Below are 144,179 nucleotides of genomic sequence, written 5' to 3' on the forward strand. Positions count from 1 at the left end.
CCTAAGCCAAAAGTAATTGAGAAATGAAAATTGTAAAGTAGTAACATCTTTACCTGTCATCCTTAGGCTCAGTTATGTGGTGTTGGACAGATTTGCGTTTCTGTTTGTCCCCATATTTACACGACATTGACCAAAAATAATTTGATTTGGTGCTGGACCACCAACCTTAGGCACCCCTGCAAGTGTCCCAAGCCACCCCAGGGTGTCACAGCACACAGTTTGGGAACCACTGGGATAGCTAAAGCACAAAGCAGGGTTACATACACATCATGCAAACATAACAATGTAGGACTGAATTATAAATGTGGGCATGACATATCAATGTAACTACCTCTCATTCTTACCTGCAGACATTTCATCTTCTATAGTCATCATACAATTACAATTACCAGAGCTTTGCACCTGTTCTCATTTTTTTCACATATTATTGATACAAATTACTCAAATTATATATTTTTAAAGATACCAATCATTGTTTTAAAGGTGACCAGTCTAATTCTAAACACTTAACGACCAGGATGGTAGAGAAACGGCATTATGGGGGTCGCACACTGTTCGATACCGCTGAGCAACAAAATCCCTCTCCCGTTCGGACATACGGGCAACGTCTGGCCTGATTGGGGTCCAGCCTGCACAGCTGTATAACACAGGTGCCTACGGGCAGATGACCACACAGACAGACCGCTGGATATCCAAGCAAGACCTAAAAGGACATCCGACCAATGTGTTGCTGTTAATGATATTACTGCATGTGACTTGGCTAATGTTCAATAAAACTGTAGATTAAAGTTGTGCTGTGGGTGGGGGGGTGGGGGGACAATGCTTTGTCCCGATGTAATGACATGGCAGAAGTCATAACAACTCAAATCAATGGGGGCTAAAGCGACCACAATAAATGCACAATCCCAGATATAACACAGATTCCTGCCATAAAGTTACAGATCATCACGTGGGTACAAACCTAAACCCCCTGCTCTTAGAGCACACTGTGAACCCCCCTCAGAGATTGTTGGGGCACTCTCTCCATATAATTTTTGTACATGCATAAAAATAAATCCAAAATAAACTGAAACACTAAGGGCTCTATTTACTAAAGTGTGAGTTTTTAGAAGCAGAAATGTTGCCCATAGCAACCAATCAGATTCTACTTAACATATCGAACACCAGAAGATAATAGCTAGAATCTGATTGATTTCTATGGGCAACATGTTCCAATTATAAAAAGTAAATATACCCCCTAATTGTGTAACAGAAATGATGTTAGAGTACACACTAAGACTAGGGAGCCTAGTACGTTACACCTGGTGTGTGGTGTCCCCATTGCACTACTAGATCAGGCCTACATCACACCAAGATCTGCTGATACTTATGCCCATGCGTTAGAGACCTTCCTATACAAATGGTTGCAGGTGTTCTCTTAGTCATAGTTGCACCAGTGGTTAGAGCTGTATTTCCCAACTCCAGTCCTCAGGAAACCCTAAACAGGACATGTTTTCCGTACTCTCTGCTGGTGCACAGGTGCATTCATTACTGACGGACTCATTTTAAAAGATCCACAAGTTGTACATGGCCTGACAGGGTTTCATGAGAACTGGAGTTGGTAAACACTAGGGTAGAGTCTATATAGGATATGTAATATTTCTGGCCCTTTTAGAATGAAGGACAATATGAACGGCCAGTCGCATTCCCACGACATTACCCTTTACATGATAGGCGTGTGGCCGTTTTTTGCGTGTGAGAAGCGTGTCAAGGTTTTCAAAATTGTTCCATGCACAGGGAAGTCTGAAAGAGCAAATCTATATAGAGTCGGGTCTTGGAACATGGTTCTTTCCGTACTACAAGCATCATTGTAATCATACCCCTTATGCCGGCTACAGTCCTGGATGCTCAACGTGGTCTGCGGAACATTGTACAGGAATTGTAATCATTATATTATGAAATCCACGGTAAAAAAAGTAAATAACTGCCGCTGTTTTGCTCACGGTGAGTAGCGTTGTCACCTACGGTAAGCAGAAGGAAGACCCTGCAGACAGATTTTAGGCCTAGCACTGCAACCATACTTGCAGTTCCCTCTCCTATGCACTCCACAGAAAGATCCCTGCACAATTTAAAACAGAAGGAATAACGCGGAGGCGACATACAGCATTATTACAGCGTCATTACACCGAGGCCCCAAGCTGACTTTCAAGCAGCAGCTTGCAGCTTAGTTATGCAACAAATGTGAGCAATGTCATATCTCAAAAATAGGCTAAGCTGGGGCAAGATATACAGTAGAAAGATTTAAACACACGTTGTATTAGTATTTTAGGGTTAGCCTACCCATTAAAATCCTACAACAACAAAGGAAAAACAAAAATGACCATCACCAAAAACGACCATCACCCATCAAGTGCTTCTAGGATGCATCCTAAACTCCAATCACTTTAACAGAGTCCTGCTTAGTGAGCGTTTATGGCGTGTTCTCCAGAACTCCGTTCAAGCAAACACGTGAAAACCGCTAGTGCGTATCCGGTGCGCTTTTCTTGTGCCATGCAGGATTTGAGTAATTAAAATGAACACTCCATATATGATTAATGCACAACCTTCAAATGCCAGAGCTGAAAACTGTAGACAGACGGACAACGTAACAAATAACACAGACCTGCCGAGAGCGCCAAGTGATGTTACACATTGCATGATCATAAATAGTCATTCGGGACACAAAAGTTGCTGCAGCCGACGTGGGTCGGCAACACGCATATAGGCGCCGTAAGACTTACTGTGGGAATTCGCGACTATAACTGCGGGAGAAAGTAAAGATAACAAGGAGCAGTTTGTTTAAAGAGATTGCCTTCTTTTCTAAGCTAGCATCCTTTTAAACAGTTTGACAGTTACATAACAGTTCTAGGACATGAAACAAATTAACAATACAAAGAAAAAAAAAAAAAAAAAGAATGGTTATCCCATTGTGCCAAGTCCTGTATTGAAGTGTGAAAAAGTGACGTTTTCTAGGAACTAAGCAAGAAGCAGATCCCTGTGAATAAAACCCATCTGTAAAAAGTCTCAGTCACTCGTACAGTAGCTGTATTGTCTTCACGGAAAATAATTCACCGACCGCTGAAAAGTAGCATGTGACACAGTAACGCTGCAGAAGAAAGTGTAAAAGTGCATAGATACGCCTCATTGTAATCCGAACAAATATTGCTTTGTGTATGTTCAAGCCGCTTGAATGTGAATCGCCATAAAGGACACGGGTGCATAGAAACCAGGCTTTCAAACACCATCAAGACCTGCTTGATACACAGCTCTCCATCGCCATCTTGTGGCGTTTGTTTTGCTTGCGTTAAGTCAGGTCTATGAGAAGTTTATCAAGGATGGTACAAAAAAAAAAAAAAAAAAAAAAAAAAAAAAAAATTAAACCCAGATATCACTGAATGAATTGAATTTGTAAAGTCAAGATCGTAGGCAGAGATTTAAATGTACCTCTGGCACTTTCTGTGCAGCAGAGCCCCTTTGCTTTTAATAATACAGAACTCTCCTGGATGCAGAAATGTGAAAATAATGAGACAACCTATCGGATCCATCGATTCATGCACGCCAGAGTTTACAACCGATATTTAAAAAAGCAAATATAAAAAAAAAAAAAAAAGAAAAAAAAAAAAAAAAAAAAAAGGGGTGTTTGTCTTATCTACTATTCATTGCTAAAAGTATATTCATATTTATATATTTATAATAATAATAAAAAAAAGCAATGCAACAAAATATCCCCCCCTGCTGCTCGGTTAGCCCTTCAACACCCCCCCCACCCCACCCCACAGGTCCCCCTGGCAGTGAAGAGGCCGGACAGTTTTCCAAGCTATACGCATGTTCCTGGTCGAGGGAGAAAAGGGTTCATTCAGTTTGCAAGGAAGACCCCTATGGCGGGCCCTCACACCCCCCAATTTTGTGCAACAGTCCACAAAGTTCTTCAGGAGGATCACGATAGATCTTTGACACAGTAAAAGTAAAGAGTGGAAGGCTGGGAAGATGCAGGTGAGCAGGGCAATGGTATAGGGTAAAACGAGGGGTGTTGATATACAAGTGTTTTGTTGTTTTTTTTCGTGGCAACTTTACTTTCTACAAGGAAAAAAAAATCCACACTTGGAAAGCGGCCGAGCTACTGCCTCTGGCTCTCTTCCACCACCTCGATGCCGTGCTGCTGTAGCTGTGTTCTCAGGACCGTGTTCTCGTTTTTCTGTTCTTCTATCTGAAATAGGTACAAGACAGCATTGTGTAATAGCCACAAGAGACACTGTAGGTAGGGGAGATTGGAGGCTATTACATAGGGCCCTACTTTACGATTTTGAGGCATGATTTAGGGGGTCAATCCAATTATATGCGAAGGGTGCAAGTTGCCGTTGCAACGGAGTTAAAGACGCCGGCAACGGACCGGCACCTCGCATCCTTCACAGCCCGCTCAGAGCCCGAATTCGCTTAATTTTGCTCGGAGCCTTATGGGGCTACGAGCACTTTTAAGCAAATCCGGGCTGCAGTCAAGCGTGTGCCCCGTTGTTGCGATGACTCACACACGGGAGTTCATCGCAAGTAATTGGATTGATCCTGCAAAGTGGTAACTTATTTAAAGGCAAAACCATAACAGTTTAAAAAAAAAAAAAAAAAGCTAATAAACAAAAAAACCTCACACGGCAAAAGTGCTGATAAATTGTCACTTACAGGAGATCGGAGGCTATTACATTTGGCCCTTCGTGTCTGAACAGTAAACCCACTTGTGCCGCTGAATGTGACACTAGCACAGTTCTATGAGGTTATCCTTATATCGAGGTGTCATTCTCCTTAATAAGCCATCATTTGTACTATAGAACAATTGCAGAAAGAGCAATGTGACGCAGTAGGTGATACACATTTAATCTTTACTAACACTAGGAAATTAGGAGAGTACAATAGAGAGTTAGCTCTTTGGTTTTGTGAACATTTGTGTTTTCTTAAAAAAACAAAAACACCAAAACCACTAACTTTATGTAATAATGTTAGACTAATACCCAGACGCACAACGGAGTTTAGCCTACTCACAGTGGCACGAGTTATTCTACAAAGCCTAATGAACAGCATTTCATCCACTTGCACTGTCTATGCGACCAAACAATCCCAACAGAGGCCAGCAGTTATAATGTACCAGTCACCTTCACAGAGGGTGGTCTAATTCATTATCCATTGATTCATTAGGAGCTAGTGACAATCACCGAGCCCTCACAACGGCTGCCCGCCATGGCCCAGTAATGTCGCTAAGGTCTACTCTATCTCTGAATGTTGGTTAAAGCCGTATAATAAGCTGCACAGTATGCCCAATGTTCTCTGTAAGGTGCCCACTGGAAGTTATGTGGGCTCAGCTTTAACCCCCCCAGCTACCACTAACTATGAGAACCAAACGTACCCCTTAAAAAGATTGCACCTGCACCTCCATGTAACTGGAAAGTAGATTCAGGTGTCACACGTAAGAGCCCTGAACGTCCCTAATACATCAGCAGAACACCAGTGTATAGAGGAGCTGGGAGGGTCCAGTCTTAGAGAACAGATTTGGGGGCAGAGGGGCGATCCCTATACAGACGCCTGTCCATCTGCATTGGAGTACAAATGCAGTGCAGGAAAATGGTCACAGCTAGGCGACACGTAATCACTGGTTATCTATCGTAAAAAGAAACCAGCTCCTGTATAAAACAAAATGAGAGAGAATCGTACTGGTCTCTCGTGACAGCGCTGCGGAGCTCTGCACCGCCTCACAGATCGCTGCCCGTAATAACATTGCCTCTGTGTTATCATCACTCACAGTGACGTACACGGATCACCCTACAAATCGTCTGCAATGTAAACCAACTGTGACTTGTTCTAATAAAAAGGTCAGGGGTCATAGGTTTAAATGGATTAGCGGCTACTATGGAGTCATCTGCCCATATAAAAGGAAGCCACTCTCCGAATGGTAAGGCAGCATTGCTGCGCTTTTGCTTTAGAAGTTCTCGTTTACGGGATGCGATATTCTTCCGTTATAATCACATCTGCTAATAGAAAAGGGGATGGCAATGCTTGCTGGTAGAGACGTCGTATATTGTTATGTAGAGAACGGACCTGCTGGCGTAACAGCTCGTTGTCCATCTGCAGCCTCTCTGCCTCCTTGAAGGTCTCCTGCATGCGCTGACTGGTCTGACGCAGCTCGCGGATGTAGTCGCAGGCTTTGGAGAGGATTCCGCCTTTACTTTGCTGTAAGCGGCAAAATAATATTCATTAAAATTTACTACGCAGCGCTCAAGCCGGTCAATAGATCTGACATCAGAACACAATAGAGAAGGCAGGGCACCTGAATGTAAGAACATGCAATAAATGGACATGTGAGCTACAAATACAGACGTAAGCGTTAGAGGAACAGGAAAGCTGGGGTAAGTTTAGGTGAAATACGCATTATATGGGTTGTACTCAATTGTTTTATCGCGCCCGATCTCCCATCTACAGTGACAGGAGATCGCGGGGCGCTAAACAATTGATGCTGCTATCGCGCCCATAGAGGTTGAGTTTAGCTGCGTACAGCGGCTACCCCCGACCAGGGGCGCCGAGTGAGTGGGTACTAATTACCCAGGCTTCCTAGAGGGGCACATCGGGGGCCTGGGTACGGCCCCTCCCCCTTCCCTCTTTCATTACAGCAACCCAGCACACGCTGCTGTGTGCTGGGCTGCACTGAGTAGAAGCCACAGCAGTCTCCTATGTCTGTGGGGGGAGTAAGCACACTGACTGCACCCCCCACTGGCTGTGCGCCGAGCTCAGGGTGCTCATAGCACCCCCCCTCCCCAGCGCCACTTCAAAAATATAATTTTTAGTATTTTTTCCTTGAGGGGGCACGGCCACGCCTCCAGCGATTAGGCTATGCCCCCTGCATCTGGGACCTGGCATCGCTCTTGGCACGCCTGCCCCCGACCAAAGTGCTGGGCTCAATCACGAAAAGTGCCGTTTGGGCATCCAAACAGGTCACTTTTTTCGCCAATTTGAGCTCGCACCCACCAGGGGGGTGCAACTGAAATGGTGTGCCGGCAGCCGATCGCGCCCGACAGGAGCAACAATTGAATAGCTACTGTTGGGCGCGTAGGATGGGGGTGGGGGGGGGGGCAAAACAATCGAATTCCACCCTATAAAAGTTATTGTTCCTGTGACACAAATATCATCTGATCATTCAACACCGAAGCTTGTTCCAGTCTCATGCCACAGATTCTCATGAGGGTAGCAGGCACGCTCCTGCCTATATATAGATACCTGCCCAGAAGATGGGTAGATGTCTTGCAGACGTATAAGGGGTATACACTATGCAGCAGTAAACGTCTTATGTGCAGTTATTGCGTGTGACAGGTGCACTACAGTACATGTTAGGATACTGTACAGAAACTGGACACAACAACAGGCGTCTCCCTCTCACCGCTCCAGTCTTGCTGCTCTCTGTGTTACAGTCTGGAATGATTTTGGACAGCTGGACGATCCAATTATTAATCTTGTCTCTTCGTCTCCTCTCCACTACAAGACAGAAAAATGAAAGGTTATAATTTTATATTAAGAAACCTTTCGGCGAATATCAGTAAACTAGGAGGATATGTACAATTAGTGCCATCCGCCATCCCTCTAAGTAGCCAATGAAGTATCTGATAAAAGCATTGAGCTGTGCCAGGTAGCATGCTGGACAGAGTCAGTAATACTAACTTTCCCACAGCAGCTTAAACCCAGTTTACACCACAGGCTGGACCTGGGATATTGCTGGGGCTTACTTCTGCCGGCGCTTGAAGATGACATCATCTCCAAGCGCCAGGAATGCGGCTCTCCCTATGCTGTGCATGGGTCTCAGAAACCGGATGACCTGGGAAACCCATTTCCACTGAGCCTTACCAGGGTCTTTCCCATGTAAAACCCTGCTTGAGACCCAGGAAGGAATGCTGGGTCAGGCGACCTGGGATTTTTCTCTAGGAGCCGTTTCCACTGAGCGGCACCCCTGGTTGTCACAGCAATACCCCGGTTTTAGCGGCAGTGGAAAAGGGGTATAATAGATACAATTTTCATTGACAACCGGTGTATTGTGGGGCACGTATACCAGCTGTCGCACACAAAGCACTTTCTAAAGGTGCATACACACTAGACGATATGCTCCCTGAGCGATATCGTCTAGTGTGTCCCCGGCAGGCTGTGCTCAATGTTGTTTATGACATTGAGCACAGCCGCTGAACGATATCATTAACGATATCGTTCAGCGCCGGGCTCTCTCCCCCATTTCCTGACATGCAGCAACCTGACGAGATCGTCAGGTTGGCCTGCATGTCAGCCCGATGAACGATGACGACGAACGACCCGCGGGAACGCGCGTCGTCGTTATCGTTCATCTTTTTGGGCTTAAAAATGGACGATAAAGTGGACGACTGAACGATAACGATATCGTTATCGTTCAGTCGTCCACTTTATCGCCCAGTGTGTACGCACCTTATGAAAGTTGTTACCTGGGGGAAAACACAAAGGAGAACACAGTGTGTGTGACAGTGGGCAATTAGCAGATTTACTGGGGCAGTGGGAGAAGCTAAGACAACTATTTACCTTCATTGTGTTGCGCTCTACGCCTCTCGTCGCGAGGGGTCCTGTTTCCATCCATTTTACTAGCAAAGAAATAAAAAAAAACACTCAAAATGATCATAACACACAGGTGCACTACATTCTAAGGCTTAAAGAAAGTGCTTGGTTCTGTTTAGCTCTGTTACTTCTATACATGGGATACTATGCACGTGAATGAATATATGTACTGTTTTATTACAGAAGTTTACTAGAACACTGAAAGTAAGGTTTTATTTTGTTGTGCGTTTCCATAAAGCCAGTATTGGTACATACGGAGAGTAAGGGTGAGTCCGTGGAGCAATAGTCCTTTGCGTTCCAGCTGGAAGTACGTCTTGTGGTGTCATCATGACATAGAACTGTCCTAAAGACATGAAGACATAGTCAGAATCAATGTGGATGATAAAATGGCGTACTTGACCCCCTACCGTAAACTTGAAGGAAGTTCTAAGTCACTGAGGAGTAACATCATAAAACCAGTGCAGGTTACCGATCTCCGAGGTGACCACTAATATCTGAAGTTATTACATCAGAGCTTACCAGTGATACAGATATTTACAGGAGCTTATTCATATATTATTGCCACGTGCCTACTGTATAATGTTTCCCATACTGTACATTATAAGGATATAAAAAGAAAAACAGGAGTCCCTAATATAAAAAGAAATTCAAGGGGCGGTATTCAATTGTTGCGCCCCTGTACGCGCCCAACAAGAGCCATTCAATGGTTTCTGCTGTTGGGCGCAAACAGCTGCCGGCGCACCAGCCCCAGCGGGGTGCGAGCTGAAATGGGCGAAAAGTGACATGTGACACCCAAACATCACAGCGCGAAAAACTGCAACAATTGAATAGCGCCCCGCGATCTCCCGTCACTTTAGACGGGAGAGCGGGCCGCGCTAGAACAATTGAATACTGCCCAAGGAGACCAGTATTTGTAATCACTTACCCAAGCAGTGCGCTTATTACCTTTTAAAGCACAAGTTTTCCTAATGGAGTGACAACAGAACTCAATGTTTGTACAGATAATGAAGTAGTTTATGCTGATACAAGGATCACTATTGTATTGTGAGCCATAAAGATTAGGATTCAAACAATAGAAATTAAAGAAGAAAACATAAGAGCCTGATCTCGAAAAATTATCCTGCGAGTACGGTGCAGGAACATAATAGATGGCGTAAGTGAGCGACACTTACCTCCTGCCTGCGTCAGCGCAGGGTCTGAGGTCTGGACCGATACGGCCGTTGTGTCGCCCACAGTGGAAGCTGGGAAGTATGCAAAACGTGCCTCCCCGCTGACTGCGTCTGTCGAAGGACTTCCGCCATTGCTGAAAGGGTTCTGGATGACCGCCTAGGACGATGGCCAAAGAAAGACAGTAGTAGTAGTATAACAGAACTTACAGTAAGGAACTAATTTTCTCCTGAAAAACAGAAGCGAGAATCTTTCCTTCTTTCTGAAGCTTGCTAGGCTGTAACATACAAGTCACAAGCCGAACGTCGCAGCTTTACATTGTTTTGCGTGGGGGTGGGACAACTAAAAAAAAAAAAAAAAGGAAGAAAAAAAACAAAACAAAAACAATTTTCCCTCAAACTGACCTCATAAGAACCTGGGTACTGAACGGTCATAACCACAACACCAGCTGCAGGGGGAAATTGTGGCGTTACTACTTCCACATTGGTGGCGAGATCAGCAGAAATCAGAGATGGTCACAGTCTTACTAAGGAGAGATGGTTTCCTAAAGGTCTGGGGCTTAGATTACCTCAATACAGGTTTTTTACTTATTATCAAATTTATTAATTACTGGATTTGGTTTCTTTCAATAAAACATCCATGGTTTTACGGATTTTCTATACGTTCAGAGGCTCCATTAAAAGGCGCAGCAAGGAAGAGCATGGCGGCATTTGGAACGGTTTTACTTCAGTCGCTCTGCATTATCGCCCATCCTATGACATGGAGCCGTCCCCTCACCAGCCAATTGTGGATTAAGGGGCTCGATTCAGACGCGCTCGCGAGATGTGTTTCAACGCAAGCAAAATTATGCAAATCCCGCGATCGCATGGCAAGGCATTAGCACGCCCACTATGTCTTGGCGTGCGATGCGGTGTGTATTTAGACGCCCACCAGTCTGTCTTAAGACGCCCACTTATACACATCATCTACGGGAAGTGTATGCAACAATCGGTAACATCGAGTACCATCGGAAGCGAATGCAGCACTTGTGGCTGACCATACCCTACCGCAAGCACTGCGAGTGCTTCAGTGTGTAAAACCGCCATGTGACATGTATTATGACGCTGCGTCTTAATTATGCACGGCTCTGAAATGGCGTTTAGACGCTCAGACACGCCTACGTGCGCACCACCACACCACCGTTTACATCGACCACCCCCTATCACCACCCACAAATGGCTCGTCCTGTCACTCATTCCAAAAGCTGGCTATGCGCAGCGAGCTAACTATTCTCGATCGCATGGACTAGCGCCCATTGCAAATATCGGCAGGCTGCGTGCGAATGCAGCCTAGCGAGCGGGTCTGAATCAGGCCCTAAATCTTACCATGTCAGCTGGGCTGTGAGCACATATTTATTGGTCAGTTTACTCCGTTGTGCCTTTAAATGGGACCATGTACTCCCTTTTGTAAAGCATACATCAGGCAGTTCTGGGAGCATATGACAGCATCAGGCTACAAGCCATGGGCTTTAATACAGACCAGACAAAATGCAGAAACGTGTGTGTTATTTATAGTGCAGAAGTCATCACGATGAAGACGTCAGAACTCCCCGTTTACATATTGTCTAACATGACCTCCATTCTAAATAGTTTACACCTAAATTAACACAAAACCTGTTAAAAAAAAAAAAAATAATATATATATATATATATATATATATTATTATTTTTTTTTTTTTAAAGAAACTCCATAAACAAATTTACTTAAAAACTGAAAATAAAAAAAAAACAAATGCACAAGTAAAACTTTTTACCGAAAGACAATAAAAAAAAAAAAAAAACACAACAGAACTAAAGAAAAAGAAAAATAGCCAATCAATGAAGAGGAGTCATCAGCGATAGGGCCCTATTCCCATCTCTCACCTGTGCCACAGCTTGCGGGGTCCCAGCAAAGGCTGTAGTGGAAACCACACTCACTGCTCCGGTTGCATCGCCCTGTCCGTCCAGCTGACCGTCTGTCACCTGGACAACCCTGTATGTCACCTGGAGAGGACCAATAATGGCGTGATTAAAAGGCGCCCCCACGCTGATGATGCTTCATATGCTCTATGCAAAGAGCACACAACAAAAAGGTATCAAAAGATAATGGCGGGGCTATCCTTTCATTTCATAGTAGGTGAAGGCTCACCATTGTACATGGACCGTTAAAAATCGCTTTAAAAGCATTAATAGATATTGATAAACTGAATATATTTATGAAATACAGGTTGAGTCTCCCATATCCAAATATTCCAAAATACGGAATATTCCAAAATACGGAATAATTTTGGCATGACTGAGATAATAAAACTTTTGATTTTTGATGGTTCAATGTACACAAACTTTGTCTAAGGCACAAATTATTTAAAATACGGTATAAAATTACCTTCAGGCTGTGTGTATAAGGTGTAAATGAAAAAAGTATTTCATGTAAGTACACAAACTTTGCTTGAATCACAAAATTATTGAAAATATTGTATAAAATGAGCTGCAGGTTGTGTGTATAAGGTGTATATAACTCATAAATACATTCTCTGTGTATATTGGGGTCCCATTCCCAAGATATGTCATTATGATATGCAAATATTCCAAAATACGGAATATTCCGTTATCCAAAATACCCCTGGTCCCAAGCATTTTGGATATGGGAGACTCAACCTGTAATGGAAATCTGAATGAATACAATATACAGATAACTCGGCGACTGTTAAACATCAGAGCCCAGCGTGACCTACTAAGCAGCGCCATTCATATGTGCGGACTATAGCGGAGACACCACCTGCTGCCGAGCACTAACCTCACTTTCTCCAATCCCAGTTCTGAAACTTCTATACAATAAGACATTTCATGCCTAAAACCCATTATATAAAAGACCATTACACACAGCGGTCACTTACTGTTTTCCTAGCTGGAATCAGATGTGTGACATGAAATAAAATGGTCTAAAATCGGCCGACATCATGAAATGTACCTCCCGCTGCTCTTAACACCTTCTATGCTGCCATAAACATTAACACAACGAAAACCACATTGGGGGGGGGGAATGTATCAAACCTATAAGAGAGATAAAGTGGGGGAAGTTTCCCATAGCAACCAATCAGCTTCTGCCACTTTATAGGACTGTGCTAGATACAATGACAAGTAGAAGCCGATCAGCCGCTATGGGGAACTTCACTACTTTATCGCTTCCGAGGTTTGATACACTTCCCCTTATTGAATGATGTTTCATAAGATAACAAATCAAGGTGGCAGAAATTCCCTACACTACGTGACGTGCGCTCTAAATCACAGGCACAAATCGGCAGGACGGTAATTTCCTGTCTATTCTATTATTACGCAGATTCTATTGCCAGATAACCGTAGCTGGAATGAATTGCATTTCTGGCACGCAGTCAACTGAAATGAATGTTTAAACATAAACTGCAAGGAAAACAAATGGGGGGATGTCCTTACACAGCGGCCTCCGTGGTGCTACTGTCATAACGGCAATGTCACCCATCAGCTGGGACAGCCAATTACAAGGCAATCATTACTGGAGGCTGCGCCAACAACTGCAGAGTCTACCAAGGAGAGACTGAGTAGAGTGGACACCCCCATTAATAGTAAACACCAATGTTCCCCCAGTCAGCGTCAGGCTTGCCGGTCTGTATAGCGCAGCAGTCACAGCGTACCTGTCCTCCATTGTTCTCTGTGCGGAACTGATACTGAATATTGTGGTCGGAAAAGGCTGCTTGCTGGACAGTGGCAATGGTCACGGCTGTATGCTCATCGGTGCTGGTCTCATCTCCTGGCAAAGACGGGTAAACAGGAAGATAACATGGTAAGGATTATATACACAAGAGCACCTGCCACAATGGAGCCACATCAGATTCTTGGAGCAGTGGGAACCGAAACGTAGCAAAATGCGGAAATGGACTCACTCTGGAGAGACAGAAGACGGCGGTACTTACCGTCTTGTAACTCTACCACTTCATCCGTGTCCTGTCCTTTATCGTGACTGCAAAGAAACAAATACAAAGCCGGTAAATCATAGTTGATCATTATTCCCCGATGAGCAGATCACACAGATCTCAGGATCTTGATGACATCATTTACAAATGTTTATCTACATCAAGCAACAAGGTATCTTCAAGCATACTCTAGCGTAAACCTTACTGAGAACTGGGGAAAATCAATTGGAAAATCAGACAGAACGACAAACCAAAAGGTTACTGCCAAAACCCATTGGCAAACAAACGTGCAACAAAATAAAATGTGCAAATAGTATATTTTTGAACTGAACTTGATAGACCAATAAATCAAGAACTGCCCAACATGTAAACAAAATGTACACAAAAGAAAAAAAAAAAAAAAACTATGAGACAGTCAATATAGTGTAAATCTAGTAGGTTGTTCGGCGTTTACACTTTTGAACAGAAAACCTTATGCTGCCCATCCACTACTAGATGCGGGGACGACGGCACGATTACGACGCCGTCGTCTCCCGCAGGGTAAAATGCATACACTGTACGTTCAGACGTTCAGTGTATGAAGATCAATCATCCCCGAACATGGCAACCTGACGGCGGTCGTCAGGTTGACCGTCATGTTCGGGCGATGATTGACGTTAAAAACGACCAGCGGGCGTGCGCATTTGGTGGTCGTTTTAAACATTTTACTGCCCGATTTGCGGGCGATTACCAAGCGATGGAGCTATAACGACCGTCGTTATCGCTCCGTCGCTAGGTTTAATCGCCTAGTGGATGACCAGGATAATTGTATATAAATTGGTAACAAAAAATATAATCTAACAAACAAGAAAACAAACATGTGATAATCAAAACTTGTAGCTAGCAGAATAAAATGGCGTTACAAACATGACCTCTGACATTTTACCAGAAATTAGTAAGATTAGAGGTCAGTAATCTCAGACTGAATCGATAATAGATTCTGTATCGTGCTGTAACAATGTTTGAAGTGCTAATTGCTGCAGGAAAAGTCTCTCAAGCTAATATCCAGGGGAATAAGATTATATAGGAGGTATAATCGCTATGTGAGAAAAATAACTGCAATAGGCACGGTGACCAAATGTAATAATAAAACAGAGAGTCACTCAGTGCTAATAGGGACAGTCAGTAGTTATACTGGTGACCAATGACCATTAGTAGACATGACCAACCTAGGAGTGTCGACTCGAATTGAGAACCAGGTCCTGATCCGAATGTGTCCAGACAGCTCAAGATTTTGAACATTATTACAGCAGTATATAGAATTGGTTATGGACTCATTCAGAGTTTACTAACATTCTGGCTCATTTTTGTTACAATGTCAGATGTCATGTTTGTATATCCCTTTTATTTTGATTGCTACATGTTTTGCTTATCACATGTTTTTATTGCTGTTTAATAAATAGTTTCATTTTATTTTACATTGAGGATTGGATCTACATTAATTTGTTAGGAGTTTTGGCGCTGCAACTTTTTCCCCTCCTTGTGCTTTATCCTGATTCAGTGTGTTGTTGGACCCTCGGCTGGCAGCTGCTCCATCCATCGTGTTATCAAGTGGGTGCCCTCACCCCTATTCTTTCAATGACTATAATTATTATAGTCAAGAGAGATTAACATTATTAGACAAACCTGGTGACTGCACACATTACAATGTCTGTGAATGGGATAGGCAGAACTTCTAAGAGTGTATGGATAAACCCGCCAGGAAGCATGGTCTGGGCACTGGTGATGGCACGGTGAACGGCACTGCTGGTGCCATGAGGGCTATTCTGGCCGCTATCTGTGCGGAAAGGTACCTCTGGCGGCTTTAGTCAACTCTCACAGATCAACAATAGACCAGGAGGGTAACTGGGTTTGGAAGAAACTGTCCCTACTGTGTATATGGTAGGGAACTTAAGCCCCACTAGTACAGGGAGTGCTGTGAACTATTAAATTATCTGTAAAGCACAACGTAACAAAAGGTTAATAATAAAGTAATAGAACAGTGAAATCACTAAATATTTTTTTAGTAATTGTAGATTAAATTATTAAAAACAAACAAAAAAAAACGCTTGGGAAAGCTATGGTCACGGCTGCAACTACTTCCCTGAGACTTTATTTTAAAACTAGATGGCATATCTGTGGACGGATGCAGTTTCTTCACCTACTAATCCCACACAGATTGATGCCAATAAGTTCCTGTCTTTGTACAGTGCCCTCATTTACCAGCTCACATCGACATAATAGTGACAGAGAAACGCTCTCTCTAACCCCTGGGAACAGTGTAATAACATTTATAAAGACCGATGGGTGGAAGACTGGAAGATGTAAGAACGCTGAGTGATCTAGGATGACCCCCCCTATCTAACAGAGGGTGCCATGCACAAATCATCAGCAAAACCAAGAAGATGAATGTTTTGCTACAAGGCTCACACCAGGCTGCAGGAACAGACGTCACGTCTCATCCTCTGCACCCAGCCTTGTGACTGATCCGTCCACCACGACCCCTTTGTGTGTGAGCACCAACTGTTCTCAGACGCGTCCGGCAACTCGTTCTGTAATGAAATGTGCTGGCTTACAATTAGAGGCGCTGCAGCAGAGGTGGCTGAGCAGTCTCAGAGGCGATTGGCAGAGATTGAAGTTTGTTGTGGTTGTGTCTGTGTCCAAGTCCTGCGACTCTGATCGATGCAGCGATCTGCCGAGGGACTATGGGGGATATGTATGAAACCTTGGAGAGAGAGAGATAAGGTACCAACCGATCAGCTCCTAACTGTCATGTTACAGGCTGTGTTTGAAAAATGACAGGAGCTTAGTTTGGTAGCTTATCTCTCTCCATGCTTTGATACATCTCCCCCATTACTGCTAAGGGAAGTTATGGAGTATGATTGCTGTCTTATGTCACAAAATTATGTAAGGTGGGTGGTTCAAAATGTTATGGTCTGATCTGTATGTTGTGAAACAGATCCCATGACTTGGCCCCAGTAATGAGCCCGTTGTCTCAGATGCATAACAAAACCAGAACGGGAACAGTCACATTACCCAGGCGCCAATGGGGAACTTTGGAGTTTACGTTAAATGTCAAATAGGGATTGACAAAAAGAATAAAATCTATAACAACTAACTGTTGCATTACATGTAGAAGTACGGAGAGGTCACTTACACAGCACAAGCTGGCAGCTCTGCAGTGTTGGATCTGCCGTGCACCTATATTGGCACGAGCATACCTAGCTTCTTGCTGGGGTGCACAGATTTGCAGAGCACAAGTTGGCCACATGTACTGAGGAGCAGAGGTTTGCACAGGTAGAGTGCATGTACAGGGCAGAGTGCAGGTGTTACTCCCGGAGTGCAGAGTAAACGCACCTTGGCGTGCAGAGAAACGCAGAACATCATTATTGTAATGAGACGGGGACATTTCAGGGGGGTGCTGCTTGCAGGGTCCCCCCCCACAGGTCCATTTCCCCTATGCATAAAGACTGAGGGGTATATTTAAGAAGTCATCTCAACAAGTTTGAAATTTAAAGCGGCACTAATGTTAAGGGCAAAGCCCGCCATGTTTTGCATTCAACTATGTGCTGCTCTAAATTCCCAGGTCAAGCCAAGTCTGAGCTGGTGGGGAAAAAAAAGGTTTTGCGCATTGGGTGGATCTTCCCTCGCAATAAGAACACATTGAATATCTTCGGGGATATAACGCTCCCTGAAACATTTACTTTAACATTAGGAAGCTCAATTGTAGTTCCTTCAAATAGAAGGCAATGCGAGTTTTAGGTTTAGTAGGCCATTGAATAACGTAACAGGTGGTTGCACCACACAAGCTGCATGCAAACAGTGAAGCCTAAGGATTATAACCCTAACTGATCAATAAGTTGCCCGTTGTGCAAGTCCAAATACACTGGCTCGTGCCCCCTGAAAGAGGTTCACATACTTTAAGGTTTACCTACACTCAATACAAGAAGTGGTTGTTTGGTCTGAATAAATAGTCCGCCTCATCCCGATGGCACTTGTCACTAGAGAATGGATGGGATGCACACTCATGAGTAATTGTACAGCCCAGAAAGTGACTGCTTCCGCTGCACGTAGGCAACAGGTGACCTTGGGGTGTCTTCTGGTGTCTACTTAGAGATGGCTGTATATGTATTTGCAGTAAGCTTGCCCTGCATTGCAAAAAGGTGAACACTATCATTGTGATAAAAGCTTTGTCTATGTTTTATGTACAAAAAATAAAAGTTTTGCTGTTATTTATCTCATCTAGCGCCGAAAAGATCTGGCAGCTGCGGGCTAGTTGAGATGGCTGCACTAACCTAACCACACATGGTACAAGAGTTTAATATGGCCACACATGTAAGAGGGTATACTTGCTTGGGCTCTAGCCAATTGCGCGGCCAGTAGAGGAGCACACCCTGAGATATATAAAATCACATACCTTATGATTAACTGTTATGCATATAACACTTAATACTTGCCACACTTTATATCTTTCCACATGCAGCTGACCCAAGGGCCACAGCTGACCCTTCTAATTCTAAAGAAATAGTTTGTCTGATTATGGCAAACTACAGATGGCCTCTATTGGTCAGCTGATCAAAGCAGATAAATTGCACTCTGCATGTGGAAAGATATAAAGTGTGGCAAGTATTAAGTGTTATATGCATAACAGTTAATCAAACAGTTGAACAAACTTTGACCAAAATTTGAGACCAGATTATATCAACTAAATTTATTAGTTTTATGTGTTTAATGAACATGGTTTGGACAACAAGATGCACTAACAAAACTCTTAAAGCTATGTATTGAAATGATAGGAGCTGAGCTGATAACATTCTCAGAATTAACTGTAATAGTAACCAAGTACGATCTGGAGTCATATCCCGGATACTCTCATCATCTGGAACTTGGTGACCTGGCCGTGAGTATATCCTCCCCGTCTACCCCATCTGTGTCACACCTGTATGTCTGCCTTACCCTTTTAAAATGTAAGCTCTTGCGAGCAGGGCCCTCTACCCTCTTGTGCTTCTCCCTTCTTTACTGTCATCTACTTCTTACTCCCCACTAGGGCACCTAACACTTGGTTGCTTATGCTCTGCTGCTTATGTGGGTGTTATGGTCGCTTATGTGGCAATGTATATTATCCATGTTCCTTGTCCTGGTATTGTATTGTATTGTACTGTAAGTCTTCTGTCACCTATTTGTTTTCAAACATTGTAAGGCGCTGCGGAACACTTGTGGCGCCATATAAATAAATGATAATAATAATAATATAGGAAAACTGTATGGGCAGTGGAAACCTTATAGCGCAATTGTTTAAAACACAAAAATGTTTACAACTTCTGTATTCAGATATATCCACCCCCCCAAGGGTTCTTATAAAGGTATAATGGGGTAAATTTATCAACGAGTTTTATAATATGCAACGAGTTTTAAAACTCATTGCATATGATAATGATGCTTAAGCCAATCAGCTCCTAACTGTCATCTGTGTTGACATGCCAACTGTGGATTCACACGATTACATTATGACCATGTTGACATGGTGAATGCCGACATAACATACCACACCTCATTTAACCCTTGCCTAATTTGCCCTTGATAAATAGGTAGTTTTTGGTAAACGTGAAAGTATTACATGATAACCTCCTGCTTTATGTTCCCGTACGTTGGTTTGGGACACACAGGGAACACATTTGGGAGCAGGCACTGTAGTAAAGGGTGGACCAGCAAACAATCTGCAGGAATTCCCCCCACCCACAGCCTAGTGCAGTGATTCCCAACTTCGGTCCTCAAGGCACACTAAAGCTGGCCACACACTAGACCAACTTACATCCAACCAGCCAACTAGTTGATTGGTTGGAATGAAAATCTGGTAAGGTATGGGAGTAACTGACAATCAGCAATTTGCTCCCAAACGCCGGAAAATTTACCAAAACTGTTGTTTGAACAAATTGTTTAGATCAAACATTTAACAAACTTGTCTGATGACCATTTTCATCTGTTTTCTGGCATTTAGGAGCAAATTGCTGATCATCAGTTACTCCCATACGTTACCAGATTTTCATTCCAACCAATCAACTAGTTGGCTGGTTGGACAGATAATCTTTAGATGTGCGGCCAGCTTAACAGTCCTGGTTTTCGTGATATCCAGGCTTGAGCACAGATGATTAAATCACCCGTGCTCCAGTATGGCCATCCTCAAAACCTGGACTGTTAGTGTGCCTTGAGGACCGTGGTTGGGAACCCCTGGCCTAGTTTGTTCCTACACTGATCTCATACTCTGTACAATAACCAGCGGTACAGAAAGAGATATCACACACACACAGCTACAGGTGAGGGCTTTCAGTAATTACATTCACACAAAGTCTCTGAAGTCTGCTCACTTCTAGGTTTAGCTTTTGTCAGCTTCCAATTAATGAATGAGGCCCTCTTTGCATTTCAATCAGCTTTCTAATACAGTTTAACACTTTCATGGACAATATAAAAGTGTCATTTCACACAGCAAATACACCCAAATACCAGATCGAATAATTGTAGTTCTGAACCCATAAAAACTAGGGATGTGCAGGCTTGGATAGGTTCGAGTTTGCACGTTGAGTTCGGATTTTTCCATCCAAAAAAACGGAACTCAGAAAGAGGCTAAACGTCATCTTACATGGACGAACATCATCATTCCTGGACAAAAGTCCATGGCAGATGATGTTTGTCAATGAAAGATGACGTTTTGCCTCTTTCTGAGTTCCGTTTTTTTGGAGGGAAAAATCCGAACTCAACGTGCAAACTCGAACCTATCCAAGCCTGCACATCCCTAATAAAAACATATCACGTTTCCTTTTCATTACAAGAATTTGGGCTAAAGGGATTGCACCTTGGGAGCCTGTGAATTGCTCCGAAAACTTCCAGCAGGGGATTAGCTGAGATATGAAGCTGCTGGGTGCTGATTTATCTGTTTAAAAAGTGCACTAGATACCACACACATTAAAAGAATAAGGCATATTTGGACATGCCCACTGCACTGTATTATACAATTAATTGATTCGGTTCTACTACCAACTGTATATTGTTGCGGGCTGTAGCAGAGGCTAACAAATGATGATTATAATATTCAGCACACACTGTCTCCTGTCATGCTAGAACGCTCTCAATAGCGAACATTGCAATAGTGAAATCTACAGGGGGCTCACGTAGAATTGAATAAAAAAATAAATAAAAATAAGTGCACATTGCATCAATAAAAAAAAAAAAAATGTAATTTGTATAATATGCCATGTCGCAGGCACCTTAAGATGCCGTTGACGGTAGATATCACATTAAATGTGTGTATGTGTATATATATATATATTTTTTTTAATTATTATATGCGCCCATCGCAAGAAACACTAATAGCATATCATACGCTAGCAGCATTTCATTTCAGTCTACTACAGTGTCCATTCCCCAAGGTCTGACCTGAAGCTGGGAACACACTAAATGATGTCGTCCTATCGGGCATATCGGACCAACATATCCGGCACATCGTCTGGTCTGTGCCCAGCATAAAGCAGTGCGAAACTCCCACTCCCAGTGATTCGCCATTTCTTCACATCGGTGCTCCGTAAGGACCAACTCTCCACCCATTAAGGTTTTTTCTTTTAACTGTGGATGCCTACATGGACCGTCTCTGACCTCAGGACTTAGAACAGCAATACACTGGTGAATGAGAATTGTGTGTGACGCAGTGTGTTTAACTCTTATTTTTTTTTCCCACCCCAATTAGGAGTGTGTACATTTGTTTGAATTGCTACATAGCTCTCTACGGGACCCAGCAGGCGCTGAATGGCAGGGTATGCTGGCATTTGTGGTCCATCAAGTGCCAACATGCCCTGGCAGATATATGTTTGATGGAGCCTGTTGTACTAGATAGCATGAACGAACACTTAACGTTGGCATATGTCAGCTGGAACCTGTAGTGCGCACTTATTAACCACACTCACTGCCCAGGTGTGGGTGTCTTGGGAGGGGCGGGAGCGATGTAGACTGTTTTCTTTGCTGGCCTTATCCCCCTAGAATTTCCATGCTATAATGTCACGCCTGATATTTTGGAAGGGACCCCATGCTTTTTGTAACCAGAGTTTATTGATAGCAGCTTATGCTGGCAGCACTAGTGCTTGTATCACTTTTGGGGTAGTTTTATCTTTACAGGCAGTGTTAGGACTGTGCTAATGATCATCATCAGCACATACTGTATCCTGGGGATGAAACAACCATAACAGACAGGCCTGCTAATTAGTGTATATTAGGGATGTGCAGGCTCGGATAGGTTCGAGTTTGCACGTGGAGTTCGGATTTTTCCCTCCAAAAAAAAACGGAACTCAGAAAGAGGCAAAACGTCATCTTGCATGGACGAACATCATCATTCCTGGACAAAAGTCCAGGAATGATGATGTTCGTCCATGCAAGATGACGTTTTGCCTCTTTCTGAGTTCCGTTTTTTTGGAGGGAAAAATCCGAACTCCACGTACAAACTCGAACCTATCCGAGCCTGCACATCCCTAGTGTATATACGTTGCTGCTACCCCATAAATGCCACGTAAGGGGGGCATTCTCTTTCCCTCCCTGGGTGTGCCTCTCTACATCTAGAGAAGGATAGGAGAAGACACATTTCAGTCTGCAGAATGAAAAGGTGCATTTTGAGCTTCTATGTTGTCTACATGAGTCTTAAGTAATTTAAAGAGGTAGCCATGGTTTTGTTTGGGGTGCAGGGTAACAGATTTATAGAGAAATCAACATGTGCCTGCATAGCATCTGGAAATTACCTCCATTCTTAGCCAGGCTTTATTTCTTAGTGTTGCCTGGTTTAGGTTATGTACATGTAGGTAATACTAGTCTATGGGGCAGGGTTGCCTACCCTCCCGATTCGGACTGGAGCCTCCCGATACACGGGTGCAGCTCCCGCCCCCCCGAAAAGGCAGGCAAGCCTCAAGCCAATCCCCTGTCAGTACCTGTTAAACCCCCGCAGCAGGGGTGCCGCTGACGCGCTTCGCTGCATTTTGGCCCCGCCCCCTGCTTCACAATGCCAGTTGTGTAGCGGGGGCGGGCCCAAAATGACGCGATCTTGTGGCCACGCCCCTTGTCACACCCGCAAACTGCCCTCAGCCCGCCCAGCCACGCCCCTTTTTGCCGGCCACACCCCCTGTTCTGCAGATCTGGCTGCTCCCTCCCGGAAGGAGCAGCCAGATAGTCGGCAAGTATGCTATGGGGTATGGGGGCGATTCAATTCAGTGGGAGTCTTACAGCGCCGGGAACTTGGTCCCGGAGATATTCAATTAAGTGCACTGTTAGGCCGACTAAATGATCTCTCCTCCTGAGGGTGTGAGGAGAAATCAGACTAAAGTGCCGTCCGTGAGGCTGTTTTCAGGCAGAACGCGGCATTATCAACCTCGCGGCCAGCACTTTAGTCAGAGAATGCCGGTTCTCGCGACTAAATACCACGGTTAAGTCGCGAGAACCGTCATTCTCCGACTTAGGGCCGAATTCAATTAGAGGCGGAAAGCCCCGATTGGCTAGAAGTGCAATGTTTTCGCCTCATTCGAGTGTTTTGAGGCAAAGTTTTCGCCTGCTTACTCAATGCACGCACCAGCTTTTTGCCCTATTTAATTGTAAAACAGGCGTAAACGCTTATGGGCGAATGCAGCGAATAGCGGAACTGGCGAAAAAAAGGTCAGATTTTTTGGGGGAAATTAGTCTGTACCCCCAATAAAGCCTAACTCACCAGGGGAATCCATACAGAAGTGTATTATTAGACATAATAAAAGTTATTAGGGATTTTATTTTGAGTGAAAGTGCTGTTATCTGCATAATTACATAAATGAGGAAAAATTATATTAAGCATAGTCTTATATGAAAAATAATTGCTGTAGTTAAATTTGGGGTACATGTAAATGGACACTAGTATATTTTGGGGATTGTAAAGAGCAGAATAATTTTTTTCTTTTTTAAATACACCTGCTGCAGCCTCCTGCAATCCTAAAAACAGCTGCTCCATCCATAGAGACCCCCAAAATACCCATCCCAGTACTTTAGCCAAATTTTCAAAACTTTTTGCATTTCCACACCAAAAATGACATGGCTTTCTTAGGGGGTATTTAGAAATTTTTAAAATGCTGTAATTAGTGATTGGGGCAAAGGGTTCTGAACCAAGTCCCCACTTTTCACTCAAAAATAGGGATTTTGCATTATTCTCCTGCCTTTTGGTGGAGAATTTTTTTCGCCTGTTTTTACCTATGGAGTTTTCGCCTAGGCAAAAATGTCCTGGAATTGAATAGGGCCGTACTTTTGAAGCAGCTGAAAACCGCGCATCGGCGAAAACCTTTTTGCCGATCACGGCTTATCGCCTCTAACTGATTATGAGCCTCAACTTGTAATAGTCAGACTAAACAGCGCGCTGAACTGAATTGCTCCGGGGATCAACTTCCAGACATTATTCAACTTGCACTAAATTTGAATTGGCCCCTATGTTTCATTGTGCAGCGCAGAGTGAAATATTAGCACTTTATACATACCATTAACACTTCTACATAAACAAGTCAGTGGTACTCAACCTGTGCTAATAGTACCCCCAGGGCACCTGCTGTGTCGTTCAGGGGTACAGGAAATACTCTGATGGCGGGGCTGGACATCCAGTGACAATTAGAGACATAGGGAAAGCAGTGTCCTGTCTATAGCACCATGCGTCACAGTCCGACCCTGATAAGAACATGAAAACATCTGACCCTGTAAAAGAAAGATTGTGTGGACTATAATTTTATAATCAATTTACTTTATTCATAAATTGCAAAATGATAGAGAATATATATATATTTTCAATCTATTCTTGTAGGTTTTTTTTTTTTAGATCTCATCTGTAGCACATGTATTGGTTTTATATATAAAAGGTGCTAAACAATTTATCTGACGGATTCATTACAAGTATGTTGCTGGGGGTTCACAATGGAAATGGGCTGCCAAGGCGGTCCCCAGGTAGAAAATGATGGGGACGACTGGTTTACATGATAATGGTATTGGTCTGACCGCAAAGGAACAGTGACATCTAATGGTCATTACCGAGACTGCAAGATACTGTCCCATAAAAACTACTGAACTGGCTGCTACGGATAACACAGGGTTTTACAATGCTGACTTACGGACAGGGGTATATTTACTCAAGTTCGATTTGGGATTTGTGGTGTATTTGAGTTAGATTTTCATTTGAATTTGCACATCAGAGATTTACTAAAGGCAAAAGTGAATGTAAAATCGAATATAAAACCAAATCCCGCTCAAAATCGAATATCTCCAAAAGATCGGTACTTTTACATAGACAGGCATAGGATCCCCTGATTTACTAAAATTTGTTTAGAAAAATCAATCCCACACAAAAATAAACCCAAAATAATAGGCTACTAACAGACAGGCAATTTGAGCTTCTAAACAGAATTCTATTGGTTGTAACTTAATTGTGCGACTTATAAACGTGGACACAAGCACGTGCCGCACTGTGGCTGCAGGAATAATGGCTAATCCTGTATATGTAATGCTGGCAACCTTCCTGCGGTATGCAAATCACCACCTGACAGAGTACCCAGGAGCCTGAAGCAGAGGAACAGCAGCAGGTTACTGAGGTACCGCAGAGTCTACGCAGAGCCTAGGTTCTTCTGTGGGTGGTTACATCCTAATGCCTTGTCTGCTGGCAAAGTCATACAGATGTTTCACCTCTCCCGTTCCAACCTTATGATGCTGTATGACCTCGTTAAGACTCAGCTTGAGCCGGACACTGCTCTGTCATGTGCCGTATCTGCACAAGCTGCTGTGTGCTCTGCATTTTCTTGCCACTGGCTCCTTTCAGTCATTGTCTGGGAGAGTGTTAGGTATTCCTCAGCCTACCTTTAGCAAATGCCTCTCACAAGTTATGGCAGCACTGACCCCCTCCCCCCCCCCCCCTGCAACACCTACATCTTGTTTTCCAGCCAGGAGTCACGGTGGCATGAAGTTAGGGTACCTTTCTATAGTATCTCAGGCATGCCTAGTGTCCTGGGAACTATAGATTGCACACACATTGGGCTGAGACCACCCGGGAATACTGCGCACCTCTACATTAATGGTCATCATGCATATTCTATGAATCTGCAGCCCCTCTCTCTGCTGTGGATGCGGTATTATACATAGACCGTAATTAGATAGACAATGTCTAGATAGATAACAGATGTTAGACAGTGAATAGTTAGACAGTGACAAAAGTTCGACAGGGACAAAAGTCAGACACACAAAAATTAGACATGTAAAAAGGTCGACAGGTTCAAAAGTTCGACATGAAAATGGTCGACAATTTTTTAATATTTTAGCCCTAATCGTCACCCTAACCCTCCAGTAAGTCCCTAACCCTAACCCTCCAGTAAGTGCCTAACCCTCCAGTAAGTGCCTAACCCTCCAGTAAGTGCCTAACCCTCCAGTAAGTGCCTAACCCTCCAGTAAGTGCCTAACCCTCCAGTAAGTGCCTAACCCTCCAGTAAGTGCCTAACCCTAACCCTCCAGTAAGTGCCTAACCCTAACCCTCCAGTAAGTGCCTAACCCTCCAGTAAGTGCCTAACCCTCCAGTAAGTGCCTAACCCTCCAGTAAGTGCCTAACCCTAACCCTCCAGTAAGTGCCTAACCCTCCAGTAAGTGCCTAACCCTCCAGTAAGTGCCTAACCCTCCAGTAAGTGCCTAACCCTCCAATAAGTGCCTAACCCTAACCCTCCAATAAGTGCCTAACCCTCCAGTAAGTGCCTAACCCTCCAGTAAGTGCCTAACCCTCCAGTAAGTGCCTAACCCTCCAGTAAGTGCCTAACCCTAAGCCTCCAGTTAGTGCCTAACCCTCCAGTAAGTGCCTAACCCTAACCCTCCAGTAAGTGCCTAACCCTCCAGTAAGTGCCTAACCCTAACCCTCCAGTAAGGGCCTAACCCTAACCCTCCAGTAAGGGCCTAACCCTAACCCTCCAGTAAGGGCCTAACCCTAACCCTCCAGTAAGGGCCTAACCCTAACCCTCCAGTAAGGGCCTAACCCTAACCCTCCAGTAAGGGCCTAACCCTCCAGTAAGGGCCTAACCCTCCAGTAAGGGCCTAACCATAACCCTCCAGTAAGTGCCTAACCCTCCAATAAGTGCCTAACCCTAACCCTCCAGTAAGTGCCTAACCCTAACCCTCCAGTAAGGGCCTAACCCTAACCCTCCAGTAAGGGCCTAACCCTAACCCTCCAGTAAGGGCCTAACCCTAACCCTCCAGTAAGGGCCTAACCCTAACCCTCCAGTAAGGGCCTAACCCTCCAGTAAGTGCCTAACCCTCCAGTAAGTGCCTAACCCTCCAGTAAGTGCCTAACCCTCCAGTAAGTGCCTAACCCTCCAGTAAGTGCCTAACTCTAACCCTCCAGTAAGTGCCTAACCCTAACCCTCCAATAAGTGCCTAACCCTAACCCTCCAGTAAGTGCCTAACCCTCCAGTAAGTGCCTAACCCTCCAGTAAGTGCCTAACCCTCCAGTAAGTGCCTAACCCTCCAGTAAGTGCCTAACCCTCCAGTAAGTGCCTAACCCTCCAGTAAGTGCCTAACCCTCCAGTAAGTGCCTAACCCTCCAGTAAGTGCCTAACCCTCCAGTAAGTGCCTAACCCTCCAATAAGTGCCTAACCCTCCAATAAGTGCCTAAACCTAACCCTCCAATAAGTGCCTAACCCTAACCCTCCAGTAAGGGCCTAACCCTCCAGTAAGGGCCTAACCCTCCAGTAAGGGCCTAACCCTAACCCTCCAGTAAGTGCCTAACCCTAACCCTCCAGTAAGTGCCTAACCCTAACCCTCCAGTTAGTGCCTAACCCTAACCCTCCAGTTAGTGCCTAACCCTAACCCTCCAGTAAGGGCCTAACCCTAACCCTCCAGTAAGGGCCTAACCCTAACCCTCCAGTAAGGGCCTAACCCTAACCCTCCAGTAAGTGCCTAACCCTAACCCTCCAGTAAGGGCCTAACCCTCCAGTAAGGGCCTAACCCTAACCCTCCAGTAAGGGCCTAACCCTAACCCTCCAGTAAGTGCCTAACCCTAACCCTCCAGTAAGGGCCTAACCCTCCAGTAAGGGCCTAACCCTAACCCTCCAGTAAGTGCCTAACCCTAACCCTCCAGTAAGTGCCTAACCCTAACCCTCCAGTAAGTGCCTAACCCTCACCCTCCAGTAAGTGCCTAACCCTCCAGTAAGTGCCTAACCCTAACCCTCCAGTAAGGGCCTAACCCTAACCCTCCAGTAAGGGCCTAACCCTAACCCTCCAGTAAGGGCCTAACCCTAACCCTCCAGTAAGTGCCTAACCCTAACCCTCCAGTAAGGGCCTAACCCTCCAGTAAGGGCCTAACCCTAACCCTCCAGTAAGGGCCTAACCCTAACCCTCCAGTAAGGGCCTAACCCTAACCCTCCAGTAAGGGCCTAACCCTAACCCTCCAGTAAGGGCCTAACCCTAACCCTCCAGTAAGTGCCTAACCCTAACCCTCCAGTAAGTGCCTAACCCTAACCCTCCAGTAAGTGCCTAACCCTCCAGTTAGTGCCTAACCCTAACCCTCCAGTAAGGGCCTAACCCTAACCCTCCAGTAAGGGCCTAACCCTAACCCTCCAGTAAGGGCCTAACCCTAACCCTCCAGTAAGGGCCTAACCCTCCAGTAAGGGCCTAACCCTCCAGTAAGGGCCTAACCCTAACCCTCCAGTAAGGGCCTAACCCTAACCCTCCAGTAAGGGCCTAACCCTAACCCTCCAGTAAGGGCCTAACCCTAACCCTCCAGTAAGGGCCTAACCCTAACCCTCCAGTAAGGGCCTAACCCTAACCCTCCAGTAAGTGCCTAACCCTCCAGTAAGTGCCTAACCCTCCAGTAAGTGCCTAACCCTCCAGTAAGTGCCTAACCCTCCAGTAAGTGCCTAACCCTCCAGTAAGTGCCTAACCCTCCAGTAAGTGCCTAACCCTCCAGTAAGTGCCTAACCCTCCAGTAAGTGCCTAACCCTCCAGTAAGTGCCTAACCCTCCAGTAAGTGCCTAACCCTCCAGTAAGTGCCTAACCCTAACCCTCCAGTAAGTGCCTAACCCTCCAGTAAGGGCCTAACCCTCCAGTAAGGGCCTAACCCTAACCCTCCAGTAAGTGCCTAACCCTCCAGTAAGTGCCTAACCCTCCAGTAAGTGCCTAACCCTCCAGTAAGTGCCTAACCCTCCAGTAAGTGCCTAACCCTAACCCTCCAGTAAGTGCCTAACCCTAACCCTCCAGTAAGGGCCTAACCCTCCAGTAAGGGCCTAACCCTCCAGTAAGGGCCTAACCCTAACCCTCCAGTAAGGGCCTAACCCTAACCCTCCAGTAAGGGCCTAACCCTAACCCTCCAGTAAGGGCCTAACCCTAACCCTCCAGTAAGGGCCTAACCCTAACCCTCCAGTAAGCGCCTAACCCTAACCCTCCAGTAAGCGCCTAACCCTCCAGTAAGGGCCTAACCCTCCAGTAAGTGCCTAACCCTCCAGTAAGTGCCTAACCCTCCAGTAAGTGCCTAACCCTAACCCTCCAGTAAGTGTCTAACCCTAACCCTCCAGTAAGTGTCTAACCCTAACCCTCCAGTAAGTGTCTAACCCTAACCCTCCACTAAGTGCCTAACCCCCCACTAAGTGCCTAAGCCTAAGCCTCCACTAAGCGCCTAAGCCTCCACTAAGCGCCTAAGCCTCCACTAAGCGCCTAAGCCTCCACTAAGCGCCTAAGCCTCCACTAAGCGCCTAAGCCTCCACTAAGCGCCTAAGCCTCCACTAAGCGCCTAAGCCTCCACTAAGCGCCTAAGCCTCCACTAAGCGCCTGTGCCTAACCCTCCACTAAGCGCCTGTGCCTAACCCTCCACTAAGCGCCTGTGCCTAACCCTCCACTAAGTGCCTGTGCCTAACCCTCCACTAAGTGCCTAACCCTCCACTAAGTGCCTAACCCTCCACTAAGTGCCTAACCCTCCACTAAGTGCCTAACCCTCCACTAAGTGCCTAACCCTCCACTAAGTGCCTAACCCTCCACTAAGTGCCTAACCCTCCACTAAGTGCCTAACCCTCCACTAAGTGCCTAACCCTCCACTAAGTGCCTAACCCTAACCCTCCAGTAAGTGCCTAACCCTCCAGTAAGGGCCTAACCCTCCAGTAAGGGCCTAACCCTCCAGTAAGGGCCTAACCCTCCAGTAAGGGCCTAACCCTCCAGTAAGTGCCTAACCCTCCAGTAAGTGCCTAACCCTCCAGTAAGTGCCTAACCCTCCAGTAAGTGCCTAACCCTCCAGTAAGTGTCTAACCCTAACCCTCCAGTAAGTGCCTAACCCTAACCCTCCAGTAAGTGCCTAACCCTAACCCTCCAGTAAGGGCCTAACCCTAACCCTCCAGTAAGGGCCTAACCCTAACCCTCCAGTAAGGGCCTAACCCTAACCCTCCAGTAAGGGCCTAACCCTAACCCTCCAGTAAGGGCCTAACCCTAACCCTCCAGTAAGCGCCTAACCCTCCAGTAAGGGCCTAACCCTCCAGTAAGTGCCTAACCCTCCAGTAAGTGCCTAACCCTCCAGTAAGTGCCTAACCCTAACCCTCCAGTAAGTGCCTAACCCTAACCCTCCAGTAAGGGCCTAACCCTAACCCTCCAGTAAGGGCCTAACCCTAACCCTCCAGTAAGGGCCTAACCCTAACCCTCCAGTAAAGGCCTAACCCTCCAGTAAGGGCCTAACCCTAACCCTCCAGTAAGGGCCTAACCCTAACCCTCCAGTAAGTGCCTAACCCTAACCCTCCAGTAAGGGCCTAACCCTCCAGTAAGTGCCTAACCCTAACCCTCCAGTAAGTGCCTAACCCTAACCCTCCAGTAAGTGCCTAACCCTAACCCTCCAGTAAGTGCCTAACCCTAACCCTCCAGTAAGTGCCTAACCCTAACCCTCCAGTAAGTGCCTAACCCTAACCCTCCAGTAAGTGCCTAACCCTAACCCTCCAGTAAGTGCCTAACCCTAACCCTCCAGTAAGTGCCTAACCCTAACCCTCCAGTAAGGGCCTAACCCTAACCCTCCAGTAAGGGCCTAACCCTAACCCTCCAGTAAGGGCCTAACCCTAACCCTCCAGTAAGTGCCTAACCCTAACCCTCCAGTAAGTGCCTAACCCTAACCCTCCAGTAAGGGCCTAACCCTCCAGTAAGGTCCTAACCCTAACCCTCCAGTAAGGGCCTAACCCTAACCCTCCAGTAAGTGCCTAACCCTAACCCTCCAGTAAGGGCCTAACCCTCCAGTAAGGGCCTAACCCTAACCCTCCAGTAAGTGCCTAACCCTCCAGTAAGTGCCTAACCCTCCAGTAAGTGCCTAACCCTCCAGTAAGTGCCTAACCCTCCAGTAAGTGCCTAACCCTCCAGTAAGTGCCTAACCCTAACCCTCCAGTAAGTGCCTAACCCTCCAGTAAGGGCCTAACCCTCCAGTAAGGGCCTAACCCTCCAGTAAGGGCCTAACCCTCCAGTAAGGGCCTAACCCTCCAGTAAGGGCCTAACCCTCCAGTAAGGGCCTAACCCTAACCCTCCAGTAAGGGCCTAACCCTCCAGTAAGTGCCTAACCCTCCAGTAAGTGCCTAACCCTCCAGTAAGTGCCTAACCCTAACCCTCCAGTAAGTGCCTAACCCTAACCCTCCAGTAAGTGCCTAACCCTAACCCTCCAGTAAGTGCCTAACCCTCCAGTAAGGGCCTAACCCTAACCCTCCAGTAAGGGCCTAACCCTAACCCTCCAGTAAGGGCCTAACCCTAACCCTCCAGTAAGGGCCTAACCCTAACCCTCCAGTAAGCGCCTAACCCTCCAGTAAGGGCCTAACCCTCCAGTAAGTGCCTAACCCTAACCCTCCAGTAAGTGCCTAACCCTAACCCTCCAGTAAGTGTCTAACCCTAACCCTCCACTAAGTGCCTAACCCTAACCCTCCACTAAGCGCCTAACCCCCCACTAAGCGCCTAACCCCCCACTAAGCGCCTAAGCCTCCACTAAGCGCCTAAGCCTCCACTAAGCGCCTAAGCCTCCACTAAGCGCCTAAGCCTCCACTAAGCGCCTAAGCCTCCACTAAGCGCCTAAGCCTCCACTAAGCGCCTAAGCCTCCACTAAGCGCCTAAGCCTCCACTAAGCGCCTAAGCCTCCACTAAGCGCCTAAGCCTCCACTAAGCGCCTAAGCCTCCACTAAGCGCCTAAGCCTCCACTAAGCGCCTAAGCCTCCACTAAGCGCCTAAGCCTCCACTAAGCGCCTAAGCCTCCACTAAGCGCCTAAGCCTCCACTAAGCGCCTAAGCCTCCACTAAGCGCCTAAGCCTCCACTAAGCGCCTAAGCCTCCACTAAGCGCCTAAGCCTCCACTAAGCGCCTAAGCCTCCACTAAGCGCCTAAGCCTCCACTAAGCGCCTAAGCCTCCACTAAGCGCCTAAGCCTCCACTAAGCGCCTAAGCCTCCACTAAGCGCCTAAGCCTCCACTAAGCGCCTAAGCCTCCACTAAGCGCCTAAGCCTCCACTAAGCGCCTAAGCCTCCACTAAGCACCTGTGCCTAACCCTCCACTAAGCGCCTGTGCCTAACCCTCCACTAAGTGCCTGTGCCTAACCCTCCACTAAGTGCCTAACCCTCCACTAAGTGCCTAACCCTAAAAATAAAAAAAATGTGTCGACCATTTTTGTGCCGATCATTTTCATGTTGAACTTTTAACCCGATCGACCTTTTTACATTTCTAACTTTAGTGTGTCTGACTTTTGTCCCTGTCGAACTATTCACTGTCTAACATGTGGTGTCTACCTAGACATTGTCTAACTAATTACTGTAGATCTGCTTCCTCCACAAAACTCTGTCACTTTGCAAGGGTGTCTGCCAGTGTTATTAGTAACCATTTTTTTTTTTGCTCTTTGTATTGCTTGTGGTATATTTGGACTAATAGTAATATATGAGGAAGTCTGCAATGCGGTTTTGAATTACATTTTAAGTTCGATTTAGAAAGGGACATTCAAAACAGATGAAGAAACCACTAGTCAACATCGTCCAGCATCGAATCTTTGTAAATGTGGGATTTTGACAGTGAAAACAAAAAGTCGATTTGATAAGATTTAAGTCAATTTAAATGGACCACAAAATCGAAAAGCAAAATCGATAACATTATAGTATACTATAACATGGGGTAACATGTACTTCTCATTCCTAGCACACCTGGGCACCACCTTCTAATCTAAGGGCAGAAGAAATAATCAGTTCTCTGCATTTATGAACAACCAAGTGGACGTGGGCCTCATTCAGAGATGTACGCTATTTAGATTTTGTTTGCAGCTGACCGATCGTAAAAGTAGCACTGCGCACGCGTCAAGATACATTCCTGTAGTCGCTTTTTCCCCGCAGTGGGATTGACAGTCTGGAAAAAGTTAGGGGGGAGATAATGAGGGAGGGGTGGCAAAAATGCAGGGGTGCTGCAATTATTGTTGGGGCATGTTGCAACATGTGACGGCAATCCATTATGCAGATAACATGGCTCAGGCGTCTCGGTACACGCGGACATGCTGCGCATCAGGTTGATTATCGAAGGACCTATGATAGATATTACGCCTGTGTATGCAGTCGCTTGGATTTGCAAAACCGCAGGTGGGCGTCTCAGTACATATCCCAGCAGCTGCGACATTTGCATACTTTCACACATCTGTGTACACAGAAGCGACGGAATTAGCGTCTATCTCTGAATGGGCTTTTCAACTTTGGGCTTTTAAACTCTGACAATTACAACCAATCAGCTACGAGTATTTTGCCCATGTGAAAGAATACTCACAACTTACAGGTTTTTAGCTTACTGTAATGTACTCAGTACATAATCACAGTATGGCTGCCTCCACAGTACATGGGGGGAAACGGCAGTATAGTCTGCAAATATTGGTGCATTTCACACAGACTTGTCCAGTACAATCAGATGTACATTTCATGCACCACATATTAATTCGCTACAGTCTTGATACACACCCTAACAGGAAGATAATCATCCAAACGGGGCACTACGTGGCCACATTATCACTTCCTGGGGAACGCAAAATAGTTTTGCAGAGAGGAGAAATATTAGTGTTAATTTATTCAAGTGCAAACTGCAAATATATCAAGTGGGATCCCTTCATTAAGTACCAGATATAAGAACATGAAACAACTTATACTGCAAGCTTCAGGACATGGAGTCACTTATCATACACATATTTATAAAATAAAACTTCTTCCCCGAGCTAAGGTGCAACAGAAACTTGGTGATACAATGCCAATCCTCCAGCATAAGGGCTTGGTTAGATGTGCATCTTAGGATCCAGCGCGGTATTACAGAAGGATATGCTCAGTCTGTGTAACATTAAATAGAATAGAATAGGCAACGCTGCTCCAATCACAGCAGTGCAGGGACTCGGCAATCCCCACTCACTTTCCCTCCAACCAAATATATATTCTGTCTTTTTAAACACAGTCTTTCCCTGGACGGAAAACCACAGTGTTCTAAAATCCCCGCCTGACCTTGCCCTAAATCCTTCTCCAACTTCTTGTTGATAAAAGTCACGCCTGCACAGGCACATTTATGCCAGCGCTTCTCCAGGCTGTAATCCTGCAGGCTCCAGGGGAGGCAGCCAAGACTCTCCCAAACTGCGGGGTACCGGGTTTGGAAATCATCAGGTTTTATGACTCCAGGGGGGAAAGGGAAGAGTTTTCCATGGAGTTCTTATTTAACCTATTGATAAACAGTTGATTTTTTAGCTGTAAGCTGCGTAGATCTGCTTTATATATAAACAAGTATTAGTAAAAGGGTTGTACGGTCAAAAACAAGGACTTGTGCTCACTTTTCCCAGGCACCCAAAAAAACCCAGCATATCTTCATGGCACGTAGATGTTTTATACACGACAGGTAGTGTACGCAGATAAACATTAAAGATCGGAACTATATGTGACGAGGTAGAAGCTAGGAGCTACATTTAAAACCAGTTCATCTAGTAGAAACTGCTATATTGTGTGCTACACAAACATACAGCCTTTACATTCACAATGCCTCAGTAATGCCATCGGTCCCTAGTGAAATGACAGGCTGAATACGGTCATCAAACCGGCAACCTCGATTGTAATGTAGGAGACTGGTTCATTTTAATAACGCCACACAGACCAATGTAAGTAGTTTAGCAGACATAAAACTCTGTGGCATTAGCGATGCGGGTTAATATTGGCAGATACAATATAATACCGCACACTGAGCTGCTCTAGCATAACGCAACTTCTCCCATCACACCCAGCTGCACCCATCTGCTAGTGAGCGGATAACACAGACCACCCATCGGTCATGTTCTATTATCAAATACTTCTTATTACATTTACACCGCAGAAGATGACTGCTACTCTGTGACATGGCGAGTGGCCCACTGACCACCTAGGTTACTATATGCTCACATACTCCACTCACAGGCCACGTAGGGGTTGGGTATGAAATCCCGGCAGTCGGGATGCCTGCTGTCAAAATGCCGACGCTGGCATCCCGATGCTGGGAATCCCTACAGGGTTTGGGTAAGTAAGTTAACCCTCCCCCTTCTCCCTAACCCTAACTTCTTGCACCCTAATCCTAACCATTCACACCACACACCCTAACCCTCCCTGTTAGTGCCTAAACATAACCCTCCCCTCTTGAGGCCTAACCCCCCCTCCCCCCCAAAGCCTAACTCTAACCCCACCGTGGTGCCTAAAGCTAACCCTCCCCGCATTCCGCGGCTAACAGCTAAGGGCACCCTGGCTTACCTTCAAATCGGTATGCCAGCGTCGGTCTATGGGTTGGCATCGGGATTAGCCGTGTATGTTAAATCCTGGGTCGGGATTCCGATGCCGGGATTTCAACCCGTCCCGGCCTTCGGTATTTTAACTACATCCCGCCACGTGTGTGCAGGAGAATACCATTACAAACTGGGTCACTTCTCAAACTAGTACAAACACTTTCATAAACGTATATTTCACTCTACAAAGTAATATTTACAGGATCGCCACGTTAAAGCTCTCATACTAGACACTAATAAGATACGTGGCAGGAAGAAACCTGGGTGCACAAAGGGGGATTTGCATGACATTAGTGTTACATAGTAACAGTACAGAGACCGGTGTAGTAGTGTGACTATAGTCAGACTGTGGAGGATACAGATAACCACACACCGATAACCCATGCAAAGGACGTTCACAATCCGCTATTTCCCTTTGCAATCTGTCAATGCATCTCTTTGTATGGGTTACTTCTCGTGTGCCCATTCTTACTTCTGCTAGTGAAGCAGAGACCTAGCGCTCTATCAGCCAATATACCAGAGCAGCGTTTGTGTGACCATTAACTCTTCGGAGCCTATTCAATTAGAGGCGGTATGCTGCCAAGCATCACATCGCTAGTTTCCCATGGGGTGCTCGGAAAAACTGGTGCCATGTGCTGTTCCTGAGTGGCACGTCACGGCCGAGCCTCCAAGTGGGTCACCCACCTAGATTCCTAAATCATAATAGCGTTTTCTCCGCAGGGTACACATTGAAGAATCAAGTAGATGCCAATACATTACCTCTATTTACAGCATTAATAAATTCCATGTGCTCAGGAGCTAGCACTCTGACATGCCACTACTATAAAGATCCAGTCACCTGGCAGAGAACAGGAGATACACATCTGCTTCTCTGCATAGTTATTCCCATTTCAGAACCTATAACGGTCACTGACAGAGGAGGAGCAGTGATGGAAGCATGTGGCCACCATCTTTAAAGGTATGATTATAAATGACCACACAGAAATATAGCACCATCTCGTATGGATATGTATAAGCAACTGTAAGGCAGGGGGCATTCAACATGCAGCCCTAGCGTTCATTCTAGCACCCTGCATCTGTAACAACCCATACAGTTCCTCTTTCCTGTCTGCAGTGTTGCTCTCTGCTCTGGTGCTTCTAGCACACTATATCAGCAGTTTGTTGCACCAGCTGAGCGTGCTAGAATAGAAGCACCAGAGCAGAGGGTGGCACCCCGGGCAGAAAGGAGGAACTGCATGGGTTGTTACAGGTGCAGGCTGATTGAATAAACACTATAGACTAGGCCTGGCCAACCTGTGGCTCTCCAGCTGTTGTGAAACCTCAAGTCCCAGCATGCCCTGCCACAGTTTTAGCATTCCCTAATAACAAAACTGTAGCAGGGCACGCTGGGACTTGTAGTTTAATGACAGCTGGAGAGTGACAGGCTGGTCAAACATGTTATAGACCATCTGCTCCTGTGGAACTACACATCCCAGCAGGCTCTGCCACAATTTTAGCATGTGTAGCTGGAGGGCCGCCTGTTGGCTACCCTTTCTGCAAGGTATGAATCGTAAGGATAATACATTATGTATTTCTGCAGTTGTACACAAAATCACAAAAAAAAAATAAAAAAAAATGAAGACTGCCGGGCAATAGGAAAATAGACGTGCTGCATTCAGTAAGGGTTATTTACAAAAGCGCAACTGTTGTCTTGTGACTACTTTGTGCAAGTGCCATATAGACTAACTGATGGAGAATGTGTCTTCCTCTTATGTAATCAGCCGTATGTGGTTCCCTGCATTAGTCCTCAATACCTTTTACCCAGGAAGCCAGGCCACTGAAAGACAACAACTTTCCTACGTAACCAATCAGAAGAGAAGATATAAAACCATGTTTAGAAATACTCTATACACATGCACCAATTGCCTGAACGCAACCCCGTTTCATCGCTATTCAACTGGCTCTTTGTGGTCAAAATAGGGATCTAGAGACCACAAACCAGCATTAAATATCAGGGTGTAGTTAGAAAGTCTCTGATCTGGGCAGCAATGCCCTGCTACTGCAGAAATAAGATTATTGTGATTATATCGTTCAACATGACATAAAAAAAAAGAAGAAATATTTTTTTAAGTTCTGAGAACGTGAAATTGCTAGTTTCCTGCCACATACAGAAATGCTCTGCAATAATGCATCGTGTCCGTATCTGAATGACCCACTTAAACAACAGAGACACAGACATTAAGAATGACAAGAGGGGACACAACGAGAAACGACAAATTTACTAGTAGACAAAGTAGCTAAAACACATTACAAATAAGGCAGGACGTTGTAGTCCTTTGTACATGGGAGAATTGGAGCTGTGAGTAATATTAGTAACATCTGAGAGAAAACACACTGAAAGAGGAAGTGGTAAGTCTTAATTAAGATATTAAGGAAAGACGCCTTATACGTTTGTGTTCAACATTGTTTCAAACGTAAATAAGATCTTGCACAACACGCGTCACTGCGCTGGCAGCGAGGATCAGTAAAGCATCGGACGTTTCTTGCGTTAGTAACAATACCTAGGAAATTTTATATAATTAAAATAAATTGAAAATTAAACAAGTTACTTTGTGTAGTGTATCCAAAGTACAGGACTCCATAGCAGCAATTGATGCTGGGTACACATTTGAGACCCAGCGGCCGGTCGACCGTCACGCAGAACAACGGACCGATTTGGTAAGCACACACACTCAATCCGCCGCTCAATATTTCTTGCCAGACATTACATCTGGACGGGCATTTAAATTTTCCCGCCCAGTTATGTAAACGTCGGCAGTTCCTACAGCCCAGTGGGTCGACTGTACACACTAGCATATGCGCACGATATATCTGCAAGATATATCGCATCTGCAGTGCTACACCGCTATGATTCAATTGTTTTGGATGCTCCCCTGCTGGGCATCTATACGAATAGGCACCCAACAGAGCAATTCAATTGTTGCTCCGTTCAGACGCCTACAGCTGCGACGGAGGGGGGGCAATATCTTCTCGCAGCCTCCTGAGGTGCGAGAAGAAATGTGTATAAAGTCCATTGTTTTGGGCGCCCTAATCACTTTGTTAGTTGGGAAACCCGATGCTTTCAGGTGCGGTAAATACTAATGGGCGGCTGAACCGAGAACCAATCGAATTGCTCCTTTGGGAGCCTATTTAAATAGACTCTCAGCGGGAGGAATCCAAAACAACTGAATTGCCCCCAATAGATCTGTGAACGACGTCATTCACAGATATATCATGTGTACACGCGAGCCAACGCACTGAACAGTACTGTCAGATGTACGAAGGATGTCACAGTGTGTGCCCAGCATTAGACGTGGACTTGTGTCTTTTGGACTAGTATGTGATTCCCTCAGGTGTTATTATGGATCTATATAATCCAAAAGGAAAAAAAAAAAAATAGTAAACTCATGTAATCTCTTCCATCTTTGGGTTTCGGTACTGCCGGCTTCATGCATTTTTGTTCCCAGAAGCCGTTGTCTGCGCTTACACGCAGTTGCAACGGCAACTCGCCCTCCTTGCGTACAGGGGAGAGTTACCTGAATTGAGCCCTATGAACTGAACAGTTTTCTGGCTTCCAAAATTGATATAAACTAATTACAGTCCTGCATCCCTGTCTTACAGACACATACATTTATAATCCTACACTTGCAATTCATGTATCTACTTCTGTATGCTGCTAGATATAAACACAGAGAGATACTTTATCAGTACTATGTACAGTATTGGAGAAACAAGCTAACACAAATATATACTCATGAGTCCAAGGCCTCTCTGGATACACATTATTGTAATATCCAGGAACTGTACTGCATTAGTACATGTACAGACATACTGGAATCACGTCAGTCTAAGCGGACGTGTAAATAATTACTGACATGTACTGGTGGAATGGTTATAGGCACCCTGGTGTATTAAGAAGAGTATAGTGGATACAAAGACAAATATATATTATATATAATTAGCAATAACTACCCCAACCTTGTAAATGGAACCACAAGGGTATCCAAGCTTGTGTCAGTCTGTAAACCAGTATCAAGTAGCTTACAAGACGTCATAGCCTGATAAGATTGGACCTATGTGTGTATAATACACAATTGATGGTAACAGCTGTATAATTATACATTGAATTCTGGCAACCGGGGCTGATAATCTGGGGTTATCACTGCACTTGTGTATTATAAGGATTAATACAATAATATGCGGTGACAATGTCTCTGGCCTGTACACAAAGCTCCCCCTGCTTTTATGTGGTCACAGGAGTCACCAGTGGCTCTCACCAGCCATATCATTTACAGTACAGACTGCAAATATATATATATATTATATATACACACATACATAATTCCCTATGTCTATACACAGAGGTGGACCTGCCTACTGCATGTTTACCATAGGTGAAACGCTTTGAGGTAGGGAACGGCATGTATAATGTAATGTATACTAAGTGACAGAAATAGATATTCAGCATAATATAAAGTATAGTTGTATATACTATGACAGGTGAGATATACACTATGTAATATAGGCGACGCTCACAGTATAGTGGGGAATGCGATGTTGAGCAGAGCCGGGAATGAGCGCCCAGAGCTATTCAGGTGTCTGCATCGCACCCGGCACTTAAGTCAGGAGATGCATTTTACCCAGCGCAATGACATGTTTAGTCGCGGTAAACAGCATTCTCTGTGGTGCCCAAACATGTCACTTTTCGCACATTTCAGCTCTCATCCCCCAGGGGCTGCGAGCTGAAGTGTAGCGCTTGGCAGCTGATCGCGCCCGACAGGAGCAAGAATAGAATAGCTCCGTCGGGCGCGATAGGGGCTGGAGAGAATTGAATTCCGCCCACATGTGTTTATACTGTATATAGTGTCCCCTCTAGCTCCGGCGGGAGGCAGGGCGCCGGAGCTAGAGAGGGCATGCCCGTGCGCGACCGAGAAGGGGGCGTGTCTATAAGACGCGTCCCCTTTTCGTCACTCTTGGGGGCGTGCCTGGCACTTACGGACACGCCGGGCAGCCCCCAAGCCCTGCAGACAGGGAGAATAGATGCCGGGGCGCATGCGCCCGGCGTCTATTCTCCGGCAGTGACCGGATCACCGCATGTTTCTCCACCCGCGGGACACTGCGTCCTGCGGGTGAGAACGGCTCCCGCAGGCTGTGAAGGAAGGGCGCTTTTTGCCCTCCTCCTGGAGGGCAGGGTGCTTTTTGCCCTCCTCCTGGAGGGCAGGGCGCCGCGCCCCGCTAAAACAGCCTAGCGGGAACGCTACTGTACACACACACTGGGGGGAATTCAATTGCTTTTGGGCGCCCCATCTCCCGTCTAAAGTGACCAAGAGCTATTCAATTGTTTATGCTAATGGTCGCGAGTGCCCATCATTTCTGCTCCTGAGGTGGGGAGCAGAAATCCGCAAACAGTCAGGCACCGGTGTACGCGTCTATACCAGGTGCATTTGGGTGCAATATGGGCGAAAAGTAATGGGTTCCCCCAACACTCATGTCCACTAGCAAAACAGTTAAATAATGAAATCTGATTAAAATATCGCCTAACGGGCGTGAGTATATATATATATATATATATATATATATAGACACACACACATGGTATATAGTATAGACAGTGACAGATGAAATGTGCACTAATTTAATGTATGGTGCAAATGCAATTATATACATACAGTGTACAGGGTGATGTATAATAAATATATATATATATATACACACACACACACACATATATACACACATGTAGTGTACAGGATGATGTATAATATATATATATATATATATACACACACACACACATATATACACACATGTAGTGTACAGGATGATGTATACACACAGGGGGAGAAGATGTCAGCCAGGTCCCCCCCTCCCCGCACACACACACTGGGGCAGACAGAGTACAGGCCGCAGCCCGGGGCTGGATTTCTCACCTGACGGCGGCGGTGGCGGAGTCCAGGCTCTGATCCAGCATGTCCATGTGTCGGGGGTCTCGGGCGGCCGTGCGGGGCCGGGGCCCGGCGCGGCCCGGGGAGGAGGAGGCGGGAGGCCCGGCCGCAGGATGGTCTGATCACGGGGACAAACAGACGGGTCATGTGAGGGGATCCCTTCCCTGCCTCTCCTGCACCGCCGCCGGGACACGTGAGGAGGAGGGAGGCGGGGAGAGCACAGCAGCACCAGGCGAGGCAGCGGCGAGACACACGGCGGCGGGGAGACACACCGAGCAGCAGCACCGACCGGCCGGGGCGGGACAGCAGCAGCACCGAGGACGGAGGCAGGAGCGGGAGGGACGGACGATGGAGCGGGCGGGCCCGAGACACAGAGCGATCACAGCAGGAGCGGGCGGGCCCGACACACGCAGCAGCGCACACAGGCTATAGCGCGCTGGGTCTCTGTGTACGGCACATGGGATCAGGGACGCTGCCTAGACACGGGGCCGCTACCCAGAGCTGTCTGCCATTACTGTATTACTGCATAGATGTGTTATAGAAAGTCACTGCGGGCGGGCCCGACACACATGCTGCGACAGAGAGAGTGCCGCGGGCGGGAGAGGCTCCGCTCCCTCTCAGCATGTATTATGTTATTACCGGGCGCACACACACAGTTCATATGACACGTTATAGTTTAGTTCGCTGCCTTTTACTCGCTCTTATTCACACACAGAGATTTCCCGACTCCCGAAAGCACACTGTGCGCGCTCATGAGGAGAGCGGCAAAACACACATGCGCGCCGCCGCCTTCGAACAAAGGGACACACGGGGGAGCGCGCACTCTGGCTCCGCCCTTTGGGGGCGGGAGCTGTCAGTTTTGCGTCATGGGGGAGGGGGGGGGAGGTTTGTGTCACATGATTGGCTGCAATGTTATGGGAGTGCAGACTCGGGGCCTGATTCAGCAGGGAACGCAGCTGCTAATGCGCACGCCATTGGCCGATTGTTGCGTACTGCGCGTGCATCGTGAACTAGCCACTGCAATGGAATCGGTATGGAATCCCGGCTGCCGCATGGCCGGCAGTTCGATTCCCGGCAGCAGCAGCCCGACAGCGCTGGAGATCCCGATCGTCCCTAAGGTAAGTATAAACTAACCTAACCCTCCTTAGGGGAGCCTAACCGTAATCCCCCCTCTAAGTGCCTAACCGTAATCCCCCCCTTCCCCGCTGCCTAAGTCCCCTGGGGGGGGTGCCTAACCCTAACCTCCCCCCGGCGTTGCCTAACCCCCCCCTTCCCCTAGCCTAACCCTCCCGGGGGGGTACCTAACCCTAAGTCCCCCCCCCCGAGTGCACTAAACCTAACACTCCTCTCCCCCCCCGCGGCTGTCCGCTCGCAGCGCCTGGCGTCGGGTTAATGACAGGTCATTTATCCCACGTCAGGATAAAGCAGCCGGGAAGCCGGCTGTCGGTATTAAGGCAGCCGGTTTCCCAACTGCATACCACTGCGATCGTAGTGACTGCGCAGACCCATCGCAGAGTGATTGACAGGAAGTGCTGTTTGTGGGTGGTGACGGGGGGGGGGGGGGGTCGGGCGAATGCAAAGGCACCAGTGCATTTGTACGCTGTTTCATGGGCATGCATAGGCTTATCCACTGCGATGCCCTACGCAGCCTGAGGACCGATAGCATGCAATGAAGTTAGTAATTCCTGAGTGAGGTCAGAGCTTGTACGAGTGTGCGTGAGGCTGCGATGGTTCTCGATTGTACCGATGGTTTTGCAGTCCTGCTAAACATTATGGATGTGTGGTAAGTAAAGTGGGCGTCCTTGTGTATGCTGCGAGGGAATAGCGATGGCAAGGGATTAGCATACCATCGCAGCTGTACTGCGTGCGTAATCGCTATTGCATTCGCAGTTGCATTCCTTGCTGAATCAGGCCCTCAGTTTGTGTCGCATGTGTTTGTGAGTGTGACAGTGTATGCTGAGACTTGTGGTGTGTGTACAGTATATGCTCATACCTGTGTGTGTGTACAGTACCAGTGTTTCCCAAACTCGTTCCTCAGGGAGCACTAAAGCTGGGGTACACACTAGACGATGTGTGTGCTCACAAAAGCAGATGCGACTGGACGATATATCAGGTGGTCCATGTATGACCGCCCAATATATATTGTTCCCCAGCCGCATCCAGAAGCATGGTTGTCAGCCGACGCATGGGAGCGTTCAATAGAGCGCACACACTGTACGATGTGGACAATTTTTGGTTTTGATTCGCCTCGAAATTACAAATTGTCAAATATATCGTCTAGTGTACCCAGCACTAAAGGGGCCTATCCATTAGCAGATAAATTTGAACGATGAACGATTTATCGTTCAGTCGTTCAATTTATCTGCTAATGGATAGGCTCTGAATGATAAAAATGCGCATTCCCGCGGCCGACAAATTCGTTTTTTTGTCTCTCCAACATGTTGGTCAATTATTGTTTATCGCTGACAGATATTAGAAATATCTGTCGCGGTAAACGACGAACGACTTTTTTAATGAATAGAAACAGAAAAAAAGAATCCACTCCCAGAATGATGTCATGCAATATCGTTCATCGTTTGCAAAAATCTGTCATGTACATGACAGATATCTGTCACAGCAGACCCAGGAATTTTCAAAAGATACATCTTTTGTCTTTCACCAAGATCTGCTAATGGATAGGCCCCTTAACAGGGCATGGTTTCCATGTTTCCTAGTTGGTGCACAGGTGTAGTCATTACTGGCTGACACATTTTAAAAGAACCACAGGTGGAGCTAATTACTTCACTTGTGATTCTGTGAGGAGACATGGAAAACATGCACTGTTAGTGCTGCCTGAGCAATAAGTTTGGGATACACTGGTGTACAGTGTATACTGAGACTTGTGGGGTGTGTGCAGGGCATGCTGGGTCATGTGTTCTGGTTATGCTGGGATTTATGGTGTGTTCAAAGCATGCTGAGACTTGTGCGTGTGCAGGACATGCTGGGATTCGTGATGTGTGTGCGTGTGCAGAGCATGCTGGGATTTGTAGTGTATGTGCAGGGCATGCTGTGACTTGTGTGTGTGCAGGGCATGCTGGGACTTATGGCTCCACAACAATGACAGGTTGACTCGCCCAGGTTGCCATTGTCAGCTTGGCCTGCCTGCACCATCTGAGTCGAGTGGGCAGTTGTTCCACATCTAGGGCCAATTAGCAGGTTTTATACATTGAGATGAACAATCGCTGGTCCCAGATCAATCCTTTGGATGGGATGCAGGATCGCCATATCTGCATTTACTGCATAAGAAAACCAGAAATATAATATCAATCTTCTTTAACCTCTGCATGCAGGTTTTGGAGTACAGCGTGGCAGAGGGACGGTCCTGAGGAAGACTGCTTGCAGCTCACAGGCCGTTTTATGCCCACCCATGCTCTACTTTCTGCTATTTAGTATACCTTGCCTACACCGCCGGAATGTCCGGAAGATCCCCAAGTCATCACTGGGGCATATGGCCGAGTTTTTCTGTGATATTACTCAGAGTCTATTTTTTACTAAGCCTTGGCTGGAGATAAAGTGAAATGAGATAAGGTACCAGCCAATCAGCTCCTAACTGCCATGTCACAGGCACTTTATCTCCTTTCAAGGCTTAGTAAGTAGACCCCTAAGTCACTGTAAAGGCCCCCCTACATGGTGCGATATAGCTGCCGATCCGACAGATTGGTAAAATATCGCTGCTATATCATACCGTGTGTGGGCATGATAACGGCCAGTATGCGCACCCGTGGGATCGCTCTTCCAGCTCATACATGCTGCACGTACTTACATGTACGATCCCATGCAGCGCTATGTAGGCGGGAAGCGGATCGCTCCATGTGTGGGGACCGACCGATATGTCGGCCATCGGATCGGCCGTCGCGTCGCAAGGTGCATATCGCACCCTGTATGGGTGCCTTAAGATCACACAGGGCCGTATTCAATTAGACGGGAAAAGCCGAGATCCGCGTAAAAGTATCGCGGATCGGGGCTTTTCGCGTGGGGGAGAACGTATCCGTATTCAATTCCAGACGGGTTTCACATACGCTGGAGTCAATGCAATGTGATAGGCGAAAAAGATTCACCTCTGAATAGCAGGAGAAAATAAGTGCAATTTTTTTATTTTGGGGTACAAAGGTGGGGAAACCACTCAGAACCCTTGGAACAGGCCCCCAAAGGACAACTGTGCCAAAAAATTCCTGGAAAAAAACGTAACAACCCAAAAATGTACTTCAAAAGGGGGACAACTTCAAAAACTAGCGAAATAAGGTTCTGGGGGAGCTGTAAGAAGGGGCCAAGTGTTTTGGGGTTGCAGGTGCTTGTACGACGGAGGAATTTCACTTTTATTAAAACTTCACTTTATAGACATTAAAATATGCTAGCACCCATTTTCAGATACCCCAAATTTGACAGGACTACTGATTTTCAGCAAAGAGTTCTTATGCACTATACAATTATCTGTCAGATATCTGTCCAATCTGGCTGGTTGGAATGAAAACCTGGTAATGTATGGGAGCAAATGACAGTCGATCATATGGTTTTAAACACTGGAAAACGGACAAAAAACAATTGTTAAAATTGGTTAAATTTGTGTGTTTTAACCAATTTGAACGACCATTTTTGTCTGTTTCCAGTGTTTGTGAGCAAATGGTCGACTGTCATTTGCTCCCATATATTACCAGGTTTTCATTCCAAGCAGCCAGATTGGACAGATATCTGACAGATAATTGTATAGTGTATGCCCAGCATTAATGCCATTCTTCACCACTTGTGCAAAGACGCTAATTAGAAGCTATTGAAACAACGTAAGTACCCCAAACACTTTTATTAGGGCTATTAGTACACTACTACATTCATCCCCAATGTTAGTGCATCTTTTTGGGGGGTTCAGGCTGATTTCCCCATTTCTGACAGCACTTTCCGCCTGTTCTGACATCACGACTTGCCGTTTTTGCGTGGTTTAGATTTAAATAGGGCGAATAGCGGAGCCGCGCGTGATAAGTTTCCATGTCCAAAAAACGCGATGTAGGCGGAAAGTCGGGCAGGCAAAACTTTTTTGCGGACATGAAACTAATTGAATACAGCCCAAAATCTTGTGTTGTATAGGAACGGCAGGGACTGAGAAGGCCGGTAGACACTAGACGATGTCTAGTGTGTACCGACCTCGTTAACGGCGGGGTGCCGGCATCAGCAAGTGCATACACACTTGGCGATGCCGGGAGCGATGGCGCGAGATCGGGGGACCATGCTGCTTTCAGCAGCTTGGCCCTCGCTAACTAGGTCGCCTGTTGAATCTGCATGCAGGTCCAACGACGATGCGCAGGAGCGCGCATAGTCAGTGACCTAGCGGGTACACACTAGGCGATGTTCCAGATCGAACGACATCGTATAGTATGTACCCGGCATTGGTGGTGAGCAAGCAAACAGTAATAGGATTGACAGGCCTGGGCAAAGACTCACCTGACCAAGAAAAGTGGGCTATTGGGCTGGTTGCCCGGGCTCCATGCCACTGTTACATTACTCATTGTACCCATTTCCCAATGTGGTTCTGAGCTGTGATGTTTAGATCACTATGTCTCACACCTTTTAGCGACTATTTGCCTTTAAATCGATGAACACATCTGCAGAGGGGAAATGTGTACATAATGTATATTTAGCACTGACACGGCCGCTGTTCCCAAATTCTCTCGCTGTCAGCAACTTTTTACCCTCTTTTCAAGAGAAATTGTATTTTGTGCGCCCACAGGAACTGCTTCTCGGAGATAGGTTACAGTCCTCCCACATCTACGCCAGCATCTCTCAATCTACTGCACCACAAACACATTGTGCTATATACATAGAACTATACTACCTCAGAGGCAGATATAAATCGTCTCTCCAGCTGTTGTGGAACTACAAGTCCCAACTTGCTCTGCCTTAACGTTTATAACCCCTACGTTGATTTGTCTAGGACTAGGGGTATATTTACTAAAGTGAGAGTTTTTAGAAGTGGAGGTGTTGCCCATAGCAACCAATCAGATTCTAGCTATTATCTTCTAGAATCTAGAAGGTGCTAGTTAAATGTTAAGTAGAATCTGATTAGTTGCTATGGGTAACATCTCCACTTCTAAAAACACTCACTTTAGTAAATATACCCCCTAGTCTGGGATGTGGTACAGCTTAGAAGGCCAGTGATGCATACCTGTATTTTATAATATATCTGAATTACTTGCTGTGAGGGTATGCAACATGTGCATTTCATAGGTTGTGTAACTTTGTGCTAAAAAAAAAATATTGTTTTGGGTGGACTTACAGTATGAGTGGGTTGATAAAGTGGCACAGTGGTTAGAATTGCTGCCTACCAGCACTAGGGTCATTGATTAAATTCTAACCAAGGATTTGTCTGTGTGGAGTTTGTATGTGCACCATGTGTTTGAGTTGGTTCTCTCCCACACTCCCAATACATACTGGTAGATTAATTAGCCTGTGTTTAAATTTACCCTAGTATGTGCATTTCCATGTTGCAGGGAATGTAGATTGTAAGCTCCTCTGGGGAGGGGACTGATGCAAATGAGTCTGTAAAGTGCTGTGTAATACTGTGTGTTGGTGTCATATATAAAAGATTTCACCTGTAATTTCCCAATCCAGTGGGTGAACGCAGCACTCACAGGGACGGGGGACATTAGCAGTCTCCTGATTCAGCCATTACCTGACATAGTAGGACCAGCCAGGTTGGAGAATCAGAATTTTCTCTGCTTTAATGCGCAGGGTAACATGTAAAAAAAAATAAAAAATCCCCTAAACTGCAAGCCAGTACCAAAGCCTCAATTACCTGAAACTGCGTCCATTACCAATAAGATAAGCCTTGTATTCAATAACAACAAAAGCGATGGCAAAGTGCATTGAACTGTTAGTAGTGCCTGATTATTATAATGATACAATAAATGCAAAAATACCCAGAATATAAATAGTTAGCAACTGTTTAAGGTATCTCAGACAGTAAGACAAAATAAATCTGCATATAGAAATTGTATGTCTGAATATAATCGTAAGCACAAATCACACAAAGAATTCACATGTAAAAAGCTAGAAATACTACAAATGTAAATACATTGTATTCAGTTAAAACTAGGGATGTGCGCCGGACCATTTTTGCCGGATTTGGATTTGGTTCTAATCCATCGTCCGGCTTTGGATTTGCCAAACTGTGGTGACTGGCTTTGGATTTGGACTTGGATTTTTTTACAAAAATTGACAAAAAAAGCTAAAATCGCATAAATTGGTATTTTTTTCTTCCTAGAGTATTATTAACCTCAATAACATTAATTTCCAGTCAATTTAGACCACCTCACAGCTTATAATATTGTTTTCAACATTATTGGCCAAAGGTTGCAGTGAGCTGACTGGTTACAAAGCGACAGAGCAGCGGCACAACGACACAGACACCACAGTATAAAGCACATCTATGACACATTGCCACACAGCAGTGGCAGAAATGAAAAGTAGTGCACCCACCCAGTGGGGTACGGCCAGCAGAATCACAGTACTTGTTTACAAAGTGGGCTACGGCCCAAGGAGTCACAGTGCACAATCTTATTCACATTACACCGCAGATAGTGCCCCTGATTCAGAGCCGGACGCTCTGACAGAGCGCTCGCTCTGAATCAGGGCCGTCCCTCTTAATTTTTAGAGCGGCCTCCTGGCCGCTTGTATAGCTGTGGGTGACCACCCACAGCTATAGCGAGCGGCCAGGAAGATGGTCACGATGGTCAAGATCATAGCGACCATCGGGCTTGTGACGAGACCCTTGTGGTAGGGTCTCGTTGCCGCAAGCCCTGGAGTGCTTTCGGCTCTATCAGAGCCAAAAGCACTCCCACTGACATCACTTGTTCCCATGGGAACACCTCCGTCTGGGCAGCCACGCCCACCAAAGGGAGCGTGCTGTCACTCACCATCGACAGCACGGCCCTTTGTAGCGAAACCCTGAGCGACGGCTTGCCCATCGCTATCCGGGTCTCGCGCATGCACACAACGGAGCCGCCTCTGTCCTGCGCATGCGCACTGGGCCAACATCGACCCGCTTGCGAGCGGGTCTGAATCAGGCCCATAGTGCCCCTGATTCACATTACACCATAAAGTAATTATTATTTATGTTATGACACAGTAGTGCCCCTTTTACACAATGCCCACAGTAGTAATGCCCCTTCTACAATGCCCACAGTAGTAGTGCCACTTATACAATGCCCACAGTAACAGTGTCCCTTACACAATGCCCACAGCAACAGTGTCCCTTACACAATGCCCCCAGTAGTGGTGCCCCCTATGCAGTCCCCGTAGTAGTAGTAGTATGCCCCCCATTAGCAGGCCCCCATAAGCAGGCCCCAGTAGTATGCCCCCCATAAGCAGGCCCCAGTAGTATGCCCTCCATTAGCAGGCCCCATTAGTATGCCCCATAAGCAGGCCCCCAGTAGTAGGCCCCCATACACACAAAAAAAACTTGCCTGTATCCCCACTCCAGCCGCCATCCGCTCTGCTGCCACGCGATGAGGGAGCTGGAAGACGGAGCTCCTGAGTGAGCTCCAACCGGCTCCCTCCGTGCAGCAGCCAATGAGAGTCTGTGTGACTCTCATTGGCTGCTGTAACAAACACACAGCTGCCCCTGGCGGCTGTGTGTTTTTTCTGTGTAGGGCAGACCGCTATCACAGCGGTCTGCCCTACACTCGAGGAGCCCTGATGTCGGATTCTCTGGCGAGAATCCGACATCAGGCGGCCGCCGGCCGAGTTAGGCGGGGAACACCCGAACAGGGTTCGTGTGGACTCGGATCCCCTATGTTTGTGGAATCCGAACCGCTCATCTCTAGTTAAAACCGAATGGCAAGAACTAATAGAGCCCCATGAGAGTATAGAAACTCCAATTATGAGTGAGTCTCTCCAAAATGAATGACCACATCTGATGACGATGAATTGAATGATATCGTCCATATGTACACAAAATATCGTTAACGATGCGCGTTCCCACGGATCATTAACAATGTATTTCATCGCTCGTACTTGCAGGGCAACCTGACGATATCGTCAGGTTCTGCAAGCTCGGGAATGAGGGAGGGTGCCGGCACTGTATGATATCGTTCAGTGTGTATGCTCAATGTCGTTTAATGATATTGAGCCTGGCAGTGCAGGGGAAACACTTAAATATATGCTTCATGAGCGATATTGCTACCGTAAGTGTGTATGAGCCTAATGCTGGGTACACATTGGCCGATCACTACGTCATTCACAGACAAATCGCATTGGCTGTGCTGCATAGCCAATGTACGGGCGATCAGCTGATCGCCCGTACACGGGTACAGAGAGGGGGGGGGAGCCGCGAGCGGGTACTACTTACCTGACTCCAGCACAGCTCCCCATCCACAGCAGCCCAGCACACGCTGCTGTGTGCTGGGCTGCACTGAGAGGCTGTCTGAGGCTGCTAAAGCAGCAGCCCGAGCAGTCTTCTATGCCAAAGGGCCCATTGGCTGTGCGCCAGGCTGAGGGGCACACAGCGCCCCTCTCCCCAGTGCCGCAAATGTTTTTTTTTTTCTCAAAGGGGCATGGCCACGCGGTCCGCGATTAGGCCACGCCCCCGGCCGCCGGGACCCGCTGCAGCACAGATGATGGTCGTTCAGTGTGTATGAACGACCATCATCTGCAGATATCTTTCAGGTGTGTACCCACCTTTAAGGGGGTGATTCAGTTGCGGACCCAGCGGCTATCGTAGCTGCTACCATGTCAACAACTGCGATAGCACCAACATGATCCGAGCTGCATCCTTGGATGTCCTGCGCTACCATTGGGTCATGCAAGCCGGCCGCTGCAGATGAATAAAAGAGACCAGGAAATCTCTGTCAGCTGACAGATCCTTGCCCCTCCACTCCCCCCTCAACGGCGATGACACGCCTGCGTTTTGAGAAACGGATGCCGTAGCTGCCCAGAAACGTCAGCATACTGTCAATCCCTGACAGTCTGCTGCCGTACTGCCTGCTTGATCGCAGACCCGTTCTGCACATGCGTAGAATGGGTACTGCGCATGCACAGATACCCGAACATCAGGGATCTGCGATCAGGTACTAGCGTGCACTGCTGAATCTAACACTATCTTCCTAACTAAATTCCATTGTAGGTATAAAGCTGTGCAGCATTTATGGGCTACATGCAAAAGCAGGAAGTATTTACTCTGCATGCATGCAAAAAAAAACAAAAAATGGATGTACAGTGACTTGAAAAAGTATTCACACCCATTGGCTTTTTACCTTTTTTGTTACATTACAATCTGTAATTTATTTATTTTTTTAATCTGAATTTTATGTGATGAATCTGCACAAAATAGTCTAATTTGGTGAAGTGAAATGAGAAAAATATATATGAAAAATAATCTTTATAAATAAAATTCTGAAAATTGGCATGTGCATATGTAATCACCCACTTTGCTATGAAGCCCCTCAAAAGTTCTGGTGTAACCAATTACCTTTAGAAGTCACATAATTAGTGAAATGAAGTCCACCTGTGTGACATCTAAGTGTCACATGATCTGTCAGTATAAACACACCTTTTCTGAAAGGCCCCAGAGGCTGCAACACCACTAAGCAAGAGGCATCACACCATGAAGACCAAGGAGCTCTCCAAACAAGTCAGGGACAAAGTTGTGGAGAAGCCCAATGCTGGGTTGGGTTATAAAAAAATATCCAAATCTTTGACGATCCCCTGGAGCACCATCAAATCCATCATCATCAAATGGAAAGAACATGGTACCACAACAAATCTGCCAAGAGAGGGCCGCCCACCAAAACTCACAGACCAGGCAAGGAGGGCATTAATCATAGAGCACAGAGACCAATGGTAACCCTGAAGGAGCTGCAGAGTTCCACAGCAGAGACTGGTGTATCTGTGCATGTGACCACAATAAGCCGTACACTCCATAGAGCTGGGCCTTATGGAAGAGTGGCCAGAAAAAAGCCATTACTTAGTGATAAAAAGACATGATTTGAGTTTGCCAAAAGGCATGTGAGTGACTCCCCAAATGTATGGAAGAAGGTGCTCTGATCAGATGAAACTAAAATGTAACCGGCCACCAAGGAAAACGCTATGTCTGGTGCAAACCCAACACATCCCATCACCCCAAGAACACCATCCCCACAGTGAAACGTGGCAGCATCATGCTGTGGGGATGTTTTTCAGCAGCAGGGACTGGGAAACTGATTTGAGTCGAGGGAAAGATGGATGGTGCTAAATACAGGGGATATTCTGGAGCAAAACCTGTTTCAGTCTGTGATTTGAGACTGGGACGGAGTTTCACCTTCCAGCAGGACAATGACCCGAAGCATACTGCTAAAGCAACACTCGAGTGGTTTAAGGGGAAACATTTAAATGTGTTGGAGTGGCCTAGTCAAAGCCCAGATCTCAATCCACTTGAGAATCTGTGGTCAGACTTGAAGATTGCTGTTCACAAGCGTAAACCATCCAACATGAAGTAGCTGGAGCAGTTTTGCCTTGAGGAATGGGCAAAAATCCCATTGGCAAGATGTGGCAAGCTCATAGAGACTTATCCAAAGGGACTTGCAGCTGTAATTGCCGCAAAAGGTGGCTCGACAAAGTAGTGACTTTAGGGGCGTGAATAGTTATGCACGCTGTTGTTTTCTGTTATGTTCTGAATGTTTGATTCACAAAATAAAAAAAACACAACTTTACAGCTGTAGGCATGTTATGTGAATGAAATGATGCACACCTTCAAACAATCCATTTTAATTCCAGGTTGTGAGGCAACAAAACATAAAAAATGCAAAGGGGTGTGAATACTTTTGCAAGACACTTTATTTGCACCCTGGTATTGCAACATGGTTTATCCTGGTGCAGTTACTCCTTTTTTTTTTTTGCTTTGCTCCCAGCTGAGAATCAGCCCCCAAAATGCCATGCATACAGCAAATTGCTTTAACCCCCATTCTTATACATTGCGCTATTTGCCTGGGTTGTTACTAATGCCATTCTATCTTTAGAAATGTCTGTGTGTTATAATAAAAAAAAAAAAAAACCTGATCTCTTATCATGTAATAAAGTGAAATAGGTATGAATAAAAAAACAATTTAGATTAGAAAGGATTTACTGTTGGCGTCATCCGGGGAAGTATTCACAGACCGAGGTCTAATCTCGTATCATCCACAAAGCTAGTGCTGAAAATCTGTGCCAAAGGAACATTTAGCTCACAATGACTGGATAGAAGTCATTCATTTTAATGTTTATATCTCTCTTTTACTCTATTTCTGCTAATCCTTTAAGGTACTAGTTGTGCAAGAGCAGGAGACACGAGGCACACGTGTGGTAGCAGTATTATTTGAGACCACTGTGGTATCTGTGAAATTGGGTCTTGGTCTGATATTGTCAGTGTCAGCAGAAATCGGGAAACCACAGTGAGACGTCACTCTGGAGACGCTAGAGACCATGCACCTCCATTGGCGCCTCCCCAGACTTGGGTTCTAAATATGTGCCGGATGGTTCATAGACCGATGACTATCAGTGAAGGCTCTATCTGACTGGTGATGGATCAGGAACGTGGGCTCATCGTGATTCTGTACTTGGCATATTTACCTCCAGCAGGTGAGTGATCAGGGATATTGTATTAGGAGTTATTGCTATGGGTACAGAATTTCCTGTCATGGCACATATACTACCCCAACCCAATGTTTGACTCTGAGTGGTATATTTACTAAAGTGCAGGTTTTTAGTAGTGGAGATGTTGCCCATAGCAACCAATCAAATTCTACGTAACATTTATCTAGCACCTTTCAGAAGATAATAGCTAGAATCTGATTGGTTACTATGGGCAACATCTCCACTTCCAACAACCCTGCACTTTATTGTAAATATACCCCTGACGGTGATCTGTCAATATGGTGGAAAACTGCCAAAATGACTGACCCACATTATATAAGTGTCTTTATTTGCTCAAACACTGTTTATTCCTTACCTCAGCATTAATATACATACTGTATATCTAGCCTTTATACACCGTACCCATTACTGTGCCGACAACAACATTTGTCCAAGCAGTGTTCCAAGTATGTGACATTATAACACTGATAACATTGCTTTTGGATTCTTGTATTTAGAGAATAAATGGAACAAATAAAGAAAGCTAGGCAGAAAAACCGGGGGATTCCAATTCTCAGCGACGCGTCTGAGCACCGGTAGCAAAGGCACCGCGCGGCGATGTATCTTTGCTCATCCTTCCTCGCACCCCGTAGAGGTGCGCAAGGAAACAAACAGTTTGCTTACTGTAATAAGCGATAGTGCGCAGCTGAACATTACGGCGGCACATTGTGGAGTATTGAACACGGGAGCAGTAACTATAGTCCCAAAGTTTCAGTATAGTTTAATGCACAGTACTAGGGCAATGGGTAAAAAGTACTGATGGTTCACACTGTGAGCGCTTTCGTTGTACTGTGTGTGTGTGTATGTATAAATATATCTAAAATGAAAAGTTTGTTGGCGAATATCTTTCACAGCTCTCAAGGTAATGGTGCATACACACGGTCAGATTTGCTAGATGAACGATAAACGATATTAATGATTTCATGAACCATGAACGATTTCTGACAGTATTTAAATGAATCAAATCATCAAAATCTGACTGCAAACACAGTCGATATTAGATATCGTTATCTGACATGCGGGCACGCTCATCGTTCGTCGATGCATACCCTACATGTCAATGATATGAACGATTGAACAATTTTTACAATCATTGTTCATATCGTTAAGAAAATCGGACCATGTGTATGCACCATAAACCTGGGAAATCTTACATAGTTATTTAGTATCGGAAAAGTAAGCAATTAGACCACGTTGCAACATAGCGACAAATCTTATATATAAAATTCATTGGTCTGTTTGTCTGTCTGGTTATCCATTCGGACACTCCTGCACCAATTGGGATAAAACCAACGCGTGGTGGTCCAGTTGGATCCTGGACAGGTTTTAGGAGGGTTAGGCTCCTGGTTGGACCTCCTGTTGTGTACACTGGGCAGAACTTTGACCCAGGGAGCGTGCTCTGGTCCTTCCAATATATATATATAATATAAAATAAATATATTTAGATAGATTCCCTAAGGTGCACCAACAGTTCTGTACTAAGCACCTAAGCGACCTAAAGGGGCAAAACTTTACTGTCAAGAGCTCACACCTCGCAAGGGGCAAGGACAGCAAGCTTATGCCAACTACCCCCCCAAAAAGGCCACATTGCATGTGTCAGGTAAGGAATTTTACTGTATTTATAAAGTTTAAATAAATAAACTAGATATGAAGCTGAGTCTCTGGTGCAAGGGTCTCATTTTAGAAATAATTTTAAGAAGACATTTTCCCATCCTTTGGTCTAACTAAGAGGGAGTACATAAAGGCCCCTATCCACTAGACCAGGCCTGGCCAACCTGTGGCTCTCCAGCTGTTGTGAAACTACAAGTCCCAGCATGCCCTGCCACAGTTTTAACATTTCCTAATAGCAAAACCGTGGCAGGGCATGCTGGGACTTGTAGTTTCACAACAGCTGGAGAGCCACAGGTTGGCCAGGCCTGCACTAGACAATTTAAATGAGCGATTGAACGATATCGTTCATAAATCGTTTGCACAAATGTCTAAAACGACCAGCGATGCGCGTGCCAGCTGGTCGCTTAGACATCTATCATCGTGCAAATATATATATATATATATATATGAATATTGTAATCAGTCTTCAAATCCTGCTCATCCGTGTGCTTAAAGTTTTAAAATTTGCCTGGATATAACGTCATGTAGCCTGCGGATAATCTGAATGTTTACAGCAGCACAGAGTATTTATGGAGAAGCGTGAGGTGACCTTTTTCAGATGCAGCGTCCTGTGCACTTGTGTGATTATGCAGGATTATATGGATTCCCAAAGAGAAGAGCGACTCCCTTTGTGAGGGGATTTAGGGCCTGATTCAGTACGGATCGCAACTGCGAATGCAATACCGATTACGCACGCAGTCTCACTGCGAAGATATGCTAATCCTCTGCAATCGCTATGGTGTCACACCACAACATAAGGACGCCCACCTTACCCTATACACATCCGTAATATTTAGCAAGACTGCGAAACCATCGGTAACAACACGTACCATCGCAGCCTCGCGCACACTTGTACAAGCTCTGACCTTACTCAGGAATTGCTAACTTCATCGCACGCAGTGAGTGCACAAGCTGCATATGGCCTCACAGTGGATAATTTATGCACGCCCCTGCAACGGCGTTCAAACGCACAGGCACGCCTGCATTTCGCCCCCCCCCCCCCCACCAATGTTGGAGATCACTATAGAAATCGCTTTATTTTGAAACAAGAAGATCCAATGCTAAAGACAAGTACTACCCAGGAAAACCATTCGTCACCATCAGAAAAGCAAGAAGCTTGAAAAGGATTTTGGCTCCCGGCTTTTTCAGACAGAAGAGAATTAGAAATGACAACAATGAGTTATTAGTGAGTTTACACTACAAAGCTAATTAAATTGGCTGCTATCCAAGCCAGTCGGCTCCTTTAAATGCTTCAAAAACTTGTATATCAAATAAATTCGTACGGAACTGTGTGTGATGGATGAAAAAATTTAATCAACAGTTTCAAATTGTATTTTTTTCAGCATAAATGCAATATTAAGAGCCCAATGACACATTGTTTTCCAGAACATATGTGTTTTCCTGATCTAGTGGGACAGCACAGCCTGTGATAGCCCGCACCCATTGCTGCTTTTGTTAGGCCCCCCTCCCCCGCTGTCACACTCTAAATACACTCAGAACCTGATTCAGAGTCTCTCGCTAGTGATGTGCGCTCGCAAGCGGCCCGATGGTTTGCGTACGCGCATGCGCACGCTTCGTTCTGAGCGTGCGCGAACTACTCTGTGCGATAGCAGCGCGCTCGTTCGTCCAGCAAAGACAGCCCAGTGAAATGAGTGACAGGAGAGGCCGTTTGTGGGTGGTAACGGGCAGGACACTAATAACGGGGGAGTGGAGGTGCGAACGCCTGAGTGTTTCAATGCCGTTTTAGAGGCCTGCATAATTAACACGCAGCGTCATAGTACACGTCACATGCCTGTTTTTTACACTGAAGTCCTCGCAGTGCTTGCGGTAGGGTAAGGCAACCACAAGCGCTGTGATCACTTCCGACTGTCCTCCATTTACCAATGTTTTAATACACTTCCTGGAGATGATGTGTGCTGGTGGGTGGCTCTGCCTGTGCGATTGGGCGTACGCTGGCTGCTCGCTAAGACATGGTGGGCGTGCTTATGCCTTGGCGAGCGATCGCTTCCCGTGGCGTCACTTTGACAAATGTGCATACGCTGGGGGCGAGCGATCGCATCTAGCGAGAGACTCTGAATGAGGTTCTCAATGCGTATAACCAGTGAGTGAAATCCGATTGTTATATTCTGCTATTAGATCAATGCACTGCGATTAATATGTGCATGAATTATATTAATCACTTTATCATAGAAGAATGTACTGCACGATAGATACTTATTCCAAACATTATCTTAGAAACATCATAATTTGTTTTTATTTTAATATAACATATTGATTATGCAATTGTTTTTGATGTAAGGGCCCATATAGAAAGACCAGTTCTAAGAGGCCCCTAACCATACATAGATGTGATGGCAGATAACTACCATTGGCCCATCTAGTCTGCACCTTTAGGGTTAGGGTATTCGGGTGGGTTAGGGAATAGCTAAAAAATTTGACGGCAGATAAGAACCACTTGGCCCATCTAGTCTGCCCCTTTTTTAAACCTTTTGGTAACCTCAAGCCCTATGGTCAAATTTTCCAGATCACCTAGCACAGGTGTATTCATTACTCACTGACACATTTTAAAAAATCCACAGGTGGAGTAATTATTTCACTTGTGATTCTGTGAGGAGACCTGGAAAACATGCACTGTTGGGGGTCCTGAGGACCGAGTTTGAGAACCTGTGACGACGGGCATTTGTTCCAATATTGGAATGAATGCCCTCGAATGACCTTACACAATGGAACGAGTTAATGAACGACAGAACGATCACTAGGCCTGATTCAGACCCGCTCGCGAGCGCTATGCGCTCGACAGCTGGTCGATGGTGGCCCAGTGCGCATGCGCACGACGGAGCCGGCTCCATCGTGCGCATGCGCGAGACCCGGATAGCGACGGGCAATACGTCGCTCTGGGTCTCGTACCAAAGGGGGCGTGCTGTCGATGTTGAGTGACAGCACGCCCCCTTTGGTGGGCGGGCCGGGAGCGTTGCTGCCCAGATGGAGGCGTTCCCATGGGAACGCCTACCGTCTGGGGCCGGCCCCACTGATATCACAAGTGATGTCAGTGGGAGTGCTTTCGGCTCTGTTATAGCCGCAACCACAAGGGTCTCATCGCAAGCCCGATGGTCGCGATGGTCTTGACCATCGCGACCATCTTCCTGGCCGCTCGCTATAGCTGTGGGTGGTCACCCACAGCTATGCGAGCGGCCAGGAGGCTGTTCTAAAAAAAAAGACCGGCCCTGATTCAGAGCGAGCGCTCTGTCAGAGCGTCCGGCTCTGAATCAGGGCCACTGTTTGGTCCTTCAATAACTTCCTACAGGTTGCTAGCGATATCGCTAGGCTTGATGTGCAGCACGTCAATCCTAGCGACTGCGGGATTGCGCAATCGCCGGTACACACTGAGCAATGTAGGCATCTTGTCATTACGAAACATCGCTCCAGTGTGTACTTGGCTTGTAAGGACATTATTATGCCTCTCCCATGCATGTTTAAATAACTACTGTACTAGCCTCTACCACCTCTGATGGGAGGCTATTCCACTTATCCACTATCCTTTCCATTAACTCATTTTTCCTCAGATTTCCCCTAAATCTACTTCCTTCCCTCCCTCAGTGCATGTTCTAGTACAGGCCTAGCCAACCTGTGGCTCTCTAGCTGTTGTGAAACTACACGTCCCAGCATGCCCTGCCACAATTTTGCTACAAGGGAATGCAAAAACTGTGGTAGGGCATGCTGGGACTTGTAGTTTCACAACAGCTGGAGAACCACAGGTTGGCCAGACCAGTTCTAGTACTTCTCTTACTATGAAGAATGCTTCCCTCCTGTTAAAACCTATGATATATGTGAAAGTTTCTTTTATGTCCCCCCCTTCCCCTTCTCTGCTCCAAACTATACAAATTAAGATCTTTTAGTGTTTCTGGGTAAGTTCTGTGCTGTAGGCCATGCACCATTTTAGTTGCCCTTCTTAGTACCGTCTCTAATGTATTTATATCACTTTGGAGATATGGTCTCCGAGACTGAACACAGTATTCTAGATGAGGCCATACCAGTGACCTATACGGGGACATTATTACTTTTTTCTTTCTGCTACTGATTCCTCTCCCTGTGCACTAAGCACCTGTCTGGCCTTTCTCATTGCTTTGTTACATTGCTTACCTGCCTTTAAGTCACCTGATATAGTGACTCCTAGATCCCTTTCCTCCTCTGTAGTTACCATTATAGGGCCTGATACAGAGATGAACACAATGCTGTTTTCACAAGTAGAGTGATTTGTTGCCACTGTGCATGTGTTTGAGTTGCATTGTTCATGTGTTGCGGTACTTTACAATAGTCACCCTAATTGCAGACTAACCGTAACTGCAGCCTAATCCTAATTGCAGCCTACCCCTAACTGCAGCCTACCCCACTAACCCTAAATGCAGCCTAACCCTAATTGCAGTCTAATGCCGTGTATCCTTTACGCAACATTGCTAAGCGATTGCACGATTATGACATCATTGTAATCGTGTAATCTCTCAGTAATTAGCCGCAAATCGGGCAATTAAAAGTAAAAAATCACTAGCAATGCGCGCGCCCGCTGGTCGTTTTTTACATCTACCATCGCCCGAACATGCTGGTCAACCTGACGACGTTGCAGGTTGCCTATGTTTGGGGATGACTGATGTGCCCACACTGAATGACTGAACGTTCAGTGTAGGCACATCAGACTGTGAAACGACAGCACAGTCTGTAAGTGGATACACACCTTAACCATAATTACAGCCTACCCCTAATTGCAGTCTAACCCTAACTGCAGCCCGTCAATAATTGCAGACTAACCCTGATGCCAGCCATACATGGTGCGACATATCGGGCGGTCCCCACACATGGTGCAATCGAGTGGCCGACGCCTGATATGCCGGCTCCCCCCCCCCTCCTCCCACACAGCACTGCATGGGATCGCACATCGCATTCCCTGATCAACTGAGCCTGCAGTAAGATCAGGGGATGTGATGCACAACCCTACGGGTGTGCGCTCGGTCCGACATAAGTGCAGCCTATCTCTAATTGCAGTCTAACCCTAAGTGCAGCCTGTCTCTAATTACAGTCTACCCCTATTTGCAGTCTACCCCTAAATGCAGCCTATCCCTAATTGCCATCTAACCCTAAATGCAGCCTGTCCCTAATTGCCATCTAACCCTAAGTACAGCCTATCCCTAATTGCAGTCTACCCTAAATGCAGCCTATCTCTAATTGCAGTATAAAGCTGGGCATCCACTATGAAATTATCTGTCAGATATCTGTCCAATCTGGCTGGTTGGAATGAAAACCTGGTAATGTATGGGAGCAAATTACAGTCGTCCATTTGCTCACAAACACTGTAAAATAGCCAAAAATACACAAAGTGGTTAAAACACACAATTTAACCAATTTAAAAAAAAAATTTTGTCCTTTTTTCAGTGTTTAAAACTATATGATCGACTGTCATTTGCTCCCATACATTACCAGGTTTTCATTCCAACCAGCCAGATTGGACAGATATCTGACAGAAAATTGTACAGTGGATGCCCTGCTTAACCCTAAGTGCAGCCTATCTCTAATTGCCATCTAACCCTTAAACTGGCCACACATCTAAAGATTATCTGTCCAACCAGCCAACTAGTTGATTGGTTGGAATGAAAATCTGGTAATGTATGGGAGTAACTGATGATCAGCAATTTGCTCCTTAATGCCAGAAAACAGATGAAATTCAGATAAGTTTGTTAAATGTTTGCTCTAAACAATTTTTTCAAACAACAGTTTTTGTCCATTTTCCGGCATTTGGAAGCAAATTGCTGATTGTCATTTGGTTTCATACCTTACCAGATTTTCATTCCAAGCAATCACGTAGCTGGCTTGTTGGACAGATAATCTTTAGATGTGTGGCTATCTTATGTGCAGCCTATCCCTACTTGCAGCCTATCCCTACTTGCAGCCTATCCCTACTTGCAAACTAACCCTGATTGCAGCCTATTCCTAATTGCAAACTAACCCTGATTGCAGCCTATCCCTAATTGCAGACTAACCCTTATTGCAGCCTATCCTTAATTTCAGACTAACCCTAATTGCAGTCCACCCTACTTGCAACCTAACCCTAATTGTAGCCTAAAGCTGGCCACACACTAGACCAACTTGTATCCAACCAGCCAACTAGTTGATTGGTTGGAATGAAAATCTGGTAAGGTATGGGAGTAACTGATGATCAGCAATTTGCTCCTAAATGCCAGAAAACAGATGAAAATGGACGTCAGACAAGTTTGTTAAATGGTTGATCTAAACAATTTGTTCAAACAACAGTTTTTGTCCAGTTTCCGGCGTTTGGGCGCAAATTGCTGATTGTCATTTGCTTTCATTCCTTACCAGATTTTCATTCCAACCGATCAACAAGTTGGCTGGTTGGACAGATAGGCCCTCATTCAGAGCCGTACGCTCTGAATGAGGGCCGCCCTCCATAATTATGGAGCGTCCTCCTGGACGCTCGTATAGCTGTGGGTCACCACCCACAGCCTATACGAGCGTGCAGTTTGATGGCCGCGATGGTCTTGACCATCGCGACCATCGCCACTGCGAGCCGGAGCCTGCGGTTGAGTTTTTCAACCGCAAGGCCCGGAGTGATTTTGGCTCTATCAGAGCCAAAATCACTCCCACTGACATCACTAGTGATGTCAGTGGGCCGGCTTCTGACGGTAGGCGTTCCCTTGGGAACGCCCCCGTCAGGGAGGCACGCCCACCAAAGGGGGCGTGCTGTCAATCAACATCGACAGCACGCCCCCTTTGATCAGACACAACGAGCGAAGGAAAGTCCTTCGCTCGTCGCGTCTGGCGCATGCGCACGACGGAGCTCCCGCCGTCGTGCGCATGCGCAGTGCACAACATCGACCCACTTGCGAGCGGACAGCCGCTCGCGAGTGGGTCTGACTCAGGCCCATAATCTGTAGATGTGTGGCCAGCTTTACCCTGGGCCTGATTCTCTACTGATCTACCGATCACAACTGCGATTCCATAGCAATCGGCCGATTGTTGCAGTCTGCAAACATTTGAGAGACGCAGGTGGAGTGACGGCTGTGGATGGTCAGGGGCTGTGCACATTATAGCAGAAGCCTGCACGGCTCCTGCACTGCACGGAGGAGGTGTAACGTGCAGCCTATCCTATAATGTGCACAGCCCCTGCTTCCTGCCTACTCCTCCCTGATGGTCCCGCCCTCCCCTTCCGTGGTGTTAGCCTCCTCCTCCTTTGTGCTGCTGACCAGCAGCAGGTAAGATGGAGGGAGAGGGGGAGGGAGGGGTGAGAGTGGCGTTGCCCTATGTTGCCCTATGTGTCACCGCCGTTGCGGGGGAGGGAAGAAACCAGGATCTCTGTTGGCGGACGGAAATTTCCTGGCCTCTTCCTCTAAACTGCAGTGGCCGGCTGTGAACACCATGGGTCACCGCAGCCGGCCAATGTTATGCAGATTATTCAATGCTACATTGGACAACGCAGCTCGGATAAGTAATGCACAGGGGGCGTGATGCCTCCTGCTGCATTAACATATCTGTAAGGGTCGCAATTAAAGCTGCCTGCGTGCATACATCATATATCTATAGCCTGCGTACATAAATCATATATCTATAGCCTGAGTGCATAAATCATATATCTATAGCCTGTGTGTATACATCATATATCTATAGCCTGCGTGCATACATCATATATCTATAGCCTGCTTGCATACATCATATATCTATAGCCTGAGTGCATAAATCATATATCTATAGCCTGAGTGCATAAATCATATATCTATAGCCTGTGTGTATACATCATATATCTATAGCCTGCGTGCATACATCATATATCTATAGCCTGCTTGCATACATCATATATCTATAGCCTGAGTGCATAAATCATATATCTATAGCCTGAGTGCATAAATCATATCTATAGCCTGCGTGCATAAATCATATATCTAAAGCCTGCATGTATACATTATATATCTATAGCCTGCGTGTATACATCATACAGTATATCTATAACCTGCGTGCATACATCATATATCTATAGCCTGCGTGCATACATCATATATCTATAACCTGCGTGCATACATCGTATATGTATAGCCTGCGTGCATACATCATATATCTATAACCTGCGTGCATACATCATATATCTATAGCCTGCGTGCATACATCATATATCTATAGCCTGTGTGCATACATCATATATCTATAGCCTGCGTGCATACATCATATATCTATAGCCTGTGTGCATACATCATATATCTATAGCCTGCGTGCATACATCATATATCTATAGCCTGCGCGCATACATCATATATCTATAGCCTGCGCGCATACATCATATATCTATAGCCTGCGCGCATACATCATATATCTATAGCCTGCGCGCAGCTCTGCAAATATCATCCTTGCAGAATCAGGCCCAGAGTCATGAGCAGAGAGAGGTGGTCAGTGGCCGGTTTGGTAACATTTGGTCAGAGAGAGTGATCAGACTGAAGGCACATAGGGCCTGATTATGCGCTCGCAAGCAGGTCGATGGACGCACGTGCGCACTGCGCATGCACGAGCCCTGGAGCAAGCTAGAAATCACTCCGGCACTCGCATCCAAAAGGGGCGGCAGTCGATGTTGATCGATAGCTCGCCCCATTTGGTAGGCAGGCCAGGGGGAGTGGCTGGCCAAACGGAGGCGTTCCCGAAGGAACGTCTGCCGTTTGGGGGCGTCCCCACTGACATCACAACTGATGTCAGTGGTGAGCTTCCGGCTCTGTTAGAGCCAGAAGCTCACTGCTGCTTGAGACGGCCGAGACCCTACCACAAGGGTCTCGTCGCAAGCCCAATGGTCGCGACCATAGCGACCATCATCTGGCCGCTCACTAAAGCTGTGGGTGGTCACCCACAGCTTAGCGAGCGGCCAGGAGGCTGAACAAAAAAAAACATGCGGCCGCCCTGATTCAGAGCGAGCGGTCGCTTTTTGCGAGCGCCTCTGAATCAGGCCCATAGACAGTTGGAAACACAATAATAGCAGCAGGAAGTAGTAGGAATGTCTGTTATTCACACAGAAGAGACCTATTACTATCAATAGACGCGGCTGTTACAGGTTGGAACACTGACGTGCATAGGGTACAGGTGGGCACCTCCCTACAGAGGATCTGGGTGCAACAAGGCAAGTGACACCTCAGAGATTAGCATGTACAGTCACACAGAGACATCTGCTTTCATGTAATATATGGAGAGCCTTATGTGGTGCCCAGTCTTATATGTAGAGCCACATCGGTTGCCAAGTGTACAATGCAGAGACTTACCGAATACCAAGTGGTAGGATCCTCTTTGGTGTGAAATGTAATATGCAGAGACATAATTGGATCCATGTATAGAGGGAGATGCAGCAATCAGTGTAGAGAGTGGAAGAGGACCATAGCAACCAATCAGCTTTGAGGTAGGTTTTACCAAATACATTCGGTAAAATGATAGGTAGAAGCTGACTAGTTGCTATGGGTAACATCTCCACGGGTCCACTTCCCTACTCTTTAGAAGGCTTTATACATCGCCCACATAATATGCAGAGAAATATTTGTGTGAAGTGTAATAAGCAGAGCCATATTGTGTGTGAAATGTAATAAGCAGAGCCATATTGTGTGTGACGTGTAATAAGCAGAGCTATATTGTGTGTGAAGTGTAATAAGCAGAGCCATAATGTGTGTGATATGTAATAAGCAGAGCCATATTGCGTGTGAAGTGTAATAAGCAGAGCCATATTGCGTGTGAAGTGTAATAAGCTGAGCCATATTGTGTGTGAAGTGTAATAAGCAGAGCCATATTGCGTGTGACGTGTAATAAGCAGAGCCATATTGCGTGTGAAGTGTAATAAGCAGAGCCATATTGCGTGTGAAGTGTAATAAGCAGAGCCAAATTGCGTGTGAAGTGTAATAAGCAGAGCCATATTGCGTGTGACGTGTAATAAGCAGAGCCATATTGCGTGTGATGTGTAATAAGCAGAGCCATATTGTGTGTGAAGTGTAATAAGCAGAGCCATATTGTGTGTGAAGTGTAATAAGCAGAGCCATATTGTGTGTGAAGGGTAATAAGCAGAGTCATATTGTGTGTGAAGTGTAATAAGCAGAGTCATATTGTGTGTGAAGGGTAATAAGCAGAGTCATATTGTGTGTGAAGTGTAATAAGCAGAGCCATATTGTGTGTGATGTGTAATAAGCAGAGTCATATTGTGTGTGAAGGGTAATAAGCAGAGCCATATTGTGTGTGAAGTGTATAAGCAGAGCCATATTGTGTGTGAAGGGTAATAAGAAGAGTCATATTGTGTGTGAAGTGTAATAAGCAGAGCCATATTGTGTGTGATGGGTAATAAGAAGAGTCATATTGTGTGTGAAGTGTAATAAGCAGAGCCATATTGTGTGTGAAGGGTAATAAGCAGAGCCATATTGTGTGTGACGTGTAATAAGCAGAGCCATATTGTGTGTGAAGTCTAATAAGCAGAGCCATATTGTGTGTGAAGTGTAATAAGCAGAGCCATATTGTGTGTGATGTGTAATAAGCAGAGTCATACTGTGTGTGAAGGGTAATAAGCAGAGCCATATTGTGTGTGAAGTGTATAAGCAGAGCCATATTGTGTGTGAAGGGTAATAAGAAGAGTCATATTGTGTGTGAAGTGTAATAAGCAGAGCCATATTGTGTGTGATGGGTAATAAGAAGAGTCATATTGTGTGTGAAGTGTAATAAGCAGAGCCATATTGTGTGTGAAGGGTAATAAGCAGAGCCATATTGTGTGTGACGTGTAATAAGCAGAGCCATATTGTGTGTGAAGTCTAATAAGCAGAGCCATATTGTGTGTGAAGTGTAATAAGCAGAGCCATATTGTGTGTGACGTGTAATAAGCAGAGCCATATTGTGTGTGAAGTGTATAAAGCAGAGCCATATTGTGTGTGAAGTGTAATAAGCAGAGCCATATTGTGTGTGATGGCTAATAAGAAGAGTCATATTGTGTGTGAAGTGTAATAAGCAGAGCCATATTGTGTGTGAAATGTAATAAGCAGAGCCATATTGTGTGTGACGTGTAATAAGCAGAGCCATATTGTGTGTGATGGGTAATAAGAAGAGTCATATTGTGTGTGAAGTGTAATAAGCAGAGCCATATTGTGTGTGATGTGTAATAAGCAGAGTCATATTGTGTGTGAAGGGTAATAAGCAGAGCCATATTGTGTGTGAAGTGTATAAGCAGAGCCATATTGTGTGTGATGGGTAATAAGAAGAGTCATATTGTGTGTGAAGTGTAATAAGCAGAGCCATATTGTGTGTGAAGGGTAATAAGCAGAGCCATATTGTGTGTGAAGTCTAATAAGCAGAGCTTTATTGCGTGTGAAGTGTAATAAGCAGAGCCATATTGCGTGTGAAGTGTAATAAGCTGAGCCATATTGCGTGTGACGTGTAATAAGCAGAGCCATATTGTGTGTGACGTGTAATAAGCAGAGCCATATTGTGTGTGAAGTGTAATAAGCAGAGCCATATTGTGTGTGAGGGGAAATAAGCAGAGCCATATTGTGTGTGAAGGGGAATAAGCAGAGCCATATTGTGTGTGATGTGTAATAAGCAGAGCCATATTGTGTGTGAAGTGTAGTAAGCAGAGCCATATTGTGTGTGATGGGTAATAAGAAGAGTCATATTGTGTGTGATGGGTAATAAGCAGAGCCATATTGTGTGTGAAGGGTAATAAGCAGAGCCATATTGTGTGTGAAGTGTAATAAGCAGAGCCATATTGTGTGTGATGGGTAATAAGAAGAGCCATATTGTGTGTGATGGGTAATAAGCAGAGCCATATTGTGTGTGAAGTGTAATAAGCAGAGCCATATTGTGTGTGATGGGTAATAAGAAGAGTCATATTGTGTGTGATGGGTAATAAGCAGAGCCATATTGTGTGTGAAGTGTAATAAGCAGAGTCATATTGTGTGTGATGGGTAATAAGCAGAGCCATATTGTGTGTGAAGTGTAATAAGCAGAGCCATATTGTGTGTGAAGTGTAATAAGCAGAGCCATATTGTGTGTGATGCGTAATAAGAAGAGCCATATTGTGTGTGATGGGTAATAAGCAGAGCCATATTGTGTGTGAAGGGTAATAAGCAGAGCCATATAGTGTGCGATGGGTAATAAGAAGAGTCATATTGTGTATGATGGGTAATAAGAAGAGTCATATTTTGTGTGATGGGTAATAAGCAGAGCCATATTGTGTGTGAAGTGTAATAAGCAGAGCCATATTGTGTGTGATGGGTAATAAGAAGAGTCATATTGTGTGTGATGGGTAATAAGAAGAGCCATATTGTGTGTGATGGGTAATAAGCAGAGCCATATTGTGTGTGATGGGTAATAAGCAGAGCCATATTGTGTGTGAAGTGTAATAAGCAGAGCCATATTGTGTGTGATGGGTAATAAGCAGAGCCATATTGTGTGTGATGGGTAATAAGCAGAGCCATATTGTGTGTGATGTGTAATAAGCAGAGCCATATTGTGTGTGAAGTGTAATAAGCAGAGCCATATTGTGTGTGAAGTGTAATAAGCAGAGCCATATTGTGTGTGATGGGTAATAAGCAGAGCCATATTGTGTTTGAAGTGTAATAAGCAGAGCCATATTGTGTGTGATGGGTAATAAGAAGAGTCATATTGTGTGTGATGGGTAATAAGAAGAGTCATATTGCGTGTGATGGGTAATAAGAAGAGTCATATTGCGTGTGATGGGTAATAAGAAGAGTAATATTGCGTGTGATGGGTAATAAGCAGAGCCATATTGCGTGTGAAGTGTAATAAGCAGAGCCATATTGCGTGTGATGGGTAATAAGAAGAGCCATATTGCGTGTGATGGGTAATAAGCAGAGCCATATTGCGTGTGAAGGGTAATAAGCAGAGCCATATTGCGTGTGAAGGGTAATAAGCAGAGCCATATTGCGTGTGGTAGGTAATAAGAAGAGCCATATTGCGTGTGAAGTGTAATAAGCAGAGCCATATTGCGTGTGACGGGTAATAAGCAGAGCCATATTGCGTGTGACGTGTAATAAGCAGAGCCATATTGCGTGTGAAGTCTAATAAGCAGAGCCATATTGCGTGTGAAGTGTAATAAGCAGAGCCATAATGCGTGTGATGTGTAATAAGCAGAGCCATATTGCGTGTGAAGTGTAATAAGCAGAGCCATATTGCGTGTGAAGTGTAATAAGCTGAGCCATATTGCGTGTGACGTGTAATAAGCAGAGCCATATTGTGTGTGAAGTGTAATAAGCAGAGCCATATTGTGTGTGAAGTGTAATAAGCAGAGCCATATTGTGTGTGAAGGGTAATAAGCAGAGTCATATTGTGTGTGAAGTGTAATAAGCAGAGCCATATTGTGTGTGAAGTGTATAAGCAGAGCCATATTGCGTGTGATGGGTAATAAGAAGAGCCATATTGCGTGTGAAGTGTAATAAGCAGAGCCATATTGCGTGTGAAGGGTAATAAGCAGAGCCATATTGCGTGTGACGTGTAATAAGCAGAGCCATATTGCGTGTGAAGTCTAATAAGCAGAGCTATATTGCGTGTGAAGTGTAATAAGCAGAGCCATAATGCGTGTGATGTGTAATAAGCAGAGCTATATTGCGTGTGAAGTGTAATATTGCGTGTGAAGTGTAATAAGCAGAGCCATATTGCGTGTGAAGTGTAATAAGCTGAGCCATATTGCGTGTGAAGTGTAATAAGCAGAGCCATATTGCGTGTGACGTGTAATAAGCAGAGCCATATTGTGTGTGAAGTGTAATAAGCAGAGCCATATTGTGTGTGAAGTGTAATAAGCAGAGCCATATTGTGTGTGAAGGGTAATAAGCAGAGTCATATTGTGTGTGAAGTGTAATAAGCAGAGCCATATTGTGTGTGACGTGTAATAAGCAGAGCCATATTGTGTGTGACGGGTAATAAGAAGAGTCATATTGTGTGTGAAGTGTAATAAGCAGAGCCATATTGTGTGTGAAGTGTAATAAGCAGAGCCATATTGTGTGTGACGTGTAATAAGCAGAGCCATATTGTGTGTGAAGTGTAATAAGCAGAGCCATATTGTGTGTGAAGTGTATAAGTAGAGCCATATAGTGTGTGAAGTGTAATAAGCAGAGCCATATTGTGTGTGATGTGTAATAAGCAGAGTCATATTGTGTGAAGTGTAATAAGCAGAGCCATATTGTGTGTGATGGGTAATAAGCAGAGCCATATTGTGTGTGAAGGGTAATAAGCAGAGCCATATTGTGTGTGATGTGTAATAAGCACAGCCATATTGTGTGTGAAGTGTAATAAGCAGAGCCATATTGTGTGTGATGGGTAATAAGAAGAGTCATATTGTGTGTGATGGGTAATAAGCAGAGCCATATTGTGTGTGAAGGGTAATAAGCAGAGCCATATTGTGTGTGATGTGTAATAAGCAGAGCCATATTGTGTGTGAAGTGTAATAAGCAGAGCCATATTGTGTGTGATGGGTAATAAGCAGAGCCATATTGTGTGTGAAGTGTAATAAGCAGAGCCATATTGTGTGTCATTGGTAATAAGAAGAGTCATATTGTGTGTGATGGGTAATAAGCAGAGCCATATTGTGTGTGATGGGTAATAAGCAGAGCCATATTGTGTGTGATGGGTAATAAGAAGAGTCATATTGTGTGTGATGGGTAATAAGAAGAGTCATATTGTGTGTGATGGGTAATAAGCAGAGCCATATTGTGTGTGAAGTGTAATAAGCAGAGCCATATTGTGTGTGATGGGTAATAAGAAGAGTCATATTGTGTGTGATGGGTAACAAGCAGAGCCATATTGTGTGTGAAGGGTAATAAGCAGAGCCATATTGTGTGTGATGGGTAATAAGCAGAGCCATATTATGTGTGAAGTGTAATAAGCAGAGCCATATTGTGTGTGATGGGTAATAAGAAGAGTAATATTGTGTGTGATGGGTAATAAGCAGAGCCATATTGTGTGTGAAGGGTAATAAGCAGAGCCATATTGTGTGTGATGTGTAATAAGCAGAGCCATATTGTGTGTGAAGTGTAATAAGCAGAGCCATATTGTGTGTGATGGGTAATAAGAAGAGTCATATTGTGTATGATGGGTAATAAGCAGAGCCATATTGTGTGTGAAGGGTAATAAGCAGAGCCATATTGTGTGTGATGTGTAATAAGCAGAGCCATATTGTGTGTGATGGGTAATAAGAAGAGTCATATTGTGTGTGATGTGTAATAAGCAGAGCCATATTGTGCGTGAAGTGTAATAAGCAGAGCCATATTGTGTGTGAAGTGTAATAAGCAGAGTCATATTGTGTGTGATGGGTAATAAGCAGAGCCATATTGTGTGTGAAGGGTAATAAGCAGAGCCATATTGTGTGTGATGTGTAATAAGCAGAGCCATATTGTGTGTGAAGTGTAATAAGCAGAGCCATATTGTGTGTGATGGGTAATAAGAAGAGTCATATTGTGTGTGATGTGTAATAAGCAGAGCCATATTGTGTGTGAAGTGTAATAAGCAGAGCCATATTGTGTGTGATGTGTAATAAGCAGAGCCATATTGTGTGTGAAGGGTAATAAGCAGAGCCATATTGTGTGTGATGGGTAATAAGAAGAGTCGTATTGTGTGTGATGGGTAATAAGCAGAGCCATATTGTGTGTCATTGGTAATAAGAAGAGTCATATTGTGTGTGATGGGTAATAAGCAGAGCCATATTGTGTGTGATGGGTAATAAGCAGAGCCATATTGTGTGTGATGGGTAATAAGAAGAGTCATATTGTGTGTGATGGGTAATAAGAAGAGTCATATTGTGTGTGATGGGTAATAAGCAGAGCCATATTGTGTGTGAAGTGTAATAAGCAGAGCCATATTGTGTGTGATGGGTAATAAGAAGAGTCATATTGTGTGTGATGGGTAACAAGCAGAGCCATATTGTGTGTGAAGGGTAATAAGCAGAGCCATATTGTGTGTGATGGGTAATAAGCAGAGCCATATTATGTGTGAAGTGTAATAAGCAGAGCCATATTGTGTGTGATGGGTAATAAGAAGAGTAATATTGTGTGTGATGGGTAATAAGCAGAGCCATATTGTGTGTGAAGGGTAATAAGCAGAGCCATATTGTGTGTGATGTGTAATAAGCAGAGCCATATTGTGTGTGAAGTGTAATAAGCAGAGCCATATTGTGTGTGATGGGTAATAAGAAGAGTCATATTGTGTATGATGGGTAATAAGCAGAGCCATATTGTGTGTGAAGGGTAATAAGCAGAGCCATCTTGTGTGTGATGTGTAATAAGCAGAGCCATATTGTGTGTGATGGGTAATAAGAAGAGTCATATTGTGTGTGATGTGTAATAAGCAGAGCCATATTGTGCGTGAAGTGTAATAAGCAGAGCCATATTGTGTGTGAAGTGTAATAAGCAGAGTCATATTGTGTGTGATGGGTAATAAGCAGAGCCATATTGTGTGTGAAGGGTAATAAGCAGAGCCATATTGTGTGTGATGTGTAATAAGCAGAGCCATATTGTGTGTGAAGTGTAATAAGCAGAGCCATATTGTGTGTGATGGGTAATAAGAAGAGTCATATTGTGTGTGATGTGTAATAAGCAGAGCCATATTGTGTGTGAAGTGTAATAAGCAGAGCCATATTGTGTGTGATGTGTAATAAGCAGAGCCATATTGTGTGTGAAGGGTAATAAGCAGAGCCATATTGTGTGTGATGGGTAATAAGAAGAGTCGTATTGTGTGTGATGGGTAATAAGCAGAGCCATATTGTGTGTGAAGGGTAATAAGCAGAGCCATATTGTGTGTGATGTGTAATAAGCAGAGCCATATTGTGTGTGAAGTGTAATAAGCAGAGCCATATTGTGTGTGATGGGTAATAAGAAGAGTCATATTGTGTGTGATGGGTAATAAGCAGAGCCATATTGTGTGTGAAGGGTAATAAGAAGAGTCATATTGTGTGTGATGGGTAATAAGCAGAGCCATATTGTGCGTGAAGGGTAATAAGCAGAGCCATATTGTGTGTGATGTGTAATAAGCAGAGCCATATTGTGTGTGATGGGTAATAAGAAGAGTCATATTGTGTGTGAAGTGTAATAAGCAGAGCCATATTGTGTGTGATGTGTAATAAGCAGAGCCATATTGTGTTTGAAGTGTAATAAGCAGATCCATATTGTGTGATAAGTGTAATAAGCAGAGCCATATTGTGTGTGAAGTGTAATAAGCAGAGCAATATTGTGTGTGAAGTATAATAAGCAGAGTCATATTGTGTGTGATGTGTAATAAGCAGATACATATCTGGTTCCAAGTGTAATATACAGGGACAATCAATCCAAAAACAGTTTTGCCCCTTTGAGTTACTTGTTTGGAAAGTGCAATGTTACATTTATAATCTGTCTTCTTATTCCCCCAGGCCTTGCAGACCTGGAAGTCTCACAATCGCCTACATCTCTGACCGTAATTCAGAGGACCCAGACCAAGCTGAGCTGCCTTTTTTCCATTGTTGACCCACATGTGAGAGGTGCCGTGTCGTGGCACAAGGCCAGCCTTGGCGGGAATGCAAGCTCCAGTCACATCATCTCTCTTAGAGGCCGCTTCTCGCTAGCCTTCCCTAGGACCTTCCTAAGCCAGGGAGACGGGTCCTTAGTCATCAAGAACATCACCTGGGAAGATGCTGGGATCTACTTCTGTAAGGTTCTCACATGGGAAAAGGAAGAGGAACAGGGGAGTGGGACCCGGCTCATTGTGTATGGTATGGGGGAAAATGCCTAAACCTTTCTTTTTCCAAAAGTTACTGCTTGGTAAAACTCAGACAAGAATCTAATGACCTTACTTATAATGCTGCCAATAGGGGCTCTGGGCCTGATTCAGAGCCGGACGCTCTGACAGAGCGCTCGCTCTGAATCAGGGCCAGCCCTCTGGTTTTTTTGACCACCCACAGCTATAGCGAGCGGCCATAATGATGGTCGCGATGGTCAAGACCATCGCGACCATCGGGCTTGCGACGAGACCCTTGTGGTAGGGTCTCGTTGCCGCAAGCCCTAGAGTGCTTTCGGCTCTAACAGAGCCGAAAGCACTCCCACTGACACTGACATCGACCTGCTTGCGAGCGCATAGCGCTCGCGAGTGGGTCTGAATCAGGCCCTCTGTTCCATTGACATCCATAGTTTTTGTTTTTAGATTATCCCTAACACAGTGTATTCCTCATTCATAATATGGCCAAGATCTAACTGGATACTCTCACTTTGGCTTTCCAGCTGTTGTAACTACAAGTCCCAGCATTCCCCTGGTATCTATAGTAAAACTATTTTCATGTATGTTAATTATTTTTCCTGCTCTCAGCTCACCCATCACAGCCAGAGATTTACCTGAAGGTAGCCATGAAGTCTGAAGAAGAACGGAGTTTCATGTGCAGGACATCCGGCTTCTACCCACCAGACATTCATGTGAGCTGGCATAGCGCTGAAGTTCTGCTGCCTGATCATGGACCATTAGAGATAAGCAAGTCGCAACATGGCATCCTGCAGGCCAACCTCCATCTTGTCTTACCCCGAAGCTTCAGATACCGTCTTTTGGCGGTGTCATGCGTTATCCAACATGTTTCTCTTACAGACCCACTGTACAGCAACTATACTTACAGTGAGTCCAGCTTCATTCAGATTCAGTCCAGCTTCATTCAGATTCTTGATGTCATATGAAGGGTTCGCCACTAGATGTCAGTAAAGCCATTCTCTGAAATGTAACTGGAGATTTGCTTCTGCCTATGGCCCTGATTCAGAGCCGCTCGCTGCCGCTGCCCGCATGCTGGGATTGTGGGCTTTTTTTTTTTTTTTAGTTCTCTGGCCACTCGCAAAGCTGTGGGAGACCACCCACAGCTTGTGCGAGCGGCCAGGAAACTATCGCGATAATCGCGACCATCGACCTTGCGACGAGACCCTACGGTAAGGTCTAGGCTTCCGCAAGGCCGAGTGGACTTCCTGCTCTGATAGAGCAGGAAGTCCACTACTGACATCAGTAGTGATGTCAGTAAGACCTCCCTACAAACGCCAGGCGTTCCTAAACGTTTGTCCAGCCACTCCCCCTACCCGCCCACAAAACGGGGCGAGCTGTCACTCACCATTGACAGCCGCCCCGTCTTGTTGCGAGTCCCGTAGCGACTGAGCTACAGTTGCTCGGCGAGGCTCGCGCACGCCAGGCGTGGCGCATGCGCAGTGCCTAAACATCAGGCTGCTTGCGAGTGCACAGCGTTTGAGAGCGGCTCTGAATCAGGGCCTTAGTCCAGAGACATTTATATTATTTATTTAATTTTATTCATTTTTTTTTTACAGCAAAACAATTTTTTTTTTAAATACTTTACAAAGCAGTGGTTTAGTATACGGTTTGGAAAACGCCGAGCATCAGGTGTGGTTTTCCGAACATGGCCGCAGGAATGTAATCATCAGTCTGATCGGATGTTGAAAACTCGATGTGCCGCGATTTGCAAACCCCTGATTGTTAATACTTTTTTATTACGAGGGTGCTATTTATTTATTTAATATGGATGCATTAACCATTGATTCTCTATGCAGCATGATTTATTGCTATTACGGGGACGTGAGTTATTTAGTACTTACAGGGGCAACACCTTTGGGTCCTGAGTTGCACGCAATGCCGACTGCACATGCACCTGTCGCTATAAAGCCGCCCTGCGCATGCATCCCACAGTGTGCACGCACAGAGCCGCAGTAGCGATTGAGACGTACGGTCTCAGAAATGTATTGGAATGCGTTCCTGGGCGCAGCAAGCACCATTCCAACACCTAAAGACGCTCGAAGTGGGCGTCCCAGTCCTTGCATACTCAGACGCACAGATCTGCACCAGGGGAAGGGCTTGTACCAGTTTTAACATAAAGTTGCAGATTTGCGACCGGTAAAAGATGCAGAGACAGGCAATCAGGCCCACCTACTGCATGTTAGTGCTTGCAGTTCTACAAGCATCAGAATGCAATAACATTTGTGGGCTCTCAGTGCATGCTGGCACTTATAGTGCCACAAAAGCTGGCATTGTATTCTATCCTTTTTTATACTGATACCCAACTGCCGGGAGAGGCCCAGGGCCATAGATAGCTGAATCGGGCACTGGTACTTTTTGCAGAAATCGGTTGCTAAAGGGACTGTTTGGACACTAGAATTGCGATTGCAGCCTGACATAAGGATGCCCACTTCCCCTTACTCACATCCGTATACTTGACCAACATAGAGAAAAAATCGGTAACATCGAGTAACATCGGACAGTTAAGGAAGCCCAAACCTCACTCAGGGATTGCTTACTTCAGCGCACGCTAGGAGTCCCCAGGCTGCGTATGGTATCGCAGTGGCTAATTTATGTATGCCCCTGCAACGCCGTTGAAATGCACTGGCACGCCTACATTCGCCCGACCCCCGTCACCACCCACAAACGGCACTTCCTGTCAATCACTCTGCCATGGGTCTGCTTATCCTCTGCGATCGCTGTCCCGATCGCAGTGGCTGGTTCGCGCACGCACACTGCGATGCATGCGCAGTACGCAATAATAGAGCGATTGCGTGCATAAAAGCAACTGCCTTCCTTGCTGAATCAGGCCCTGAGTCCGAATTTAAATATCAGCTCTAACAGAAGCTCGTTTCATATGATTCGATTTTATTCATTTTATTGCATCAGTATATCTGTGGCCCTAATAGTGGATTTTACTTTGCTATAGATCCTATCTTTTATGGAGACTTAAATAAATGTGTGACCTTTTATTATAAACCGTCCATTCATTTTTAATTGTGTTATCAGCGCTGGTAATTCATACCTCTATTTCTTTAAATAAGACGCCCGCTTTGAGAATGACGATTTCCATTTTTTTGTTGTTATAAATACAGATCTTTCTGAGACTGGATATCAGCTTGTGGAATACCTGAATATCCTTAAAATGAGCCTGGTCCTTGGGCTGACGGTCAGCATGCTCTTCACAGGTAGTTTGCTCACATCGTGTGCTAAACCAGGGAGATAAGAGTAACTTGGGTATTCCAAAACTGTGATGTCACTTCCTGTTCAGGATAAAAAGTAACTGGAAGAAAATGACGTTTTGCCAAAAATATTTCACTAATTTTATGCGAAGGGGCGCGGTCAGTGTAATAATACATATCTACTGCTGAAAGGAAGTTAGTGACATCTGTAGTGCAGGATGGGAATATTCAGGTTTTACTTTTTTTTACCCGTCTGTTTTATTCTTCCTTCATAGTGAGAAAGAGATGCAAAAACAAATAAGAAGAGTAAATAATCCTGTCAGCAAACTGGACATTACAAGTAAGTAAAATCCTCTGTATTAGTGCGAGTACCAGCATGTAATATAGGTGGAGTTTGCAGGAATTAAGGACAGTCAACAATTTAAAGGATCTGAAATTATAGTTTAAACCCAGGATTTAAATTCACTCTTCCGTAGAGCGGAATCACACTTTTTGTATAACACGTCACCCAGTGGCGTCACAAGGTGGGTGCGGGGGGTGCGGCCCGCACCCGGGTGTCACCCGCCGAGGGGTGACACCAAGGTGCAGGATCCCCCTCAGTGACAGGAGCCGGGTGCTGCTCTATAGCATTAAGTGCAGCACTCGGCTCCTGTCAGTGAGGGAGCCGGCACTACTGCCCATGCCCGCACCTCCTGCACCCCCCGCCGGCACCACGCCATTGATACCTAATGTATCATACATTTTGTTTACCATGGCCACGGGCCAGGTTCGCGCCGCGAGGCCACGCCCCTTCCGAAGGTCCGACATGGGAGGCTACGCCCCGACACACCCCCTCCCGAAGACCTCGCCCCCATTTCGGCAGGTGCCACGCGCATGGTGTGCTTCCCCACACCGGGTGTTACCGTGGGGAGGGACGCCACTGACGTCACCTTATCTACCCGCTAGGGCAGGGGTCAGGGAACTTTTTTACCTTTTACACCAAAATATATTTAGATATGCCAACGTTTCCCCCTTGATTTGAAAGGAAGGAAATCATATAGTAGTGCCCCCATATAATGCCCGTGTAGTGCCGCTTGTACAAAAAAACACTTACCTTAATCCCCGCTCCTGCATCCGCCGCTGTCCTGTCCGCCCTCCTGCTTCTCGGAACTATGGGAGAGACGTCCCATAGTGCGCATGGAGAGAGGCGGAAGCTGGAGTTCAGAAGAGAACACCAGCCTCCGGCTAACGCGGCGCTGCAGGGAACGAGCCGGGTGCCCGCTGGTAATAACATCTCAGTGGGCGTCCGGCTTAGAGCCTCCCTGCGGCACAGCCGGCCATGCATATGAATCATTCTATATTATAGAATGATTCATATGCATGCCCGGCTGTCCGTCCATTACCCTCAGGAATTTCATTTTTACCCCATGTGGGGTAATTTACCAATGTTCCCTGACCACTGCGCTAAGGAGATGGGACAGACCTAGCCCAGGTTGTGTACCCAGGGTAAGTATGGGAGTGGAGGAGGGAAGATATGGTAGGAAGGAGGCAGAGCTATGGTAAGAGAGGGAGTGGCCTGGACAGAGCGCGGGCCGGCATATCTATCTATTTCATATCTATCTATAATATCTATCTCATATCGATCTATCTATCTATCTATCTATCTATCTATCTATCTATCTATCTATCTATCTATCTATCTATCTATCTATCTATCTATAATATCGATCTCCTATCTATCTATCTATCTATCTATCTATCTATCTATCTATCTATCTATCTATCTATCTATCTATCTATCTATCTATCTATCTATCTCTCATATCTATCTATCTATCTATCTATCTATCTATCTATCTATCTATCTATCTATCTATCTATCTATCTATCTATCTATCTATCTATCTATCTACCTATCTATCTCTCATATCTATCTATCTATCTCATATCTATCTATCTATCTATCTATCTATCTATCTATCTATCTATCTATCTATCTATCTATCTATCTATCTATCTATCTATCATATCGATCTTCTATCTATCTATCTATCTATCTATCTATCTATCTATCTATCTATCTATCTATCTATCTATCTATAATATCGATCTCCTATCTATCTATCTATCTATCTATCTATCTATCTATCTATCTATCTATCTATCTATCTTTCTATGTATCTATCTATCTATCTCATATCTATCTATCTATCTATCTATCTAAATATCTATCTATTTATCTATCTATCTATCTATCTATCTATCTATTTATCTATCTATCGCATATCTATCTATCTATCTATCTATCTATCTATCTATCTATCTATCTAAACTAGAATAAAGAATAATTATTATTTATCCGTAGCTACTCTGTCTGACATGTTTGCTCTCCTTCCACCAGGACCTCCCGAAGAAGCTGCCGGAATTATAATGATTATTTTTTGAACAATATGATCCCCGGGACCAAGCATAAACAGAGTTTTGGTAGCGTGACCTCTGATCTCTGGCACTTGATGCTCCTTGGAAGACTTTGTGTAAACCAAACCATGCTACATTTATTCTGTCCTCCACTGTCACTGATACAGAGCAGGGTCCCAGGCGGAATTTAGGAATAAGCTCAGTTTGTCCAGCTGCGTTTGCTAATTATTCTGCTTTCAAATATATTCTCAAAGTGCAAAGTTCCTGTAGTTATTTTCCTCCTTTGCTAAATGTTGAAGGTTGGGGATTTCCCCCCAGGCAGATTGTGCAGTAATTACACCGGGAAGCACCTTTCATGGGTCAGCCGGGGGACTTACCGGGCGGCCGCTCAGGGTTAGGGGTAGATCACAGCTGTTCTTTCCTCTAAGACCCTTGTATGTAACTGAATTGTAACACAGACTGGGAAATCTAATTTAGAGGCTCTGTTCTCAGCGTAACAATTTCACAACATGACTTTTATTTCCGAAATAGCCCAACACTCGTAAAAATGAGCGCCATGACCTGCTTGTGCCCCTTTAAAACACAATGGGGTAGATGTATTATAGCGGCACTTAACGTGCCGCTATAACGCTTCCCGCTTCGCCTCTTTACAAAGGCGAAGCAGGATGCACTACCGATGAGATGTATAAACATCTCATCGGCCGGAGAGGGGGAGCGTTAACTCCCCCCTCCGGCGCTACCCGCAAGAGACAGCAGCGCATCAGCCTAGTGCTGATGCGCTGTGTCTCTGTCCCGGCCGGCTCCACTGAGCATGCGCGGGATCTCGCAAGTATCGCGAGATCCCCGCGTGGAGCCCTGGAGCCGGCAGCCGCAGCAGCAGGGACAGCGCTGTCCCTGCTGTGGGGATAGGCTAACGCCAGGCTGTAGCTGTCGATAACGACAGCTACAGCCGGCCGAACGGTCAGACGATCTGACCGTTCATACATAGCCCAGGCTATCGGCGCTGCTATCTTGTAGATAGCAGCGCCGATAATGACAGGGGCGCATAGCACCCCTGTCATTTACCGCCCAGACCCCCTATCATACATCGGGGAGAAGCGGTATCAGCGCACATAACGTGCGCTGATACAGTTTCTGGGCTTCATACATCTTCCCCATTAAGCGTTAGGAAACCAGAAAAACTGTGTCTGCGTTATAGCGATAATTTTATTATTCTGTGTTCTCACCTGTTGTTCAGTGCAAACAGAAAGGCAGATAAATATATGACAGCCGACTGACCCTTACATTTAAAATGAGCGTATTATTAGGAGAACCCATCCCCGTACTATTGAAAGAACTACACAAATAAGGTTAAAGGTTTATTGACTACTGACTAGTACATAAACCCAATAAAGAAAGGGGTGTGAGATAGTTTCGTCATTGGTTTATGTCTGGCACCATTGTTACAGTAATCTTCTTCAGTGGCTCAATTTGCGTAAGTTCTCACAGTGACTTAACAGTATATTCTCAGGGACTTTGGGGTACTAAGCCTTGGCGAGAGACAGTGGATATAAAGTACCAACTAATCAGCTCCTGGATGGGATACGTCATTGCAGATTTTGTGGTCAAACCTCCGAAAACTTTGTTTTTGAAAGTCTGGCTGCTTACCGTATATGCACCAAGCTCCGAAATGTCATAGATTGCGGAGCTTGGATGCGGTCGGCAGCGCCATCTATATCTGTAGATGGCGTTGCCCAATTGATGCCGACGGGTTTCTATTCCCCCTGAGAAGGATCTAATGAGATCCCTCCCAGCACCCCCTGCAGAGCATGCGTCACTCGATGCATACAAAGATGCACTTCTGGGTCATAAACAGGGAAGTCCCTCTATGGCAAAGGACAGCTCTTACCGGGAGAGCGGCCCTTTGTGATTTCCTTCATGCATACCGGCGTTACTTACGCTGTCATGCATGCGATTTGTGGTGGGATACATCGCATGCAAAATGTGTTGCTTGATGCATCCCGTCCCTTAACTGACACTTTACAGTAGGGGTGGGCAATAAGCGCCCTCCCCCCCCCCCCAGCTGTTGTAGAACTACACATCCCAGCATGCCCTGCCACAGTTTTGTTTTGTTCAACAACAGCTGGAGGGCCGCTTATTGCTCCACCCCTGCTTTACAGGCTATGGGCGGGAGGCATGGCGCATCGCACTTGAGATAACGCCGGTATGCATGACGATCACCGCAAAGGGCCGCGCTCTCCCGGTAAGAGCCCCTCCGGCATCCTTCTGCTCCGTGGGGGGTTGCTGGGAGGGATCCGATTGGATCCCTCTCACAGCACTCTGCAGAGAGGAGCCCATAGGCTTCTATGGGTAACGCCATCAGGAAGATTTCTGATTTCTCACCTTGCTGCATCCCGCCCCGTGTTTGAAAAGTCACAGTTAGGAGCTGATTGGTTGGTACTTTATCTCCAGCCACTGTATCTCTCTCCAATGCTTAGTACATAGATCTTATGTGTCTCTTTGAACAGAGGAGCTCATTCAGACCCGCTCGCTAGACGCGTTCTTTCACACCCACCCAGCAAGGCAGGCGATCGCACGGCCAGGCATAAGCACGCCCACTATGTCTTGGCGAGCGATCGCTCTGTGTATGCAGATGCCCACTAGCCTGTCTTAAGATGCCCACTTATACATGTCATCTCCAGGATGTGTATGCAGCCATCGGTAACATCGAGTACCATCGGAAGCGAACGCAGCACTTGTGGTTGACTATACCCTATCGCAAGCACTGCGAGTGCTTCTGTGTGAAATACAACCAGGTGACGTGTACTATGACGCTGAGTCTTAATTATGCACGCCTCTGAAACAGCGTTGAGACACTCAGGCACGCCTGTGTTCTCACCTCCACTCCCCCGTTTCCAGCGACCATCCCCTGTCACCACCCACAAACGGCTTCTCCTGTCACTCACTTAGCTGGGCTGTCTATGTGCAGCGAGCGAGCACTTCCCGATCGCTCGGACTGGTTCGCACATGCGCAATGCGATGCATGCGCATTCGCACATTGCAAACATCGGCAGTCTGCGTGCGAACGCTTCTTAGCCAGCGGGTTTGAATCAGGCCCAGAAACCGCTGCAATGTACTGTACCTGCATTTTGCAACAATGATATAATTGCCCAGCACTGTGACTAACATATATATTGAGATAATAATAAATAAAATAAAAATGCAGTTTATGATGTAAGTGTATGTACTATTCTTCATTAGCAACTATTATAATTTAGGACCTGATTCAGCGATGGAGACTGTACTACAATATGCAAAAGCCGCAGGAGGCGTCTTAGTTATATGTAATAAGAGGCCCACTATCGACTTCTCTGATCCGTTACTGTATCTGGAGACTCAGACATGGGATCAGCTGGGTGACCATCGGACATCTGTGTGTCCGGGTAAATCACGCTACCGGGGCCAGTGAAGCTGTGTCCAAAAACGCAGCTACTGGCTTCGGCACGCCCAAAATACTAAGCCACCCACTTACCCCGTCCCCAAACAGCATGCTGCGGCTTAGGGGTCACTCGCAGACACAGATCTGCAAATGCGCAGTAGAGATCCTGGGCATGCGCAGATCGCCAAGCATCGGAGCTGTACGTAATGCGTCGGGTTTGCATACAAATCTGTATCAGGCTCTAAGACTTAAGCAGAGTACACACTGGAGCGATGTTGGGCCGGGTTTACCATTTCGTAATGACATTGCTCAGTGTGTACGCTCAATATGCGAGTGCTTGAGGTCACTAGTGTCGTACTCAGGTTTGACGTGCAGCACATCAAACCTGACGATATCACCTGTGACATTAATACCAGTATCCGTATGTATAAGCAAGCACACAAACTAACTAGTTCCATTGTTACTTGATTGGCCTCCAGCTGTAGTAAATCCTATATGCAGACCGGCCCGTCAGATTGTTTCTCCAATATTTAGTTCTCAACCCGCTGTAAAGGATTGAGCACAGTTTCTGGACAAAAAAATATATATAGAGAAAAGGTAACCAAACAGCCAGGCAAATTTCACAACCACATGTAGGGCCTGATTCAGACCCGCTCGCGAGCGCTGTGCGCTCGCAAGCGGGTCGATGGTGGTCCAGTGCGCATGCGTACGACAGAGCCGGCTCCGTTGTGCGCATGTACGAGATTCGGATAGCGACGAGGCAAAATGTCGCTCCAGGTCTCGTACCAAAGGGGGCGTGCTGTCGATGTTGAGTGACAACACGCCCTGTTTGGTGGGCGGTCTGGGGGAGTGGCTGCCCAAACAGAGGCGTTCCCATGTGAACGCCTCCATTTGGGGCCGGCCCCACTGACATCACTCGATAGAGCCGAAATCTCTCTGGGGCTTGCGGCAACGAGACCCTACCACAAGGGTCTCATCGCAAGCCCTATGGTCTTGACCATCGCGACCATCTTCCTGGCCGCTCGCTATAGCTGTGGGTGGTCACCCACAGCTATGCGAGCGGCCAGGAGGCCGCTCTGAAAAACAAGAAGGCCGACCCTGATTCAGAGCGAGCGCTCTGTCAGAGCGTCCGGCTCTGAATCAGGGACATAGATCGTGTCTCCAATAACCGGACCGTAATCACCAATTGTTTTCTGTGTGTACTCACGGACGATAAGTAGAACAACGTGGGGGCCCCCTGTTCTCTAAGGACCGGAGTCCCGTGTATTCAGCCGGGGTATTTTGAGACTGAGCCGGATACTGCAGGTATGTTAGCCGTTCAGCAGAAGCCAGAGTATGGACGTTGGTAGTGCATGGATCAAGAGCAACAGAGCAACAGTGTATCAAAGTGTATCAAAGAAGCGTCCTTACTAACGCGTTTCGTCACATATCATGTGACTTTATCAAAGATAAGAACTAAATATTGTTTGTTAGTTTGTGCTTATACATACGGATACTGGTATTAATGTAAAACAAATGGTGAAAGCAGCTGACAAATCATTGGATTGAATTTGTGACTTTATCATTTTTGAGTCCTTTCAATCTCCCTGATTACATTGGGAAGACGTCACCTTCATTATTTGTCTGCCGGTTTGTGTACAGCCGCATGCTTAGAGAAGCTTTCAGCTTCGGATTGTGCACAATATACAAATGACCATATTTATCCATCTGTAAACGGATCTCATGGCCTGATTCAGACCCGCTAGCGAGCGCTGAGCGCTCGCAAGCGTGTCGATGTTGGCCCAGTGCGCATGCGCACGTGGGAGCCGGCTCCCTCGTGTGCATGCGCGAGACCCGAATAGCGACAGCCAAACCGTCGCTATGGGTCTCGTACCAGAGGGGGCGTGCTGTCGATGGTGAGTGACAGCACGCCCCCTTTGGTGGGCGTGCCGGGGGCGTGGCTGGCCAGACGGAGGCGTGGGAATGCCTACCGTCTGGGTCCGGCCCCACTGACATCACTCTGATAGAGCCAAAAGCACTCCAGGACTTGCGGCAGACGAGACCCTACCACAAGGGTCTCGTCGCAAGCACGATGGTCGCGATGGTCTTGACCATCGCGACCATCATTTTGGCCGATCGCATAAGCTGTGGGTGGTAACCCACAGCTATGTGAGCAGCCAAGAGGCCGCAACAAAAAAAACCAAAACGCCCTGTTTCAGAGCGGGCGCTCGTTCAGAGCGTCCGGCTCTGAATCAGGCCCTCAGTGACAAAGCAACATTCTTATATCTTTATGCAACCCTGTATCATTATGACTTATTTATTAGCTGTTGGTGTTTTTATTGTTGATTTTTACTCATGTCCATATACTTATGTTAATATGGGGTCTTGTTAGTGGTTAATAAATATTTTACTTTGATTGATACAATCGTTCCATCTCATTTAATGGTAGGATATTTCCTATTGTGTTGTCACAAATTGTTCATTATTATTCTTTACCCCGTTTGTGACTTTAGGTAGAGGTAGCGCAAACTATCGTTTTTTTTTGCACACCGCCCCCATTAGGGCTGCTTCCAAAAATTACCCGGCCTGGTTTTCCATCCCAATCCGCCCTCGTCACACCTCTGCTCAGCTTGGCCAAGATGATATGGGATAAATATGGACTCACGTCGCACCAGTCCCGACAGCCTGTCCAAAAGTCCTGACTGATCACAGGAAAATCCCACTATAATTAGGACAGTGGGGAGATATGTGAAACGATACATTGAAGTTGTTTTTTGGTGGACAAACCATAGTTTGCAGCCATGTTCATACAATGAGTATTATAACAAGGGATGAGCTGGGCTGAGAGCCTCAGGTGATGTCAGCCGTTGCCAGGTAAAGGTGTCATTGAAATGTTATGTTTGTAATGTAAATGTTCCAGAAATGGTTACTAAATAAACATATCGTTAGGATGTTAATTAAATGCGCTGTGAAATCGTTAATAAGGCATTTTACTGTTCATCATTTCTGCCTGAATGACAGCTGTACTTACTTAATCCATTTATTTTTTACATATTTAGGAGACAATAATGTGTCATTGTTAACACAGATTTTCCAAGCCCCCGTTAGTGCAGCTTTTAACTCAGAAATAAGAATACAAGAAAAGTGTTTTGGCCTCTTGCGTGTCCCTGGAACGATCACAAAAAGGCAATATAGCTAAAATGCCACCGTACGGGATGCTGGCAGTCGAAATCCCAGTGCCGGAATCCCAAACCACAGGCAGAAGACTGGCGTAGAAATCCAGAACGTAGGTATAGCGGGGGTGGGGGGTGGGGTTTGGGGTTAGTCACTAAGGGGGGGAGGGTTAGGTTTCAGGCACTAAGGGGGGAGGGTTAGCAGGGGCGCATCTATAATGGGTGCAGGGTACACCCTGCACCCATAATAATACTTACCTCTCCGGAGTCCCACTTCGGCGCGAGGTTCCGGCGCTGTAAAAAGACTGGAAAATGACCACGGCAGCCATTTTCCCCTCGTTTGCACATGCGCAGTACAGGGAAAATGGCCGCCGTGGCCATTTTCCCGGTGACCTGTGCATACACTATAGTCTCTGAGCACACTCTAGTGCCCGGAGTCTATAACTCCGGGGCTGGCCGCGCACAGCTCAGTGCACTGCAGAGAGGAGGGGGCCCGTGTTGGAGACTGCACACGGGCCCCCTCCTCTCTAGAAATGCCCCTGAGGGTAAGGGTTCAGAAAGGGAGGGTTAGAGTTAGGGGGTGAAGGAGGGAGGGTTAGTATACTTACGGGGCCCCTGTCAGCATGCTGAGCATTGGGATACTGCTGTCGGTATTTTGACGGGTGGCATCCCGGCTGCCGGTATGTCATATCACACCCCACAAAAGCTGCTGGAGCATTACAAGCTTGGAACATTTTCACAAGGCAGCAGATGGTATTACAGCGCAATATACTGTATATACATTTCATTAGCAGCATAAGCTGTGGAAATAATATTGCAGGCAACCCTTCAGACATTTAATGGCCACCTCCTGCTGCGCGACAGTTATACCCATTGACGTCTTCCTAATACCAGGTTAGTTTTAATTGTGTTAGATCAAACTATTTACATATTGACTACATATAATTAGAGATGAGCGGGTCCGGTTCTCCGAGAACTGAACCCACCCGAATATAAGGGATGTGAGTATGGCTTGGGTTTTCCTGCCTAACTTGAGGCAAAACGTCATCATCCCACTGTCAGATTCTCGCAGGTTTTGGATCCTATAAAGGTCACGGTGAACGGCACCATTTTCACTCCGGCTGTGGTAGTGTACAGAGAACAGACGTGCTCTGTGCTGTCTGTTCAGGGGTGCAGTGTTGTTGGGCTGGGGCTGCAGTACACAAAGGGGGGGGGGGTGCTGCTGTGTCACTGTTATCCTGTCAATCAAGGGGCTGCAGTATATAAAGGCCTGTTGTTGTGTTGTCCATAAAGGGCCTGGGTCTGCAGTACATAAAGGGGTGCTGCTGTGTTGTACTGTCCATCAAGGGGCTAGGGCTGCAGTACATAAATAGTGTTTATTCTAGCACCATGCACCTGTTAAAACTCGTGCAGTTCCTCTTTCCTGCCTGGGGTGTCGCTCTCTGCTCTGGTGTTAATCTCAGCAGTTTGTTGCATCAGCTGAGTGTGCTTGAAGCATCAGAGCAGAGAGCGACACATCTGGCAGAATAGAGGAACTGCATGAGATGTGACAGGTGCAGGGTGCTAGAATGAAGACTACATAAAGGAGTGCTGTGTCGTCCAGGGGTGCTGTTCCCCAGTGTAAAAAAAATAAAAAAAATAATTATCATTCCACAAAAAATAAAAATATAAAGATCTTTATTTCAGGTTTTTTTTGTGTGTGCTAGCTACACTATTATTGTTCGGTGACACTGCCGGCCAGACCGCAGTTTATCATCCATGTACTGTGACATTATAAGTCATAGCGCAGTGTGTTATTCTTATTCATAAAAATTCATGTGACACTGTAAGTGGTAGTGCAAAGTTTTACTCATAAAAAATCTGGTGACACTAAGTGGTAGCGCAGTGTTTTACGCATAAAAAAATCTTGTGACACTGTATGTGGAAGTGCAGTGTGTTATTCTTTTCTTATTTATTATGAATCAACCCTTCCTTTCCCTGCCTTTAACTACATACATATTCCATCTCCCTCAGGCCTTTTGATTAATGAAAACATATGTTTCCTTATGTGCCATTTTTGAAGTTGAAGTGCCACGTGTTTGTGCCGCCCACTGCTGCCACTTATCTTAGTCAGCCAGCTAGCTTGGTGCAAGTTATGGACCTAAACTGGATGAAAACAATATTGTGAGCAGTGAGGTGGTCAAAATTTATTTAAAACAAGTGGAAATGAATGCTATTGAGGTTAATAATACTGTAGGAACAAAAACAGGCCCAAATTGTGATTTTAACTGTTTTTATGATTTAAAAAAAAAAAAAAAAAAAACATATCCAAAACCAAAACACTTAAGGCCAGTTTTGCCAAAACCAAATTCAGATCCAAAACACGAAGGAGATACAGATCCAAAACCAAAACATGGTGGTTGGCGCACATCCCTACATATAATATACGTAATATCCCTGAGACCTCTCCATTGCTTGGGGAGATTGCATTAGTCTCTTGTTCAGATGGGCAATCACGGGTCAAGAGTAAGTTACTGACATCACATTACAAGATTTCTGAAATGACGTATTTATTGAACGCCACTCACTGCTCACATAACACACATCATTTGCAGTTTACATTGCATTCTGATTGGACATTCTGAAAATAAGTTAGAAATTTAAAAAAATAGAGAATATACCTAAAGACCTGCATTCTACGAGCTGTACGTTAGTGTGTGACCATAGTGCTTATGTATGTTACCATCATTTCTGCTATTGTTCATGAAACATAATTTTTCTGCAAATTTGAATACATTGATAGCTAAAAAGAATCCTCAACTGCACAGTACAGTAGGTAAATAGTAAAGTACATAAATATGTAAAATGTCTGCTTTCGAACAAGAGTTTTTCATGAAGCAGATTTGGTCTATACCACTCAAGACCTGATTCAGACCCGGACGCCAGTGGCGTCCCTCCCCGCGGTGACACCCGGTGCGGGGAGGAATGCCTGGAGCACGGCGGACTCCGCCGAAAAGGGGCATGGCCTCGATGGAGGAGGCGTGGCCTTGGGGAAGGGGGCGTGGCTTCACGTCCCGAGACCGCCAGTACTTAGTTATCAATGGGGGTGCCGGAGGTGCGTGCACTCTCTCTCTCTGTGACAGGAACAGAGTGCTGCACATGATGTTACAGTGCAGCACCCGCCTCCTGTCACTGAGGGGGAGCCTGCACCTTGGTGTCACCCCTCGGCGGGTGACACCCGGGTGCGGCCCGCACCCCCCGCACCTCATTCTGACGCCACTGCCGGACGCTAAGAAGCATTTGCTCGTAGCTGCCAATGGTTCACATTGTGCGCATGGGTATGCATCGCAGTGCGCGAACTAGTCCGAGCTATCAGGAAGCGTACGCTCGCCAGGCATAGACAGCCCAGCCGAATGAGTGACAGGAGAAGCCATTTGTGGGTGTTGACAGGGGCTGGCCACTAGAAATGGCGGAGTGGAGGTGCGAATGCAGGCGTGTCTGAGCGTCTTAACGCCGTTTCAGATGCGTGCATAATTAACATGCAGCGTCATAGTTCACGTCACCTGGATGAATTTTACACTGAAGTGCTCGCAGTGCTTGCGGTAGATTATAGTTAACCTCAAGCGTTACGATCGCATTCGATGGTACCCGATGTACTGATGCTTGCATACACTTCCTGGAGATGACGTGTGCAAGTGGGCGTCTTAAGACAGGCTGGTGGGCGTCTGCATACACAAAGCGATTGCACGCCAAGACATAGTGGGCGTGCTTATGCCTTGCCGTGCGTTCGACTGCCTTGCTGTCACTTAGGCGAATTTGCATACTCTGAGAACGAGCGTACGCATCTAGCGAGCGGGTCTGAATCGAGCCCTCAGTCCTCAAGGTACCCTAATAATCCAGGTTTCCAGGATACCCATACTTTAGCACAGTTGACTTAATTAGTACCTCAGTCAGTTTGATTATACCATCTATGCAGAAGCATGGATATCCTTAAAACCTGGACTGTTAGAGTGCCTTGAGAACAAAGGGTCTGGAGCAAGGATCTCAACTGCTAAAGCGTACACAGGTGGCCGATTGTTGTGTACTGCTCTTGCGCGAAGGCATCACTGCGATCACACAGACCACAGAGACATCGCAGACTGATCGACAGGCAGTGAGTGTTTTGGGGTGGTGATGGGGAAGTGGCTGGAGAAACGCTGTTGCATGGGCGTGCATAAATTTGCCGCTGCGAGATGGCATACGCAGCTTGAGTACTCACTGCGTGCAACGAGGTTAGTAATTTGTGAATAAGGTCAAGACTGCAGTAATTGTGCATGAGTGGCCGATGTTACTCGATGTTCCCGATGTATATGCAGGACTGCGAGGTATTACGGATGTGAAATAGCGGGGTGGGGCCACGATGACGCGATCACGTCGGCACACCCCCGCTTCACCTATACTTAAACCGCCCCCACCCTCCCTTCTGCACAAGACTTGTGGCATGGGGCTATGATAATGTACCTTGACATATGAGCAGTGGCAAAAAAATCGCTCCATTTGCGAAAACATAGGCATAGCGTATGGCTCTTAATCAGGCCCTGTGAGTGGGGCATGAGGACAGAGTTTGGGAGATACTGGTTTAGAAGATGCATCAATTCCCGACCTCTTGTGGAGTAATATTTTTTAGTTTGGTGGGAATTTGGAATGTTTTTAATAAGTTTTTTTTGTTCACAAAGACTTACCCCCGACCATCTGGATTTTGACAGGACAGTCCCACTTTTTGTGCACTGTTCCATCCCACTGTTGGGTCACAGTGTCCCTCATTGGGGGGGACAGATTTGGGGAGCAGGGCATCTGAACAGTGCGGGGAGTGGGGTGAGCCTGGGGACAGCCCAGCAGCTCGGGGAGTGCTGGACACACTCCCTGAGTGCCGGAAACGGGAAAGTGCTTTGATGCCACACCCTTTCCCATGAGGCCACACCCCTTTTCTTGGTTGCATGCCTTTGGCATGCACAGTGTGTCCTGAATTAAGGCTCCCATACGTTGTGAGGTATGCTGAGATGAGTGTAACCAACACATACTGTACATGTTTTCAAAAGAAGTAATGTTTAGCTTTAATCATATAAGAATTTAGAATGGTTTGTGTGTTACATTTACCACACAAATAGATTATCAATTGCCACTTCCCATAATACCCACTCTAAACATAACATTAGTACAGTGTTACTCTCCGACAGGTCAACATGTCTTCAACACTACTACGTCACAATACCGGTACGCTCAATCCGAATAAATAACAAACCAATATCAGCACTTTGTTGCGTATATCTGGCTATCGGAAATTTCCAGCTGACCTAGTCTTATGCTCTGCTTCTCCATGATCTTATGTAAAGTCGGATTGGGGTGGCAAATGTTCAGCCGCATCAAGCAGCACTTGCAAGAGTGCTGGACAGCGGTGGAGGAGAAGTAGAAGATGATGGGGTCCAGACTAGCGTTGAAGGTGCTGAGGAGCAACGCTTTCTCCCTCCATTTCAAGTTTTTTTTCAGCACAAATCCCACCAAGTGAGAGACATTGTATGGGGCGAAACATATGGCAAACACGCCCAGGGTGGTGAGGACCAGTCCGATGGCTCGCTGCTTCTTCTCCCGGTGGATGTGTGGCGAAGAGACCAGGATCCTAACAAAGCTGCCGTAGCAGAAACAGGTGATGAGAAAAGGCAAACAGAACAAGACGAGTCCCAGCTCTAGACGAAAAGGCAGTAGAACCTCCATCTGCTTCTCAGTGAAGTTATCATAGCAGACTAACCTCCCGGTGGCATTGGAAGCTTGGTGGTACTCCGTGATGTAGACAATGCTGCAGTGACCAAACGAGCAGATCCATAGAAAGCCACTGATGGCGGCAGCATAGCTGGGCTTGCGGTAGAGTTTGTATTTGAGAGGGAAGGCCACGCCGAGATACCTCTCGACGCTAACAGCGGTGAGGAACAAGGTGCTGGAGTAGATGGTGCTGAAGTAGAAGAGTCCACTTAGCGGGCAGAGGAAGGAGGGCATTGACCACTGGCCTTGCAAGACCTCTGTAACCTTGAACGGTAGAAAAGCCAGGAAGGCGAGGTCGGAGATAGTTAAGTTGAAGAGAAAGATTGCATTGGGTGTTGACTTGATCCGTAGCTTCCGAATGAATGCATGGAGGGCAAGGAGGTTGGCTGGAAATCCTGTAATAATCGTTACAGTGTATACGGCCAAGTACACATATTTCTCTCCCGCTGATGGTGCCATGGTACCGTCATCTCTTCTAGGAAGGAACATGGGAGAAACTGACATTAGTACATTTCACAGACAACACAAATCATGTCTGGTTGGTCATAAATACATACAGTACGTATTCAGATGTCAGAGGGGCATCCAGAATCTGTAGATATTTTGCCATTTTAAACCTTAAAAGTAATATCTTCACATAGGAAGCAAGCTAAATGCAATGTTAAAATGGAACTTTCCAATACTGTCTGCTTAAAATCAAATCTACTGTGAATGAGATATTTAGCACACCCGACTAAGGCCCTGATTCAGAGCCGCTCGTAAGTGGCCGCTCATTCGTTCTGACCGAAGATCGCACATCTGCGCATGCGTACGGATTGTAATACGCATGCGCAAACCAGTCAGTGCGGCCGAAAATCGTTTGTTCGCTAAATAGCGAATGCCTGCTAATTTGAGTGACAGGAGGAGGCGTATGTGGGTGGTAACAGGGGAAGGTGAAAAAACCAACCACAAGAATAGCGAGCAGTTCATACGCTGTACGATGTACTCGATTAATCAAATAAATAGCGGACATGACGAATTGTGCGAGCAGCAAGGGGGCGTTTTTGTCAAAATTACAACCGCAAGTTTTGCTCGCTCGTTCAGACTTAGAGGCATGAACAGACCGCAAAGTGCGAACGGTTCATTTGAATAGCCACCCGTTTTTATAAAACGAACGACCGCAAATAGCGAGCGGCTCTGAATCAGGCCCTAAGTCGATGAGTAAAAACTGCTGTGGTCCAAAAAACGAAACCATCAAAGGTGGAGCATCCTCCGTTTTTGCTTTCATTTTTGAACTCAAGTTTTAGACTCTCTCTCACCAGGTCTGTCATGCTCCTGTGTTACCTAAAATACTTTAATGCAATCTCTTACTATTATTGTATTTATGAGTCATTTGCAATGGCTTTTTACACTAAACTTCCCATGGTTCCCTGTTGCCAGTGGGAGAAATCCCATAGGCAGTGGAGTCATTGACCAACTGTCACAGGGGTGCCATAGGCCTCTGTCTTTTCTTCAGGCACCTTCGGCAGCAACTAGTGCAATAAAGTTTTTTTGTTTATTGTGGGTTGCTATAAACTGAAAAAACTTTATTGCACCAACCACTAGCGGTGCCTGAAGATTTGCGTCGCAGTGCACATTACGATGATTATGTCATAACATACCACTGAAGGTTGGACGAGCCGCAGCGCAAAGAGGAGCAGGTGCGGCCAGAAGACCCAGGTGAAGGTAAGTGTCTGTGGGTTAGAGCTTGAGTGATGCGGGGGCAGGAGCTGGAGAGACGTTGCAGGGATGGCTAGAGAGACAGAAGGGGGCCGGCGAGATACTCAGGGCTGCCTGGGGAGACCAAAGGGGGCTGGCTGGAAAGACTCTGGGGGGGCTGGAGAAACAGAAGGAGGCTAGCTGGATAGACACTGGGGGCCTGGAGAAATAGAAGGGGGCTGTCTGGAAAGACATTGCGGGGGCTGGAGAGATAGAAGGGAGCTGGCTGGAGAGACACTGGGGGCTGTATAAATAGACAGGGGCTGTCTGAAAAGACACAGGAAGCTGGAGAGACAGAAAGGGATTGGCTGAATAGACAGAAGGGGGCTGGCTGAAGAGACAGAAGGAGGCTCTCTGGAGAGACACTAGGGGACGAGAGACAAAAGTGGGCTGGCTGGAGGGAAACAAGGGGGCTAGCTGGAGAGTAACTGGGGGAGATGCTGGAGAAACAGAAGGAGGCTGACTGGAGCTGGAAGAGAGAGCTAGCTGGAGAGACAGAAGGGGTCTGGCTGGAGAGAAACAGGGAGGCTGGAGAGAAACTGGGGGGGCTGGAGAGACAGAAGGGGGCTAGCTGGAGAAACACTGGGGGGATGTAGTAAGCCGGAGCCACCAGGGGGAGAGGGCGGTACCACAGTCTCTTGCTTCTTGGAGCCTGGCATGAACTTACACCTCTGCCTGTTGCAGAGTGATGCAATATAGACAAACCTTTCACAACCTGATATTTAAAAAAAAAAGTTTTAGAGGATGTAACAAACAACGTGTAGATAGATCTTGTATTGTTACACTGTATTTATTTCACTTGTAATCCACTTGCCCTTCAAGTTGTCCACACTCAAGTAACGGGTAGCTTTTTTATTTTTTAAATTAGCTCAATATCTGCAAATGTCCTGCCTGGCATGACACTGGCAATAGAAAGAGGCGTAGGAGTACATGTGGTAGTGTACACCATAGAATTGCAACCCACTGCAATTTATAGCCACACCCCAACAATGGACACTCACAACCTCCCCTGCCCTAGTACCTACCTGTTCTTGCCATCTCAAGATGCTGATAATAGATGAATATCATTAAAAATAGTTTTCTTTGAATAATTGTTTACATTAGTGCATCAGAAAGACAAAGCCCTTAGTCGGAGCCAGTGTCACCGGGGCAGGTAATTATTAATCAGCTGCCACATTAATATTGGTTTGGTAGATTGCGATAAGAGATTTATTTTTTTTTTCCATCAAAAGATTAGACTTTTTCCTGAGGAAAGGATGGCCATAGATTAATAGGCCCTGTAGTCTTTTTTGTTTGTTTGTTTCCTCTGATGCTGCAACATATCTCACAACATTTAGACAAGTGACACCAGGTTATAATAAACCTCATTTGCGAACTGCCCAAACCTTGTCCAAAAATGCCCATTTTTGGGTGAAACAAGACCTACTATTGTGTAAGGTCCAACCCTTTTGATCCCCACAATGCAGCCAGCATAAATTCCCGTTTCATTTGAGGCATACTTGCCCACTCTCCCAGAATTTGGGGGAGAGTCTCCCAGCTCCTGGTAAAGTGGGAAAATCCCCCTGCATCCCGCTTGTTGGGACAGTTAGGTGGTACACAGTTAACCCTTTGTATAGTTACAGTCTGGCACTTATGTCAGCTGCAGAAACAGCTGAAATATATATCTGGTCCCTATACATGAACATAGCTGGCAGTGACGTGTGGTGAGTCCAATAGCTGGGGAGGCACACATGGAGATGGGTCTGAGTGCTCGGAGCCTGTCTCACCCCCTACTCACTGTAACTCTCCCCTCACTACACTAAGCTTCAGTGTCCACTGATTCTCCTACCTGCATCACTGTCTTCTCTTGCTAGTGCTGACTGAGCTCCGATCTCTACACACTGCAGTGCACTTCTGGTCACATGATACATTCAAGGTGTCCATCAGTGCTCAAGGCATGCCCCCATACTCCGACGCATGCCTCTATTAGCTCTCTTTCTGTGCAGCTTACTGCATGTGGTGTGGCCCTGCCCCCAGCACTGTAAGCAGTGTCTGACTATACAGAAGTGAGGCTGAGCTGTTGCTGCCTCATCTTTTGTCTCCCTGCAGTCCCAGGGAGCTCCACAAAGCTGGTGAGTGTTAGCTATAAAAATGATTGCAAAAAACAAAGAAGATGCTTATAAGTTATAAATATCTTCTTTGTATTATTCTAATCATTTTTATATAAAATCTCAGGAGTATGACAGGGGAGGCCAGACGCTGCGTCTTCGGATGCAGAAACACTGGCTTCAGCAGCTTAGTTGAGGCGGGCATTCAGAGCAACCTTATGGGTTGTTTAGAAACCCGATGTTCCCAATGAAGATCTGATGCTGCATCTTCAGACGCAGGCAGTGGATCTGAGAAGCTGGCAACATGGGCGTCTTTTTACAAAAGCGTTATTCACATAACTTCTCAGATCCGATGCTACTAAAGACCCTTCGACACCACTTGTGTCCACCTCTGTATTAGGACCTACAGTATATACGCTGGAAGTTTAAATGAATTATATGTATTTTTGCCATCATCATAGTTTCTTTATGATTTTAATCTGATTTATTCTCTGTGTTGTTGGTGTTCCACAGTCTGTAAGTATAGAGTTAAGGGCCTGTAACACAATCTCTTCCAAGTTTATATTGCTTCCTTCCTCCGATTATACAGGATCATGCTCACAGGGAAGTCACTGAAGTGAGAAGGGAAACTGAGACCACGTATGAGGCAGCCAAGCCAATAACTGGTGACATCAGCAAACATGCCTGCTGGTCTGAAATGACACTTTAATTAACGTTTCCTACTGCTGATTGGCCCAACATGTGGGTCACGACCCTAACTGGGATACAGGCAGTGGCGGGCTGGGCCGGGGGGCAGGGTGCCATACAGGAATCTTTGAGGAGCCCCTGATATTCAGGCATGCAATACATTCTACTGGGAACAGCTCTTTGGGCTCTCAGAACAAAGGTACACTGACATTTGGGATACCTGAAAGATGCGTATTGACATTTGGGGTCCTGGTTAAGAGAGAAGGACCATGGCAAATGCAGACAAGGTGGGGGCAATTTGTGGATAAACTGACATTCATAAAAATGCAGCCTGTCCATTTAAAAGGAACCAGAGACATAGCACTAAATAGTAACTCAAATACCTCTAGACCCTAGTGCAGGGTTTACAAAACTCAGGGGTCTATTCAGACCCGGACGCTAAGCTGCGCTCTCTCGCTGTCAAAAGGGGCCAGGTATGCAAATTCCGCAATCGCACTGTCTGGTGTAAGGACGCCCTCTATGTCTTAGAGAACGACGGCAGAGTGAGCGCACACCGGTATAAAGACGCCCACTTTTCATTCTTAGCATACGTCGTCTCCATGAAGTATATGATTAATCAGAACCATCGAGAGCCATCGGAGCTGCACGCAGCGCTTGAGGTAGACCCTACCCCACCCCAAGCACTGCAATCAGTGCAGGCTGATATACAACCAAGTGACGTGTACAATGACACTTCCATGCTAATTATGCACACCCATAAACCGCCGTATTGACGCCCAGACACGCCTGAGTTCGCAGCACCACTGCCCCATTCACAAGCACCTTCCTGTAACCACCCACAAACGGCGCTGTCACTCAAAGTAGCGCTCAATCTTTGTGCTACGAGCGCATGATTCCCAATCGCAGTGACTGGCTTGCGCACGCGCACTGCGACGCATGCGCAGACGAGCGACAATCGCCCATAGCGTGCGTCTGGGTCTGAATCGGGCCCTCAGTCCTGAAAGCACCCTAACAATCCAGGTTTTAAGTATATCCATGCTTGTATACTGATGGTATAATCCCACTGACTGAGGTACTAATTAAATTACCTGTGCTTAAGCATGGATATCCTTAAAATCTGGAGCCATAGGGAGTTTGGGAACCACTGCCCTAGAGAACTGATTAGGGACTGATGGTGTGCCTTATCAATTTTTAAATCTTGTTTCGGTGTGCCGCGGGCTGAAAATCACTGGATTAGGGTCTTGATCAGGATTTATTAATAATCTTTTATTGGATCCTGGTAGAAGTTGATCGTAACTGGCAGAAAATGCAACTGGAAGATGGTGTTGGTCTCACCGGATGTGTGTGGTGATCATACAACAACAGTATGGAGGGTGTTCTGTGGTATCTGCCCAGATCTTTCCTCTTTGGTAGTGTTGCAGAACTGAGAATAGAGCTATAAATACAGCTGGACATTGGCTGTGACCTGGATGTGCATGTCCCATAGAATCCAGCCAGATCTTTCTGACCTGACCATGCAAGTGCATAGCCAAATTGGGCATAAATCCGTTTGCTTGGTGCGCAGGACTTGGGTTGAGCAGTCAAGTTTGCCTGTCTACCTTAAAACTCTAGAACCCGGAACAGCACGGAAAATTCAAGCCCAGGGGTCTATTTACTAAGCAGTGTTAGGAGAAGTGAAAAGTGAAGAGTGATTAGGTGCCAGCCAATCAGCTCCCAACTGTCATTTTTCAAACAGCCTGTGAGATGGCAGTTAGGAGCTGATTGGCTGGCACCTTATCACTTTTCACTTCTCCTAACACTGCTTAGTAAATAGACCCTAGTATTTTCAAGGGTACACATACGTGTGCTAAACTGGTAACTTTAAGTTTTCATAGTGTCCGTTCTGTAAAGCCGGGTACACGCTAGACATTTTAAATGAATTTGCCGATAACGACCAATCGTTGTGACACATTCTTTCAATCGTTCAGTCTGTACCCACAATAACGCTCCTGCGGCTCGCTAACGACATCCAATGTCGTCTGTACATGCAACTCAATTTTGTAAATGTCGCTAACGGCTAGTAGCAAATTGTGCAGTGTGTATGCTACCAACTACGAACGATATGTCTCCACGAATTGGCTGCTGTGGTCGTCATCAGAGCCCCTCCCTGGACACTCTCCCATCCTCCATTTTCTGGCCTGAGATTGGTAGTTCGAACAACTAATGCAGTGGTTAGGGAACAGGGGTAAATTACCCCACATGGGGTAAAAATTAAATTCCTGGGGGTAATGGACGGACAGCCGGGCATGCATATGAATCATTCAATAATATAGAATGATTCATTTCATATGCATGCCCGGCTGTGCCGCAGGGAGGCTCTAAGCCAGACGCCCGCTGAGATGTTATTAAAAGCGGGCGCCCGGCTCCTTCCCTGCAGTGCCACGTTAGCCGGAGGCTGGAGTTCTCTTCTGAACTCCAGCTTCCGGCTCTCTCCATGCGCACTATGGGAGAAACATCATGACATCTCTCCCATAGTTCCGAGGAGCAGCCGGGCGGACAGGACGGCGGCGGATGCAGGAGCGGAGATTAAGGGTTTTTTTTGTACAAGTGGCACTACAGGGGCATAACTATGGGGGCACTACTATAGGGGGCACTATATGGGGGCACTACTACAGGGACATAACTATGGAGGCACTACTATAGGGGCACTATATGGGGGCACTACTACAGGGGCATTATATGGGGGTACTACTACAGGGGCATTATATGGGGGTACTACTACAGGGGCATTATATGGGGGCACTACTACAAGGGCATAACTATGGGGGCACTACTACAGGGGCATTTTATGGGGGCACTACTACAGGGGCATAACTATGGGGGCTACTACTACAAGGGCATAACTATGGGGGCACTACTACAGGGGCATTATATGGGGGCACTACTACAGGGGCACCACTACAGGGGCATAACTATGGGGGCACTACTACAGGGGCATAACTATGGGGGCACTACTACAGGGGCATAACTATGGGGGCACTACTATATGATTTCCTTCCTTTCAAATCAAGGGGGTAACGTCGGCGTATCTAAATATATTTGGGTTAAAGGTAATATCGTTAGTCTGGGAGTTCCAGGGAAATCGAGAGCGACATCGAATCGTTTGCATGTCGTCTAAAGTTATTTTTCTTATACCAAAATCTACTGAGTATAGCAAATAATTTCTTATCTTACTCCTGGCAAGTTTGATTGACTAGACTGTAAACATGCTTTCCCATTTTAGATTAAAATGTCTTAGGGGTCTATTTACTAAGCAGTGTTAGGAGACAGAGTGAAAAGTGATAAGAAAGTAATAAGGTGCCAGCCAATCAGCTCCCAACTGTCATCTCATAGGCTGTGTTTGAAAAATGACAGTTGGGAGCTGATTGGCTGGCACCTTATCACTTTCTTATCACTTTTCACTCTGTCTCCTAACTAGGGGTGTGCACCGGCCACTTTTCGTGTTTTGTGTTTTGGTTTTGGATCTGGATCTTTCTTCGTGTTTTGGATCTGGATTGGTTTTGCCAAAACCACCCTTCCGTGTTTTGGGTTCTGGGTTTTGTGTTTTGGATCTGTATTTTTTTGAAAAAAAGCATAAAAACAGCTAAAATCACAGAATTTGTAGGTTTTTCTGCTCCTATGCTATTATTAACCTCAATAACCTTAATTTCCACTCATTTCCAGTCTATTCTGAACACCTCACACCTCACAATAGTGTTTTTATGTCCAAAAGGTTGCACCGAGGTAGCTGGATGACTATGCTAAGCGACACGAGTGGGCGGCACAAACACGTGACCCATCTAGGAGTGACACTGCAGTGGCAGACAGGATGGCAGTTAGAAAAACTAGGCCCCAAACTGTACATAATGCAAAGAAAAAAAGAGGTGCAAGATGGAATTGTCCTTGGGCCCTCCCACCCACCCTTATGTTGTATAAACAGGACATGCACACTTTAACAAATCAATCATTTCAGCGCCAGGGTCTGCCACACAACTGTGGCTGAAATGATTGGTTCGTTTGGGCCCCCACAAAACAAGCTGGCAATTAATGTGTCCCTGCACAAACTGGCTCTACGGAGGCAAGATGTCATCCTCATCCTCCTCATCCACCGATTCCTCACCCTCTTCAGTGTGTACATCCTCATCCTCACAAAGTATTAACTCGTCCCCACTTGAATCCACCACCACAGGTCCCTCTGTACGTTCTGGAGGCTGGTCTCCCTGGAAGAGCTGATAATTCATTTTGATGAACATCATCTTCTCCACATTCTGTGGAAGCAACCTCCTACGCCTTTCGCTGACAAGGTTCCCGGCTGCACTAAACACTCTTTCGGAGTACACACTGGAGGGGGGGCAACTCAGGTAAAATAGAGCCAGTTTGTACAGGGGCCTCCAAATTGCCTCTTTTTCCTGCCAGTACAGGTATGGACTGTCTGACATGCCTACTTGGATGCTGTCACCGATGTAATCCTCCACCATTCTGTCAATGGTGACAGTATCATATGCAGTGACAGTAGACATGTCAGAAATTGTTGCCAGGTCCTTCAGTCCGGACCAGATGTCCAAACTTGGTCCTGCCTGCCCTGCATCACCGCCAGCGGGTTGCTTAGGATACCTAAGTTTTTTCCTGGCAGCCCCAGTTGCGGGAGAAAATGAAGAAGGAGCCGTTGACGTGTCATGTTCCGCTTCAGCTGACAGTGTGTTCACCAGCAGGTCTTTGCACCTCTGCAGGCTTGTGTCGGCCGGAAAGAGAGACACCACATAGGCTTTAAACCTAGGATCGAGCACGGTGGCCAAAATGTAGTGGTCTGATTTCAACAGATTGACCACCCTGGAATCCTGGCAAAGCGAATGAAGGGCTTCATCCACAAGTCCCACATGCCGAGCGGAATCGCTCCGTCTTAGCTCCTCCTTCACTTTCTCCAGCTGCTTCTGCAAAAGCCTGATGAGGGGAATGACCTGACTCAAGCTGGCAGTGTCTGAACTGACTTCACGTGTGGCAAGTTCGAAGGGCTGAAGAACCTTGCACAACACGGAAATCATTCTCCACTGCGCTTGAGTCAGGTGCATACCCCCTCCTTTGCCTATGTCATAGGTGGATGTATAGGCTTGTATGGCCTTTTGCTGCTCCTCCATCCTCTGAAGCATATAGAGGGTTGAGTTCCACCGCGTCACAACCTCTTGCTTCAGGTGATGGCGGGGCAGGTTCAAGAGTGTTTGCTGGCGCTCCAGTCTTCGGCACGCAGTCGCTGAATGGCGAAAGTGGCCAGAAATTTTTCGGGCCACCCAAAGCGTCTCCTGCACGCCCCTGTCGCTTTTCAGAAAATTCTGCACCACCAAGTTTATTGTGTGAGCAAAACATGGGACGTGCTGGAATTTGCCCAGATGTAATGCCCGCACAATATTGGTGGCGTTGTCAGATATCACAAATCCCCAGGAGAGTCTAAGTGGGGTAAGCCACTGGGCGATGATTTCCCTCAGTTTCTCTAAGAGGTTGTCGGCGGTGTGCCTCTTACTGAAACCGGTGATACACAGCGTAGCCTGCCTTGTAACGAGCTGGCGTTTCTGAGATGCTGCTACTGGTGACGCTGCTGCTGTTGCTGCGTAAGGTGATACATCTACCCAGTGGGCTGTCACAGTCATATAGTCCTTAGTCTGCCCTGTTCCACTTGTCCACATGTCCGTGGTTAAGTGGACATTGTGTACAACGGCATTTTTCAGGACACTGAGGACACTTTTTCTGACGTTTCTGTACAGTCTCGGTATCGCCTGCCTAGTGAAGTGGAATCTAGACGGGATTTGGAACCGGGGACACACTACCTCCATCAATTGTCTAAATCCCACTGCACTAATGGCGGATACCGGACGCACGTCTAACACCAACATAGCAGTCAAGGCCTCAGTTATACGTTTTGCTTCAGGATGACTGCTGTCGTACTTCATCCTCCTCGCTAAGGACTGTTGGAGGGTCAATTGTTTAGTAAAAGTAGTGGTGTTCCTACTTCCTCTCTGGGATGATGAACGACTCCCAGCAGCAGCAGCAACAGCAGCAGCGGCAGCAGTAGGCGTAGCAATGCAGGATCCTCCGGAGGAATCCCGGATAGGAGAGTCAGTCATGCCAGTGATATGGCCTGCAGGACTACTTCCGATCCTGACTAAGGAGGAAATTGACGAGGAGGGAGTTGACGGTGTGGTTTGCAGGCGCTTGGATACAACAGGACAACGGGATTTAGGTGTCCCTGGACTGCTTACGGTCTGAGCCAAAGTTTCTGAACTTGACAGTAACTTTTTATGAACGCGCTGCAGGTGCCGTATAAGGGAGGATGTTCCTAGGTGGTTGACGTCCCTACCCCTACTTATTTCACCTTTACATATGGTACATATGGCAAGACAGTTGTTGTCCGGATTTGGATAGAAATATTGCCAGACCAAAGAGGTGGAATGTTTGGTCTTCTGCCCAGGCATGACCGTGATGGGCTTTTTCATCCCACGGACAACAACTGTCTCCCCCGGAGCCTGATTTAAACAAACCACATCACCATCAGAATCCTCCTCGCCAACTTCCTCCTCAGCGCCAGCTACACCAGTATCCTCATCCTGTTGTACTTCAACAGTGACATCTTCAATTTGCATATCAGCAAGTGGACTGTGGGTGCTCCTTTCAGCACTTGCAGGGGGCGTGCAAATGGTGGAAAGAGCCACCTCTTCCCGTCCAGTGCTGGGAAGGTCAGGCATCGCAACCACCACCACACTTGGACTCTCCTTGGGGATTTGTGATATCTTCTTAGAAAGCACAGTTCTTCGCTGTGCTTTTGCCAGCTTAACTCTTTTGATTTTTTTAGTGGGAGGAGTGCTTCCATCGTCATGTGAAGCTGAACCACTAGTCATGAACATACTAGGGATCGACCTTAGCCGTTCCTTGCCACTCCGTGTCGTAAATGGCATATTGGCAAGTTTACGTTTCTCTTCAGCTGATTTAAATGTCTTTTTCAAGGTCATTTTCCTGAACTTTGCCATTTGGGATTGTATGTGCCCTCTACTATGACATTGGGCATCGGCCTTGGCAGACGACGTTGATGGCATGTTATCGTCTATGTCATGACTAGTGGCAGCAGCTTCAGCACTAGGAGGAAGTGGTTCTTGATCTTTCTCTATTTTATTTTTATCGGAGAAAGTTTGGTCCTCCATTTATGTTATATCGATTTGATATATACGTGCGGCTAAACACAGAAAATAATTTTTTTTTTGGTTTGGACTGGAGTGTACTTTGTGGGTTACAGCACCCTTTAACGGTCAAGCCAGCCGGCCCTTTACTTATGACACAGGCGCACTCTTGGCACTACTTTGTTGATGCACGTGCGGCTACTGCGCACACAATTTACAAACACAGAAAATAATTTTTTTTTGGTTTGGACTGGAGTGTACTTTGGGGGTTACAGCACCCTTTAACGGTCAAGCCAGCCGGCCCTTTACTTATGACACAGGCGCACGCTTGGCACTACTTTGTTGATGCACGTGCGGCTACTGCGCACACAATTCACAAACACAGAAAATAATTTTTTTTTGGTTTGGACTGGAGTGTACTTTCGGGGGTTACAGCACCCTTTAACGGTCAAGCCAGCCGGCCCTTTACTTATGACACAGGCGCACGCTTGGCACTACTTTGTTGATGCACGTGCGGCTACTGCGCACACAATTCACAAACACAGAAAATAATTTTTTTTTGGTTTGGACTGGAGTGTACTTTCGGGGGTTACAGCACCCTTTAACGGTCAAGCCAGCCGGCCCTTTACTTATGACACAGGCGCACGCTTGGCACTACTTTGTTGATGCACGTGCGGCTACTGCGCACACAATTCACAAACACAGAAAATAATTTTTTTTTGGTTTGGACTGGAGTGTACTTTCGGGGGTTACAGCACCCTTTAACGGTCAAGCCAGCCGGCCCTTTACTTATGACACAGGCGCACGCTTGGCACTACTTTGTTGATGCACGTGCGGCTACTGCGCACACAATTCACAAACACAGAAAATAATTTTTTTTTTGGTTTGGACTGGAGTGTACTTTCGGGGGTTACAGCACCCTTAACGGTCAAGCCAGCCGGCCCTTTACTTATGACACAGGCGCACGTTTGGCACTACTTTGTTGATGCACGTGCGGCTACTGCGCACACAATTCACAAACACAGAAAATAATTTTTTTTTTGGTTTGGACTGGAGTGTACTTTCGGGGGTTACAGCACCCTTAACGATCAAGCCAGCCGGCCCTTTACTTATGACACAGGCGCACGCTTGGCACTACTTTGTTGATGCACGTGCGGCTACTGCGCACACAATTCACAAACACAGAAAATAATTTTTTTTTGGTTTGGACTGGAGTGTACTTTCGGGGGTTACAGCACCCTTTAACGGTCAAGCCAGCCGGCCCTTTACTTATGACACAGGCGCACGCTTGGCACTACTTTGTTGATGCACGTGCGGCTACTGCGCACACAATTCACAAACACAGAAAATAATTTTTTTTTGGTTTGGACTGGAGTGTACTTTCGGGGGTTACAGCACCCTTTAACGGTCAAGCCAGCCGGCCCTTTACTTATGACACAGGCGCACGCTTGGCACTACTTTGTTGATGCACGTGCGGCTACTGCGCACACAATTCACAAACACAGAAAATAATTTTTTTTTGGTTTGGACTGGAGTGTACTTTCGGGGGTTACAGCACCCTTTAACGGTCAAGCCAGCCGGCCCTTTACTTATGACACAGGCGCACGCTTGGCACTACTTTGTTGATGCACGTGCGGCTACTGCGCACACAATTCACAAACACAGAAAATAATTTTTTTTTTGGTTTGGACTGGAGTGTACTTTCGGGGGTTACAGCACCCTTAACGGTCAAGCCAGCCGGCCCTTTACTTATGACACAGGCGCACGCTTGGCACTACTTTGTTGATGCACGTGCGGCTACTGCGCACACAATTCACAAACACAGAAAATAATTTTTTTTTGGGTTTGGACTGGAGTGTACTTTCGGGGGTTACAGCACCCTTAACGGTCAAGCCAGCCGGCCCTTTACTTATGACACAGGCGCACGTTTGGCACTACTTTGTTGATGCACGTGCGGCTACTGCGCACACAATTCACAAACACAGAAAATAATTTTTTTTTTGGTTTGGACTGGAGTGTACTTTCGGGGGTTACAGCACCCTTAACGGTCAAGCCAGCCGGCCCTTTACTTATGACACAGGCGCACGCTTGGCACTACTTTGTTGATGCACGTGCGGCTACTGCGCACACAATTCACAAACACAGAAAATAATTTTTTTTTGGGTTTGGACTGGAGTGTACTTTCGGGGGTTACAGCACCCTTAACGGTCAAGCCAGCCGGCCCTTTACTTATGACACAGGCGCACGTTTGGCACTACTTTGTTGATGCACGTGCGGCTACTGCGCACACAATTCACAAACACAGAAAATAATTTTTTTTTTGGTTTGGACTGGAGTGTACTTTCGGGGGTTACAGCACCCTTAACGGTCAAGCCAGCCGGCCCTTTACTTATGACACAGGCGCACGTTTGGCACTACTTTGTTGATGCACGTGCGGCTACTGCGCACACAATTCACAAACACAGAAAATAATTTTTTTTTTGGTTTGGACTGGAGTGTACTTTCGGGGGTTACAGCACCCTTAACGATCAAGCCAGCCGGCCCTTTACTTATGACACAGGCGCACGCTTGGCACTACTTTGTTGATGCACGTGCGGCTACTGCGCACACAATTCACAAACACAGAAAATAATTTTTTTTTGGTTTGGACTGGAGTGTACTTTCGGGGGTTACAGCACCCTTTAACGGTCAAGCCAGCCGGCCCTTTACTTATGACACAGGCGCACGCTTGGCACTACTTTGTTGATGCACGTGCGGCTACTGCGCACACAATTCACAAACACAGAAAATATATTATTTTTTTAGCACTTGGGGGGAGCACCCCTGATGGACAGAGCACCCCCTGGACAACACTACAGCACCCCTTTAGGACTGGGACACTGCACAGGACTTTGGAGTGGACACAGCCCCTATGGAGAACTGACTGCACAACACAGTCCAGCCAGCCCCTATGGACTTTGAAGTAGTGGACACAGCCCCTATTAACAACAGCAGCACAGCACAACACAGCCAGCCCCTATGGACTTTGAAGTAGTGGACAACAGCAGCACTACACTACACTACACTACACAGCACTAACTCCCACCCTCCCTCTTCACTGTCCACAGCCGAGTGAGAAAATGGCGCCGACGCGGGTACCTTATATAGGATCCAAAACCCGCGAGACTCGGAAGGCGGGATGATGACGTTTTGCCTCGATGTCAGATCCGAGTCAGGCGGGAAAAGTCGAGCCTGACTCGGATCGGACTCGGATCGGGGGGGCTCGGGGGGGTTCGGATTTCAGAAATCCGAACCCGCTCACCCCTACTCCTAACACTGCTTAGTAAATAGACCCCTTGATAATGATTGGTTGGCAGTTGGCTCTGATATTTATCCAATGGTAAAGGCATGTTTGAGGACTGTGATATATGCGTACCCTCCAACATGACCCCTTCCACCTGGTACAAAAAGCTCTGTTCCTGGATTTCTATCTTAATTAATGATTGCAGCCACCTGTGAGAAACACCTGCCTCATCTATTAAGTAGCTCAACACAGGTGTCTGCAATCATTAGTTAGGTGGGAAGTCCAGGAGCAGAGCATTTTGTACCGGGCGGAATGGGTCATGTTGGAGGGTAGGTATATGTTGTCTATTGGTAAGGTGAACAGAATACAGTGGCAGCAGCCAGCAGGTTTACATTTAAACTAGAGATGAGCGGGTTCGGATGCCAGAGAGCCAAACCCACCCGAATTTAGCAGAACCGAGTCGGATCCAAGCAGGCTAGGAGTTTCCCGCCTGACTTGGATCTCGAAACCAAGGCACAACGATAGAGTTTGAAATCGCGGGGTTTGTGAGCGTTCGTCTCTATGATCAATGTAGTATATAAGGGACCACGCGACGGACGCCATTTCACTCCGGCTGTGGAGACTGAACAGGGAGGGTGGGTAGTGTAGGGCTGGGAGAGGTGCTGGTGCTGTCGGCTGTGTCCTGGGCTGGTGACTGCTGATCCATTCTGGGCTGGTGCTGTCACTGTGCTGTCTGCTGTGTCCATCTGGGCTGTTGCTGATCCATCTGGGCCCAAGTTCTGGACTCAAAAAAAATAAATAAATATATATAGTAAAAAAAAAAATCAATCAAAGTGTCTTTTATATTTTTCTGTGTGTGTGTGTGTGTGTGTGTATGTTAGGCTTAACCGCAGTACCGCACAAGATCCAGCCAGCAACGCAAGTTGCAACCTAGTGCTGCCCGACTCCGGTCGTGATCAATCTGTGCTCTGGGCCCAAGTTCTGGAGCATAAAAAAAATGAAAATCAATTGTCTTTTTTTATAATAATTGTCTGTGTGTCTGTGCGTGTTAGGCTTAGCCGCACAAGATCTAGCAAGTCGGCAATACAACCTAGTGCTGCCTGACTCCAGTCGTCACCAATCTGTGCTCTGGGCCCAAGTTCTGGACCCGAAAAAACAAAATAGTGTCTTTTGTATATTTTTATTCTGTGTGCGCACGACTGCACGTGTGTGAATTTTGTAACCGCACCTTGGTTACACTATTGGTGCTTGTGACACTGCTCCAAGACCGCAGAAAATATGGAGGGCTGTCACATGACAGGAGAGCAAGGCCAAGAACTACATGTTGTAGCTGCAGCCAGCAGTCATCATGATAATGCAAGGCCGTCAACTTCCTTGTCCTCTATGATGGCCCATGCCTTCAATCCTCAAGGGTATCCCAACCATCATCTTTGCATAGTCCTCAACTCTATTAATAATTATATAAATCAGTTTTGAGCCAGCAAGCTGAATGCAACCTTTTGGCCCTTTAACTAGATGAAAAAAATCAATATTGTGAGCTTTGAGGTAACCAAAATTGACTGGAAACGAGTGGAAATAAATGTTATTGAGGTTATTAATACTGTAGGAACAAAAAAAGGCACATTTTTGTGATTTTAGCTGTTTTTTTTATTTTTTAAGAAAAAAATCCAGATCCAAAACCAAAACACGAAAACAAAACACCAAGGAAAAAAATCCAAAACCAAAACACGAGGGTCGGCGCACATCTCTAATTTAAACATGCATTATATATTTTTTGCATACGTTACAGGGCTTCTGCAATGTTTGCAAATGATGCTTGCTCATGGGCAAGTGCCGGGTACTTGCCCCAATGCTAAGATTTGCCAGTCACCCCCACTTACAGTTATGTTACACATACACAGCAAACGTATTTCATAATCTGAAAAGCTCTCGCCCTAAACGGAAAGAAGCCGAGAGATACTGATACTGATATAAACAGTCGCTCTTATAATTTGCAGGAACTACACAATGGATTTGACTCTATAAACATGATACTTACTCTCAGGAGAGGTACTGGAATATTTTATAATGACTGTCAGAGGAAAAGTCTCTTCCTTTGTAGTGTTCCGCTCTTTGTGTATTTACATGACGCTGACTGTAGATGACGGGAGAGAGTCCTAGTGTTGCCGGACTCAGCATTTGGCGGTGGTGTTTGACACAGGTGGTACTTTTTAGGGTGTGTGGCTACTCTTTGTTCTGATTATATTGAATTTTTATTACAGTACCGGTTAACACGACTCAGTTCATTTTGTCACAGAGACACTACTCTATGCGCAATCAGTATTGTCCATTCTTATTCTGAATGTAAGAACAGTTTCAGCTGGATGCAAGTCATAGGTCTGGATTTATTCTGGATTTATGTATTGTTAAGCAGCACCACTTTCCGGGGGATGATTATGAGTGGGGGGACTACTTATCTACTCTCCCGGAATATCCGGGACACTCCAGAATTTCGAATGGCTCTCCCTGACAAGGGGAAGAGGAGGCAAGCCTCCCGGAAGCTTTGCACTGCCGCCGCCCAAGTGAAGTGGGCGGTCCGGCGCCTTGATTTACGCTGAATTGCATCATCGCGGCCCCACCACCCGCTTTACAAATGCTGGGAATTGTGGCTTTGTATAGTGGGTGATGCGGTCAGTATGGTGCAGCAGCGGCACTACGTCTCTCCGCACCTCCCACCAGGCTTCCTGAAAATTGGTAAGTATGGAGCAGTGGCAAACGCAGGATTTTGAAAGGGGGGTTTCCAAATAATCGCCCGCCCCCCCCAGCAGTAGAATAATACAGCACCTGGCTGCATTAAAAAAAAATAAAAAATACTGGGACTCCCAGCCCCCGTCACCCTACCTACCCCCCCCCCCCTGCAGTAGAATAATATAGCACCTGGCTGCAGTCACAAAAAAAAAAAAGAACTGGGACTCCCAGCCCACCCCCCACCCCCCACAGCAGCAGTATAGCAGACTGGCAGTGGAATATGGCAGTGCCTACCCTACCCCCCCCACCCAGCAATAGATGGCACCTGGCAGCGGGTGCAGTCACAAGAAAAAAATACTGGGACTCCCAGCCCGCCCCCCACAGCAGCAGTACAGCAGACAGTCTGGCAGTGTAATTATATGGCAGTGCCAGGGGGGGGGGGGAGCAGGCGGGCGGCGGGGGCTGGGAGTCCGATTAATACTCGGACTCCCGGCCCCCGCCGCCGGCCCGCCCGCAAGATCCCCGGCGCTCCCCCGACACATACTGGCCGCTGGATCAACAATTCGGCGGCCGGGCCACTTACATCTTACGGCCGCCGCCCGGCGCCGAACTCTGCAGGTACGGAGTCACGGCAGACAGTCCACAGCGGCGCTGAGTGGAGTCACGGTGCCTGCCTGGGAACTGGCTGGGAGGGGCTTGCGCGCTGCAGCTCCCCCTACAGCCAGCCCAGGCAGTGTCACAGTCTTCCTGAAAAAAAAAAAAATGTTTTAAGCAGCGCTGCTCGCCGGGTCGAACAGGGGGGGTTTCCAGGGACTCGGAAACCCCCCCTGCGTGTGCGGGTGTGGAGCACAGCAAAAAAATTGCAGATAGTTAGAGCAGTGCTCTGCGCTGCATCTCTACTACATAGCCCCCGGGCACTAGGATCTGGGGACTCGGACCTGTCTAATGCGCTATTGTGCGATTTACCGTGCTTATTTCCACTATCGCACTGAACGGATATGCTCCTGAGAATCTCCAATGTGGGGAGACGCATAGAGACTTCAAAGCAAACCCCAATGTGTCACCACCGCTACCTTTATTAAACATCCCGCTGCTACCACTGCCTAATCTGCATATACAGTAAGTGAGGACTACAGGTGCACTGTAAGCACCAGCATACCCTTAAATGCTCCAGATGGCAAATCCTTGTACCCTGTACTTGCTGTTGAAAGTTGCTAACCCTGTGTTATCCTGTACCTGTTTCTACTGGTCAATAAACCAATTCCTGGTTACATTGATCTGTTGTGTGGGCTAATTTACATTGCACACCACTGCCATCTACCATCGTAGGGTCTGCCAATAACTTTGATCCCTGGACAGACCGTGCTTCAGTGCAAACGGTACAAATACAATGTTTAATTTTTGCATGCAGGGTGAATACTGGCTGCTGTTGCATGTAGCCTGCAATTGCTGGACAGCTTTATAAATACACTGCAACATGGATAAGACACGCCCCTCCCAAATCTACATCTCTGCACATTATTGGTTGATTCTGAGTCAGACGCAGAGTGGGCATGTTAACGTGAGGGCACGACAGAAGATTTACTGCCTTACGCCAATGTCAGTTTCCACAGGGCATGTCTGTGTATAGGGGGGGCTGTGTATTGGGGACAGATAGTGAAGAGGGGGCTGCGTATTTGTTCAGTGAGTAGAGGGGACTGTGTACTGTGTCAGCAAGTAGAGGGGACTGTGTACTGGGTCAGTGAGTGGAGGGGTCACTAAGTAGAGGGGACTGTACTGGGTCAGTGAGTAGAGGGGATTGTGTACTGGGTCAGTGATTAGCGGGGTCAGTGAGTAGAGGGGACTGTGTACTGGGTCAGTGATTAGCGGGGTCATTGAGTAGAGGGGACTGTGTACTGGGTCAGCAAGTAGAGGGGATTGTGTACTGGGTCAGTGAGTAGAGGGGTCAGTAAGTAGAGGGGCCTGTGTACTGAGTCAGTGAGTAAAGGGGACTGTGTACCGGGTCGGTGAGTAGAGGGGACTGTGTACTGGGTCAGTGAGTAGAGGGGACTGTGTACTGGGTCAGTGAGTAGCAGGGTCAGCAAGTAGAGGGGATTGTGTACTGGGTCAGTGAGTAGAGGGGACTGTGTACTAAGTCAGTGAGTAGCAGGGTCAGTGAGTAGAGGGGACTGTGTACTGGGTCAGTGAGTAGAGGGGACTGTGTACTGGTCAGTGAGTAGAGGAGACTGTGTACTGGTCAGTGAGTAGAGAGGGCTGTGTACTGGGTCAGTGAGTAGAGAGGACTGTGTACTGGGTCAGTGAGTAGAGGTGACTGTGTTACTGGTCTGTGAGTAGAGGGGACTGTGTTACTGGTCAGTGAGTAGAGGTGACTGTGTTACTGGTCAGTGAGTAGAGGGGACTGTATACTGGTCAGTGAGTAGAGGGGTCAGTGAGTAGAGGAGACTGTATACTGGTTAGTGAGTAGAGGGGACTGTGTACTGGGTCAGTGAGTAGAGGGGACTGTGTACTGGGTCAGTGAGTAGAGGGGACTGTATATTGGAAATGTCAGGTTCGGGATTTATTGTGGGCACAGGACTGGGATCACTGACAAAACTGGTAACTGGCTGAGAGTAGCCTGGGCCGGAGTGGGTCTTAAATGGGAAATGCAGACTGGGCACAGAGCAATAATTACCTACTCTCCCGGGTCGGCCGGGAGACTCCCGAAAATCGGGTGGCGCTCCCGTCCCCCTGGAAAAGCAGGCAAGTCTCCTGGCCGGCCACCTTGCCCCCTGGACCCCCTCGCACCTCCTTCAGTAACCCCCGAAGTGGGTGGGGCCATGACGCGATTCGCACTGAATCGCATCATCATGGCTCCGTCCTTTGGTTTACAGTGTCAGTAATCACGGCATTGAGAAGCGGTGGCAGGGCAAAAATGAGGCGATCGTGTGGTCGCTCCCCCTGCCACGCCCCCTATGTCGCGCCACCACCCACTATGCCGACCTGGCTGGCCCCACCTGAAAGGGGCAGCCAGAATGTCGGTAAGCATGGGCTGGAGTGAGACCGGACTGGAGACTGCTGGCTGGACTGTAGTGGGATTGGACTGGAGACTGTTGGCTGGACTGGACTGAATGCTGAATACTGGAAGACAACGAAAGTGTGGTAAGTGGTAACAGATGAGTTGCAACTAGGATAATTGACAGGGAACTGCAATGAGCAGCTGAAATGACAAACTTGAAAGTGTGGTGTGACACCCAAGAGATGCACAGCTCAGACAGAAATACTATGAACTGATATAGGGGAATGGCACAAATGAACAGCCTGAGTGTGTCTGAACAATTCTTAGCTAGAACAAGAACAATAGTTGGTGCTAAATACGGTGGTAGAAAGAAGAAAACCTGATGACATGCGCCCCCTATAGGTAGTTCAGGTATAATGGCGGAACTACTGCGCTGGAAAAACAGAAACTTTTAATGATAATGTCCAGCTAAATGAAGCACTCAGTAATGCAGGGGAGACTTGTACACATAGTGGCAGCACCATACCTTTGAGTTACAGCGACCGATGCTGGCCACACCCCCCTCAGCACATGACATCATGCCACAGGGGACAGGACCACAAGCCATCAAACAACAGTGCTGCCCAGAGCATTCTCAGGGTGCTCCGGGGGCTGTTATGGCTGCAGTGTGCCGTGTGGAGCGCCCAGAGGATGCCCTGGGCTGCATCTGCCATTCTGGCTTCAGGGTGCCATTCCATGCACCTTGCTTGCCAGATGCAGGGACCTTGGATGTCTGGCAGTGTTGCCCTCAAAGCGCTGCGCTCTGTGCGGTGGCACAGGTTGCCCATATCTAGTTATGGCCCTGCGTAGCAGACAAGGGTACTTTGCTTGCAGGAATATCAAAGGTTAACTGCATGCAGGATACCAGGATGCCTGCAGAAGGTATGCATGTACTTGTCCCAGGGGAATGAATGCAGCTGGCTGATGAGCAGTGAAACAAAGAGCTTCCAGAGAAGCAGGCAGGAGCAGACTGGTGTTTCAGATTTGTAGCACAATGAGAGGAGAAGCTCTCTGCAGTGTGAGTAGCACAGGATCACACAGGGAATGTCTTCAGATGGTGTCCTGGGCCCCACAGCAGCGCAGAGGCTATGAGGCACAGGCGAAGCTGCAGATTAAAGGTTGGAATCCCCAGTAGAGTAAAACACAGGTACACTAGCAGGTAATGTGGAAAGCTCACAGCAGTGCTGAGCTACAGGTACTCTGGAACAGCTGTAAGCAGCAGCCAGAAACTTCGCAATCACGTCATTTTGGCCCCACCCCTGCTAACCAATGCCAGTGTATTGGAGACAGTAAGTGAAGAGAGGGAGGTGTATTGGGGACAGTGGCCCTCATTCAGAGCCGTTCGCTATTTGTGGTCGCTCGTTTAAAAACAAGGGGTGGCTATTCAAATGATCCGTACGCACATTGCAGTCTGTTCACACCTCTAAGTCTGAACGAGCGAGCAAAACATACGCTCGTTTATTTGTTAAAAACGCCCCCTGGCCGCTCGCATCCTACGTCATGTCCGCTATTTATTAGATTAATCGAGTACATCGACCAGCGTATGAACTGCTCGCTATTCTTGTGGTTGGTGTTTGCTACCACAAATTTGCGAGCAGTTCTAGCTATAAAATAACCCAGTGACGTGGTCAATGACGCTGCTGTTTTAAATATGCACACCCATAAAACGCCCGTTTTGACCTTTAAGCACGCCTGCGTTCGGATCTCCACTCCCCGTTTTCAAGCACCTTCCCCTGTTACCACCCACATACGCCTCATTCTGTCACTCAAAATAGCAGGCCCTCGCTATATTGCGTACCAACGATCTTCGGCCGCACTGACTGGTTCGCGCATGCGTACTAAAAACCGTACGCATGCGCAGATGTGCAAACATCGCTCGGAACGAGCGTACTGCCGCTAACGAGCGGCTCTGAATGAGGGCCAGTAAATGAAGAGGGGGCTGTGTATTGGGGACAGTAAATGAAGAGAGGGCGGTGTATTGGGACAGTGGACCTCATTCAGAGTCGGTCGTAAGCGGCCGCTCGGTCGTACGCCTAACGACCGAGAAACTGAAAAAGGAAGCAATCGCACGGCCGGTCGGTCGCAACCAAAGTGACGCCCATACGTGAACAATGCACCTCCTCTTGCTAACGAGTGATAACAGCTAGCGATCGAGTCAGTCGTTGTCAGTCGCTGTATGTTAATTTTCTTCTGATGGTTGCGGCCGCTTGTGTTGTGTTGATGCCCACAAAAATGAAAAAAAACAAAACGCATAGAATAAGCCATCCCCATGAAATGTATTTATTCTTATTATTCGCTAATGCTAACGCAGCTGAATCAATTACAAGCCAATTAGCAGTGTTATTAGCTACAACAAACGATTATTAGTTGCTGGCATTGTGTGGCTCAAAATAGAAACATCAATCCTAACATCAATAACATTCGATAGTATCGATTGTACTCTGGGGCTTGCGAGAGCACATACCCAACCTCAAGTTGTACGATCACCCAGGCCTCTAACCTGCTCGCAGAGTAACGTTTTACTACTTCCGGCCTTCTAAGTCGCGCGTATCGGGTAATTTATGTACGCACGCCTAAAACGCTGAGGTACGCCTGCGTTTTCAGACCACCACCCCCGTCAACACCCACAAACGGCCTTTCATGTAAATCAACTCTCGGAAGCCACTTCCTGCTCGTAAGCCGTACGCTCTACAGCATTTTGGATTGCAAGGTCTCGTACGCACATGCGCACAACTAACCGTATGCATGCGTGGTTTGGAAACATCGGATGCGTACAACCGAGCGGCCGCTTACGACCGACTCTGAATGAGGTCCAGTGAGTGGAGGGGCTGTGTATTGGGACAGTGAGTGGAGGGGCTGTGTATTGGGACAGTGAGTGGAGGGGTTGTGTATTGGGACAGTGAGTGGAGGGGCTGTGTATTGGGACAGTGAGTGGATTGGCTGTGTATTGGGACAGTGAGTGGAAGGGTTGTGTATTGGGACAGTGAGTGGAGGGGTTGTGTATTGGGACAGTGAGTGGAGGGGCTGTGCATTGGGACAGTGAGTGGAGGGGCTATATATTGGGACAGTGAGTGGAGGGGTTGTGTATTGGGACAGTGAGTGGAGGGGCTGTGCATTGGGACAGTGAGTGGAGGGGCTATGTATTGGGACAGTGAGTGGAGGGGCTATGTATTGGGACAGTGAGTGGAGGGGTTGTGTATTGGGACAGTGAGTGGAGGGGCTATATATTGGGACAGTGAGTGGAGGGGCTGTGCATTGGGACAGTGAGTGGAGGGGCTGTGTATTGGGACAGTGAGTGGAGGGGCTATGTATTGGGACAGTGAGTGGAGGGGCTATGTATTGGGACAGTGAGTGGAAGGGTTGTGTATTGGGACAGTGAGTGGAGGGGCTATGTATTGGGACAGTGAGTGGAGGGGCTGTGTATTGGGACAGTGAGTGGAGGGGCTGTGTATTGGGACAGTGAGTGGAGGGGCTATGTATTGGGACAGTGAGTGGAGGGGCTATGTATTGGGACAGTGAGTGGAGGGGTTGTGTATTGGGACAGTGAGTGGAGGGGCTATGTATTGGGACAGTGAGTGGAGGGGTTGTGTATTGGGACAGTGAGTGGAGGGGCTATGTATTGGGACAGTGAGTTGGAGGGGTTGTGTATTGGGACAGTGAGTGGAGGGACAGTGAGTGGAGGGGTTTTGTATTGGGACAGTGAGTGGAGGGACAGTGAGTGGAGGGGCTATGTATTGGGACAGTGAGTGGAGGGGCTGTGTATTGGGACAGTGAGTGGAGGGGCTATATATTGGGACAGTGAGTGGAGGGGCTATGTATTGGGACAGTGAGTGGAGGGGTTGTGTATTGGGACAGTGAGTGGAGGGGCTGTGTATTGGGACAGTGAGTGGATTGGCTGTGTATTGGGACAGTGAGTGGAAGGGTTGTGTATTGGGACAGTGAGTGGAGGGGTTGTGTATTGGGACAGTGAGTGGAGGGGCTGTGCATTGGGACAGTGAGTGGAGGGGCTATATATTGGGACAGTGAGTGGAGGGGTTGTGTATTGGGACAGTGAGTGGAGGGGCTGTGCATTGGGACAGTGAGTGGAGGGGCTATGTATTGGGACAGTGAGTGGAGGGGCTATGTATTGGGACAGTGAGTGGAGGGGTTGTGTATTGGGACAGTGAGTGGAGGGGCTATATATTGGGACAGTGAGTGGAGGGGCTGTGCATTGGGACAGTGAGTGGAGGGGCTGTGTATTGGGACAGTGAGTGGAGGGGCTATGTATTGGGACAGTGAGTGGAGGGGCTATGTATTGGGACAGTGAGTGGAAGGGTTGTGTATTGGGACAGTGAGTGGAGGGGCTATGTATTGGGACAGTGAGTGGAGGGGCTGTGTATTGGGACAGTGAGTGGAGGGGCTGTGTATTGGGACAGTGAGTGGAGGGGCTATGTATTGGGACAGTGAGTGGAGGGGCTATGTATTGGGACAGTGAGTGGAGGGGTTGTGTATTGGGACAGTGAGTGGAGGGGCTATGTATTGGGACAGTGAGTGGAGGGGTTGTGTATTGGGACAGTGAGTGGAGGGGCTATGTATTGGGACAGTGAGTTGGAGGGGTTGTGTATTGGGACAGTGAGTGGAGGGACAGTGAGTGGAGGGGTTTTGTATTGGGACAGTGAGTGGAGGGACAGTGAGTGGAGGGGCTATGTATTGGGACAGTGAGTGGAGGGGCTGTGTATTGGGACAGTGAGTGGAGGGGCTATATATTGGGACAGTGAGTGGAGGGGCTATGTATTGGGACAGTGAGTGGAGGGGTTGTGTATTGGGACAGTGAGTGGAGGGGTTGTGTATTGGGACAGTAAACGAAGAGGTGGCTGCACATTTTTATTTTTTACATACTTTATATTTGTGTCTATTATAGGAGCCAGTTTCATATTGGATACATTTCATTGTTTAGCTGATGTGGATCCTTTAACGGAATGTTAAATTATGCAATAAACTGTTTTATAAAGAGTAACGGTATAACAGAGGGGATAGATGGATGATCTGAATTGGCCAAACCCTGTGAGAAAACCCTATTAGAGAGAGGAAATGAGGCCACTGACCTGTGCACAGTGATGGAACATGATGAATTGCTGACATGTCTCTGTGAATGTGGAAAAGACACTTGAGACCTGTAAATCTATTTTCTAGTGTCCTCAGCTCATATCCATAAAGATTAATATACACAGAGGGTAAAGTGCTCCAATCCCTCCGCAGTTATCAGCCGTAGGTAACGCTACCAGACATTTATGGAGCTCTGTAAATATATGAGATAACCTTACTGGCAATTACTCCTACTGTCTTTTGGTCTATACTCTGTATTATTTGATTACTATGGGTCTGATTCAGAGTAGTGCGCTAAACCGACAATGGGCGCCGTGTTTTTTCTTCGGCGCATGTGTCCGAGTCTCGCAACTCACGTGTCCTGATTGTTCGCGCACATGGACGCAAAACAGATTTGACTGCAGGGCCTGTGGATTTTAGTGGGCGTTCTAGAGCGGTAACAAGAGCGCGGCTAAGCAGATGCGGGCGTGTCGTGTCTAAAGAAGCTCAGCACAGGAGGCCATACTCATAAGGAGAAACTACGCCTGCCATAGGGCTGGTAAGTTTTGATGGCGCGTCTGATGGTTGCGTCTAAAGGCACACTGAGGTGACAATGCACCGGCGCAAGACGCTGCAAGTGGGCATCTCAGTATTAAGAAAATCAGCTGCGAAATTAGCCTAAGACGCAGCAGCGCCCGCATCTGGGCGTGACTCTGAATCTGACCTTATGTTTTTTTCCCCGCTTACAAACTACTGTGGAGTAGAGATGCGCAGCTCAGTTCTCCAGAATTCCGATATCACTCGAATTTCGTTAATCCGGACAGATCCGAATCATGGTTCTGATGATACGAAGAGATCCGGACAGATCAGAGTCGCGGTTCTGATCTCTCCAAGGTTCATAATTCGGATTTTAAATCCGAATTTCAGGTTTTGGATAGCAAAAATTACATGATTTTAGCTGTTTTTAAAAACTTTTTAGCAAATTAAAAAAAAAAATCCAAAACATGAAGATGAATCCAGATCCCCAAACCAAAACACTGGGGGTTAGCGCACATCTCTACTATGGAGTATGCTGGTGCTACCGTTGGTACATGAGTAAAATGAATCCCATTATTTTAACTGACAGCTTTAAAAGTCTGAGCAATCGTCGCACCTCTTGTTGGCATAAAGGTATAGTAACAGTAGTGCTTAGCTGTGGACAGATGTATTGGAAGAATTAGCTGCCAGGCTCTGGTAAACACTATGGGCTTGATTCTGAGATGGGGGCAACGGCGATGTCGGGCGCAGTGGAGCGATTATTCTCTTCCGCACATACGTCTAAGTCTGGATGCGCCTACGTCCAGATTCCGTCACAGATGCGATTGAGGCGCGCGGCAGATGCACCATCTCAGAAATGTTTTAAAAATGTATTGGGCGTTCCTAGGCGGTGACAGGGAGGGGGCTTAGCGCACAAATGGAGATGCTCCGTCTCATGGGCGTGTTATGGGAGTGTCGCGGTAATATCACTGATAGCTGTTGCGTACAGATATGTACAATGGTTTCCATACGTATCCATTTTTTGTTATTACTTCTGTGCATGTGCAGGACTCGTTCTTATGTGTAGAATGAGTCCTACTTGTTACCATGCAGTGCACCCAAGTTGCAGCATGATTGGCACGCTGTGGCTATTTGAGGACGGGGAGGCGGTAGTGCCATCCTGCGCTTCCGGAAATGGGGGCATCACCCCCCTTTCTTGGGAGTGCCGAGGCTAGGGTCTGCGTTGGAGATGCAGAGGTTATTCAGAGGTGGGCACCAGATGTGTCGAGGGGACGAGTACTAATTATCCAGGCCCAGGCTTGACAGAGGAGTCCGGATCAGCTGACCTCCACCCCTCCACTACCTGCGTCTCCCCCCAGCCCAGAACATGCTCCTGTGTGCTGGGCTGAGGTTGGACCAGCGACATTGCTGCCCACCGATCAGCAGCAGTCTTCTCTGGCTGTGCGATGGGGAAAAAGATCACACTGATTGCGACACCCCTCTCGGCACAGCAAATACTTTTCATTTTTTAATTTTATATAGAGGGGCAATCGCACCTTTTTACATACGTCAAGCCCCCTGAAATTACCCGGCCCGGCATACTGTAGCTCTCTACAGCCTTGGTGGACTCTGCTGCAGCCGCTACTGCGACTTCTTGCGGACTTGCAGCGTCGATAATATGCAAATGCTAGTTTCACCCTCCCCCTTATGTACTAGAGTGCGCCGGACTGTGGAGGCCCTGAAACGACCAATTTCAATGCCCCTGGACTGTGCAACTCCGCAAGTGGTTCTAAACACCTCACCATCCATGCACCATCGGCACCTGGACCAGCCTATGGCATTGCGTGCACCTGCAGATCAGGCTTTTAGTGCTATGGCGCCCTGAATATACAGATATTTTATAGTTGCGGTCATCAGACGCCAAATTCAAATGCCAAGCCCATACATTAATTATTTTGCCTTTTTTCCTTGATCTAATATTTGCACTGTCCGCTTAGTTGACATACAAGATTTAAATGAGTGATGAGTAGCGTACAGTGACAGCAGATGTGCCTAGCACAGAGAGACGCAGTTGCGATTGAGACACACGGTATCAGAAATGTATTGGAAATGCGCTGGGTCTTCCCTGGAAGTGACCGGGAAGTGGTTATTAAGACACACAAAGATGGCCCGTCTTCTGGGTGCGTCATTGCAGTGCCGCGGGCATGTCATTGAAGTGGCTGTGTACTCATACGCTTAGTCGCTTACTTTGGAGGCCAACTCAGAGAATCTGCCTTTAGCATGGGGCTGGTGCACATTTCCATGGTCCAACCGATGGTTGCGATTAAAGACGCATCAAGCGTTATTTCAGCGTTTAATGACGCTCAAAGTGGGCATCTCAGTCCTTGCACATTCAGACGCACGGATCTACACCAGGGAAGGGCCTTGTAGCAGTACTAGCTTAAAGTCGCAGACGCACAACCGGCAAAAGGCGAACACATGGACGCTGTACTATCCAACTCAAAATCAGGCCCTTCATTTGTTTTGAACTATTCTAATGAACAATTCAGGGCCTGATTGAGAGATGTACGCAATGCGTCTAAGTTGCACTGCATATACATCAAAGTACATTATTCTAGTCACTCACAGCGACTTTTCGCTCGCAGTATGATCAACAGTTGGGGAGCGTTTGTAGGAGGCCATAGGGAGTGGTGGCAAAGAATGCAGGCGCGTCGCGCCCGTTTTCAGGGAGTGTCACAGCCTGTTTGTAATCCCATACACTGTGTAAATGGATCCAGCGTCGCAGTTCCTGCAGCCATTTTGAGTAGCCATCAGAACTGATTATTAAATGATCTGTGACCGATACTGCGTTTTTGTATGCAAATACTTGGATGTGTAAAGTTGCAAGAGGGCGCCTCCGTACAGTCCTCAGCGCCTGTGACATTTGCATGTTGTCACAGAGCAGGTGCGTAAACAGGCGCAGCAGCGGCATCAGGCCCTCAGCCTCAGTGAGAACTCATGTTTTATGAGATTCCTGTGCGATTTTTATTTTTTTTATTTGTTTATTATGTATTATTATTTTTATTATTATTTTATTATGTTATTATGTTTGATCAGGATATGTCATGAACATTTCAGATTACAGAGTTACACAAGATCATTTTGTTTTCAGTAAACATTCGGCTTTTAAAGGATATCTGATACATGTCGTGATTGTAACAATAAACGTTAATATATTTTTTATTTGAGCCATTTCTGCTTCTTTCAGGGAATATGACCTTCGTTCACCTTGGAATGAGCCTGTAAATTCGGCTAGACGTAACTATTGTAATCAGTGGGAACAAGGCTTTCGGCAGACGCGATCTCGCTGGGACATGTTTTAGCTTGCTTGATGCAGCGGAGAAGCCTTGCTTTATCAATTATATTCTGTGACAAATGGCTTTTTATGAAATAAAAACCCGAAAACATGTAGAGATTCTGTAGAAAGTGATACTGGGCCAATTGGCGTTGCAGCTCGTGTGCTGCCAAAACAAGCCCAGCGCTGTACTGCCTGACATTTGCTTTATGCAGATGTCTTGCTGTGTCCATTTCACACAAACCCTGCCCCAAACTAACCACATGCACTGCCTGACGACTACCACACCCGCTCTGGTGATGCCCCATGACTTTCCAAGTCTGTGAATCGGGACTGTCCTACTGAAATCAGGACCATTTAGCGCTATGAATGTCCAATAATACTCTAATCTAATCAAATGGACTATCATACGGCATATTGGAAATGCAGTCAGAAGATTGCCGGTATTGGGATGAGTGCGCTCTTGTCTTCCGATCGCACTAAAGGGGCGTACACACTGGACGATAAAAGTGAATGATATGAACGATAATGATATTGTTCATATCGTCCCGTGTGTATGTCCTGAACGATCGACGATGCGCGCTCCCGCAGGTCATTAACGATATCCCCAGTCGGCTGTACATGCAGCCAAATCTGGGGATATCGTTAACGATGCCATGTTGCCGCATTCATCATGGCCCCGTCCCCCCATCCCCTGCCGCCATTCGTCATGGCCGACATCGGAAATTGTGTATACAATTGCCCATGTCTGCACCCCTGCCGGGCCCGCCGCTGCCTTTATTGGCTCATACACATATCGTCTAGTGCAGTGGTTCTCCAACTCGGTCCTTAGGACCCCACACAGGTCACGTTTTGCAGGTCACCCAGCAGGTGCACAGGTGTACTCATTACTCACTAACACATTTTAAAAGATCCACAGGTGGAGCTAATTATTTCAATTGTGTCTCTGAGGAGACCTGGAAAACCTGCACTGTTTGGGGTCCTGAGGGCCGAGTTTGAGAACCTGTGGTCTAGTGTGTATGAACCTTTACTGGCCCCAGCAAAGTAAGATGCTATCCGAAGCAGCCATCCAATCAGTCATTTCATCATACCAGCTGTCTGCAGTGCTGAAATGCCTAATTATGACTCTGCCATATGACAATGATCTCTCATCAATCATGAGAAACAGCGAGCCCCCATACTGAGGGGGGTGGGGGCAAAGGGACAAGGTTATGCTCAGAGGGCTAGGGTTTGCATAAACTATGGGCTCACCATATGGGGAAGTGATGTGAGGAATGGTAGAGATCCTGGAGATTTGAAGGGTTTAGCACTAAACATTGAGCTTGGTGGTAGTCATGCTTTTTAATGATTAAGGGTTAGACACTTCTAAGTGTAGTAGTCAGCCTGGTATTATTTTTAGATGTGTGTACTGCTAATACCTCATTCTCTTTTTCCCCATTCTTTGTTAATTGTTGTATATCAGAGACTACAATGGGCCTAATACCGAGACAAACATTTGCTTGTTTGACGTACACCCACCCCCATGCTGGGTGCAAAAGATCTGTAAGGAACAGGTGCAGCATTTTTGTCCCCACGCTGCAAACAAGGAAGGACGTCAGCCCCATGACACTCATATGACACTCCCAGGGGGGCGGATCAGTTCCGCCCAGAAACTCCCACTTCACAGAAAGTTGACGAACGGATCAGATCCATCCCTTCTATTAATTTCTGTTTACAGAGGCGGAGCAGGGCTCGCGGCCATCTCTGTGCTGACCTCACCTCTTAGCCCTTGACATCATGTGAGGGGGCCGGGCTGGCGTTCGTAAAAGTGGAGAGCTGCCTGGACGCTCTGGGTGGCTCTGCATACTGCAAAGTCATGTGGCAGCGATGGTACTGCCCTAAGGGCCGTGAACCCTGGGCGATGCAACTGAGGTTTGTCGTACACCCATCTCTACGGCCGTGTCCGTCTGTGAGGTTTGCATGGCCTGGCTGATGCACAGTCGATTATTGCTTTCTATGGTACATGTGCAGTTTGCAAGTATCTGCGTGGTCCGTCTGACTGTTGACTTGCGCCTGACTCAGAATTTGCCATGTGCACCAAGTATATTAAGACAATTCTGCACTGCCGATGGCAATGAGTTTCACATCAAGAGGGTGGAGGAGCCTGGCCGCAGTGTCTTAGTTCAGACGGCCATGCTGAGTAATTATAGGGCTGCTCAGCACTTCATTGGTGCGACTGATGGTTCGCCTTTGCGCAAATCCCAGCGGCTGCGACATTTGCCTATCTTCTCAAATCGTTTGTGCATGGTTACACTGAACAGCAGATTCCAAATGCAGCTCCTCAGTTGTAGTTTAAACAATTTTCTAGAGAGTGCACAGTGTAGTGAGAACAGCACATCCACCAAATATAGGGCCTGATTCAGACCCGCTCACAAGCGGGTTGATGGCCGGTCAGTGGGCACGTACGGCGTGCGCACTGTGCGTGTGCGAGCCCAGGAGCGAGAGAGAACTTCACTCGCTCGGGGCTCGCATCAAAACGGGGCGGCTGTCGATGTTGATCGACAGCTCGCCCCATTTTGTAGGCAGGTCGGGGGGGTGGCTGGCCAAACGGTGGCGTTCCCGAAGGCGTTTTGGGGCGGTCCTACAAACATCACACGTGATGTCAGTAGTGAACTTCCTGCTCTATTAGAGCAGGAAGTTCACTGGGGCTTGTGGTGGACGAGACCCTACCACAAGGGTCTCGTCGTAAGCCCGATGGTCATGACCATGGCCAGGCCGCCCGCTAAAGCTGCTTGTGGTAGCCATTCTGCAGTGGATCCAACTGAAGATCCTGCAGAGCAATGCTGGCTTGTCCCCACACTCTGGTTGGATATGAACTCTCAGGACATGCTGTCTCAGAACTTCAAGAGTAGGAGGTAGCTTATGACTTTCCGCCATATGCTTGCAGAAGAGATGCCATCGTAGTTCGGGGATTGTCTTGATGTGGATGCCTTTGGGGGAGTAGGCTGCACAGACGAAGCTAGCCAGAGTGACCAACATAGTTTCCGTCACTTCTGTCTCTGTTGAAAGCATCTGCAGAGAGCGTATTACATCTATACCTGCCTTCATGTAGAGTTGCAGCCAGGTTGCTTTGTCTATACGAGAGAACCTTCAAGTGGTGTCAGCGCCAGTGATTGCATGGAATGCTGGCAAAGCCATTGCTCTTTCTGCCCCTATGGCTCTCCATATTGGCTCTATCTCCATAACCCCAGAGGCCATGGAGATGGATGTGTTCTTCAGCATGAGGTCATAGTTTGCTATGACTAACACTAGGACATCTGTGTCTGGGGAGAAGAAAACCATCTGTGCGTCTGGTGGGTTTCGCTGTGATGCCAGGTCAGTCTGGTAGATCAATAGTGTTTCTGCTTCTTCGTGATTGTTATCCAGGAAAAGCAAGTCTTTGTTGCAACTGGTACAGTATGCCCTGACGAAGAGGTGATGACCAGTTTGTTTGATGTACTGTTGTACTGTAGAGTCTTTGCAGCAAGATTGTTGGTCAGGTCAGCCTTTGTCTTTTCATGTGAAAGGAACCTGGACATTGGGATGTGTTTACGTTTGTGTCATCTGTGACTTTATATTGGATTGGTGCTCTTCCTTGCCTTCTTTTCCGTAGTAGCACTCTTCAGAGATTCTTCCTTGTATGTGTCAAACACAAGTATGATTTCATCATAATCTCATGTGAACGACATCAGCCTGTTGTTGAAGCATTCACTGAGAACTTTGACTGTCACTACGGTTGCAGGTTTCTTGGCCATTTTCTGCAGAAGAACCATTCCATCTATCAGGGCTACAGTATCTTGTGGCTTGTAGCATTTGCTGTGGTGTCCATCCCATCCTCTGGCTGCTGATCTTCCTGTGGAGTTTCTGCTGTTGCCAACTTGTTGAGGAGGTGAATCAACTTCGATTTGTCCAGGCATGGCAGGAGTGTACCATCTGCAGCGAAAAAGGCTCTTGGTGTCACAGTGAATTCGTGGTTTCCAATGGCCTTTTTCTGGTCGATGTCTCTGTTGGACTTGGCCAAAACCATCATTCTGCCAAACAAGTCCTTGGTCTCCTTCAGGTCCACAGCGTTGTCTCACAGTTTTCTTGTTTGCAGACATGAACATCTTGTTGTTTTCCATCTTTACTGGTGCCCATAGGCTGACCTCTCCATTTATTTGCTCTGACACATAGTCTTCATACAGCTTTTGACCTGTCACATCTGCATTCAAGATCGTTGGTACATACTCATCAGGGATGTATGCATGAGTGATCACATTGTATAGCTTGTCACCGTCATCAGCAAATTAGTTTCCATGTTTCAGAATAGCTGCCTTGATCTTATCTATGGTACCATGCTCCCTCTTCACAGCACTTGGTCCACGGTCATGATGCTCTCTGCTTTTGTCCGGATCAAAGTCAAACTGATTCCTGAAGTCTTTTGCAACACGGGATAGTTCTGCTGTAACCATGAAAAACCTCTGTCTGGCATTTGCACTGTTCGAGATGCCGACGAGTCCGAAATAAGTTTTCATAAGCTTGTTCAGATGCGTGGTCCACCCGATTGATACAAAGGGAATGTCACTCTTCGTGACTGCGATGTTGCCTGCTTGCAGCTCTTTCCAGGTTTCAGGGTGATTGGTCCTCACATCATGCATGTCAACAACTGCTGTATACTACAATATGTAAACTACAATATAATACAAGAACTGCTGTAACAATTGTCTCAACACATTTGCAACATCTGCAACTAGGAGCATTTGATTCTTTGGACCTGAAAATGGTAGTTCAGCTGTGAAAATCAGATTTCTATGTCAGTTAGAAGCCGAGCTATAGACGAAAACATTGTTTCCGGCAGCCATTTTGTAAATTCCAAGATGGCGGCCATCTATGTATCAAGGCAAATGGTAACATTGTTTTTCTGATTGCTTATATAATAACGTTTACAAAAATGTATAGTTTTCCTACTCTCCACAAAAATCCAACGACAGTTCAAATTCATACGTAGTGAACCTGATTAACATTTCAGCCATGCAGTTTCCCATAGGTGTCTTATTTATATTTTATTTATTAACAGTTTCTAATATAGCGCAGCATATTCCGTTGCGCTTTACAATTGTAAACATTAATAGAACAAAACTGGGTAATAATAACAGACAGATATATAGGTAGGAAGAGCCTGCTCGCAAGCATACAATCTATAGGGAAATAGGCATTGATACACAAGGATAGGTGTCTTAACTATCCCTAACCGCCACCTAAACCTAACTGCAAACTAACCGCAGCCTAACACTAAACCTAACCACAGCATAGCCCTAAGTGCAGCCTAACCTTTAACCTAACAGCAGCCTAACCACATCCTAGCCCTAAATGCAGCCTAGCCTTAATCCTAACCACAGCCTAACCCTAAACCTACTGTAACCACAGCCTAGCCCTTAGTGCAGCCTAACCATAACTGCACCCTAACCCTAAACCTAACCACAGCCTAGCCCTAAATGCAGCCTAGCCTTAATCCTAACCACAGCCTAACCCTAAACCTACTGTAACCACAGCCTAGCCCTTAGTGCAGCCTAACCGTAACCATAACTGCACCCTAACCCTAGACTTAACCACAGCCTATCCCTAATTGCAGTCTAACTGCAACCGTACCCGCAGCCTAAACCTAAACTTAACCACAGTCTAGTCCTAAGTGCAACCTAACCCTAACTGCAGCCTAACCCTAAACCTAACCACAACCTAGCTCTAAATGCAGCCTAGCCTTAATCCTAACCACAGCCTAACAATAAACCTTACCACAATCTAGCCTACCCTTAACCATTACCGCAGCCTAACTCTAAACCTAACCACAGCCTAGCCCATATGTGCAGCCTAACCTTTAATCATAACCGCAGCCTAACCCTAAACCTAACCACAGTCTAGCCCTAAGTGCAGCCTAGCCTTAATCCTAAATGCAACCTAACCTTAACCCTAAACCTAACCCTAAAATCTGTAAAAAACTGGTGTCAACATTGTGTTTGTAGAAATTCACAATGTCGACATTATGTCATATCAACATTGTGTAACTGACATACTAAATGTACTGAATATACAGTATTCGTAAATATATACAGTGTGTGTGTGTATGTATATGTATATGTATATATATATATATATATATATATAAAATTTACAGATATTGTTTATAAGGAATGGGTAAGTAATGCCGGCTGTCAGAATGCCCACAGCGGCATCCTGATGGTTGGTATCCTGACAGGGATCGGGTAAGTATACTTACCTTCCCCCTTGAAGTCCCCTAACCCTCCCCACCACGCACCCTAACACTCCCCGTTAGTGCCTAAACCTAAGTTTCCCCCCTTCATGCCAAAACCTAACCCTTAGTGCTTAACTCTAACCCCCCAGTGATCCCTGACTCTAACCCTCCCACCTACAGGTGCCTAAACCTAACCTCTCCCCCCTTAGTGCTTAACTCTAACCCCCCCACCAGTGGTCCCTGACTCTAACCCTCCCACCTACAGGTGCCTAAACCTAACCTCTCCCCCCTTAGTGCTTAACTCTAACCCCCCCACCAGTGGTCCCTGACTCTAACCCTCCCACCTACAGGTGCCTAAACCTAACCTCTCCCCCCTTAGTGCTTAACTCTAACCCCCCAGTGATCCCTGACTCTAACCCTCCCACCTACAGGTGCCTAAAACCTAACCTCTCCCCCCTTAGTGCGTAACTCTAACCCCCGCCAGTGGTCCCTGACTCTAACCCTCCCCCCTACAGGTGCCTAAACCTAACCTCTCCCCCAAAACCTAACGCTGACCCAGCGAACTTACCTAAACCTAACCCCCCCCTGTGGCTAACACTAATGGCGGCCCAGCTTACCTTTGTTCTTCTGGATTCCGGTGTCGGTATTTTGATGCCTACCTTAACTCCCTTGTTGGGATTCCAGAGTCGGCATTGAGACCGGCGGCCACATAACTATATCCCGTTTAAATATGAAATAAGCTGAATTAACAAACTGAAAGATGTTTCAGAAGCAGACGACAATACAATAAACACTAAGGAAATTGGTTTACTCTGTACACACACATGTCCCTCTTATCTCCATGTTTGAGGTATTTGTTGCACTTAGTTCTGTTCACAGCAAACACACAGGCGATGTATTTGCAACACATAGTTACTGAGTGCAGAGCAGTGGTAAATTTTACCTAGGGACTTCAGCCCAGTAAAAATCCACCCCCACCAGTGAGCCCCCACAGCTAATCACATGTTGAACTGCGGCAGATTGTGCTTCCAATGAGAAGCCTTACTGCCAGCTCTAATGTGTATCCACTAGGGCTGCACCCAATGCAGTCTCTAGAAGCTGCGGGGGAGAAGTGGGGTTGGCTGCACATGCTCAAGTTCCCCTGCCAGACATGATTTTAGGGGCTGCAGTCAGTGCCCCCCCCCCTCCGCATGACCTAATGCGCTTAGGGGGCATGGCCAGCACAGGACACTGAGACACCCAGTTATGGGGCTGCTTGCTGGTGTCAAAGTGAAGGTATGAATTGTGCTATAGAAATAGTGGTATCCAATATGTGAGGTCAATTTTAATCTCTTTTCACTACATATGTGTCCTTCCTTACCATTGATTTAGTCGCGCCAAATATCCTCTCTCAGCGCAACAGATCCTGTGAGACTCGGCCGCGTAGAGCAGCTTTCTCACTCAAAACGTGCGTCTTATTCGCATAAGTAAATCACATACTGTATAAGTGTCATAAATGTATTGCTAGCTTGCACTGATCAATTTGGTGTGTTGCATTTATACACCTGTCTGCGACTGAGTCTGAATCAGTGTAAAAAGAGCTTCGGTGCGAGCGGCCGCGGCTCTACCTCACGCCATGTTCCAGTGTGACTTTGTACGTGCGTAATACCAATTCCTGTGCCATTAAAGTGGCAGCCTAGCATCTGTCAGCGGCTTTTTGCTGCATCTGCGATGTGACTAATGCAGGCCATACATCTAAACGGCGATTCCCCGTTCTGCCGATGCTGATCCGCCAATTTGCGGACTCCGATGATCACCAATTTCTCGGGGGATCTGGAAAATTCAACATGTTAAAAATCCCAGACTCGCCGATTCCAATAATTTTTGAGTTGTAATCGGCAAATCGAGATTGGCCAACATGTTGGGTTTTCACGATCCCCCTACCCAGGCATTGGCAGAACGAGGAATTGCCGAAATTGATTGCAGATGTATGGGACCCATTAGATGCAAAATTTAAAGAAGAATTCGGTATGCAACTCCACTCGGAGTATCTCAGGCATATGGTGTACTGACAACCAGTAAGTGAGGACACATTTGTACATCATTACAGTATATCAAAGTGCATAAAAATCCGAGATTTCTAAAGGCCACCTTACAAGTCCTGTGCGCAGCATCTTTAGAATATTTTCTGTGATTGAGGAAATGGCTTTTAGAAATGTCACCCATTTGACACATTCACTACATAGTTCTTGAAAGACAAATAGTTTTATATTAATGAATTGCCCTCGAGATGCGTTTAGTCCTCTTATCTGTATAATCCTGGCTTAAATGTTCCTGAGAATTTAAACATTTGGATAGATAAAAAACAATCTTTAAGAAACCAGGAAATTTGCCAAAGTCCATCATTCCTGGAAAATGTTCCAATGTTCTGCTTTTAAATACCATCCATTATAACAAGGTCAAAATCTGGAGATAATACAGCATCAGCAGCAATATTACGCCGGTCGCATACTGGCAGGCAATTTGGTTGAGTAAGACCATATTTGGCTTATATTGCATTATATCAGATGTGAAATTCCATCTGAGGGATCACAGCCCTGCGAAGAAATAGCTGCATGCAGTGCGTCTCGGGAAAGGTGCATGTCATACGATCATATATGTAGGTGTTAGCACAGCTTTAAAAAATACACCAACATATCAGTTGATATGCAGCTTATACAGTACCTGGGAAGTAGGTGAGCGTTTTACCTGCTGCAGAAATTCTAGCGCAGACACTGAGGGCCTGATTCAGATGATGGACTGATTTGCAGAGCCGCACACAAGCAGCTCTGCTGTGGTACCTGAATCTGTTGTTGGGGTCTCCTGATATCCAGATCCAACTCTTTTTTGGTGTCCCATGGCATTGACACACTAATGCTTGGATTCTCAGAATTCAGTACATGGACACTACTGGCCTAGGAGGGAGAGTATTGAGGTCTCAAACTCCAGAGACACAATGTTATAACTAAAAATGCTCACACTATTTGGGACTAGAAGCTGTAGTGAGGCTGGTGATGACACTTGGGTCATGAGGCTGGGGGTGACATGGGAGTATGAGGCTGGAAGTGACATGGGGCATGTGGCTGAAAGTGACACAGGGGGCATGAGGCAATAGTGACAGGGGACATGAGGCTGGAGTGACACAAGGGACATAAGACTGAAGTGACACGGGACATTAGGCTGGAGTAACACAGAGCATGAGGCTGGAGTGACACAGGGCATGAGGCTGGAGAGACACAGGGGGCACAGGGGGCATGAGACCGGAGTGACACCAAGGACATGATGCTGAAGTGACAGGGGATATAAGGCTGGAGTGACAAGGGGGCATTAGGCTGGAGTGACACAGGGGGCATGAGGCTGGAGTGACACAGAGGACATTAGGCTGGAGTGACATGGGTCACTAGGCTGGAGTGACACAGGTGGCATGAGGCTGGAGTGACAGTCATTAGGCTGGAGTGACACAGGTGGCATGAGGCTTGAGTGACACGGAATATGAAGCTGTAGTGACATGTAACATGAGGCTGAGTGACACGGAGAGCATAAGGCTGGAGTGACAGGCTGCATGAGGCAGGAACGACATGGAGTATGAGACTGGAGAGACACAGGGCACAAGAGGCTGGTGAGAAACGAGGCATGAGACTGGAGTGACACAGGGGATGTGAGGCTGGAGTGACACAGGGGACATGAGGCTGAGGTGACAGCGGATATGAGGCTAGTTTGACAAAGGGGTCATTACGCTGCAGTGACACAGGGGACATGAGGCTGCAGTGACACAGATGGCATGAGGCTGCAGTGACACAGGTTGCATGCAGCTGGAGTGACACAGAGGACATGAGGCTGGAGTAACACAGGGGTCATTATGCTGGAGTGACACAGGAGTCATTAGGCAGGGGTGACACGGGACATGAGGCTGGAGTAACACAGATGGCATTAAGCAGGAGTGACACGGGACATGAGGCTGGAAGTAACACAACATAATTATTTAAGTGAACATTAGTGAACCCGTTTGCCTTGCTCACATTTTTTAGCCTAGCCTCTGTATCGCTCTTTAAGTGTTATGTAAGTGTATTATCATGTAAAGTTTTGTTAAATAGTTAATGTGTTCTGTAAGTTTTTATTTATCAAACGTTTATTTACAGTAAGTTGCAAAATATATGATATATTTATTTATGCTGCTGTAGTGCCCGGATTGTGAAGGGATGAGACACATCGGATCAGTAGTAATGCTCCCCTGGCAACTATTTTTTAAAATATTGGCAACTATGTTAATGACAATAAAACTATTACAGGATCTTTGTCCATTAGACTGTAGTAAAGTAGCACCTAATGGCAGATATAAAGGAGGCTAGGCAGACTGTTGACTGTATTGTTTTGCCCTAATAAACCTGAATGATGTAATGTGGCAATGTTCTGCAATAGATTATTTTCAATGTCCCCGAAGCTGAGGCCTATAAAAAATACTTTAATTATTGTCTGAAGAGATAAATATTTAATAACCAGCTTTCAAACCACTGTGTACTTACAATGGCAAACAACAGCGTTCATAATTTAAATCAGTATCAAAGGGTACAACCAGGCAATAAATATTCAACCAATGGAGCGGTATAACAATAATTTGCTTGTTTTGGAAACCAGAATTCTCATTAAAGTTACAGACTTAATCAATATCTTTATTTTGAAAAAGACCACTGAGAAAGAGACTCAGGCCCGATTCAGACACGCTCACGAGAGCATAGCGCTCACAAGCGGGTCGATGGCCGGGCAGTGCGCACTCGCTGTGGGACTCACTATAAGACGGGGCGGCTGTCGATTGTGATTGACAGCTCGCCCCATTTTGTAGGCGGGGAGGGGGGTGGCTGGACAAACGCAGGCATTCCTAAAGGAACGTGCAGCAGAAGATCACAGCGCCAGTTGGGTGCAAATCCCTCAATGTGGTATTTTATCAGTTGTGTGTCTATTGTCTCACACTAAAATTTGTAATAATGTGACACTATTATAATGCACCCCCAAAAATGTGTGAGTGTCAGCTCAACCAGCAAAATAATGTAACAGTGGTGATCTATTACATATACAAACAAATAGAAAATACAAGGAGCTGGTATAGAGCGCCTACTGTGCTTATATAGCTTATTATAAAGTGCTAACAATATAAAGTGATATCGTGCAATAAAAGTGCTAATGCAAGGATAGTAATATCAAATTATCATTATCCTCAAATATTTATGCAATTTGTTATATATAGAGTATAACTTATAAAATAACAACGGTCTATATGACTAAAGTGCTATTGCAGAGATCCTTCAAGGATCATAAACTGAATTAACAATCATAACATTCCATAAACATGTGCAAAAAATGCATAAATAATTTAAAATGTGAATCAATAAAAGTGCAAAAATTCATTTAAAATAACATAAATTAATTTTAATCAGACACAACAATAGATATCCTCCTACATGAAGGATAAATGACATAAAAACACATAAAACCAAGGACAAAAATGTGTATATATAAAAAAGGACTATAGATTTATCAGAATAAATAGGAATAAAAATCGTAGCTTATCTGATAAAAATGGCAAGTTCATGAATGGAAAGATAATAGCAGCCTCCAACGCGTTTCGTCCGTATCCTGGACTTCTTCAAGGAACGCCTGCCATTTGTGGGCGGCCCTACTGACACCACCAGTGATGTCAGTAGTGAACTTCCTTCCTGTGAGCAGGAAGTTCACTGGGGCTTGCGGTGGACGAGACCCTACAACAAGGTTCTCGTTGCAAGCCCGATGGTCGCGATAATCGCGACCATCACCAGGCCGCCCGCACACACACTGTGGGTGGTCACCCACAGCTGTGCGAGTGGCCTAGGGGCCGGTCAAAAAAAACCAAAATGGCCCGTCCTGATTCAGAGCGAGCGCTCGCAAATAGCAAGCGCCTCTGAATCAGGGCCTCAGCCATTTTTTGTTTTGCTTAAATAGAGCCGGTTGTCCTATAACACATGTACATGGAAAACCGCATCATCTGACAACTGAGAGAAAACGGGCACAGGAGTGCGGGGGAGTGGGGGGGGGGTGGGTTGGGGTGCTGAGTGCAGCTTATTTGTTCCTAAACATATTTGACATGATGAAATTCGAATAGGATACTAAATCTGACATTATAAATATAACCCCAGTCAATGAAGTCCCATTAAATCTTGCGGCCCCATGCAGATGTCCTCTTGTGCCCCAATACACTCTATGTACATCTCATGGATTATTACTTAATATATAGAGTTGAAAGGAAAGGAAAGAAAACAATAAGATGTGACATTGGACGGAATGCATTCCGCCGGTCATCGCATGCATGCCGGCGTTGGTAACGCATGACGATCACCGCAAAGGACTGCTCTGTTGGTAAGAGCGATCCTTTGTGCTGGAGTAACTTCTGGGTCTATGACCCATAAGTCCCTCCGGCGTCCTTCTGCGCATGCTGCGGTGGGTGCTGGGAGGGTTCCGATTGGATCCCTCTATCAGCACTCTGCGGAGAGAAGCTCATAGGCTTCTATGGGTAACGCCATCAGGAAGATGGCGTTACCCATGGCAACTATGCACTCCAGGCATGGTGCATATGAGAAATGTGGTCAAACCCGCATTTTTGGAGTTTGACCGCATTTTTCTCATTGATGCATCCCGTCCATTATTGGATTATTATTAATACGATAACTAAACTTGAAATATGCGTTGATCAAATATTGAAAAAGTGCTTTGTAACATTCATTAACATAGCAATGAGGTGCACAATTTTCCATACCAACCATGGCAACCAATCGGGCTGTCGTATTTAGGGCATGATTCCGAGGTGGACGCAGTTGCAGCCAAGCTCCTGCGTCTTTATTCAAATACCACGACCGATTCTCAGCCTACTGAGACTCCCACTGGCTGCAATGCTATTTTGTCACGATACGTACTAAGACACACCATCGTTGTACCATCGCTAGCAACATCAAGGATTGGCTGAAAAAGGATTTTCAATTGCTGCAATAAGTGGTGATAGAAAATATTAGTTAACCCCTGTAACAAATAGACCCTATAACATCATTAGTTGGGTGACATGGGCTCCCAAAGTCCCCGTTGTACACATCCCTCACTAATATAATAGGATGTCATGGTAGTGTTTGTAACATTATTAGCCATGTTCACAAATGTTGCTTCATAGTTACAGTTGTAACTATGAAGCAACAATTTGGACTCTTGTTGTACCCAATACTCCCCCAAAAGTCCAAATTTTAACAGAACACTTGCTTTATATTTCTGGTAAAAATATAGATAGCGAGCCGCGCTTGAAATTTGTATGTAGCAGCTCAGAAATGAATGTTAAATTAAAAAGCACTACAGCCTTGCAGCTGTGGACTGAGCGCTAGACTAAAGCCACCCAAAAAAAAAAAAGTAAATAAAAAAATAAAAAATAGTTTTTTTTTTTTTTATAAAAACGGGGGTGGGGGAAGGGAAATCAAGTAAAAAGAATTGAAGTAGCAAAAGGTAGAAATGAGGATGGGTAAGGGTTAAGGTTGGGGATGGGAATAGAAAGTGTGAAAAGCCAGAGAATTAAAAATGTTCTATTCCCATCCCCAGCCTAAACCCTTCCCCATCCTTATTTCTACCTTTTGTTACTTGAACTCCCTTCCCCCACCCCCGTTTTTATAAAAAAAAAATATATATATATATTATTATTATTTTTTTTTTTTACACTATTTTTTGGTTGCTTTAGTCTAGCGCTCAGTCCACAGCTGCAAGGCTGTAGTGCTTTTTTATATTTCTGTTGACTAAAAGGGTGTGGCGTATAAGAAAAGGGGTTCGGTTTCCCAATAAAATGACAAAGATAGGTGTCTGACCAGTGTGTTGGATTAAAAAATAAAAAACCTACCTGAGCCATTTCACCATGGCCTCACCCATGGGTGTAACTACCATAGGTGCAAGGGGTGCAGCTGATATGGGGCTCAGAGCTGAGGGAGGCCCATCTTCCCTGTCAAAGTTACATGTGTTATATACATTTTCACCATTGGGTGGTACATAGGGGCCCTTACAAAATTTTGTTAAGAGGCCTTCAAATACCTAATTGTGCTCCTGGCCTCACCAATTGTTCATCCATCAAGACCTTCAATGTTGGGAAGTACTGTATGCTATGGAGCCTATTTATTAATGACAGAAAGTGACATCTTCACTTTAAGTTTCATACCCCACTTATGACACCAACAGCTACTAATCTGACTTGGCCTATTTAAGAAGTATCAAAAGTGTCTAAAGTTAAATGAAATAAAATTGTGTGGGCGATCCTTCATGAACAGATTTGTCTGACTTCTTCACGCCATAAATTTTTTGATAAAAACTAAGTCACATTGCCACCTATGAGTTACATAGTCCTTCCCCTCACCCGAAATCTAGCGGCTGCTTCATTGTTCGACTTACTGCTCCGAGTAAAAACAGGATCATGTGATGCTGCAAAGTGAGTGTGTGAGCAGGAGGACCAATCTAAAGCCGCAATCATGGCTTTGGATTGACCCTCCCTTTACATTCTTCCCCCTACAGCTAGTTTAGAGTAAAGAACATATACGTCCAGCTGGTGAGGTTTTAAACCTGTCTATGTTCACAATAAAAAAAATAAATCCAGAAACACTTAGGGGTATATTTACTAAAGTGTGGGGTTTTAGAAGTGGTGATGTTGCCCAAAGCAACCAATCAGATTCTAGCTATTATCTTCTAGAAGGTGCTAGATAAACGTTAAATAGAATCTGATTGGTTGCTATGGGCAACAGCTCAACTTCTAAAAACACGCACTTGAGTAAATTGACCCCTAAGGGCCTGATTCTGATTTGGAAGCATCTTGCAATTTTGCGCATCTGTTGAAAACTGAAAACAGTGCACCGAACAGATGCGTCTAGTGGTCGTGTCGGATGTGTGGCGGGCAGGTAGGGCGACTTTCGTGCTCGTTCGTATCGTGCGGATAAAGATGGGACGTCTATTCCAGATGGATTTTTTGCAATCAGCATGGGTGGTGAAACACATGCTCTTGTAGATGCACGGAAGCTCGCATAGACGGGGCTGATAAAAAGCTGGCGTTACCCTCCTCATCGGTGCCCCGGCGGCTACCCAATGATACATATGGAAAATGCGGTAAAACTCAGAAAATGTACATCAAAGCCATAGTGATATTATTCGCTCGGATCCCTCTTTGCATCCCCGGAACATCTTCCCATGCGAATGAAGATGGCGCTTGTTCTCGGAAGCAAAGTCCAAAAACTTTCAGTTTTCCAAGTTTGCTGAATATCGGATGGTCTTTTTCAGACCCCTGATGATGACTAGGCTGGTAACTAAAATATGCGGAAACTAGCGTTTACACATGGTTATCGGGCCATTTAGTGTTGATGAATAGGCCCCACAGTGTTTACACCAACAGTAATACAGAGCAGATCTGATAATTTAGTGATCTAAACCAAAGGCAATACTTTTGCATCTATTTAGGAAATTCTCAAATGTACTCGTCCTTGTGTTTTGCAGGCTACCTGTTTATTATTATTTAGTTATATGGTGCCACAAGGGGTCTGCAGCACATTACAGAGTACATAAACAGAAACAGTATGACCACAACGAAAAAAGAGACTAACACTACAGAATATGGACAAGGTTTATACACATTACTGCAGTAACAGTGATAATACCTGAACTGCAGGGCGGCGAAAACAAAAGGTTTGGTGCTGCTGTTGGCAGCGAGAAGGAGATGATGTTATAAGTGAAGAGGATGTAGTTATCATACCTACAGCCGGCATCCCGGCTGACGTAATCCTGGCGCTGGAATGCCACTACCGGTGTCAGAATACCGACAGAAGTGGACATCCCGACGCCGGAATCCCGACAGCCGGGATGCCGATTGAAATTATAGCGGGGGGAGGGTTAGGTTTAGGCATCACAGGGGGTGTTAGGGTTAGGCTAGGGGAGGGGGAAGTTAGGGTTAGGTACAACCAGGCGTTGGTTAGGGTTAGGCACCACTGGGGGGGTTAGGTTTAGGCACTAACAGAGAGGGTTAAAGTGCGGGGTGGGGAGGGTTAGTGTTAAAATGCAGGAAAGGAGGGTTTGGGGGGAGAAGGGGGGAGGGCAGGCTTGCCGACAATCTGGCTGCCTCGTCCGGGAGAGAAAGGCAGCTCGGCACAGCAAGTGGGGCGTGGTGTGGTTTAGGGGGCGGTGGGCGCGACCTTGTCATTGTGGCCCCGCCCCCGCTACACAATGCCGAGATTACCGGCACTGTGAAGCCGGGTGGGTGGGGCCACGATGACGCGGTTCAGTGTGAATCGCGTCATCAGTCCCCCGGACCAGCCACCTATTGCAAGGTGAGAGCGGATGCCGGGGGGTTTCGGGCAGGTGGAGCCGGCCGGGAGACTTGCCCACTTCCAAGGGGCCGGAGGCGACACCTGACCCTTTCGGGAGAGTAGGCAAGTATGGGGGAGGGTTACTATACTTACCAGACCCTTGTCTGGATTCTGAGCATTGGGATGCCGCTGTCGGTATATTGGTATCCCGCCTGCAGAGATTTCATACCGATTCCTACGTGAAGAAAGGAAAAGCACATGAGGGAAGAGGGCCCTGCTCGTGAGAGCTTACACTCTCAATGATTGCTTGGTTTAAGGTCCCAGCAGGGATATGAAGTTATGTAGGCTGGACGAAAGCAGATTTAATCTTCAGGTTTGGAAAGGATTTTTACTGTAAGAGCCATGAAAGTGGGTAATATATTCCCCCAAGGCTGGTACTGTCAGACACTGTATACAATTTTAAGAAATTAACTGTACATTGCTCTAACAACACAGAGTATACGGAGCTACCAGAATTACTGACGAAGTGCCCAGCACTATTGCAAAATTATGATAAGATGTTTTATTTTTATGGGGCATATTTATCAATAATTTTTTTAACTTAAAATAATGTGAAAAATTATGTTTTTACACCATTTCCACAAAATATTAGTATCACTTAATACCTTTTTTCCACCAAAATCCTGTTTCCACACCGGGACACTGAACACTGGTTTCAAGCCATGTCACAGCAGCATGAACCCCATTTACACCGCAGGCTGGACCCGGTATATTCCCAGGGTTTACCTCTGCCGGCGTATGGAGATTACATCATCTCCAAGTGCTAGGTAATGCGGCTCTCCCTGTGCGGGATGCATGACGCATCGCATTTGGGACTCAATGCATCCCGCCGCTCTCCACATGCATGCTGGTGTTGGTAACGAGGGTATGGATGATGAACACCATAAAGGATCGCTCTCTCAGTAAGAGCAATTCCTTGCGATGGAAGGACTTCCGGGTCTATGACCTAGAAGCCCCTTTGGCGTCCTTCTGAACATGAGCAGAAGGACGGTTGTGCCGCAGGGGGTGTTGGGAGGGATCCAATCGGATCCTTCTCTCAGCACTCTCCCGATAGAAGCCCATAGGCTGCTATAGGATAACGCCATCATGAAGATGGCATTACCCACTGCAACCAAGGGCCGGAGTGCATCACATGGGTAAATTGCCCATAACAACCAATCATATTTTAGCTATTATCTTCTAGAAGGTGCTAGATAACTGTTAAGTAGAATCTGATTGGTTGCTAAGGGCAACATCTCCACTTCTAAAAACTCTCACTTCAGTAAATGTGCCCCTTAGTTTCCTCGGCTACTCTGGTTTCTTCTCACACTCCAAAATAAACTGGTAAATTAATTGGTTCCCGATGTGGTAGGGAATATAGAGTGTAAGCTCCACTGGGGCAGGGACTGATGTGAATGGCCAAATATCCTCTGTAAAGCGCTGCGGAATATTTGTGGGACCCCTAGTATTGGGAATGTCATATTTGAGTACCAGTAAATGTAAAATCTCTGTATCTGTACATGCAAGGGTGTATTGATAGTGACTTTTAACTGTATTTCGTTGCACCTGTATTGATGTTGGCATCTATATGCCGTTTGATATGCCCATGGTATTGTCCCCATTTATGGACTGCCCTGCCTGTCATGGACTCAAATTGTGGCATGGCACGAGATCAGTATTTCCCATAGACTTTAGCAGGGGAGTCCTGCTTGGCCACGAGCCCAGAGCAGAGCGGCTCACGCGACCCCGGCAGGAAGAGAGCCGGCGCGTGCTGAGGTACCTGGAGGGAGTTGATAAAAGGACTACCTGGGTGATGGTTAGCGTAGTCCTGAGGTAGCTGAATCAAGCGCAGGGTCTGCGTACTGCCTGTGAAGCTGAGAGGGCCACTGCGCTGGTCCGGAGAGAGTAAGTCGGAGACAGCGGTCCATTGTACTGTGGTGATCGGCGGCCGGGACGTGTCTGCCTAGCGCTGGTCCCCGGTGGCAGCAGCAGCGCGGCTGAATGGCAGGGAACTCCCGCTGCTTGATTGACGGAAGCCGCTGGAGGAGGAGCTGGGGGCCGGACTGGAGGAGAGTCAAGCCAGCCCTACGGGGTGTTCCTCCCTGAGCCAGTAAGCAGTCAGGAGGCAGGCTGAGGGCGACGACGAGGTACTGAGAGTGCAGTGGAGGGCAGAGCTGACTGAAGGAGTGGTGATTATCTGGAGAAGTGACTCCCATCCTCTCCCTAGGCTCCTCAGAACAGGTCTGTAAGCGCACAAACACAGCCGGGCAATTCACTAATTAGCTGACCCCTGGAAGTCAATACCGACTAGTCAGTGGTAGAGAGCTCCTACTCCGATACATTATTACTCTCCATAGACTCAGTGTAACCAGTGTAGTCACAGCTTCTACAAGGGACATACCGTGCAAGTATCGCTACGTACTTCCTAAATCATACGCTCAGTGTAACCAGTGTAGTCACAGCTTCTACAAGGGACATACCGTGCAAGTATTGCTACGTACTTCCTAAATCATACGCTCAGTGTAACCAGTGTAGTCACAGCTTCTACAAGGGACATACCTTGCAAGTATTGCTACGTACTTCCTAACAAGAGGATTTATTGCACCCTTCCCCATTAGCCGTTTGCCACAAACGTATCCTAAGTAACTGTCGACACATAGATAAAATAAAGTAATCGACACTGCAGACAAAAGGACGATGCAAGTGTAATTTATTGAACTTATGGCCCAGAATCGTTAGATACAGGGAAGAGCTACAATTGAGGAGTTGTTACATAAGTTACTGCAGAGACTAAGCAATCGCACCACAAGCTCAACTACCCTACTTTACTGATTCAGCTTTCTTCTCAGCCTTCAGCCCTTGTTGGGCAGTATAGGATTATAAAGTTACTACAGTGCACCACCGTTAAAGAATTATCTGGCCAGCAACGGTTATAAGGTATAGACTTATGTAGTTAAAGCTAGCTATTTAGGTTTGCAGAATATATATAGGGAGCAAAGTTGCAAAGTTATACAATATTCTGTTTTCTTGCTGTGTGTCTTAAATTCATTCAATTTCGCAGGCCTGCAGCTCAGGGAAGGCGGAGGTTCCTGTATAATAAACTAAATCGGGACAAGTGTGTTTTCTGAGTGAAATCTGAAATTGAAATGTATATTTTAATGTGTCTGCATGAAACAAAGTAATAATTCCACTGTTTGCTCTATCTATAATTTGCCTGTTCTTGCTAATAAAATATAGCATTGAGTACCGAATGGTCTGATATTGCGGGAATCACGGGATAATTGACATATCCCAGTCCCGGGTAACTTCCCAAAGAGCTCCCTTGCATAGAATACTATAGCGGGGTATTACAGTTGGCGTCCCAAGAACAGGATACGAGGCCCGAAATAAAGTCAAGATGTCACGAGAACGTTCAGCAGGAGATTCATCTCAACAAAGTCCGGCAATGGCACAATTAAACCCCATAACAATGCCATATTATTTCGGGGCCCCGTGGCTCCCAACATATACAGGGGATGAACAAGAGTCAGAAGGTAATTCTCTAAGAGAGTTTAAAAATAAAATGAGGAGCATGTTCAGATTATATCCTTTGACAGACCGTCAGCAAGTTGAAATATTGATTGGACAATTAAAAGGGTCCGCCTTAAGAGAGGTTACTTCCTGGCCACGAGAGGAAAAACAAAATATTGACCAAATTCTACAAAGGTTGGCCGATACCTTTGACATTCGTACCGTGTCAGAATTAAAAATGAAATTTTATGCCCGAAAGCAGCAGTTTGGAGAATCCCTCCGCAGTATCGCACTGAGCCTTCAAGAAGCGCTACGCCGAATCCAAGCTGTGGATGCCACCGAGGTGCGAAACATTGATGAGACTCTAACTAACCAATTTATTGAGGGTGCTACAGGAGAAAGCACCAGAACCCAATTACGCCTTCTACGGTTACAAATGCCCAGGGACTCCTTCCTGGACTTCAAAGAAGCTTCCATCAAAGTCGTAGGATATGCTCGGGATGAGGAGGTTACTTTTTCAGAATTGCCAGGCTTCCAAGAAACAGTGCAAGAATCATCCGTGGGAGTTCTTACTAAAGCACAAGAAAAGGCAGTACAAGGTGCTCAGTCATCTACACCTAATCACTTACATAACCTAACGAGTCAGATGGAGAAACTGGCAACAGGAATGACGGAGATGTGCCAGGAAATGAAAAAACTTACTCGACAACGTCTGGAACCTAGGGAAACTCAATGGCGCACGGAAAGAAGAAGAGCGATGTCGGATTGGTGGACTCCTCCACGCCCCAGTGGGCGCCGACCAACGGATCAATTCGACTCCTTGGGACGGCCGATTTGCCGCAAATGTAATAGAAGTGGGCACATCGAGTGTAATTGCAGTCAAGCCAATCCTTTAAACTCCAGTACCCCGAGGATGGAGGACAATCCTAGGGGAACGCAAGAAGACTAAACCCCGCTTCGGAGCAGTGGTGGCCCCAGTTCTTGGGGAAGTGTCCCGTGGTCCCTATCACTTTAAATGGAGTGGAAATGTTGGCTATGTTTGACATGGGATCCCAGGTGACCACCATGCAATTCAAAACCTATCAAAAATATTGGGAGACTAAACAACTTCTTCTTCCCCCTCCACCCTGGCTACAACTTATCGCTAGCAATGGGTTGGGAATCTCCTGTCAGGGCTATTGGGAGGTGGATGTCCAGGTCGGGAAGGCAGAGCTGCTTAAACAAGGGTGTATTGTCACCAACGTGGAAGACCCTAATGCTGTACCTGTCATCATCAGAATGAACATTCTGCAAAACTGCCCAGAAGAGCTTATATTTGCATTAAAAGCCGAACTGTACCGGAAAACATCGTCCGAAAAACAAATTATGCAACATACTATTAAAATCATCCAGGCCCATCAAAAATTTGCTGCAATGGATGGAGAGATAGGGAAAGCCAGAGTGGCCGACTCACGACCAATAATTTTGCAACCCAACTCCGAGATGGTAATATGGGCCAAAGCCCGCTGTGGACCACAAGGAACCAACTATGAGGCCTTTATCGAACCAAATGAAGGGACGGATCAAGAAGATATTGTCATCGCCCGATCACTGGTAGAGGTTATTGGTGGTCGAGTACCCATCCGACTCTTGAATCCACATAACCACCACATCCGGCTATTCCGCCGCCATCCAGTTGCTAAACTATCTCAAGTCACCTTCCAAGATGTGATCCATCCAGGTTTCACTGTGGAGCAGCACTGTGGGGCTGCCAAAAGTCCGCCCGAGTCAAAAGAAGAAGTGTGGTGGAAAACCATACAAATCAGAGATGAAAACACATCAGAGGAGAAAAAGAATGGCGTCATCCAACTGGTGCAGGAGATTCCTCTCGCTTTTAGTGCTAATCCCTCGGATTTCGGAAAAGTTGATTGTGTGATGCACCAGATCTCAACTGGAACTACTCCACCCATCAAAGAAAGACACCGACCCCTGGCCCCAGCTTTGTATCAGCCGGTGAGAAAGATGATCCAGGACATGAAGGCATCCGGAGTCATCAGGGAAAGCCACAGTCCGTGGGCAGCTCCCATGGTCTTGGTAAAGAAGAAAGATGGGCAGCTACGGTTTTGTGTTGACTACCGTAAATTAAACAACATAACTCATAAGGACGCATATCCGCTTCCCCGAATAGAGGAGTCCTTGGCAGCCCTTAAAACTGCTAGGTATTTTTCCACCTTGGATCTGACAAGTGGATACTGGCAGGTCCAAGTAGCGCCGGAGGATAGGGAAAAAACTGCCTTTACCACGCCCATGGGGTTGTTTGAATTCCTAAGAATGCCCTTCGGGCTCTGCAACGCGCCGGGAACATTCCAGCGACTGATGGAGCATTGTCTAGGCCATCGAAATTTCGAGATGGTCTTACTTTACTTGGATGATGTAATTGTTTTCTCCCGCACCTATGAAGATCATCTAACCATCTCCGAGAAGTCCTTGAACAACTCGTCAAATATGGTCTAAAGATAAAGCCCTCCAAATGCCATCTCCTTAAACCAAAAGTGTCATACCTCGGACATGTAGTTAGTGCCAATGGCATTTCTCTGGACCCTGACAAAATTCGGGCGGTACGAGAGTGGCCTGTCCCACGCACCATCCGCGATGTGCGACAGTTTCTGGGCTTCGTAGGATACTACAGGCGTTTTATCGAACACTTCGCAAGCATTGCCGCCCCGATTCATGAATTGTTAAGAGGAGTTCCAAATTCCGGTTGCACCCAGAAGGTTCAAGTAATATGGACCCGACAGTGTCAAGAAGCCTTCAACCAACTAAAGGTTATGC

General features: G+C 46.4%; 3 protein-coding genes across 4 annotated transcripts; 1 reads left to right on the forward strand and 2 right to left on the reverse strand.

Annotated features, from left to right (window-relative positions):
* Positions 1 to 3,807: 3,807 nt before the first annotated feature.
* Positions 3,808 to 42,267, reverse strand: USF2 (upstream transcription factor 2, c-fos interacting). The gene is made up of 10 exons (XM_088443640.1): positions 41,523 to 42,267; positions 13,757 to 13,803; positions 13,478 to 13,593; positions 11,691 to 11,810; positions 9,795 to 9,948; positions 8,878 to 8,965; positions 8,590 to 8,648; positions 7,433 to 7,527; positions 6,100 to 6,231; positions 3,808 to 4,225 (listed from the first exon to the last, which is right to left on the reverse strand). The coding sequence occupies exons 1-10, from the start codon at positions 41,567 to 41,569 to the stop codon at positions 4,136 to 4,138; spliced, it is 948 nt and encodes a 315-aa protein (XP_088299766.1). The 5' UTR covers positions 41,570 to 42,267; the 3' UTR covers positions 3,808 to 4,135.
* Positions 42,268 to 50,265: 7,998 nt separating this feature from the next.
* Positions 50,266 to 82,422, forward strand: LOC148509067 (natural cytotoxicity triggering receptor 3 ligand 1-like). Of its 2 annotated transcripts, none has more exons than XM_088443668.1 (6): positions 50,266 to 54,155; positions 73,270 to 73,608; positions 74,199 to 74,495; positions 76,742 to 76,834; positions 77,104 to 77,168; positions 79,209 to 82,422. In XM_088443668.1, exons 1-5 carry the CDS (start codon positions 54,098 to 54,100, stop codon positions 77,127 to 77,129), a joined length of 813 nt encoding a protein of 270 aa, XP_088299794.1. In that variant the 5' UTR covers positions 50,266 to 54,097; the 3' UTR covers positions 77,130 to 77,168; positions 79,209 to 82,422. The 2 variants fall into 2 exon arrangements, with proteins under 2 accessions (XP_088299794.1, XP_088299796.1); XM_088443670.1 differs by having other exon boundaries at positions 73,270 to 73,545.
* An 8,638-nt stretch (positions 82,423 to 91,060) lies between these two features.
* On the reverse strand, positions 91,061 to 92,029 carry LOC148509068 (free fatty acid receptor 2-like). The gene has a single exon (XM_088443641.1). The coding sequence runs from the start codon at positions 92,027 to 92,029 to the stop codon at positions 91,061 to 91,063; it is 969 nt and encodes a 322-aa protein (XP_088299767.1).
* Positions 92,030 to 144,179: the final 52,150 nt, after the last annotated feature.

Source organism: Taudactylus pleione, unplaced genomic scaffold (assembly GCF_031769625.1).
Source record: "Taudactylus pleione unplaced genomic scaffold, aTauple2 ptg000332l, whole genome shotgun sequence".
NCBI classification, from domain to species: domain Eukaryota; kingdom Metazoa; phylum Chordata; class Amphibia; order Anura; family Myobatrachidae; genus Taudactylus; species Taudactylus pleione.

Coding starts and splice junctions, on each gene's coding strand:
- USF2 (XM_088443640.1), bottom strand. CDS start 41,569: ATGGACATGCTGGATCAGAGCCTGGACTCCGCCACCGCCGCCGTCAG. Junction 8,966..9,794: donor TGCGCTGACGCAGGCAGGAG/GTAAGTGTCGCT, acceptor TCATGTCTTTAG/GACAGTTCTATGTCATGATG. Junction 4,226..6,099: donor ACGAGCTGTTACGCCAGCAG/GTCCGTTCTCTA, acceptor TACCTATTTCAG/ATAGAAGAACAGAAAAACGA.
- LOC148509067 (XM_088443668.1), top strand. CDS start 54,098: ATGGATCAGGAACGTGGGCTCATCGTGATTCTGTACTTGGCATATTTA. Junction 54,156..73,269: donor GGCATATTTACCTCCAGCAG/GTGAGTGATCAG, acceptor TTATTCCCCCAG/GCCTTGCAGACCTGGAAGTC. Junction 74,496..76,741: donor GTACAGCAACTATACTTACA/GTGAGTCCAGCT, acceptor TTATAAATACAG/ATCTTTCTGAGACTGGATAT.
- LOC148509068 (XM_088443641.1), bottom strand. CDS start 92,029: ATGGCACCATCAGCGGGAGAGAAATATGTGTACTTGGCCGTATACACT.